This window comes from Clupea harengus, chromosome 8 (assembly GCF_900700415.2).
Source record: "Clupea harengus chromosome 8, Ch_v2.0.2, whole genome shotgun sequence".
Taxonomy (NCBI): Eukaryota; Metazoa; Chordata; class Actinopteri; order Clupeiformes; family Clupeidae; genus Clupea; species Clupea harengus.
Window position 1 is genome coordinate 9,022,347 of NC_045159.1, and position 107,277 is coordinate 9,129,623.

At 41.5% G+C, this 107,277-nt stretch overlaps 11 protein-coding genes across 23 annotated transcripts; 3 read left to right on the forward strand and 8 right to left on the reverse strand.

The window, feature by feature from the left end:
- Positions 1 to 6,152: 6,152 nt before the first annotated feature.
- On the forward strand, positions 6,153 to 7,162 carry LOC105909177 (ubiquinol-cytochrome-c reductase complex assembly factor 3). Its single transcript, XM_012837783.2, has 2 exons — positions 6,153 to 6,405; positions 6,682 to 7,162. Exons 1-2 carry the CDS (start codon positions 6,289 to 6,291, stop codon positions 6,811 to 6,813), a joined length of 249 nt encoding a protein of 82 aa, XP_012693237.1. The 5' UTR covers positions 6,153 to 6,288; the 3' UTR covers positions 6,814 to 7,162.
- Positions 7,163 to 8,552: 1,390 nt separating this feature from the next.
- Positions 8,553 to 12,116, forward strand: mrpl49 (mitochondrial ribosomal protein L49). The gene is made up of 4 exons (XM_012837781.3): positions 8,553 to 9,359; positions 10,124 to 10,274; positions 11,062 to 11,186; positions 11,410 to 12,116. The coding sequence occupies exons 1-4, from the start codon at positions 9,261 to 9,263 to the stop codon at positions 11,554 to 11,556; spliced, it is 522 nt and encodes a 173-aa protein (XP_012693235.1). The 5' UTR covers positions 8,553 to 9,260; the 3' UTR covers positions 11,557 to 12,116.
- znhit2 (zinc finger, HIT-type containing 2) lies at positions 11,991 to 15,649 on the forward strand. Of its 2 annotated transcripts, none has more exons than XM_012837778.3 (2): positions 11,991 to 12,116; positions 12,997 to 15,649. In XM_012837778.3, exon 2 carries the CDS (start codon positions 13,003 to 13,005, stop codon positions 14,785 to 14,787), a length of 1,785 nt encoding a protein of 594 aa, XP_012693232.1. In that variant the 5' UTR covers positions 11,991 to 12,116; positions 12,997 to 13,002; the 3' UTR covers positions 14,788 to 15,649. The 2 variants fall into 2 exon arrangements, with proteins under 2 accessions (XP_012693232.1, XP_031427600.1); XM_031571740.2 differs by having other exon boundaries at positions 12,015 to 12,116; positions 12,949 to 15,649.
- On the reverse strand, positions 14,860 to 21,234 carry tm7sf2 (transmembrane 7 superfamily member 2). 5 transcript variants are annotated; one of them, XM_042708452.1, is made up of 12 exons: positions 19,876 to 20,723; positions 19,733 to 19,781; positions 19,338 to 19,430; positions 18,883 to 19,079; positions 18,612 to 18,666; positions 18,018 to 18,212; positions 17,739 to 17,842; positions 16,750 to 16,869; positions 16,419 to 16,587; positions 16,047 to 16,127; positions 15,777 to 15,899; positions 14,860 to 15,618 (listed from the first exon to the last, which is right to left on the reverse strand). In XM_042708452.1, exons 3-12 carry the CDS (start codon positions 19,393 to 19,395, stop codon positions 15,458 to 15,460), a joined length of 1,263 nt encoding a protein of 420 aa, XP_042564386.1. In that variant the 5' UTR covers positions 19,396 to 19,430; positions 19,733 to 19,781; positions 19,876 to 20,723; the 3' UTR covers positions 14,860 to 15,457. The 5 variants fall into 5 exon arrangements, with proteins under 5 accessions (XP_042564386.1, XP_031427604.1, XP_031427603.1 ...); XM_031571744.2 differs by lacking the exons at positions 19,733 to 19,781; positions 19,876 to 20,723 and adding an exon at positions 20,763 to 21,234; XM_031571743.2 differs by lacking the exons at positions 19,733 to 19,781; positions 19,876 to 20,723 and adding an exon at positions 20,763 to 21,234 and having other exon boundaries at positions 19,338 to 19,448.
- A 1,711-nt stretch (positions 21,235 to 22,945) lies between these two features.
- vps51 (VPS51 subunit of GARP complex) lies at positions 22,946 to 28,575 on the reverse strand. Its single transcript, XM_012837777.2, has 11 exons — positions 28,252 to 28,575; positions 27,656 to 27,785; positions 27,324 to 27,470; positions 26,872 to 27,091; positions 25,738 to 26,650; positions 25,438 to 25,653; positions 24,951 to 25,034; positions 24,529 to 24,663; positions 24,093 to 24,214; positions 23,753 to 23,840; positions 22,946 to 23,438 (listed from the first exon to the last, which is right to left on the reverse strand). Exons 1-11 carry the CDS (start codon positions 28,432 to 28,434, stop codon positions 23,178 to 23,180), a joined length of 2,499 nt encoding a protein of 832 aa, XP_012693231.1. The 5' UTR covers positions 28,435 to 28,575; the 3' UTR covers positions 22,946 to 23,177.
- Positions 28,576 to 28,953: 378 nt separating this feature from the next.
- frmd8 (FERM domain containing 8) lies at positions 28,954 to 36,856 on the reverse strand. Of its 2 annotated transcripts, XM_012837807.3 has the most exons (11): positions 36,483 to 36,856; positions 35,722 to 35,824; positions 35,244 to 35,411; positions 34,642 to 34,743; positions 34,485 to 34,543; positions 34,108 to 34,274; positions 33,133 to 33,339; positions 32,133 to 32,256; positions 31,730 to 31,879; positions 31,205 to 31,433; positions 28,954 to 30,754 (listed from the first exon to the last, which is right to left on the reverse strand). In XM_012837807.3, the coding sequence occupies exons 2-11, from the start codon at positions 35,807 to 35,809 to the stop codon at positions 30,642 to 30,644; spliced, it is 1,407 nt and encodes a 468-aa protein (XP_012693261.2). In that variant the 5' UTR covers positions 35,810 to 35,824; positions 36,483 to 36,856; the 3' UTR covers positions 28,954 to 30,641. The 2 variants fall into 2 exon arrangements, with proteins under 2 accessions (XP_012693261.2, XP_031427601.1); XM_031571741.2 differs by lacking the exon at positions 35,722 to 35,824 and having other exon boundaries at positions 36,483 to 36,854.
- Positions 36,857 to 36,937: 81 nt separating this feature from the next.
- Positions 36,938 to 41,757, reverse strand: rab1bb (RAB1B, member RAS oncogene family b). Of its 2 annotated transcripts, none has more exons than XM_012837805.3 (6): positions 41,375 to 41,756; positions 40,831 to 40,903; positions 39,990 to 40,085; positions 39,777 to 39,872; positions 39,427 to 39,558; positions 36,938 to 38,738 (listed from the first exon to the last, which is right to left on the reverse strand). In XM_012837805.3, exons 1-6 carry the CDS (start codon positions 41,386 to 41,388, stop codon positions 38,544 to 38,546), a joined length of 606 nt encoding a protein of 201 aa, XP_012693259.1. In that variant the 5' UTR covers positions 41,389 to 41,756; the 3' UTR covers positions 36,938 to 38,543. The 2 variants fall into 2 exon arrangements, with proteins under 2 accessions (XP_012693259.1, XP_031427605.1); XM_031571745.1 differs by lacking the exon at positions 36,938 to 38,738 and adding an exon at positions 38,836 to 38,901 and having other exon boundaries at positions 41,375 to 41,757.
- Positions 41,758 to 42,803: 1,046 nt separating this feature from the next.
- On the reverse strand, positions 42,804 to 69,064 carry ehbp1l1b (EH domain binding protein 1-like 1b). Of its 5 annotated transcripts, none has more exons than XM_012837786.3 (30): positions 68,435 to 69,064; positions 63,194 to 63,251; positions 62,783 to 62,878; positions 62,569 to 62,622; positions 61,989 to 62,167; positions 60,527 to 60,660; positions 60,146 to 60,217; positions 59,335 to 59,595; positions 58,836 to 59,027; positions 58,392 to 58,559; positions 57,460 to 57,903; positions 56,317 to 56,376; positions 55,812 to 56,013; positions 54,280 to 55,134; positions 53,451 to 53,930; positions 52,684 to 53,100; positions 51,923 to 52,381; positions 50,854 to 51,528; positions 48,791 to 50,215; positions 48,150 to 48,339; positions 47,722 to 47,894; positions 47,430 to 47,478; positions 46,518 to 47,096; positions 46,237 to 46,291; positions 46,044 to 46,093; positions 45,642 to 45,762; positions 45,281 to 45,380; positions 44,890 to 44,963; positions 44,524 to 44,638; positions 42,804 to 44,315 (listed from the first exon to the last, which is right to left on the reverse strand). In XM_012837786.3, the coding sequence occupies exons 1-30, from the start codon at positions 68,536 to 68,538 to the stop codon at positions 44,228 to 44,230; spliced, it is 7,929 nt and encodes a 2,642-aa protein (XP_012693240.2). In that variant the 5' UTR covers positions 68,539 to 69,064; the 3' UTR covers positions 42,804 to 44,227. The 5 variants fall into 5 exon arrangements, with proteins under 5 accessions (XP_012693240.2, XP_031427597.1, XP_012693239.2 ...); XM_031571737.2 differs by having other exon boundaries at positions 45,642 to 45,753; positions 58,392 to 58,562; XM_012837785.3 differs by having other exon boundaries at positions 58,392 to 58,562.
- Positions 69,065 to 72,466: 3,402 nt separating this feature from the next.
- On the reverse strand, positions 72,467 to 74,475 carry fam89b (family with sequence similarity 89 member B). The gene is made up of 3 exons (XM_012837755.3): positions 74,194 to 74,475; positions 73,558 to 73,820; positions 72,467 to 73,313 (listed from the first exon to the last, which is right to left on the reverse strand). Exons 2-3 carry the CDS (start codon positions 73,810 to 73,812, stop codon positions 73,032 to 73,034), a joined length of 537 nt encoding a protein of 178 aa, XP_012693209.1. The 5' UTR covers positions 73,813 to 73,820; positions 74,194 to 74,475; the 3' UTR covers positions 72,467 to 73,031.
- A 189-nt stretch (positions 74,476 to 74,664) lies between these two features.
- On the reverse strand, positions 74,665 to 83,129 carry LOC105909137 (solute carrier family 35 member F4). The gene is made up of 8 exons (XM_031571747.2): positions 82,765 to 83,129; positions 82,145 to 82,248; positions 81,353 to 81,695; positions 77,357 to 77,576; positions 76,729 to 76,854; positions 76,198 to 76,390; positions 75,839 to 75,928; positions 74,665 to 75,186 (listed from the first exon to the last, which is right to left on the reverse strand). Exons 1-8 carry the CDS (start codon positions 82,815 to 82,817, stop codon positions 74,924 to 74,926), a joined length of 1,392 nt encoding a protein of 463 aa, XP_031427607.1. The 5' UTR covers positions 82,818 to 83,129; the 3' UTR covers positions 74,665 to 74,923.
- An 881-nt stretch (positions 83,130 to 84,010) lies between these two features.
- arr3a (arrestin 3a, retinal (X-arrestin)) lies at positions 84,011 to 90,228 on the reverse strand. Of its 2 annotated transcripts, none has more exons than XR_004164127.2 (18): positions 90,148 to 90,228; positions 88,653 to 88,682; positions 87,738 to 87,768; positions 87,572 to 87,632; positions 87,398 to 87,442; positions 86,966 to 87,159; positions 86,811 to 86,870; positions 86,599 to 86,675; positions 86,168 to 86,285; positions 85,974 to 86,058; positions 85,791 to 85,863; positions 85,511 to 85,648; positions 85,206 to 85,289; positions 85,069 to 85,092; positions 84,865 to 84,914; positions 84,733 to 84,743; positions 84,587 to 84,644; positions 84,011 to 84,443 (listed from the first exon to the last, which is right to left on the reverse strand). XR_004164127.2 is itself a non-coding variant. In XM_031571752.2 (18 exons), exons 2-16 carry the CDS (start codon positions 88,658 to 88,660, stop codon positions 84,739 to 84,741), a joined length of 1,053 nt encoding a protein of 350 aa, XP_031427612.1. In that variant the 5' UTR covers positions 88,661 to 88,682; positions 90,148 to 90,228; the 3' UTR covers positions 84,011 to 84,443; positions 84,587 to 84,623; positions 84,733 to 84,738. The 2 variants fall into 2 exon arrangements, 1 of the variants encoding a protein (XP_031427612.1); XM_031571752.2 differs by having other exon boundaries at positions 84,587 to 84,623.
- Between the last annotated feature and the right edge of the window lie 17,049 nt (positions 90,229 to 107,277).

The window sequence follows — 107,277 nt, forward strand, 5'->3', positions numbered from 1 at the left end:
TTTCACAGACTGAGTTGAGACAAAAGTGAGAACTGCAAAAATATCCTGTTACATAAAACCTAATATTGATGTTGCGTTTCGGTACACTTCTGTTCAACTCCATGCTATGTTAAAAGAAGAAAACATTTGTGAAATGCACTTATTTAGTTGAGACACTGTAATGCTCATATACTATTTCAATAGTTGTGGTAGATTCTTTGAACCCTGATGATATTGGTAGGTAGCTGTTCTTAATACTGATGATATCGTTTAACTGTAGAGTTTAAATCAGAGGTGGTACTACCTGTGCTCTTTTAGACAAAAGAACTGCACAAACAATATCTTACTACTTCAGAATACAAGAGAGATGTGTTTACATTTATTCCATAGCTATTAAGCAATGAGGGTGAAGAAAGGCGGGGAAAGCGGTGGATGATAGGCGGTGTGATGTAATTGTGGTGTCACAGAAGAAAAGGATATGACTGAGTGCATTTGTGTAGTGTGTTGAGCTTTATCACGGAGTCAGTGGAATTAGGCAGGCTGTCACTTTAACACTGTGTGGAACCCGACGATACCTGTGAGAAGATGTGAACTGAGATTGAGGCCAAGCTCTCGCTCCACCATGAGGAGAGAGGGCCAATTTGGCCTTGCACCTCTCAGAGCTCAAGAGTTCGGTACTGTGTGGCAGACAGAGATGCACGTTCAAGGAGAAGGAATTAATTTCGTCCCGAGTGAGGCTGGCAGTGAGGGGAACATTTTTAGAGAGAGGCTGGTCTGCCTGTTACAAAAGGTCTTAAAGCAGTGGCACGAGAGCTGAGTTAGAGGAAACAACACAGTCACAAAGGTGACAGAAGGCGCTTATATGAAACGGAAGCTTCTAGAAGCGTGAAGAGTAACCAGTGAGTGAGCCCAGGCTCCACACGGCCAGAGCTGCCCATTACTCCTGGGTGATTCTGCCAACCGGATGTCGGGCGTCACATGTTCCAACCGAGGCTTTGCCTTGGTTCTAGCTCCAGTGCAGCCATCCCAGTCCTTGTGTCCATTTGTCTGCTCGTCTAGGTAGATCACCACTGCTGGCACACTGTGCTTTAAAAAGGATTTAAAACTGAATTTTATTTAATTATTTTAGCTGCAGGATGTTCTTGTAGTGATTCCTACATGCCCGACCAATGAGCTTGTTTAGTTTATTTTTCACTATCTATTCATTCTTTTTCTTACTTATTGTTTGTGCTGTGTTGCCTCGAATGAGAATGAAGCATGCCTCCTAATTTGGGAGACTGACACCCTTGAACTATTTCAATGAGCACTTCATGGACACTCGCTAAAAGCACAAGAAAGGGGTAGAACGAGGAGGACAATAGAATAAAGGCAGTATTTTGGGCATCATTCCTGAATGTCATATTTATATGAAGAAAATGCAGTATCTATATTTAAAAAAAGCCAACTTGTATTTGTCTTTTATACATACATTCATCACTGTATGCTACAGTATCTTTGTTGATGCGCTCGTTTGTATTCAACAGAATACAGTATACTATATACAGAAAAGCAATTCCACATTACTACAATAAAACAGCGATGTGGCAACAGTGTTGAGTACTGTTTGTTGTCTGAGCCTTAAGCCATACATATGGATAAACGTGTTTATCTAGACAAAGTGAAAATGAGGATGTCCTTGTCGACATGAAAGGGGAGAGAAGGGAATTCTCCAAAGAGGAAAACAGAGAAGGGAGCCTGAAACGAGAGACTCTGCCTCAAAAATTGAAACAGACGAAAAATCCAGAAAATCTGTTCACAGCTCAGACAATAGACTTTGTGTGTGTTAATGAAAATGAAAGAAACAGAATGGGGTATGATTGGTGACACACACACACACACACACACACACACACACACACACACACAACCTCATGCAGACTGCATCTCATTCTCTGCTGTCTCCATGGCAACCAAACTGTGTTAGAGTCTTATTGACTCGATACTCTCTCCCTTTCGTGCCGTTTTTTTCTCTCTCCCTCGCTTGATCTCTGCCATGCCATTTCCTTCCCTTTCATTGCCATGCCTTCTGAAAAACTAACAAGCAAACACGAGTCCAAAAGAGGCTTTAGATGAATGACAGTGGAGCAAAGGCAGTTGCCAAAGCTTGCGAAAGCAATTTGCTATGAAAATGGAGCACTAAATTGGAACAGCACGGAAATAAATAAATAACAAGATTATGATGCAGCAAAAACAATATGAGCTTCATTTTTCTATTTTCCACATTGTCTTGCGTCGTTTTTGCATTTTTCTCCTAAATAATCCAAAGAAATAAAATGTCTGTATATATGTGAACAGATCTGTGAGCCATCCTCTTTCTCTCTTTCTCTCTCTCTCTCTTTCTCTCTCACCAAATTCAGTTGTCCCTCTCACTGCTCTCTAGCTCGAGAGAGATGTTGCCATGGAAACTGGTTACAATTGATAACTTTGAAACATGAGTGAGCTATTGACATATGCTGGCACTTACATGGATACGGAGACACACACAAGACATACACACACACACTTACACATGCCATCTTGAAGAAAAGTCTCAGTTTACCACTTCTAGAATAAAACAGTCCACCAATGTATGGCATGCTTGAGCAAAGTGAATATTGAACATTTTTCATACCAGTTCTAAACCCTGAATGTCTAAAATGACCATCTCACCAGAGAAAATATTACGTAATTTCATCCCTACAATCACAGAAGCTTGTGTTATTCCTGAAGTTCCAACTAGAATCAGACATCCTAAGTTGCTTTTGGACTGATTGTTGACTAAACAACTTGTAGGACTACCATGTGCTATGGTATGTAACCACTCCCAAACTCTGTTACTGAACTCTGTTTACTACAACTGAATGACATACTACCTGTGAGAGAAGGCACTGCTTCTATCCGCTCGGCCCCACATGAGGTGTAGGGGTAATTAATAAAACATACAAGACAGCTCTTATGACCCAGATAAGCATGGGCTGAACTAAAAGTGAAGAGCAATCGAGCACAACCCCTCCTTTCATGTTCTAGGATAAAGGTTACTACTGTACTAATGATAGAGGTGTTGGGGTCTCTTGCTCTTCCAGGCAGTAATGGCTGTGAAAAAACTGATGACAGTGTGCAGACGCATGCACATGCGCACACACACACTTTCAATACAACAATATGAGGTCTTGAACTCATTAACGTTAACCCCAATTTGATTGCCTTGGATACCATGAGCAATTTATAGCATGTGTTGCCTGTTGAGGCACACCAAAGTGTGCTAATGTGTATTTCACTCACTGGCATTACTGAACAGAAACTAACAGAAACTAACAGAAAACTAAATTTGAAAGACTGATATCCAAATGGGAGAAGACTAGTGTACAAGTGAAGCAGACAATGGAGGGAGGAATGAATTATAGATTACAGGGTACATCAGATAATTATACCTGACCAGCGACAAGATAAGACAAAGGCTGATAGAAAGAAGAAATGGGCAGAGGAGAGAGTTGACAGAAAGACGAGGCTGAGCATGATAAGAGCGGATGAAAAATGAGGGATGTTCAGAGATTGGTGAAAGGGGGAACTTCATGATCAGAGGAAACGCTACAGACCAATTTGCCTGAATGTAAGAGAAGCCATGAAACTCTTGAAACACCAAATGGCAAACCTTCTATCAGCCATGAATATGATTTGCACTACATGTGGATGGACCCATCGAGCTTGTGTATGTGTGTCTATTGTTTGGGGACAGTGGTGACTGAAATTCAATTTTTACCTAAAATGTGTTCATGTCAGCTTAGTCATATTTCCAGAGGGCAATTGATTTACAACAGACGCAGTCATTATAATCAATTGAACATTACATGCAAGATGGACCATTGAAAATAAAATGATTGCATTATAGAATACAACAAAAACACATGCTAACATCTTAACTAGGTTATCCGTTAGGCAATTCAACAGCTGAGGAAATGCTATTCACTTGTATGGCCTGTGAGCATCATTTGCAGCTGGTACAGATCTGAGCTGGTAAGATTTGCAATGGATGACGATTGTCTAAAATTACAGCTTAGGACTTATTCGTAACCCCTAACCTGCCAGAGAAACACATCTACAGACCAACTCACCATATATTAATATCAGCTTTAAAAATAATGTCGTGTCTGACATTTCAATTATACGTAGAACCAACAAATCATGAAATTGCATAAAACTGAACTTTTTGTCAAGGATTTTTCAAGTAAGGACTCCTATTAACAAAACAGTCATAGCGAATATATAATAAACAATATAATTTTGACAAACAGTAGACAACATGATGACTAAATGTTGAAAACAAAACTCTTGTATGGATGACAAGAGATACAGATGATTAATAATAAAGCCCAAGACATTTGCATCAGTCCCCTGCATAACTGACATTTGGGCTCAGTGCAATCCTGTGAAATCTAACACTAAAGCAGGTGGAGGGAATGGGAACACAGTGATAGAGAGAATATTATGAAGGACATTAGCACATTCTGACACACACACACACACACACACACACACACACACACACACACACACACACACACACACACACACACACACTCACACACACACACACACACACACACACACACACACACACACACACACACAGATGCACCACACACATACACATGCAGACACGACTTCTTGTCAGACTTTCACAGGAAAAACAGAATCCATAATACTGTCTGAATGTACATTTGAACTGAACAAAAAAATAAAAACAGCTAAACACACACAGATGCACACAAGGATGCACAGTGCACCTTCAGGGAAAAAATGGGTGCCATGGCAACAGGACCCAGCATCTGCAAGCGTTACTGTAGCAATCATCGAGCCAAAGGGATGGGGAGGGGAGAGGAGAGAGGTGTCATTATTGACTGAGTGGTCCATGGGGGAGGGGGGCAGGGGGTGTTGAGAGGCAGGAAATGATTAAAGATTGCTCCATAATGCATTCTGAACAAATTGCTGCACTTGTCTAGCCAGAAAACATATGATGTCTCTTTCTATGGCATTTGGAGTTGATGGGAACATTGATCAAGGGTTAGATTTGGGGATTGTTCTTTCCAACATATATCCACAAAAAATGTGGATGTACAATTCACCAACGCTACATGAGAATCACTCGTGGCCGTACTTGGTAATATTCACCAAGTATGCAAGTGGGCCTATATACTTTTTCTGCATTATGCAAATTAAATGTCACAGTTAATATAATCAATAGTCTAATCAAAAAAAGAACGTTGCTGGAGAGGTTTGGCAAATCGTTTTAGGCTGCCAGAGAATTTCACTACCCTCTTATGTTGTGCTCAAGCTGCAGCATAATATCAGACAGAACCCTTCGGAGAGCATTTCCCAAAGTCACTGTAGCTGGTACTAATGTGAACACTGAACACTCTGGCAATGTTCTGCCTCTTTTGCACCCCTGACACTGATGAATGCCCATTACCAGCTTTTATCTGCACTCTAAACACCCACACAAGCTGACTCACTCACAGATACACAGACACAGACAAGCACACACACTCACAGGGGAGCAGGAAGACACACCAACACACATGCACATACACTGAAACACACACACACACAAATCGAGAGCGAGAGCGAAATGGGGGGTGGCGGTGATAGATCCATGAACTGTGAAAGGAATTTTAGTGCCACCTGGTGATGTTTTTACTAACTGTTCTATAATTCTGGTAGGTCAGTTGAGTTGTGTCAAGTCAGAACCTTTCACACACCCCTTCAGGCACAAGGCAACTTAATACAGGCAACAAAACATAGTGAGGTCCTTTAATATATCAGAGCTTCATACAAGCATACATTAATGATTTGTCATCATTAACATCATAAGCAATCTCTCATGAATGGTAATTCAGTATTCAACATCACCATAAAAGTTATATGTTTATTTATTTTGATGTATTGTGAGATGGTAATATAAAACTTATATTTTTTTTTTACCTCGGTAACATAAAAAGGCAAGAAATGGTAATTCAGTATTCAACATCACCATAAAAGTTATATGTTTATTTATTTTGATGTATTGTGAGATGGTAATATAAAACTTATAATTTTTTTTACCTCGGTAACATAAAAAGGCAAGAAAAATGACAATTTTCATTAACATTGGACTTGTGTAAGAGTGGATCCCACAATGCATTGCGGTTTGTCATGCTGACCTAGGCTAGCTAGTAAACCAAAAGCAAGCTAGTAAGCCTGGAAATTCTCAAGTTGGTTCATCATTTTGAAGGAAATTAAACCAAGATCGGAGACATGAGTGGAATGCGACTAATGTTAACCACTTCAGCGTTTGTTGGTACCTGCGGTATTGGCTACGCAATGTGGTCCGTTATATCACCATCGGATGAAAGAAAAAGAGAAATATTGAAGGTAGCGAATACAGGTTTAGCAGGGTTGTTAGTATAGTACCTGAACCTATTGACCTATGTCATTATGTGTAGTTCCTTTATCATCAAACTTTTTATGAAACATTGTTGACTTTAGCAAGTGGTAGACTCCGTTAGCTTCTTTAACCAATGGCATTGATGAGGTAACAGTTCTGTTTCAGGAAGATATTTGTGCAGGGTGGCGGGTTTTTAATAGTGTAAAAGTTATAGTTTTGTACTGCGTTGTCATCTTTATTCTCTTGTTTATTTTGTCAATCAGAATCTTCCCGAATCGAATCCTGTGCGCATGGATGAGACTCGGAAGCGGAGCGCCTTAATGCTGCAGGTGTTAAAAGATGCTGCTGAGACCAATGATAATATTGCACGTGGATTTGGGCCTCCAAAGAGCTGAACTTGAAACCTAAAATAAGAGGAAAGGACTTGAACCAACGCCTATGATCAAGACAACCTGGGTCATTTATGTGGGACAACAGGCGGACCGATTCTTCGTCACCCAATTAAACTACTCTATAACGTGTTCAATCTCAACAGCCTTTGCTGTCTCACAGGTCTGGTATGGTAAAGGCATAACTGTTTAAAATTGTTCATTTCGCTTCTCATGCTGTGCAATATGCAATATCCTCATTGTCCTATGTGAAAGGACCTATGTGAAATACGTAGCTACTAATACGAGCCCGTTGCAGTAGGGGCAAAAATGTTCATAAGAGTTGGTAAATAAAGGTGTATGGTTTACTTATGAATTTGTATTGTAAGCAAACTGTTCCTGACAACCACGAGGGGCTGACAATGAGTGTCACACAATGGGCAAATCACAGGGCCACTTTCTGTTTGAATAAATATGGATCCTTTTTAGATGCCCTTAGCATGGGTTTGGGCAAGCTGCTGGGATTCTTTCTGGTGGGTATAGCAGCTATGGGAGGGTACCACAAAAAACGTTAAGTCTGATTTACAGGTATGCGGTTTTAGGCTAGTTATTCAAAGAATGAAATGCTTTCTGAATTATTATTATTATTATTAATAATTATAATTGTAGTGAGTTAAATCACAGAGGGCCAACATGTAGGCAACTTAATGAGAGACGTGGACACATTTACAGGCTATTATAACTAAAATTACAAAGTACGTACAAATTCAGTGAACATGGGCATGAAAGTACGCTTTGTGCACTGATGTATTTTTCTCAAGAGACAGCTATCTGTTCACTTTAAAGGTAGGTAATTTAGCCCACTCACGAGAAATGGTGACTTTTATTTTGAAGTTCGACCAAACGTCAGACCTTGACTCTTTCCCGTCAGTGATTTGTTTCCTCCCTTGTGCTATGTCTGCCCTGCTAACATCCGGAAATGTCTGCAACATTGAGACACATGAGAGTTAGGTACCTTTGTAAACTGTATAAGGATTACACATTACAGTAATTTGTCAGCGTTTTGGGGGGACAGTTTTCGAGTTTACTTGGACACCTGATCTGTTAAGTTTGTAAATTAACCTCGCCTGTCCACCTGCTCCTGCTTACCTCCAGGCTAACGTTAGGTTATTTGCATGGAAACCCCCGTTAACCACATTTAGCTTCGCTGCAAATACACAAACGTCCTCTGACCTGTGTAGTCCGAAATAAGCTCTGTTCAAATCCGCATATTACAATGTCAAGTTTGCCAACCGAACAAGTGCCTGCAGGCCCAGGCTCAAATCCACCTCTGCAATCTAGTAAACTGTTTGGTGGTTGCTGGAGTTGTCGAGTTCTGTGTGGTAGTGGACTTCTGGCATCTGCGGGGTATGTGTATATGGCTGCTCGAAAAACGATGCGATATGGAGGTCCCACCTCCATAGGAACTGTTGCCCAAATTGCTTTTGCTGCAGGTAACGTACCAGGCATTTTTGATGCTGTCTTTAGATAGCTAGTGTAACTGCATAACAACTCATCGAGCCAATTCCTTGGTGTTCGTATGTTTTGTGTTACTGTTAATGTGGCATGTTGACTTCATCATGAGGAGGTAGTTAGGCCAGCCCTTTAAAGTACCTTGTTCTTGCCTTAATTTGTGTCACATCTCTATGTTGTAGCTGTGGCGTCCTGGGGACTGGTTGTGATGTTGGACCCAGTTGGAAAATCTCAGAAAAAGACGGTCCCCTAACACGCACCCTGGACTGTTTCCTGCCATTGTAAACATTGTATGTTTTGTGTCACAGATTGAAACAAGCCATTGTTGTAAAATATGAATAATGCATGTAGTTTTTTTTTATTGGAGCATCAGTAAAATATCTAAGAAAAGTTATGTTTGTTGGCTCAATGAAAACTGCCCATTGATGTTGCTGTGAAGCCTCTGAAATGTCCTTAAAAGTGTCGTTAATTCAAGCTGAAGATAACCAAAAACACTCAACTGGACTTAACCAGCTATTTGTAGTATTTTTACTACAGCGGTCATGGATGCAAGTTGTTGTATTACAGAGCAGAGGTCAATGTGCAATCGCTGTTTAATAAAATGGACGACCTTTTCTGGAGGGTCGCCACAATAACACATCAGAAGTTCACTCGGTCCGGTGTTTTATAAAAACAAGACTTAAGTTCAAAGTAAAATTGTATAAACTGATCCATATGGTGGAGTTGAATGTTATTGACAAATAAACCAAGAGTATTGGGATCGCAAAAGGCTTGTGAGGTAATGCAAACTGTTGGCTATTGCGGGGGATTGCAAATGTATTGCTCCGGAAGGTAAAGGTAGCTCAAAAAACTAAAATTGTCACCATCAAAACCAAAAATCCCACCATTTGACCAGAGGGAGGCAAGGGCAGAGGCTGTCAAAGTTATAAACCACGTGACGTTGAAGGACGACACTTTCAAACATGGCGGCCTCCGTTAGAAATGTGAATGTGACAGTATGCAGACTTTTCAGGATTTTCAGCCAAAACAGGCATATTTCCAACATTGGACCAACGTTACAGGTTAGTAAACCAACAAATGTTAAGTTTAGAAAGTGCACATGGTTATTTTTTAAGTGACGAGGCTTTTGTCACTTAGCTTGCTAGCTCAATTGATAACGATAGCCATCTAATAGCTAACGTTAAATACAACTACATTAACGTTAAACCCTTTGCTGATTTAGCTAGCAGGTCATATTTGGAAAGACACATCTATCTGAAAGATATGAGGTGGATTATTCGTGGATGGAGGAGGACATGAGAATCAGGGATTTTTTCCTCACGGTGCTCTTGCTGTCCATTCGGAATTTAGGGTAAAAAAACGTGCTTTGTGTTTACTCAGTCCTGGCTCTGTAAATAGGAAACAGTGTCTCAGACCGAGACTCAATCTCAAATCAACACGAAAGGGAGAGCTGTTGAGCTCTAATATCAACAACCTTTCATGACACTGAATCGCGGACATTTGTAGATACCATAAGTGTAAACCAGGATTCTCAATGTTGCAACAAACAAAACTGAAACGTCCTATATACCTCCCTGCTGCAAGCACACCTGATTTACATAACCAGTACTATTGGTTAGACAAATCAAGTGTGTTCAGCTCGTCAAGAGTGCTGTTGGGTTCAGTCGAGGAAAGATGGGGAACTTTCGAAGCAGGGGCGGGTCTGAGATTCTCTGACTGAATTTCTCCCCCTCTTTTGGCTTATTGGTGTATTTCCCTCTGTGTCAAATGTACCCTATGTGTTGTGTCTTAAATATATTTACTGTAATCTTTTCTTAACAAACAGACTTCCGCAAGGTTGGACACGGCGAAGACAACTGGTGTAATAGAGTCTACAGAAGAGTATGCTTTTGTTGAGAGATTAATTCCGTCTTCTCGTATTCCTAAACCTCCTAAACATGATGGCCCTAGTCCATCTGGCTGGACTCCACCATCAGGTAAAATCAAAACAACTACTGAAATGAGAAATTGTTCATAGGTCTGTTCTAACATAGGTGCAGTGGTTTTTGTCACTGCATGTTAAAAATAACTACTGCAGTGATCTGAAATATTAATCAATCTGGAAGGGCAGGTTTAGCTTGGTTCTGCCCTCAGACATTCACTTCTTCCCTTTCGGTCTGGAACTAATTCCATTGGATTTTTATTGGGCAAGGGGTTTAAATACAGAGGGTTATCCAACTTTGGATAAGGTTGTAGTTTCAGTCATAAATGCTGAGCCCACAGTAGCTCAAAGTAAATAAGATCAGTTAGGCCATGTTCCCTTTGACTGCTCAAATCTGATGTCTTCTCTCATCCAGTAGATATCGTCATTTTTAAAAAGTTTGAGCACAAAAGAAAAAAAGCGTAACTTGACCTATCTGACGCAAACCACATTAATATGTGATTTAGACAGACAGCTAAGAGATGATTGTGTTTTTATATTATATGTAATTGTGTGTTGCAAGTAGGCTTTGTACTGCAATATTAGAGTTGTCAGAACTATGTTGTCTACTGTCACAGTGTCCCTTCTCCAACTTGATTAATCCTTTTGGTGAATTTTTTTTTTTTTGCATCGTACATACACCTACATCATTACTATAACACAATGGAGGTCAGTCTATATCATTTAGCTCAAGAAAGCTCCATGGATCTTTCTGCTCAGCATTCTATAATTTTACACACAAACTGATCCTGATGTGTTTTCTCCTCTAACAATCTCGGTCGCCATTACTGTTTCATTTGAAGAGGTCCCTCCTGATTTGCCATACATGATCCGACGTTCTCGCATGCATAATGTACCAGTCTACATGGATATCAAGCATGGGAGTCAAAAGTCTACAGTAGTGCGGAAGGTGGAAGGCGACATTTGGGTGAGTGTGACTATGTCCTTGTCCTTCCATGTTGTGTCTGTCCAGCTGTTCATTTGTTTAGATCTGTTTAGATTTGTTTAGAAGTGGTCATGAGAATAAGATGCAAAATAACCACTACATACCTCTCAATATTTTTACCTTTATAATATACACATATTTTTTTAGTATTTGTGATTTATTTTGTGGGTTTGTGTTGATGTTTGAATTTTCATTTTTTTTAAAGGCACTTGAGAAGGATATGAAAGACTACCTGATGGAAGTTACTGGAAGAGTTCTACCTACACAGGTCAATGAAGTGACTGGGACAATTAGAGTGAAGGGTCATTTTGATAAAGAATTGAAAGAATGGCTGTTGAGCAAAGGTTTTTAATTCCATGTTAAATTCCATGATGTCATAATAAAACAAGACTGTCATTTATCCACATTCAGTTCATTATTGTTAATTGCAGATAACAGTTCATTGTTTGATCTTCTACGATTTTTTTTTTATGTTTGTTAAGATTGTATATACAACCATATTTTTCAGTTTTTGATGCAATACTTGTCGACCTGTCGCAAAACAAATAAAAAAGCAGTTAATCAATTTACTGTTTCAGTTCCTGCACCTGAAATGTGAAACATACTTTAACTAAGTTTGGAAACCCATTGTAATTTTGTTGAATCCAATAGTATTTTTTAACAACACGAAATTAGTGTGTAAAGACAATAATGGTTGAAATGGTACAACTGAGGTATGAGGACTGTACAGCTTCATGCTTGGTTATGAATGGCACGATTTGGCCACTGTAGTCGCTTTAACATGACGTCATATAATAGCGACAACTTCAAGAAGTCTCCACGGGACCTTGATTACTGACATGTTTTCATCTGATAATTAAATACCTGAGTTTAATTAAAGCCAAAGCGAGTGTTTCACTGAACATATTCAAGGTGAGTTATATGTTACTCCTGAGACAAGGTTAATTGTCCGACATAATAATGCATGATTCCCACTAGCTCAACATTACTTGACGGACACATGTACGTTATGGTCACGATTGCGGCCTGATTTGTCACATTCTTGTTGTCACTTGAAGTCTCGAACGTAATTGTAGCAGCTTTGCTTTGTGTTGAATGGTAGTTGTGCCCATGGTTTTGCCATCTGTTGACGAAGGAGTCTAGGAAGTGGTGTCTGTTTAAAAACTATCGACTTGTTTCTTATTCCTGGGTAAAGTGTTGCCAGTGAAGACGCTCAGTGACAGGATGGGTATGAACTGCAACCTTTAGAAAAACACAGGCCAGTTGTGATAATAGTTTGTGTTGTGGTGTCTTGGAATTGTATACATCATCTCGTTTTCGAGATGGATTATTCCATAACTTCAGACACTAAACGTTAGTGGAAAAACTCCTGGAAATACAACAAACACAGTGTTATGGAACAGTACTATATCATAAAAACGTTGCATTTGTCCGAGGTGATGCCACGTGTGTGGGTTTTTTGTGATGACGTCAAGCTACGGTACTGAAAATGCCACAAATGAGTCGCACTTGTTCCCATTTCAATATATTATAAAACGGGCCTGTTAAGGACGATAGTAAATAGTACTAGAGTTTATTTTCTTTTTCTTTTGTTATTTGTAGTCCTCTTTCCAGTGACATTACATGTATTTTATGAAATTCGAATTTTCACCATCATACCTATTATTTGTGCATTCAGTTGTGCACACAACCATGTATCAAATGACAATACCTGATGGAGTAATTGTGATTCTACTCATTTAAGGGATGACCGTCTGTCTAAGTCACTTCTTCATTATGTACTGATTCCCAGAAAACCATGGAGTTGTTTGTAAGACGAAAACTACCATCGCGTGTTCGGTCATTGCTAACGGACATCGGACCGAGGGAGGAAGAGCATCTGGAGGACATAGTTGACACAGTGCCAGCGGCTGTTGACGAAGATGGGATTATACTTCCAAGAAGAGGCGCATTGGACACAAGGGACCTTTTGACCCCAGCTGTGGGGAATGACACTACAGATGCCCCTAATGGAGAAGCACAGATGCAAGTGTGTGGCCTGTGTTTGTCCAAACCATACTGTTACACCTGCCCACGGTGCAACATAATGTACTGCAGCTTGTCTTGTTATCGAAGCCCAGGTCACTCAGGATGTTCAGAGGAATTCTATAAAGAGTCTGTGTTCAAGGAGTTGAGAAATACAGGGTTGACAGAGAAAGAGAGCAGGGAGAAGATGCAGGAGATTCTGCTCAGATTAAGAACGAATGAGGGAGCGATGGACCATATTTCAGAACAACTAGGAGAGGAGGCAGAACCTGGAGGCACTGAGGCCCTGGAGCTTCTCTCTAGGCTGGCAGAGATGCAAGCCAACGGGGAGGAGAACAAAGAGGAGATTCAGAAGACACTCTTAAAACTCAGAGACATTGATGAAGATGAGGACAGGTCAAGAGAGGATGGCCTCATAGAGGAAGGAGACCAAGAAGACTTGGCAGATAAGTTAGCTGGCCTTGATATTGACACTCTGTCAGAAGAAGAACTGTGGACTTTGTTGAGTCACCAGGATAGAGAGAAGTTTGAGGGACTAGTGAAAGGGGGTGCCATTGGAGGACTGATACCTATCTGGAAGCCTTGGTGGGAGGTCCATGACAAATCTAAAGAGGTAGTCCTGGAGGTAATGAGTGAGGACTCAACTCATGAGCTGGATGGGAAGAGAGTCGTACCAGAAGTGAATGGGGTGAGCAAGGTCATAGATGAAGAAGGAAGAGAAGCACAGGTGGAAAGGACTGAATGTGTGACAGGTCGAGAGAAGACTGGAAAGACTGAAGATGCTGTAAAAATGAAAAATGTGAGTAAAAGTAAAAAAACAAGCAAACTAAATAAGGGATGTCAAGAAGTTGTCAAGAAAGGAGACAGAAATAAACCCACTAATAATGTACCGCCTGTGAATGTCAGTAAGATTCCTCCTCTTCACTCCCTTACCACAAACCCCTCTCCTTTATTGTGCAACACCCTTGTCAATGTGTTGTATGGCTACACATTCTCTTTGTGCCTTTTCAATGGCGATATCTCTGAAGAGGACATGATGCAGGAGTTCTGCCAGGCAGTGTTGGCCATCTCTGAGGGCCTATCCACAGGCGGGATGTTCAGCTCCCTCCAGGAGTCTCTGGAGGCCGGAGTGACAGCAGTGTCAGCTGAAGGCTACTTTGACCGTGAGGACCCGCAGGCCCCAGCCAGAGCTGTGGAAGCTGTGGCCAATGTCCTGACCCGACAAAGCAGTCGGGACTCTGTTGGATACTCTTTGGCTGCTCTGTCACAGCTCCGTGGAGCCCTGACCAAAGCGCGAGGGCTCTTACCTAAAGAAGGAGACGGTGCAGAACCTAGAAGGAAGTATTTTCAAGCGATTAAGAAGTGCGAGTTCCTGCAGTCTTGGGCAAAGGAGAACACTCAGGAAGTGAAGACACTGGCTGCTGGTGTTTGGAGGGAGCATTCGAGGAGAGAGAATGAGAGAAGGGTTTTGGAAGAGGAAAAGAAAGGTGTGGTAAAGAGCTGGAATAAAGGAAGAGGGAGAGGAGCACTGATAGAGGAGATTAATGAGAAACTTTAGACTTTATAACTATGGACTTCCACTTGTATGAACTGAAATACTACTTCTTTATAGTCAAATGCATTCTTTCGATTTTGGCTCAAATAAAGCTGTTCTTTAATTTCCAGTAAAGTTGTGAACATTTCATATGAAATACAAAAATGAAACATAAAATGACCCATTTTTTGCATGATAAGCTTTGCATTAAATTGTAGTCATAAACCTGGTACACCGTGAAACCACACAGTGTATTAAGTTTGATTGTTGGTGAATAACACCACATCCAACACTAGCTACTACCTGTTGTGGCACACTATCAACAAAAGAAAGTATGTAGTTTTAAGTGCTGCACATTTCATAAAACAAGATGTGAGTGGTCCTTGTTCTGAGAAACATCTCCTGTGTAAAACATCCTTGGAAGTATGATTCTCCATATGTTGTTCATCATAGGCACTCCTTGTAAGGCTAGCCATGTGTGTTCCCCACTGAATTACTGTAGCAGACACAGCAAGGATGGTGGATGTGTAGCCTTTTCTTTCACATTCAAGGATTCTTGACTGTCACTTACAAAATGGTCAACGGTCAAGTACACTGACATAGACAGGCACACTTTAAGGTGACCTATTCTTGCTGTCCCAGTCAATGTTGTGAATAGATATTCCTGTGCCAGTCCAACTGAGAAGTCTCTGAGTTAGTACACATAGGGGATGATCCTGTAAGGCACTCTTTTGCAGTAAGTGTCCCAGGCCAGCCCGTACTTGGCCCTGCATTGCCTCTCATCTCGATCCTCACGGTGGACGAGCAGGATGGTGAAGTAAATTATGTAAAAATATGGGAGTATATGTGAGAACCCTATAAGACAAATAAACAGATATGATCATTAGCTTTCAGTTCTTGTTTGATTTATTATTGAATGGTTGTTCAGTATAGCTGTTTCAAGGCAGTAACAAACGGGAACATTTCTATTACAAGCATAAGTGGCTGTCATCATTCAATAAAGTAAAACTTACCACAAGGCAGTGACCATGCCAAGGCCATGAGAATGTCACCTAGATAGTTTGGATGCCGGACAAACCCCCACCAACCTGAAACCAACAGACGCTTTCCTGTTGCGGTGGCAATGGTCTCCAAGTCTGCAAGAAGTAACAAAGAGAGTAAAATTAGTCTATTCTGGTAACTGTTTGACTGACCAGACACATCACCAACAATCTGTTTATGTAAAAGTCAAATTTAAGGCATATTATAGGGCAAAAGATGATTTTTAAGACATGCTGACTCACTTGCCACATGTCGATGGGAGGGGTCACGTCTGAATTGATTCTTCTGGGAGTTTGACTTTCTGAAGATGTAATAGCCAATTCCTTGAAGGTAAAAACACATCAGTCTACCCAGGTTACGATCCTAGATATACCCTTTTATAACACTCCATGTCTGATTTCTGAAAAAGAAGGGGGGTTGCCCCCTGGGTGGTAGCTCAGACTTTGACCTAGTCTGTTCAGTTTTCTGCAATGTTCTATAACTGATTGCATCTTCTCACATATAATCTACAAAACTAAGAAAGACCATTGCCAACATGTGTCAATTTAATCCCTATTTGAAAACAATATTACATGGGTTTCACAAGCCAAACCCAACAGTCTCTTTTATATTACCATTTAGAAGGACTATTCCTGCTGCTCCCAGTGGACTGAGTGACTGTGGATGTGCAACCAGGAACATGGCCTGCAGTCCATAAGTAAAAGGAACCCAGGCCACGTCCCCGAAAGCCAGCATGAAACCAAACCCATCATGAACTATGTCCATGGTCGTCAGAACAGCTTCCTGCAAGTGAGACGTGCAGACAAAGGACATTCAATACTAGGACACAAACATGGATTTACAAGATGTTATGGTCCGTTCAAATGGAAAACATTCCAGTGGATTCATTAGCAGTTGTACAGTGCCCTGCTATCATCACTGAGGGCATTTCCCTCATCTTCTCACCTCATTCCACAGTGAATCAGTGACATACAGCAGCTGAAAGCCATTGACCAGCAGCATGGCAAGAGATGGAGATCCTCTTAGTTCCACCTCTTTCATTAACATTCCCAGATTCAGCACCATCTTTCGTAAAAGGGAACACATAGATTTATCTAAACATGGGATACTTCACATCAAAGAAGGATCACTATTTTTTCACTGTAACTCTAGAGGGAGACATTCCATACAGTTGGGAAAGAGTTTACTTTTGTCAAGGTTACCATTGTCATCGAGAGTCAGTAACCTTGAACTTTTGTGAACATATCTTCCTAACCCTCTGAAAGGGCCTCACCTTTATCTCTGTTACAAAATGACATAACTGATCAAACTGCATATTTGCCTAGCTTGTTTGTTGTCTAATCCAGCAGAATAAATCTAATAAGTATGTATTCAAAAAAACTATTTATTAGACCTACCCAATTGGGGAGACTCTTAAACAACACAGTTGTTACTACTATGAACTAAACTACTACTTATCTACTATGAAATGTATTTACAACAGCTATAGAGCAAACATAACAAAACTGGAAATAAGATGTTTACTAGCATTTCTCAATGGGGCTTCACATGTTTTTTTATAATCAATGCAAACATTATTAAGATAAGAAGCAGACTTTCATTCAAATGTATAACTGTGGCAGTTAATAAGTAAACAAACTTGACTGTCAGGACTGACCTTGACCTTCGCTTATACAAGAAATCACATTTTTAAAACAAATGTAAAAAACTGCTGCTTGAGCCAGTTAATAATAAGTGCTATATAAGTTATATAACTCTGATTTTCAAACTGACTTACATAATACTAAATGTACCCCCATAAAAATGATGTAATAAAGTCTGGCTAGTTAGGTTAATTCATGACTTTATGGCACAGTGTTATGTAGACAGACAAAGATCCTGATAGAGGTGAAGGTCCTGTGCTGTTCCCTCCCTGTTTAAATAACTTGACTCACCCAGCCAATCAAACCAGGTCTGAGCTCACAAAAGTATTTCAGGTCAAATCCAGCAATGCGAGGATTCAGTTCACGTCCCATGAAGAAATCATACAGTGGATTCCCTGGGTAAACATGTAGAAAAACCATATCAGAGCCTGGAAGCAAAGGATCAACCATCCCACCAGTCTAAAGTACCACTTGACCTTAATTATCTGTACCGTACAACATTCTAATTAGCTATCTTGCAGCAGTCAGTTGTAAGGACTTACTAAACTGTATTATTTCACAAAGTTTCACCTGTGTTGCCACCCAAAGCCAAAGCATGAGCAGGCGCCCAGAAGGACCTGATGTACAGGTAAAGGGAGAGCAGGTATGACAGGGCAATCGCAGACACGGCCAGAGGGATCATCAGCTCAAAGAGATACGCCAGCGGCATACTCAGCCACAGGCCCAGACCGATTAGGACAGCACTGCAGCACAGGGCATAGAAACCTGCAAGGGCACCAAAATCATGTTAAACATGGAGTTCGTGATTCTGGTGAAAGGTTGTTGATATTTGAGTGGTAGGACTGTGTATGACTACCACAGTTTTTTTTGAGCACACACATTGAACAGACAGCTAGAGTACCAATTTGCTGAATTTGATCGAAGTGCATTGGATTAGAATGCACCTTTAAAGGTCCACCTTTAAAGGACCTTTAGAAGGACAAGAACTAAGTGTGAGGGAAACTGGGGAAGACAAAGAGAAATTCCTTTCCAGTCTTTGAAAAATGGTATGATGACTGTCATTATTGGTATAAGTTATCATTGCACAACGTTCAACATGATGAGTGTTAAAAAGGTTTTACAACATACAAAAATCAAGCAGTACAAACAAGTGCTATATCACACCATTAATGGGATACTTCAGTCTGGAACCATCTCTAAGCACTAATCCCTCAGATACCTGCCAGAAAAAAAAGAAAAAAAAAAGGACAAATAAGACCATAGTGACATAATAACATAGTTAAATGTACACTTAAATGTAGAAGTTCCAACTCAAAGCCTTCATACTTCTTTAACCTAAGTATGTGAGTCGTTTACTTATTTACTCGATAACGGACTGAGGTGCAACAGCACATACAGTGGGACTCGCAGCCTTCAGTTTAAACCCTTGATTTACCTTTCCAATGGGTAGAAGATAAAAGAAGCTTTGAAGGGCCACCCAACCAAGTATAATCACTGGAGCGACAGGGTCCCACAGGAAGGTTGCGTGAGGCAAGGGAGGGGGCCACTGCAGCACACTGGCTGTAGGTGACCGGCACACACTCAGAAGGTAGAGCACAGTGAGAGGCAGGAAGACAGGGATGCAGGTGGCTCCTACAGAGAGGAAGACAGAAAGAAGGGATGGAGACGCAAAAGGGGACATTTGGATCAAAGACTGAGCAGGGGGCACAGAGAGTATGACGTGGACAGCAGCTGAAGCCTTACTTTATCAAAGTATGCTGTGTGTGTAGCATCCCTTTGTAGTACATTTGCTACTGGCTACACAAATATCTGTCACCCTCACATAAAACGGAGATTCTCATCTAAGACACACATGAAATAGACTATCTGTTTTACAGTTTCTCTGCTTACCAAGAGCTCCACCAAATTCCTTCTGAGTGGTCAGCTGTTTCTGCTTGCCAGACTTCATACTGGCCGGCTGCGACTCCAATGCAGATGGGAATCCTGTGCAGAGAGGGACAGCTGTATAGTACAAGTGGTGAAGAAAGGGACAGTGGAGAACTTTGACTCCCGGAGTTTACATAACTTGTTGTTATAACTGTTATACAACTAGTGTGCTTATTAAGTAATCAAACATAATGCCATGTGCGGCCGTCGCCCCGTTCCTGATTCATTGAAGGGCGGGGTGATTATGTGTGACGGAGATAGTTATAATTGGTATCTTAAACGAACTCTTAACTTTGTGTTAAACTATAGTATAATTAAATTATTTCAATTTTCTAAATAGACGATGTAAAGCAACCTGCCTAGTGGTGATGCAGATTAGCCTGTCTGTAGAGATGACATGTATAGCATCTGCTAAGAAAATTGCAAAAGTCATTAAACGGGATGCATTATCTTTTTAAGTTTAAGTTTCACAGAATGTATGATGTGCAGGTGTAGGTCTTACCGTTCTCCTAATTATTCCAGCTTTCAAGTTTAAAAACAATAAAGATGGAAAAGAATATGAACGAGTACTGAGAACCACCCCAAGCACACTCCTCTTCTGACAACCATGCCAAAACCAATGAGATTGTCGTAAGGTTATCTGAAGACCGTGGAGTGCTGTCTCACGGACCAATTGGTACCAGACAATTGTGAAAAGACCAGCCTTTATTTCGTGTGTAGACCAATGATAGGTGAGTTGTTGTTCCGTTTGCGTCAATACAAGCGTTTACTGTATTGGTTGTTAGGAGGGCCGATATTTGTTTTATTTACATAATTTTCTGACTTAATGTTAGCCTACCGATTATCATGGGACTGCTTTACCAATATTTCATGAATTCTGATTCTCCTGTCTGGTATAGCTTACGGCTTCAAGTTGAATAGTTTCACCCACCCAGGTTAACAACTTAATATTTGTTAATTTAACTGAATCGTTGTTGTTAATTTATTAAGTTAAATTAAGTCGATCTCATCGGCTACATTGCCAACACTGAAAAGACATCGCTTTTAGAATGAAAGGATTTATTTGTATGTATGTTCATTTGGGCAGTGTAGCTAGTTAAACGCTCTCCTTCATGCAGGCTACCTAGTAGTCCATTTATCCCTTGACACTTAAGCACATCTAGCCTTAAATTGTAAACAGAGATAAAGCAAAGTATGTAAGGCAAACTAGGCTATTAAAGTTGCCAGTCTGCCGAAATGTACCATTTAAAATCGGGAGCCGTAGCCATTACTGATGGCCTATGTAGCCTATGTTATATGCACACAACAAGCAGAAAGGTAATCCAGACATTTCAAAGGTAGACCTAGTTCTCTAATTTGGAAAAAGTGGAAATAAATGTATTTCTCCACCTTAGTGGGACCACTGCCACTGGGAGGAGGCAGATGGATCGTAGTCAGGGCAGTAGATTCTACCGGATGCGGCTGCGTCGCGTCCCGTCGGCGACAAGGCCGCCGGAGCTGATAGCGGCCACTTCGGTCAATGTTTGTGATTCCACCAGATGCGCCGCAGTGCGAAGTGTCCGCCGATCTCCGCTAAAAAGACACGTCTAGTCTATTTTTGCCGGAAGCTGCTTCCGTGTTAGAAGCCCCCGAGTTTTTGAAGTAAGAGAACAGTTATTCTGCTAACAGGCACTGTATGTACAACTAAAAAAAGAGGACCCTCTGTTGGGGGCCGCAACATGGAAGTGGATCGTAGCCCGTCTTTACCAGTGACATGGAGCGCCACGGCCTCAGCACCCTGGTACACTGTAGCCTTGGGTATATCCACCGTGGCCTCCCACTTAGCCCACTGATGCAGGGGTGTTGTATGTTGGCCAACCAGAGCTGGTGATAAGCAGCGTGGCTGGCAACGGTTCACCTGGTGTCCACCAGGGCTCTACATGGGGTGCCATCAAGGTTGTAGTCCAGGTTAGGGATGGGTATCGTTTGGTTTTGATCCGATACCGGTACATAACCGATACTTTTAAAACGATACCGGTGCCTAAACGGTGGCGGAACCGATACTTTTATAAAAAAAAATTACGATTGACGCCATTTAAGAAAGGCGTTTTTTATTGGCAAATATATGAACTGTTTAAAGTAGATTATATATATATATAAATAAATACAAAACACTTTTTTAACTTAAAACTTAAATAATATATGAACTATATTTAAATAAATACAAATACAAAACACACACACTACAGCTTCAATACTTCAGCAATTCTTTTGTAGAAATATCAGCATATTTGCCTTCTCCGGCAAAATGCGACACCTTTCCTGACTAATCGCATTACCTGCACAGGAGAAACCCCTCTCCGATGGTGTCGATGAGGCCTGTACACACAGATATGTATCTGAGAGTACAGACAATTAGGGATGGGTATCGTTTGGGTTTTTTCCGATACTGGTGCTAAACCGATACTTTTAAAACGATACCGGTGCCTGAACCGATACTTTTTTTTTTTTAAAGCACAAAGCGACGATTGACAACATTAAAGAAAGGCTTTTTTTATTGCCAAGGCAATTTTTTTTCTTCAAATTGAACAATATACTGTTTAAAGTATATTATAAATATTAATACATACAAAACACTTGGCTTCCAACTACAGCTTCAAACTTTTTAACTTCAAACTATGAACATTATATTAACTGTAAACAGTTTATAGTATACTTAAATAAATATAAATAAATACAAAAAACAGCTTTAAACTTCTTTTGCAAAAATATGAGCATATTTGCCTTTGGAGTTAAAAATTATTATTTTGATTGCATTTATTTCATGAAATTTCACCATTTTATGATTTGTTTATACCTATCTTTTCTATCTTGTTTAAACTATAAACACACTGAGTACGAGAAAATGTGTACTGCCCCTGAGACTACCGTTGGTAGTTTAGCTGTCATCTCCGTTCAGTCTTCGGTTGCTGATCTGCCGTTGACTCTTGCCTTCTCTCCCCTCTTTTCACGCAATTATTTTGTTGCATTTGCTGCACGTCGCGATGTTTGAATCTTTTTGTGCGAAATACAGCCACACTTTTGACCGTTTACCTTTGGGTATTTTCTCTGTTAAAAGGTTGATGGCTAGCTCTGTTTGTGCTTGCTCTGAAATGCTGCCTGCTCTTCACTGTCATAACACTGTTGCTACGAAAACACCAATGAGCGTGAGCGACACAGGACAAAGTTTACATTGGGAGCTGGGGCAGTTTTACATGTGCCCCACGATATCTGCCTAGCGACCGTGTTCAATTGGCTCAGGCACCGAAATGAAGCACCGAAATCTGCGTTGCATTTCGGTCCGGGTAGGTACCGGTTGTATTGGAACCGGTTCCATATTGGTACCGGTTCTCGGTACCAAACCCTAGTCCAGGTACAGTCCATGTGTTCGGCCCAGACAGCTGAGTTGCAGCTGTGACTCCGGCAGCTGGGATGATACTGGCGTCTGATACTTTGATGTGTTAAGATATTAGATGCAAAATGTTCACATCCTTTCACAGGCCTTGGCTGTTTGGTCCATGACACATGGAGTGAAATGACAACTGAGTGACTAATTAAGTTGACCGTTTTTTATTTTGTGCAATACTAACATACATACATACATACATTCCATATAACAAATTCATCCTGTGTTACAGATTAATATGAATCAATATATTACCATGTGTATTTCAACCTCAGTGACAACTGAAGTTCTCATTCATAAAGTTCATTCAAAGGTTCATTCAGGAGACCAGCTAAGGTGGATTTAGAGTTTCAGGAGCAGCGGGTGAACTAGTGTCTTTTCTAGCCTCTCTCACAGATGACCTCAATGACACTCTGCTCCATAGGCGAGGGGTCAAGACAGCGATGGGCAGCACTGCCAACAATTTCATCCAACAGGAAGTGCACCAGGTTCTCATCTGACACGAAGCGCCACAGGTACATCTGCAGATAGTGGCAGTCCACCTGGATCTGCTGCAGGCCATAGCGACCAAAAGTACGCAGGCGAACACATTCCAAGAATGTCTTCAGACTAATCTTAATAATCCCAGTCAGGACTGAGACCTGAAGGAGTGGCGAACAGACAAGAAGAGGAAGCATTATAATAATATTATCTCTGGTTTTCAAAAATAGAGCTTTGCCTTCAAAATGCTGTATTCATGTTAGGAATCAATGAGGGACAGCTATGCATACCACTACAAAACACACAGTAAACTCATTTTTTTTACACATCAATAAAGAAACTTCAAACTTAAGTGATGAGAGTAATTACAAGGAATGTATATGCCTGCATTTTACCTGGTTAAAATGTTAGTTCACATAAACAGGGCAGTGTGTTTATATCACAAGATCCTGGGCCAGCAAAATTACTTTTTTACCTTATTGAACTCCACTGGACTGAAGATGTCGATCCTCTCAGAGAAAAGCTTGTGGATGTTACTCAGGAGGTTCGTGTCCATAGGAGCACTACAACACACACATTATGTCAGCAGACAGACAAACTGACAACTCAAAAGAGCAACTATGATCACCACTATTAACTGTCACTTTCATGTATTTTATTTGATACCTTCAGGAGGTACCATTACAATTCATAAAACTTCCTTTCTAGTGTGGTTCTGGGGATAATAAAGCTGACTGAAGTTTGACTAATACCTGCTGATATTCCTCTGAAAAGGCTAATGCTAAAATAAAGTGTAGATTTTACTGTTGATTTACCTTGGTGTGTAGCTGGGTGCATAGCGGACTTGCTGTCGTGAACTGCTGTAGACAGAGAATGTCCTCTTACTGGAATCACTACTGTGGGCTTTTCTCACCCCTTCCTCATACAAAAGGCCCACCTACAGAGAAACAAAATATGTTTCATTCATACAGTCAAACAGGTAAATAAAACACGTATAGGCCATCATAGGGAGTTAGCTATCTAGTCAACTCAATGCTAGTCAACTTTCTCCAGCTGACCACCTGTAGCCACACCGGGAGAAATTCTCATCTCTCTCAGGGTCCTTCAGCTGCCAGATCATTTAAGTCAGATTTGTCTTGGGTCACACACACACAAATCCTGCCTTACTTTCTGTCATTTGTGTATTTCATCAACCACGAAAGAGAGTAGCCAGTACATATCAATCATCAGACTCAATGATGGGGCAAGTACCTGGACATCTATGGACGTGGTGTCTTCCACAACTCTCTTCATCACTGCTCGTACATTCCGTGGCTCAATAGTGTTCACCCAGTCTCTGGTTTCCACACTTTTCCTCAGCATCTGTGAGATGATTAATCCCTGGACCTGATGAAGAGCAGAACATCTCATTAATGCACACACCTATTCCTTCTGAGTGAAAATCAACTTATACGTTTTTTCGTATTCTGATTTTCAGACATTTCAGACATCATGCAGCCTAAATACATTTTACTGACTGGATTGTGTATGCATTTTGCACATCAAATGACCAGAAACGTCCACTGCAGACCCTAATTTATGTCTTGTGTTGAAGATCACAAACATAAATGATTTTACTGTAGTGTTTGTGTAGCTGCTGTGTGTATTGTGAAATGCAGGGATGTGCACCATACCTTCACATAATGATTGAGAAGCTTCTGTGCTGCCTCGTTGGCTTCAGCACACAGAGCAGTGACCGCAGTTACTGGAGAGTGGTGCTGTGGGGGAGCATCAATTACTTCATAGATAAAAAAAACTGACCGCAGATCTAAACACACACACAACTAGAATGCATAGTATTTGATCATCAGATAGACAGAATTGTAATTTCAAGATGCTGCTGCGCTAGTGGCAGCCTGTTGCAGCAGCTCCAGTTAAGGTCTTGTGTTTTTTGACATGACTGTTTTTGTGTAAAATGAGTTAATACTGTGTTTAAGTTATGTGTGTTTTGTGATATATGCACGTGGTTATATGCATTTTCTGGTTTATGTGAATTGCTGCTGCAACACTTCAATTTCCCTTTGAGGGTCAGTCAGTCAATCAATTACTCAATCAATCAATAAATCAATCTATCTACTTTAAAGGAAATCATCTTCCAAGAACATCATACCGTAATCTTACCTGCACCAGAAACTGTTCATCTGTGAGGGTGAGTATGTAAGAGATGGTGGAGGTCTCATAGTCCAGACACAGGCGAGAGAGCAGCAGGAGGAGAGCGGGAGGAGTGGATCCACCCCGGTCCCCGGTGCTCTCACAGAACTGACGAGACGACTGGCACACAAACTTAATGAAGCTCACCACTAGGCTCTCACGCACTCCCTGGCTACAGAATTCCCCCTGATAAACAATGACAGATTTTTTTTTAGATTTTTTTTTTTATTGTATTTAAAACATATGAGACTGCTATTAGCATGTACTCACCTTGAAGTAAGGCTTGTTGGAGAAAGTGATGTCCTTCGCTGTAAAGAGATGCACAGAGGCCAGCACTGATTTAATCTGATTCAGGATGGAGGCTGAAAATGAGGCCAGGAGTTCGGGGAGGTTAGGAGGGGCGTCTTTCCCACTGGTCCCTCCACCTAGGAGGACCCCGCTCCCTGTGCCCCCACCCACTGAGAGGCGGGGTGCAGCCAGGGCCTGCCTCACGTCAGTCAGGCTGTCAAGGTAGAAGCTCTGCAAGGCCGACAGGTACTGCTTGATCCTTTCTCTGGCCGCTTGCACCACTATCTGGGTCCCTTGGCTTGGCACGGACGACCCTGGAAGCAATTTGGTCACGGCCTGCAGGCGCCGATGGAAGCGGTCAAGTGCACGCACCAACAGGGAGTTATCCCCAACCCCTTTCTCTTCCTGGATCCTCCGTTCCACCAGGGAGAAGTATCGGACAGCCAGAGCATCCACGAAGGTGTGCAGCTTACCACTGGCCATCTCTGGGATGTTTTTCGAGGCCAGCTCACCCTCCTGTGGACGGTTGATGAAGAGTTCCTGATACGAAGCAATTACCAGGCAGAGGTTGCTGACAAACTCATTACATCCCCTGTCAATGAACTCCAGGATGTCTGTTTTGGAGCCTGCAGAGAGAAATGGGTTGGTTGTTGGCGTGGCGGCATTCGTGGGAGAGCGAGCAGCAGTTGAAGCAGCCTTCTTTACAGCAGTATCTGTCGTTGGTTCACTGGGTGAGACGGGTTCTCGTAACTCTGCTTCTAGGCCTTGCAGGTCTGCCTCCAGTCTGGACTGGGCATGGCTGAGGAACTTGTCACAGAGTTCCTCTGCTGGCTCATCGAGCTGGAGCAGCAGCTCAACACACTCTGACAAGTCCTTCGCATTGGAGCCACCATCCCTGTGCATGCATAGGACCACATGCATTTTAGTGAGGGCGATTTGTATATCACAGTTGAGATGTCTATTCTTGTGTGTTACTTGTAATGCCAAATAGTGTACAACTCTTTAGATGATCTGCTTGTAATTTAATGTGCCAATTTAGGTTTACATCTAAATTATATATGCCGGCTTACCTGATATGTACAAGATTTATTTCAATTCCCTGCATGACAAACTGACCTGAACTTCTGGCGTAGTTGTTGTGCCAACTGCTCCATGATGGCACTGCAGTCATCCTGGATCCCACGGAAAGAGGGCATGTGGCTGTACTGCTGGAGCACACAACGGGCACGACGGTGGGAGCTCACGGCCTGGGCATACGCCTGCAGCTCCAGGCACTTATTCAACCGCGCAGGGAGCTCGAACAGGAACTGCAGCTTACGCAGGAGTGTGTGGACACCTTAAAAGAGCAAGAGATGCAGATAATCAGAAATACCAGAGGAATAAAGTGAACAGTGACTGAGAAAAACAAAACGGCACACTGGCTCCTCAAATGAATAATTTCACATACAAGTTCCTTAGTACTCCAATGAGTATGAATGAACATGACAACAAGCAATGGACATCCTATTGGCTTACAAAAAGGGTTAAAGCACTGTAGCAGTTGCATGTAGCCACTTGGGACTCTTTACCAGAGAGCTTGGTGATCTGTGCATGTTGATCCTGTAGTGTTCCACTGATATTTGCACTGAACTCTGTGATTGCAGCCATATTGGCAGAGAGGCAATCCATCTCATCTTCCATCTTTTTGAAATCGTTCTTCATCTTCCTGATTGTGTCTATGAGGAGACCAATTGCATAACAAATAACAATAAGATGACAAGGTATGAGTCGATACAGTTTAAAAGAAACCCCTAACATGTGATACCGCTACAACAAATAACAGGTACTGTAGCAGGGCCTGGTTTTGGTATTTATCCTTCTATAAGCCTCATCTTGCCCTTTTTGCCAAGTGCCAACTGACCTGTAGCTGATATGAACTTGTTGTAGTTCTCATACACCAGCGTCTGCATATCACTGTCCAAGGAGCGGATCTGCTTTACCATACAGCTTTCCTGGTCCATGAGATCGCCAAGAGAGCACTCTTTTCTTAGCTGAGAATGGAGACAACAGGTCCAAAGTCACAAGGTGACCCAATTCACTGCCTACTCTGGATAGTGCGAGCTGTGTTCTAATTTATCTCTCACTTGTACTGCAAAAATTCTACCTTCCATCCATTCATCTGAACAGGCTCAATGGCGACAAACTCGATTAGGTCAAATAATGTGTGATGTAATTAAATCCTGGCACTGCTATGTGTGACATGCGACATCTAACCAACAGGCAAACCTTCATAACTACATAAAAGCGTGATGGCAGCAATCATATGGACAACGTGAATAGTAAATAGCTTAACAAGCAAGCAAGCTAGCTAGGATGGCAAACCATGTTGATCAAAACAGACCGTGGCGAAACCTCTGAGAGAACCAGGAAGCTGTCCAACACTGTAATCCAATGCATTCATGTTACAATACCCACAGTTAATCGCAACAGTCAAAGTACAGCCAACATAGAAGTTACCTTATTGAGATAGACCTCTGGATCGAAATGAGGCCCGTTTATATCACAGGGATCCAACGATTCGGCTAGCTCCACGGCTTTTCCTTCATCATTGAGCCCGTAGTAGAGCTTTAGCATTCCGTGCACTTTGCGCTTACGGTCGGATTCCGGTGTTGTGGCACCAGTTCCCTGGTCTGAATCCATATCTACCTGTATTATTTTTTATATATCAAGTTAGTAAAATCAAGTGAAACATTGAGCATGCCAGCTCATAACATCAGATGACTGTCTTTTGGAGTTGCTAGCCTCGTCACATATGAAGGCCAGCTGTCATTGGCTGAAAAGAGCCAGCCGGTCTCTTGTGGAGTCCGGAAGTTCTCTGATCAGAGATCGTCAATACCATAGACGTATATGTGTCTATGGGTTGAAGCTCCCAGCCCAACAAATAAAACCAAACTCATTTTCAAACGTGACTTTGAGGTTAAAAATGATTTCATCCTATTTAGGAGGAATTCAAATGTTTTGGCCCTAGAATTTAGAACAAAAGTGGCTTTGAAAATTGTAACAAAGACTAATGAGTGACTGTTATTCAGTAAATATTCTAAACTATTCTTTACCATCACATGTTCATTTTTAATTCTTCAAAGTCATGACTGTCTTGTTGCTTTATAAGTGTGTGTGTATGTGTTTTATTGGTGGACGTATAGGGAATTAAAAAATATGTGCCATAAATGATTTTATTCAGATTTAATGTTCAGTAGCTACATCAGAACCACATAATGGACAACACTTTTTAAATAAAACATTTATAATAAAAAATCTATAGAACACATTATTATCAGTTAATACTTGAAGTGTGAGATTGTTAGTACAAAGCAGGAATAAAAAATGAATATGCTGCATATCAAGGTTTTTTTTTTTTTACAAACCTTAGTTACTGAACTTCGGTAGTGCACATTACATTAATCATTGAATTCTATTGAGTCACAAGTGTTTGTAATATAAAACTAAAATACGGATTAATGGAAACCGTAAAGGGATAATGTATTAAAATGCAACACAAAACAGGTTTACGGTTCATCTAAAGTTCATGGTATCAGCTACAATTAGTTAAAAACACAAAAGGCACTTTAAACTCTTAAGTTTATCCAAAAAGCGTATTTGGAAAGCAATGTGGTTCCACAAATCTCATTCAAATGTTGGCACATGCAAGAATGGCCAAGACCCATCATGATTGTTGTTTTGCAGATATTTGACAGTGTTCAGAGGTACCACAGAGAAGTGCAATGTACATCACTCCTTTTGCGTTCTTCTCAAGCCTGAAGTCTGAAAAGTGACGGGTGAAGATGTATATGCATGCTAATTCATTAACTGCCTACAGTTCTTTTTGCTTCTGCCGAATGTCATGCATAGATAAAGGCAGAGGATAAGAGTGGATCCATACATTTCAGAATGTAGAGGAAAGACAAACAGTGTATGAGATTCGTATCCTTCAGTCTGCAATAACATTGACGGTGTACTGTGCACTGTGATGTAACCAAAACAGGAAAGAATACAGTACATTTGACTGAGGTTTTTTCTACAATGGCCATGACACATTTCCAAAATATATCACAGCCAGTGGAGACATTAGAGCACCTGAACCTTGATTTAGTTTAGGGTGGCCACAGTTTCAATGTGGACTACTCCGGTATTTTTTTGTCTTCATTAAGGATGTAAAAAGATCTTTTTCCTGATTATTTTACAGGTCACCTGATTTGAGTGTGAGGGTTCGGAAGCAGCCGAGAACATGAGGCACAGTTAACTTTGGTGCAGAGGGGAGTTCAGAGAGGTCAGTGACATGGATTGCACACTTTGCTCCCCTTCCTGTTGATGTTTGCATAATTCGGACAATAACAAAATGGAACACTACATTCACAGCGAACAGCCATCAAGGTCGTTGTTGATTCACGTTTGAGAGTGGTTTAAAATATTTAAGGAATAATGAAATGTCTATCGAAGCACAATTCATTCAGACCTCAAGGTTTTGAATATCTTATTCATGGCGAAGAAAAGTCCAAATTCAATGACATCACAACCATGTCTGCCTAATTAGGTTTGATCTCTAACGCCTATGATTTTATTTTCATTTCCCTCCCTTGACAAACGGCTGTTCCTGCTTCACTGACCTACATAAGGCATAGTTACTTTATACAAGGTTCCCTTTCAGGCAGTGGTGTTTGACCTACGACAAAAAGTTAACATTTCAACCTATGATATTCCACTTTTTCACCATAATAATAATAATTAAAAAAAAAAAGAAAAAACTTGGTCCAGTTTAAATAGTCATTCCAACTCTCGATTCCTCTCCCTAGGGTGTCGACGTGAAGCAGTTGTTTTGGTCAGTATTAGCTAGAGTGGACTCTTCAGGTTCAGCCTTGCTCCAGACTCTCAGCCACCTGCACCGCCGTGTAGTCCTGAGGCTGGGCCTGCCGCGAGAAGAAGGACGCAGCCCTTTTTGGTTTGAGAGCCTTGATTTCTTTACCTGAGGTTGGAGGGGGGGAACACAATTAGGCAAGCCAGCTATACCACCTGTCAGCTAACAACGTGCTAGTAAATGTGCCAATACACTGGAACTCAAGTGAGCGGAAACAGAGAGAAAATGACCAATGCTAGATTCTGGTGTTGGACAAAAGCCCAAATGCGAATCCAAATGCCTCCTGAAAGCGGCGCTCGAAGGATGATGAGGCGAAAAGCACACCGTCATGTGAACATATCGGTGGATAAAGGCCAAGTAAAAGCATGTAGGCTTATACATGTATGACAAACATATACAGGGCTATGTCAACAGGCCATAATATCAGTGAGCTGACTTCAGCCGGAAAACTGTAGTCACAAAGCGCCAAAGTCTTCACCGTGAGACAACAGAAGCGCTAACTCTGACTGTGGTCTGACATATGCGTGTCGGCATGTTATTCCCTCTGTAGTGTCTCACCGTCATCCACGTAGCTGATGGTGCTGAGCGAGTGCACCCGGCTGCACACCACGCTGCTCTGCCTCCGCAGCTTCCCTCGCCGGTTGCCCCTCGGCCGCTCTGTACTTCCCACCTGGCCCGCAGGTGCTGCCTGCGCGGGCACGACCTCGCCGTCCGTGCCCGTTGCAGCCCCGTCACCAGCTGAACGCAGCTCCACGCAGAACTCGATCAGTCCGCTCATCAGCTCCGCCTAGTGCACCAGAGAGGAGGGCCAACAATGGGTTTATGAGGAAGAAGGTTCTCTGGGAAGGGACGTTCTTATTTGGCTTTCAATTAGGTCTTAATATAGAGACACCAGGGACATGTACTACATTAATTAATGACTGTAAACACATCCTGGTTGGATAACAGTGATTTAGATTCATAAACATATGCACTAGGGCTGAGAACAAATCATTAGCATGTAAGCTTTAATGAACGAGAACCACCGTGAGTTTATTGAGGGTTGACAACTACCATAGTGTGGATGAGGAACTGTGGGTTTACCTGCTTGGAGTAGATCTTCAATAGTTTGTTGACAGGAGTCCCTGCCTCCTCCCCGTCAAACTCCAACCAGAGGATATGCGAGTCTCCCTCCCCCTCAGGGTAGCTGTGGTCCCAGGACAGCTCATTAAAGCGCAGGCCCAAGAGGACATGCTGGTAGGGGGAGAGAGAGAGAGCGCAGAGGGCAGAATTAATCATCTGCTTGAGGCTTTAATCTTGTCTCATGAATATACATAAAGCAGGAGCACAGAGAGTTTTCAGCGCACTGTGAAGTGAACGGAATTGAGCAAGAGCAGAAAGGGGAAGCCGAAGCTCCAGACGGGGCAAATGGAACTGAAAGAGCTCACATCCTCTTTAGAGCTGCACGGTGTGAGCGTGGTAAGAGTGTGGATGGGGATGGAAGTACCTTCTCTTTGACATCCATGACATAAACACCCTCCAGGCTGATGCCCACTGTGACGGCCTTGTGCCCCCCCCTGTGAAGGATTCCCTGGGCTGGCTTATCGATCTCTGCTGAGAAGAAAGCACATCTACAAAACAAATAGAAAACAAAACACATTAACACCTGAAAACTCCAAAAGAGTTCCATGTAAAAGCACAGCAGTAGACCTCAAAGGGAAACTTCAGGATTTTTCAACCTAGGCCCTATTATCTTTTTGAGTCCAAACTTTTACTAAGGAAAATTAACAATCTAAATTGGCCTACTATTGCGTTAGAACACCCGCAACCACAAAACAGATATACAGTGGAATCCTATGAGGCAAGCCAGCACGTCAAAGTAAACGGTTTGTTTTTGCCAATGACTGGCTCGTAAATGTTATTATAAAGGTCTGACAACATGGAAGGATCCCACAGAGATACACCTGCATCTGTTTACCTCAAGGACTGTAAAGAAACATTACAAAATGACTGTTTTCAGTGTTACCGATCACGATCTTCGGGTCTCTGACGTAGCACCACACTCATTGCCTGTAGCCGAAGGGAAGGCACTCTCCCTTGCCCACCCCAGCACAACATGGCAGGCCAATCGATTACAGGCATTGAATGGGGTGCTACGGCAAGGACCAGAACAAGAGAAAGCTAAAACACTGACTGTACAAAGAGTTATTTTCAACAGTTACAGTTATCTTTACAGTTATTGAGGTAAACAGTAACAGACATATAATCACTTAAAATCAATATTACTCCATTACAGGCAGATTCAAATGTGTACCTTGCCCACCCTTTAATGAAGTCAGCAAAGCACAAATGCATACTGAGATAAAGTATATTTTCAAGACATATCACTCATGATATTACCTGAGTACTTGTCCACCTTTTTAATGTAGTAACCAAAGCACAAATACACACCTTCACATCAATCAAATGCCTGGAATTGTATATTTCTGTGGATGGAGGGTGCGTACCCATAGTAAGGCAGTGTGTGGCAGGTGCTGAGGTACTGTCTCAGGAGATAGGTGGGGTCTTGGCTGGGATTCTGGCTGAGTGAGTGGTACTCCTTCAGAAGCTTCTGCTCGAGCTCCGCCTGCCGACCCCCCTTTCCCCGCAGGGTCGACAGAAAACCCCCTCCCACCACCAGATGGCCGGGCAGGAAGGACGACAGCTTCTTCTCCCTGGGGCAGAAGAGATGGATGAAAGGCATGTCGGGAATGTGTGATTCTTCCAACAGTGAACCAACATGGAGGAAATTAAATGTAAAACTAAACAAATGGGTAAGGGGAAACTGGGCCATGAATTAGTAAACAAGAACAATATAAAGATTTGAACTTAAAACTGGAAATGGCAAAAAACAACAATAAACAAAACAAAACAACTTTAAAAAAAACTCTAAAGGGGCGACGAGAACTTTGGGGCTATTCAAATATTGGAGATATTTGTCACAGTCTAAGGATCCATTTGTGAAGAACACTGCTCCAATAGTAAAAACAGGGGAGACGTGGTAATCCACAAGAAGCGGTTCAACATGCACAAAGTGCATTACAGCACAGGGATATCATTGGTCAGGTACAGAGTGGAAAAGCAGGGTTTTGGCTAGGTGACCGTTGGAAAGCATAGGTTAAGGCACTGTGTGAAGTCCCCAATCAATAGCACAAGGAGTTTAACATCTTTTCCTGTGTATAACTAAACAAACTACTTTTTATAAAATTCAACAAAATATGACAAAAGAAACAAAACAAACCCAAAAGCAGTCATGTAATAACAATAATCATCCTGTCAATCATGTGTCCAAGCTAAAGACATGTTCTAGTGCCTTAATGTGTAGCCGCATGTCCTCTGTGGAGATCACTGTTGAGTTTCAAAACAGTTAGCTTCTGCAAATCTTGCTGACCACCCTCAAACTCACAAATGACTGAGTATCAATAAGCACAGTAGATGGGTACCTGATGTCTGCAGCGACCTTCCTCTCATCTAGGCCAATGCCAAGCTCTATGGCACAGGTCAAAGCCCCCAATGCTAACCACTGCTCTGGATCACATGGGTACCGTCCATCAAGGATGTTCAAGCGTGCCTCATCATAGAGAAGCTTTAACACCCCCTCATCCTTGATCTAGTTGTAGAGAGAGATCATTTCATGACGTTCGCAACAGCACAGCAGAGAAACAACAGCAGGAATGTTTCAAAGAGAAATGTTTATAAACACAATGATGATTGTGTAACTTCTGACTCTAAACATTATAAATGTGTCCTGACAACGCTCACGTACCTATGTCAACTGCAATCATGAGATAGCAAGAAGCAATATTGTCCACACAATTACCTGAAGTTCTTTAGTCTTGGGGTAAAAAACATTTCTCCTGTATTGTAGGCATGGTTCATCTATTAGAGTGAGGAAGAATGCCACATTTAACTTTTAAACACAGCAAGCTTAATTAAACAAAGAGCACCACACTCCTTCACAAACAACACCCACAAACCTTGAGCGATGTCCTCCTCTGAAGCCTCTGTGAAGCGATACAGCAAGTCCTGCCACTGCCGACACAGTTTATAAGGCTGATGCTTTGGTTTCAACTGTAACTCTGAATGGAAAGGAAAGTTAAAAGAGAGTCACAAGGTTGTTTTAGGGTTTCAAATTCTACAGAACCCAGTTCTGGGTTTTCTGAAGTTTGTTGAGGGGTAATTTATAATCATTCTGCTTAGTATCAGAATCAGAATCAGGTATTATACATGTATGGGAAATACAGCTATACATCACTGCAAGGTTTGAAAAGGTCTTGTAGTTCACAATGTGCTACACAATAGTGAATGCCTTTGTATGCCCTGAGAGCTTCTTGTGGTCCCTTGTCATCAGATAAAAACAAGACTCACAAACAGAGAAGTCATTTATTATGTCCCTAATCCTCAAAACATCCCAAAGGCCAAACACAGTAAGCTTTTATGGTGGAACTTGTCAGAGAAACTATATCAGCGGTGTATGTTCAGGAAGAGATCATTGTCGTCGGTGTAGAGCACAATGTAACACAACCATTTCAACTGCAAGTATAAATAGGTGGAGACAATTTCATAGGGCAAGCTTTACCCAGCAAAGGCGAGCAGAGCCAGAAGGCGAAGGCGTCTTGGGCTGAGTCGGGGATGTTGAGGGCTTCTCGAACACTGCGCCCCATTTCGTGCACACTCACACAGCCAACACCCTCCAAACATAAGTGCACAGCACTGTCGGTCACCAAATAGACAAGAACATCTTGAGCTAGAGAGAAACAAAGAAATACATTAAATTACACTAAAACATCTAAAATGGAAAATGACATGAACATGACAAATATTAAATGTACAGTGGGTGTATTCTAGCTCTAGCTCTTCAGGGAATATGAAGAATCATGACTAGATTCTAGGACAATCAAATCAAGTTGTCTACCAAATTTACCAATAGACTGAGGAGAAATCAAGGGGGGTTCTATCCAAATAAAGGGGCAGTTGATGCACTATGGCAGTGAATATAGCATGTTTTAATGAGTTTTCAAGACTTTTAAGAATAAGGAAAACACTCATGCATTGACCTCGGGTAACAGAGGAAGCAACGCTCCCCCTCTGGGAATATGAATGCTCCGATGACTCTGGAGGAAACTCAGAATCATCTCCCTCCATCTGGGGACGTTACCGCTGCAACATTTCAATCAGGAAGAACAGTGAGTTTACAACGTTAGCATTAACCTGTGCTAGTCTAGTCTAGCAAAAAGAACACAATAGTAAGTTGATGTTAACGTTGGGTAACATATGGTCACCAGGGACCGCTTGCTAAACAGACAGCAACATCAATTCATCACTCTTTTGCAGATTAACAACAGCCGAACACAGTCATTGCGATGTCAACAGAGCCTTTTTTTTTTTTTTTTACATACCGTTGCATTAATAATAGCAAAGAAAGGACGCCAACGTCAGTCTAAATGGCATAGGCAGCTAGCTAACATTTGGTATCACAGCTTTGCTATCAAAGCTAACTAAGGGACAAGCAATCCCTACTTTGACAACTAAAATCAATGTTTGCTACTTTTACTAAAATGGTGTTGTCACCAGTCAAAAACCAGTAATGCTGTTACTTGTGCCACAGGGATGCTAAAACAGAAGCTAAACATATTTACCCCTAATGCTGGTGTCAGAGAGCTAACGTAGACGTAGTTTAGCTAACGATAGCTAGCTATGTTTCACACCAAAGTTAGCGCCCTAGCCCAGAAGTGTCATAAATTGTGATTTCAATACACACGACCATCAACATTTCTCAGTTCACTTAATAAGCAGGAGGGAAAGCGTAAGTTATTACCTTTCCAAATAAAAAATGAGAAGGCCGTTTATGTCCAAAAAACCCACTCACTAATAAACAGAAATCAGAACTACCCGGGAATACAACAGCAGCTGTGTTTGCCTCCTACTGAAAAACAGTTGTGGATACTGCACATAAACGGCACACCCCGCCCCGGAAGCAGACGCAATTATCACTCTTGATCCGAAATGAATGAACAGTGCCATCTGCTGGTAAGTCACTGTTCACCAGACTTTATAAGCCTCTCGGAAGTCTTGTCTACTAATTTAATCAGATACGTAGGATTCACTGGTGCAGCATTAAATATATTTTATTATTCTGGAACTATAACTATTTTGATTGACCTATGCTTAAGCGCACACTGTTTAACTGTTCAAACAAAACAGACTATCGAGTGATATCTTCCTGAGCTCGAGCAAAATCAGCACAGCCACAAAAAAAGTTCATACGCATAATTTATCGCATGCAAAATTATTTATTTCATTTAGGTCAAAAACATTACGTGACAGTATGTGCCCATACATTATTACAAAAACATCTTCAGTATGTATCAATAGCTCACAGCTGTTAACTTGCTGTCATGTTATCAGCACACATTTACACTGAGCTTTCCAGTGGGTTTCATCATGTCTACAACTGAGTCCCTCAAATCTGTCAAGACCTGGGGATAAAGTGGTAATCCCCCTAAAAGAAGAGCCCTATGGTTTTTGTTTTGTTAAAAGAATGAAGCCATAAGACTCTTCTATTAGGAGGGTTATTACTTACACTGTGTTAATTTACAGAGGTTTGTCACTAAACAACGTACTTGGAATACACTCCTGGTGAAATTGATCAACAGGTTTTTAATACTAAGCCCTTCCTTTACAATGAAACATTTTCATGTGACATGGGAAAAAAGGTAGTGTTTTGCCTTGGAAAACATGGTGACCTCTGCAGTGTGTATAAAGTACTCTTATTTGCATGTTTGCGAGTAAGCATACTTTTCCCATTGAAAAACAAACAAACAAACAAACAAAACCCTTGCAACACAGAAACACGCCAACAGCCAAACAAATGTCACTTAAGTTATAACCATGGAGTGCTTGTAAAGAGACTGGATGACACAATAACATAAATATGTGAATGTGGCTTTTGCAGCTTCTTTGTTGATTCTTGTCTAAAAAACAATCGTTTTCAAAGTAAGACAACAGGCTTAAACAGAGATAAATTACACAATCATTGATACAATTAAAATAGCTGATGGAGACCCAAGCAAACCCTATTAATATAAAAGACCTGAACAAATAAAACAGCAACAAAAGAATACAATAATGGTTTTACCAAACCTATGACAACTGAGATGATGGTACCCTATATTGCTGCTATGATCTTTCCACAAAGTCCTAGACTGAGGGCTTGTTTGAGGACTTTTATACTTGCCACAACTGATATCATAATCTATTGAGAGATCTTGAGAACTCACACCATAAACTATAGACGTTTTATAGTAAAAAATGGTGGACACCGTATCAAATTCATCACAATCACCATTGCCAACATCATCATTAAATAACAAAATGGTTTTCATTCCCTTACAAGGAAATCCACAGAATGTATTAAGCGCCTTGAGAACAAAAGTATGAAGAGCACCTATCTGTAAAATAAAAGGCCTTAGGATACAAGTATAAGACACTGTGTCATTATAACATCACTATAACCTCCACATTTCCCCTGTCAAGCAGGTGTTAATGCATGTGTGTGTGTCATCACAAATTTAAGTGCAAATAAATAGGGATGATCCTGTATGTAGAGAAGAGAAATTTAAATTTGGCTTTCATTTTCAACTGTCTGCCGTGTGTTACTTTGAGTTTCTATTTAAATGTAAGAGCAAAGGTCTCACTCTGTTGCTCTCTACCTCATTCTGTTTCATTACAGACTTATAAAGGACATTTAGGGGAGAAAAAAAAGAAAAAGTCTTTCTGTCCTCACCACCTCCACATTTGTGCCCCTCTTGCGTCTGCGCAAGAGTCCATGATCAGCCCCTTCCCCGTCATATTACTAGAAGGCAAAACTGGGTCGGTCCTAGCAGCACCCCCCACCTGACTGTCTCACAGGGGTGCTGTCGATCTTTAAATTGGGCTTGTCTCCTCCGGCTGTGGCCCCAGGGCCCATTCGTTTCTTAATCTCAGCTGCCATGGTCATGAAGGCCTGCTCAACGTTGGTGGCGCTCTTAGCGCTGGTCTCCAGGAAGGGGACTGCAAGGGAGTCTGCAAACTCCTACAGAGGGAGCAACAGAAGGCAGAGTTAGTGCTGACAAGACAGGTGCAGACAGCCAACCACATTATTCTATGCTGGATATGTGGCTTCATCTCTTATTAATACTATCAGGTCATGTTTTCTCATATGTAAGAAAGGGGATTGCAAGGGAGTCTGCAAACTCCTACAGAGGGAGCAACAGAAGGCAGAGAGTTGGTGCTGACTTGCGAGCGCAGACAAGACAGGTGCAGACAGCAAACCACGTTATTGTATGCTGGATATGTGGCTTCATCTCTTATGAATACTATCAGGTCATGTTTTCTCATATGATCAAAACAGGTCCAGCTTCTCCTACATGTATGGCCAAGCCTTACCCTTAAATTCACTATAACTTGTGTAGGACCAATGTCATTGCAAGGACTGGATTTACATACATTTTACTTTCTAAGGTAGATGTAGTTCTTTGAATCTGCTTCTAGTCTTGTTTTTCTTGCTGTAAGGATTTTAGATACTCATGATTCTGGCACTGCTGATGTTTTGAGATTCACATCTGATTCAGCGCTGGATCTTTTCTGTCTTTCTGTTACTGTTTTGAGACAGATCGTAGTCTTCCTGTTATGGTTTTTAAAAGAGATTCTAATCCATGTGTGTTTCAGTGACAATTTTAAGTCAGACTCCTATCCTTCTGAGCATTTGTCCTCAGACTCACCTTGGCTGTGGTGTAGTCGACCAGCTTCTTAGTGGTGAGGTCACACTTGTTGCCCACCAGCAGCTTGTTGACATTCTCGTTGGCATAGCGATCGATCTCCTGGAGCCACTGCTTTATGTTGTTGTACGACTCCTAAGTATTAAAAAAGAGTAAACCTTCACAATCTTCTATGACATATTTTTAATTGAAAGAGTAAACCTTCACAATCCTCTATGACATATTTTAATTGCTGTATTTTGTAAATTGTTCTTAGTGTCCCTAATGTCAATGTTGTGCATAAGATGGTAAAACGTTGAGACATTTCTCATGTTATTTTGTTATCTGAACCCAATCTTTGAGCTATAACAGACCTGATCTGTGACGTCATACACAACGATAATACCATGTGCCCCTCTGTAGTAACTGGAGGTGATGGTGCGAAAGCGTTCCTGACCAGCTGTATCCCACTGAAGATTCAAAGACAGCATTTCAGATACATACCCAGACCACTACAAGCTTTCAAAATGTATACAGTACAGTACAGTATCAGTAAATACTGATGAGTTGCAGACTGGAAAACTCACTATCTGCAGTTTGATGGTCTTTCCATCTAGCTCAATGGTTCGGATCTTGAAATCCACACCGATTGTGCTTATATAGCTCTCTGTGTAGGTATCATCCTGGAACATACACAAATACACACGATCAACCATAGAAAACATATTTCCCAGCTGAAGCCAAAGTCACTATGATGCTTAAGTTCTCTCTCTCTCTCCCTCTGTGTGTGTGTGTGTCTGTGTGTAAAAGAGCAAGCATGAGCACTTTTTCCATCTCATTACGTGCCATGCTAGTTGTTAGTTTGACAATTATGCATGTGAAAGGCTTCTCTATCTTCCCAATACAAGTCTGCACATTTATAGTGAAAGAAAAGGAGGGAGTATTTAGGGTAATGCTGGAAGGATTCCCCCTGATTAACGTAGCAATACAGGCCAGCCAAAACAGTAAACTACTAAATGAGTAGTTTTCAATGTAGGCTAAATAATATGTAACTTTACTAAATGAAATTGTGTGTATAATACATTAGTAGGCTATAGTTTCTCCTCACATTGCGATCAAACATTGTGATTATGCTTTCAGAAAGATTTGAAATGCTATAACGGATTTGTGAAGATGAAAATCACAAATACAAATATAATTTCATTACAGACTACTTCTGATACTTCTGATCCCCCCCCCCCCCGGTTAGATTGCTCTTAAGGGTTTAACCTACAGTAGCCTAACGTTACTGTATGGAGAATAATTGTGTGAAATCACAAGTCAAGACATTTTAGGATGGGTCGATGTAGAAGTATAGTTATTTTTACACGGTGTCCGAAAGGTTCACTAACACTTCAATATATTGGCTGGTAGCCTAATGTGACTTACAGCAAATCGTAAAAGGAGACAGGACTTTCCAACACCAGAGTCACCAATGAGGAGAAGCTTGAACAAATAATCACTTGGAAAGAAGAGAAGAAAAAAACATTAACAGTTAGATAGACAGCTAAAGTATGTTTAACTAAGTCACCTATGCTAATTTATTATGGCATTGTTGTAGTCGGGTGGGTCAATTAACTCCTTTGTTATGACAACCTAGCTACCACCTGCCATATTGATACCGATAGCTAGCAAGGAGCATTCCCATAAACAATATGGCACTACACATCAAGAGTAACCTGTCTTGCTAGCTAAGACACATAAACCGAAGAGACCATTTCTATCAAACGAAGTAACGTCAGTATTATAGTACTGATATCAAGCACTGGTAACCTTAGCTATGAAACGTTAGCTAGCTAACGTTAGCTAAACATTGACAACAAAGTGGGCTAGCTAGCGACACAGAATACGCAGACTAATTTGTGATAACGTTAACGTTACCTGATAAGCTGTCGCTACATTAGCAATGTTACAGCTACATGTGGATACTCACTATTCAGGATTCATGGTGTAACCGATTTTGCAGTGTTGTGTAACCTTAACTGTCCCTTTCTGTGCAGTAATTTCTGTCACTGGACCCTTTAGCTTTTGGATAAGGACAAACCACAACTAGCTAATGCTAGCTGGGTAGCTAGCTACAAAACTCAACAGCAAACTGCTAACTTCTTCGACAAGCAAAATAATCTCTCTTAGTACTTTGAGATGGTGGGAATAGGGCAGTACGCTAAAGTTATAAATGATTTTCTTATTTGTAAATAATGTCCAATTATCCTTTTTCAATTATCTTTCTGGTCCCCTTCAGACTAGAAACTTAAGTTAAAGAGCTTTTTGCTGATGGTTGATACCCAGGTGATGATGCGCAACAACCGCAGTAACGGGAAATGACGCAAAGCATTGCTTTGGTTAGTGGCAGGCCCGCATTCAGAGCCACTGCATTGAATAGATTTGCGGACAGTTGGATTCCTCCCTTGACTTCTGTTGTTTAAAATGTCACAATTTCATTAGTTGTTTATGGGTGCCACACTTCTTTTTCTCTTGTATAAGTCTGTAAAGTCTACAGGTTATTAATCGATTTTAGATGGCCTGGATCTCTCCCAGGTTTAATCATCATTAAGTCCTGTTGTACTAAAATGTCTTACAGAAGAATGTATGTAATTTAAGGTAATGGGATAAAATCCATGTGCGCCTGATGTTGTCACTAACGTTCGTCTTACTTGTCATGTGACATAGGCAACAGTTGGCTATTCCCTGAGAGCAAAAGGCCGGTGGACCACTGTCTGTGTCTGTGGCTGTCCGCTGGCTTTTGCTTATCGTTTTTTACAGATAAACTTCCCACCGTTTTGCCTCACGCTTTCAAATTTCTTTTCTATTCTCATTTATAATTCTTAATTTTCCCAAACACTTAACATTTGTATAGATGATACCAGTGCTAAGAACATGTCTCATGAAGATATTTTAAATTGAGTATAAGGATATATAACAAGGATATAATTTAGAAATTCCAGTAATTGCTAAAAAAAAATTGAGACCTGAAGTGGCACACCTCCAGTGGGTTGCAGACAAAAATCCACCTGTGGACCGATGGATGCTTGCTATCTGAGTTGCAGCCTGTGATATTGTTCATGTCACACCAAAGTCCAAATACAGAACACAAGCAATTACATTCACATTCATGAACATGTTCTCATTATACAGATGGGCCTAGGTTACGCTTGAGAAGCCTAGCTCTTGACATGTCGTTGTAAATCTAAAATTTGCCTCTTCCTTGAGCAACAATTATCTTTCCACATCAAGAAAATAACGTTAAACAAATGCAACGCTTCAGATATCAGACAGAGTGGAATTTCCTGACATGATTTCCCCACCTTTACAGTCTATATACGTATATATTCAGTTTTAGTTACTGCTTCACTGCTGTAATCTAGTTTTAAAAACAATCAAACTTTATTAAATTCAAACATTCTTAGTCACATTTCTCCTAAAAATGACAACAGTACCACAGAACCAGATACAAGGCACAGAGGAGAATACAAATACTCCACAAATCATCCTATTCTGTGTTGTTTTTGAAAAATCTAACAACAAAGGCACATAAACTCCAGTAATTCGGTAAAAAAAAAAAAACTAGATTATAGGTAGATTATTTTTCCTGAACTTGTGACATGTTTGAATACCATTTTTAGATTCTTATTCTGCAATTTCGAGACATCGTTCTGAATAAATTGACAACATAACAGAATATGGATAATGTCAAATAAATGGCTTGTCGTTTGTAAGCAAAACACCAGAAACAGAATAATTACATATAAACAATTATGATAATTATCTTTAGATGCAACAAATACTGCAATGCCACAGGCAGTTGTCACAGAGGTCTCTTTGGCTCAACAAAGGATGTATTCTTAAAATTAAAATATAGACGCTTACCAATTAAAGAAACAGGTACAAATGTGTGTGTATGGCTTAAATGATTCTTCCAATGTAGTAGTTAGTCTTTTGTAGAGAGGGACATTCACATCCAGAAATGTATTCTATCAATGAAAACAACTTACAGTCCCTGTCAGATATACATTAATATGCTGTCCAGCTGGCCACGCAGAACACTTGTTGAAGCCAACATCAAGGTCCAGTGAAAAACATACATAAAAACAAAACACAAAAGATCCAAATTTACACTGCCTTCACAGAGCACACGATGGGAAGTGAGGGCAATACAAACAGCTTTGGTTACAATGGACGCTTAATGGAGAGAGAGAGAGAGAGAGAGAGAGAGAGAGAGAGAAAGAGAGAGAGAGAGAGAGAGAAAGAGAAAGAGAGAGATAGAGCAGCTTTTAAAGAAACTTCCACCAGAGGAGCCTGTACAGACGACATCCACCACACAGCTGTGATGAATGAAATACTTCTAAGGTCACTTTCATTTTCCTAACATTCCAGACACTTGCTTGCAAGGTCCATGAATTGGACATTCTATTCACCTCGTTGTGACCTATGCAGACTCATGTGACCTATGTGACTCTCATCACATGTCATCATAATGTACACTCACAAGGAGTTGTACATGAACTGTTTGTGATTTTCTCCCAGAAAAACATACAATGAAAATTGCTTCTAATGCTGTGCTGTAACAATAAAAACCGTGAACTGCTATATTTTGTCATTTACAAATTACAGCACTTCAGAAAACAACCCACATAAACTCCAGAATTTGAATGAAGAATTTCCTCAATCCTGATCTTGAGGAGTTGTAGGGGAAAAAAGGGTTTTCGAAGGAGTGTGAGATAGGAGTGCTGGTATCAAGGGGCAAGATTAAAGCACAGCTTCATACTCTTGTTCCCACAGAGTTCCTTCACTGCAGCACACACTTTTCCTTATTGCTGTACTTCCGTCGTCTCAGCTCAAGGCCTCGCTCCAAGCGCTCATCTTCCTCCACGGCCCTGCACAGACAAAAAACACGCAGCATTTAATGACCTCAAGTCACCTTTCAAGTCTAAATGTAGTCCCCCCACAGAGCCACTGACTCTGGATACGCTCCGGCACTGATCTGGCATCAGTTGCTACCAGGGTATGAGCTATGACTTCCTCTGGATCCAGTCTTTTGGCAATTCTCTTGTGCCTGTTGGTCTGTACACCATAGGCCCTTACCCTCTCTCTTTAGCATCCATGTCTCGCACAAGCTCGTCACGCTGGTTCACCAGTGAAACCAGCTCTTGCAGCAGTAGCTGTTCCCTATGCTGCTGTGCCTGGGTCTTCTGCCAATCTGTATATTTGAATAACAACAGTATATTAATACATTATACAGTATGTTACAAGGTGTGGCTATTAAATAACCCGTTTCTAGTCTGTTCCAGAAGTGAAGTGAAGTGAAGTGAAGTGAAGTGTTTGAATTGCATCATTATTACAGCATTAATTTAATAGCTACATCTTGTATGTTAGTAATAATAACAACAGAGTCGTGATGATAACAAAAACAGTTTGGAGGAGATGGTATAACAATGGTACTAGCCTCACCTTCAATAGCCATCATGGCTCTGAGCTCTCGGGTCAATAGTTCAAATCGTGTCTCCAAATCCTGTTCCTCCTGCCTGTGGAATCAACAAGCAACCCACCAAACAAAAGCAAACTGTGTTAGCACTTCCTCAAAAGCTGCTGCAGCAAATGAGCATACCTAGCATGCAAGGAAAGATCTGAAGAGAGCAGAACAGGTATCTTTTTTGTCATTCATATTTGCAAGTAAAAATCACATGAATTGTATATATTTGGAGGGAACAAGGAAATTAGCAAAAGAAGGAAGAAATAAACAAAACAGTTACATAGATCAAAATAAAAGCACAATCTTTTCTCTTCACACTTTATCACACTATTTAAAAAATACAACTTCTTATTTTTGTGTATGTCTTACAAGAGTTCAAGGTTGTCTTGTCTCCGGATCAGGGCATTTTTCTTGTTTACAAGAATGAACCATTCCTGAATCAGTCTCTCCTCTTCATCACGATCACTACCTGAAGACCAAAAAACTGATCATAAACATAGGAGCCAATCATTCAGTCATATAAGAAACTGACACACACACACACACACACACACACACACACACACACACACACACACACACACACACACACACACACACACACACACACACACACACACACACACACACACACACACACACACACACACACACACACACACACACACACACACACACACACACACACACACACACACACACACACACACACACACTTCCTCCCTCTCACCTGTCTCCATCAGCCATCTTAGTCTCCTCTCCACTATGCCAGCTCTGTTGTCAATGTGCTTCTGTTCACTCTCCAGAGCTTTCAGTTCACTCACCACATACTGACTTGTGTCCTGTAGGTGCTGAACACAAGGCATCACAGAGAAACGTACAGTCCAGTCCACATTGACAAAGCAATGTTGACAACAATTGAATAGAAAGACATAAAAGATGTAGAAAAGATCAGAGAATGCAAACAAAAAATGGATTGGCAGGGTAATAGTCATCAGTGGAGAGAGGCATACACAGACAATACAAGGGGGGGGGGGGGGTACAGGAAAACAGAAAAAGAAAAATTAAGATCAGAGAAAGTAATATGGAAAGTTTTGAAAACAAGAATTACAATGGGTAAGGAAAAACTGACCAGAGTATCTTCGTCTGCTTCTCTGTTCTCCTTACTAGGCTCTGTGGAGTCTGACAGAAAATACCATGGAGAGATGTTGGTCTGATCCTCAGTGCATTTGTATTCATGTACTGATTTACGTACAAGGGACGAAATATATTCAAATGTATAAGTGAATGCAAAGCGTAAGTACGTGGGCTGTGCCATGACTCACCTTTCCCAGGTGTAAAGCCATTTTTCCCCTCTCCTGTGATCTCACCTTTAGAAACCTACGTGGGGGCACAGTTGAAAGTGTGCTACTGTCAATCTACCAATGTCACTCTCTCTTTAAGACAGCTCTTTTTCAGAATTCAGTGGACACTAGCTATTAAGGGAGGGCCTTAGTATGGTTTGTATAGGTTATGCAGGTCAAGTAAATGCAGTAATTGAAATGTGAATTTTCTAAATGGAAAGAAATGGATGTGTGCTTGCTGCGGTCACAGTGAGTATCTATACCTCTTCCCCGTTGGGTGATCCACCCTCTGTGTTGTCCACTTCATCCATGGATTCACTCTTCATCCGCAGACGACGCTTCTTCACCAGGTCAGCATCTCGCACGTGGCCGAAGCCCGTCTTGGCAGCGGAAGCGTTTGGTCTGGGAGGAGGCACCGGTGTCTGCGCCTCTCCTTCAGTCTCACCGCCTTCCCTGCTAACCTTCTCTCCTTTCGCACTTAATCGTTTAGTCCGCGGCGGCGCCGTCAGACTGGTGGAGGGCTTGACCGTTCCCTCCGTGCCATCCCTGGCCTCGCCGGTCTTTCCGTTGGCATCCGCCAGCATCGTGCCAGCCTGCAGCCGCTGGGCGCAGAAGCGAGCCGTGGCATCCATGTCAGGGTCCTTGCTGGGCTCTGCCACCGTGTAGCTGGTCTGGCTGCTGTTCTGCTCGATCTGCAGCACGCTCAGCTCCTGGCCCGTGAAGTGGGCGCGGATCTGGCAGAGATATGTCATCACGATCAGCCGGTCCGGAACGGAGAGGAGAACCATGTCGGAGGGTTCCAGAAGCCGGGCAATGCCAAGAGCAGCAAAGCCATCAAAGGCCTGAAGGAAAAACAGAGGCACAATGTTAAAGCTGGTTGGATGTTGAATGTTAACACGAAATGTGTACACGTGTATAAATCTAGCAGTATCATTACCATACCATTACCATTTCCATACTGATCAGCTTGAATATAGATATAAAAATGTACAAAGTAAATCTACTATCTGCGATACGTGAAAACTATTTTTACTTCATAATACGTCATATAACTATTGCTATGATATTATTTATCATTATTAATTACACAGTCATGCAACATATACATCACTTGAGACACCTGCAGAGACTGAAGGAGAGAAGAGAAGAATAGACAGGTTAAATTCGATCTTTACCTTTTTGTTGTTTGATTTGATGTCGTAAGGATCTAGCATTTCAAAGTTTCTGAAATATAATACAGTCTTTCAGTGTAGTTTCAGACACCATCTGATGAGTACTGCTCAACAGATCACATTGCTATTAGTAGTTAGACGCTCTTTTCATTTCAAATGGGCTCTTTTCTATTGAAACTCATAACATAACTCAAATATACATTACAAAACAGTTTCGGAAACTAACATTCTGTTGTTATACTGCCATTGGCCATGGAAAAGAGAATGAAAAGGGAAACTCAACACTGGAACTTACATTTTGTCCGGGTAAAAGTGGTGGAGGATTGCACAGAAGGCCAGCCCATTACGCCAAGATGTGCTGAAATTAGTGACCTTCACTCCCTTGTAGTCTTGAGTCATCTCTTGACACCACTCCAATAGAGACTTACTAGAGTTGACCAAACCAGGGCTGGGCATAGGATTGGGAATCTGACACCAGAGATGAAGGAATTTAATAAGGTTGCCATAGATATGAAGAAAAAGGGAGATATACAGAGAGTAGAAAAACATAAACATAAAATAGTTGTCAAAAAGCATTATACAAATGTGGAGCGTGTAAGCAAAAAAGTGAAGTATAACAGCATTGGCGTAATTCAGAACTGCATAACTATACTTCTTAAGAAAGCAAACCAGCCAAACAACATATTGAGATGGCCAAGAATGTAATGTCAGAAACGAACTCACCTGCTGGCCATCTTTCTCCCCCACTTCCCGACGCAGTGCAAGAGGAGGGACAGTCTTCTTACTGCGCCTGGGAGGTTCCAGGGCTAGTGATGCATCTGTGATGGGGGTCTGAGGCTCCACTGTGTCATCACTTGTCTGTGCAGGCTGGGCATCTGCACCAGAAGGTTCCTCCTTGATCACCTGCAGAGATCTGAGAAAGAGTTTTATGACATTAGTTTCACGTGGTTTCATTTATATCACAAGTGTATCCTTAACTACCATGTTGGTAGACGGGCATGAACATCAAAGACCAGGTGACGATAGATTATTCGCAACTCAAAGCACATACAGAGGGTTGGTCAGTCATCATGTAATTTATAGATCGTTAAACGATTACTAGTTGAAAACAAATGTGTCTTCTCAAATAACATGTGGAGTGTAATATCTTCAGTCACAAGAAATTAGGAAAGCTTTTCTCCGAATGGTGTTATGTTATCGTTATAGGTAACAATATCAATACAATTAAAATCCAATGTACAACAGCATCATTTTGACACCACTTGTAGGTGTTATTTCACACTGTATTATTTCAGTTATTTGCAAAAGCCTTAAACAAATTATATCTGAGCAAGACACCCTAACAGCTTTCATCTGACACTTACAATTCTTCCATGGCATTCTCTCTGATGCACTGTGCACTATGCACTCTATGATGAGTTTCTTCCTCCTTATCTACCCGATCTTCCTCTTCCTCCACAACTCCCAGGTCAGTCCCTGTCTCCTGATCCTTGTCTCTGTTCAAGCTTTCACTGCAAGGGGAAACCTGGGCTTCTGGTTCAGAACTGTCTTTGTTCTCAGAGCCACTGATAATCTCTGTGCCGGAAACTGTTGCAATGGTGTCCTTGGGCTCATCTAAACTGAGGCCTGCTTCCACTGTGATCTGAGAGGATGGGACTATGTTTCTGGTGGTCTTCTCCTGTCTCAAAGATGAGACTGTATTCAACAATAAATCTGGGGTTGAGAGAGCAGTTTTGATTTCCTGTGGTCCCTCCTCATCCAAAACAGGCCCGACGCTCTCATGCCCGCCATTTTTGCTGGTTTCCTGACGGATTGTCGTATTTGGGACAGGGCTCTCTTTTCCCTCCGTGGGTTCAGGGGCAGCAGGAGATTTCTCAGTCTCGTCCAGACCTGGTGGCACGTTTGGCTCTGGTGGCAGTGGGGGGCTGGGACTGGGAGCAACATCCGGAGCAATGTAAGCAAGCAGCTTCCTCGTGCGGCGAGCAGGGACAGGCATCTCCGGGGACTCCTGCCCCATTTGGAAGATCTTTGCCAGTAGAACACTCTCCTCCGCGGACATCCTGGAAATGGTTTTGGGGGGAACCTCCTCTCCCTCGCCTGTAGGCTCAGACTGAGAGGGGGGGAGTGGCCAGGGGACCACAGAGCTTTTTGGAGAGACGTCTTGCCCCGAAACAGCCTCCTCTTCCTTGTTCTCCTCTTGGAATGTCTTTTCATCGTGGGCCTCTCGGGCTGTTACAAGCACACTGGCCAAGGGTGTGGTTGCCATGGCGAGGATGGGGGATCTCCTGGCTTCTTTCTCCATTTGATTTACTGTAGCCTCTGACACGCCGTTGCCCTTTTCACCACTCTGTTTCTCAGTTGCTTTAATTGTGGCTTCAGGCAGCACACCAGATTCTGGCAAGGTTTCTCTGTCTTGGGTTAAAGAGCCGGGTTTGTTATTTTCTTTGCTACGCTGGGGTGAAACTAGCCCTTTGGGCTCTTTGGTAGCCCTCACATTTGGCCCCACCTCCTGGAGTGGTACTGGCATGGAGATATTTTTCAGTTTTTTCAGAGGGGAAGGAACATTGACAGTACCCTCTGGCAGAGGCTTGTCCTTTTCTGGTAGAGACTTGCTCAGGTCAGGTAGACTATGGCGGTCCACAGAGCTGGCTCCTTCATTTGATCTGACTGGTTGTGGTTCCACACGCGGCTCAGGTGATGGTGACTTACACTCCGAGGAGGAACCAGTGGGAGTGGGCTGAGTGAGAGAACCTGCCTGTGGTGCCGCAGGCACAGGGCTGTCCTCTGGGCTGAGGAACAGAAACACTTGAATTAACTGTGCTGAATTAACTGTGCTGAATTCTCCCCAAATCAATGCACGTGCATCTAATATTCAACTAATCAACTCTCACACTGTCATGAAAAGTTCTTGGGTAACACGTGAATGCGCTTTTGCAGCAGACATGACTGTCACGCTGAAAAGGCCTAAGCACGCAGCAGTGCTCAAACATAAGTCTAACACATCTAAAGCAAACTACCTACAATCGGTCAGCAAGCTCAAGCTGACAACCAACAAAGTTCCACAACATTATCAAAAGGCTATAAAAGAGTCTGTAATTGCTTTTACAGCCGCTTACACATGATCCACAATTTTTTTTTAAATGCACACGCAAACTCTCCTGCTAGACTATAACCCCATGCAAGACATTAATGCAAAGCATTACCAGTGTTACCAAGGTGCATGAAGGTTAATATTCAGGCATTTCTAGGCATTGTTGCATTGAAATTTTGTAAATATACAGAACCATTCATGTTTTCAAAATGCAATCAAAAACAATGCAGCTGAAATCCAAGCAGGGTTATAAACCACGGCATGGCATGAGCGAGCGCAGCCACAAACTCAAGACATCATTCTCTGGAGGACGTTGAGTCTGCCTTGTGCTCTTACCCCCTGTCCATGTACAAATCCGGCTCCCAAAATGTGCCCATGTCTTCTTGGCCTTGCACAAACTCCACTTCCTCTGTCAAGTTATCCAAGCTGTTGGTAGAGGGGATCCGCATAATTCTCTCCCGGTTTTCTTTGCTCCATCTTCCATCAAGACGTTCTTCCTCTGTGCTTCTCTCTGTGAGTTCTTCATAACCTATTTCACCCAGGTCTCTTCTTGCCATCAGTGGAGATTGAGCTTCTGCCTTGTCATTGCTTGTCTCAGGTACTTCTCTGTTTTCCTTCACTTTAGACAAAGCGAAGGTTAGATTTTCATCCTCTTTATCACTGTGCTCGGTTCTGTTCTTGTAATCGCTGGGTTCCTGTCCTTGTGATTCATTTTTGACTCTCTCTTCCTCCGATGCAGCTTTTCGCAGACGTTCTACCAGGCTCAGGGAAGTAGACCCACTGGTCGAAATCAACTTGGTTTTATGGATGCTTCGCTCTTTGACCACTGATGGTAGCACATCTGGGGGTTCTTGCCATTCATCTTCAGACAGGGGATCCTCCAGAGCGTCGCAGAACTCCTCAGGCGGGAGGATGTCGATCTCTGTGCTCTCATGAATGCTTGATCCATCAACACTGACACGGTCAGGTTCAGAGGGGACATACTGGAGTATGGAGGTCACTGTCTCGTAACTAAGGTTGGGGGAGGGGACATTTAAAGCACAGAATCAAGGATCTAATAATGATTGTGGAGAAGTCAATATCAATTTGATGTTATGCATGTAGTATCTCTCATAAAATTGCATGTTAAGTTTCATCTTGGTATGTTAATTCAGAGAACTATATGCGTGTTCATGACAACTAAATATGAACCTACTTTGAAAGATAAACCTGTGTTTATGAGGCTTAGAAGCACTAATCATTCTCCTTCCAAACAGAACAGTCCCAACATGCAGAATCCTTATGGCTGCAGACTACTTGTTCACTACTGCTTCCAGAGCCATTATGTCAGTTTTATTTAAAAGGGTCGATTGTAGCCATGCTTTAGCACAGACAAACATACAGAAGCATCAGTCAGAGCTCTTACCCTTTATACAGGACACCCACTATGGTGCTCATGAAACCCATGGAGGGTACATCACCTTCCCTGGCTAGGAAATCAGATTCCTCTGATTTCTCTTTGGTTGTTTCCCGTGACTTCTCTGTGTCCAACGCTCCCTCACACTCTCCTACAGCAGCCAGTTTAGAGTCTTTATGTCTCTGAGTGCTAATCTCATCACTGGGTTCGACCTGCTGCTCTAAAGATGCAGACTTAAGATCTGGTTCGGATGAGGTTTTGTTGGGACTGCCTTCGCTATCTGGATAGAATTCCTCAGTCGACAGCTCAAAGTAAGAAGTAGTTTGAGAAGTGATTGGTGGGACACTGTCAGTTTGATTTTTGTAGGCCGGTGGAGGTGTATTTTTGTCTAATGTATCCAAAGGTGTTGGGAAACAAGAAGTCGTCTTTCGTGTCTTCATGTGAAGAACGTCCTCTTGTTCAGACATTCTGCCATGGACATGGATAAGAAAAATAAACTGAAAGGTATTGGCAGACCAAAGCTTTCCCTACGCCCAAATCCTCAGTAAAACAAGCCATTGCACACCTAAAATGATGCACCTAAACAGGTATGTAGTACATGTCATGGTAATGATATTGATGTACTAAGATAGCTAGCTGCATGCAGTTAGCCACCCAGCTATGCAATGGAGAGGCTAAAAAAAACAATAGCCTGATGTCCAGATGATGAACTTGATCAGTATGTCACTCCATGCCATGCTATGAGGGGTTATAACCCCTCTTCTACTCACCCCCCTCCCAGGGATAAACTCATATCCTCCAGTGAGCCAGGGCCCTCGGCCTCTTGGCCTCTCTCTTTGGCTTTCTCCTCTACAGCTGCCCATAGAGGCCTCTCTTCTTTAGTGGGAGTCTCCACTATGTGAAGAGGCTTCACATCCTCTGACTCTGGCTCACTATGGTCAGCCTCGACAGGAGAGGGCATACTCGTGTTCGCTGGGAGAAGCTTCTCTAGTGGTAGCTTTGCTCTCTTGGCGCTAGTTTTTGCAGTGGGAGGTTGGGATCCGGCAGAGGGTAGGGTATCTAGTCGTCTGGATTTGGGGGATGGCATCTTCAGGTGAGCAGAGAACTTGAAATCTTTGAGGTTATCCTCAATTTTGCTGACTTCTACCGCTTGGACATGTGATAGGACAGGTTTGGATTTGATTGGTCTGAGAGGCAATAAATACATGAATGACACGCTGAATGAAACACGAATGAAATGCTGTCAGAACTGCTCCATTTACTATGTTGCATAGTCACTTGGAACATATGTTTGAGCTCTCTGAATGATTTTTGTTTCAATGCCAAATGCAAATATGTAATTCCTTGCTCATTTAATAAGTAACTGAAACCACCGTGTATAAATCAAAACACAATATTAGTGTTAAGAGAATTACTCTTAGAATCTGACCAAGATTAATCACGCGTAGCATTTTCCATGACAGCAAAACACCATACAGATGCCAAAGTGACAGGTACAAGCATGTGCTGGCAAAGATCACCTGTCCAACATTCTTACCTTGTTTCTATGGATTCCACTTCTGATGCAGCTGAGACCACATCTAACCTCTCCTGTTTGCCATCAGGCAGCTTCTCTGGAACAGTATCGCTAATTACCGGTGCTGGAACAGATTCCTTACTCTTCACTTCAAGGGCAGCCCAAAGGGGACGTTCAGCACGGACTGCTTCCTGTTTAGAGGCTAGCATATCCAAATGTATGGCTCCCGTTTTGTTTCTCACAGACTTTTTCATGGTTATCTCACTTCTAGCAGTGTGCTGTGATATCTCAGAAGTGGATTCTATGGCAGAGGGTAGAAGGTCCAGGGGCTTTGGTAAATTGCGTGCATGGGTGTCTCTGTTTTTGGGTTGACTGGGTTCTTCTGTTTGGGTCGCCTGATTTGGCAACTCAGGACTCTTTTGGGAGTCTTCTACTTTTTTGCTAGTGCCCTGTTTGCTTGCTAGTAGAGGGGACTCAACAGTTGAAGCCATTTCTCTTATGCTGTGTGTGTGTGTGTGTGACAAGGACACAGACAATTTGGAAGGACAGAAAGAAAGGTATTAGAGCATGTACAGTATTCACCCAGAAATAAATATAACAGGGAAATGCTTGTAAGGAACACATGGGGGGAGGAATGTAACATGTGACAGGAAAAACTGTATGTGTAGTTCTGTAGAGGACAAAACCCTTATTCAGTCTAAATGTTGTGAGATTTTCAGACCAGATTTTATCACTCAATAACAACCTTTGCTTGTTTGACCGTGAGGTGAAAAGAGAGAGTACGGGCATCGTAAGATAAAATGATTGATTTGAAGCACTCAACCTGCTTTCACTTCATTCATTAACTTACCCTTCATCAAGAACACTATCAGTTGCCTTCTTCTGTTCAACATCTTGTTTCTCCGGTCCTGACCTTAGCTTGTTCTCATTGGCGTTTATGTGTTGCTCCACGGAGTCAGTTTGAGTCAGTGGGATTCTAGCAGGGCTTTGTTTGTGATCACTGTCCCTTGGGCCCTTTCCTTCGTTGGAGGGATATATTTGCTGAACCCATGGTGGTCGTTTTTCTTTTGAGATGTTTGTCTCAGGAGCAACATCGCGCTGATTGTTAGAAGCTTCCATAGGCCTGGGAGTGCTAGACTCCTTTGTGACAGAAAGGGCTGAGAAGTTTTTCATCTTTTCCTTGTCTTCGTCTGATCTGTTGAGGTCAGCACAAGGGGGTACTCTCTCAGGGATCAATTTATCTAGTTTCTTTCCCGCAGCAATTTCACACTCTTTCTTGAGTTCAGGCTTTGCTTTAGTATCATCCCGAGTGTTCTGCCCCACTGATGAGCCCCCTGCCAGCACAGGGCTCACTAGTACTCCAAAATCAGTGCTCTCTAGATCTGGCTCGGGCTCAGCCAATGGTGGCTTTTCGGCAACAAAAGGTGTTTTGTCTGGTGATGACACTTTCGCATCAGTTTTAACTGGTCGACTGGGCTTTTCTGTCTCCGTGGCCGGCTCCTTGAAATCAGGTTCTTCTTCTGCCAATGGGGTCTTCTCTGCCACAAAGACCTCAGGGGTTGGGATTTGGATCTTTTTGGCGACGGTGGTAGCTGAAGCCACGGATGACAGCCCATGGGCAGAGAAAGGCCAGGGAGGGGGAACATCAGGCGTGATTGCCTTGGGTCCCTGGTCCTCAGCTGCCGGGCATGCTCCTCGCCCAAGGCTGAGGGACAAACATACTTGGGGTCAGAGTTCAAATGTTGTGGGAACACATGCGAGTGGTTGTGGTCAGGCAGGCAGGCAGGTGTGTGGGGTATCGGCAAGCTTGTGAGTGGAAGCACACGGCAGTGACTTCATGCCAAAACTTGTCACGCCAGAGTTAGTGATGTGAAAATAGAAGTCAGAGCAGAGCAGCTGCAGCAAGCGTTGTGAGTTGAGGGATTAGATAGGGTGGTCACGACATCTAAAAGCATGTCTACCATCAGCACTGGTCAGTGCCTTATTTAGTGCTTTGTAATCCTCTTAAGCTTTAGTGGCCTGACTGTTACTTTCATGCACTCTTCTCCTCTTTCTTATTAAATTGTGAGACAAACTATATCAGACTGCAAACTAATGAAGGTCGTTCTGGGGCATGCGATAAAAACATGACCATTATATTGGTGCATTATGTCTCCCATACATTTTATTAATTTGGCAGAAGCTTCCCATTGAAGGAAATCGCTTTGACTTCATTGAAATGTACAAAATCAGCTTTTTGTGTAACTCCAGTATCTTTACTGCTGTACCACACACTACTATACTTCCAGGAACATAACATTCAGTCTTTTATCTCATCTCAGCTCATTTCAGATGACAAACCATTAAGCCTGAATGAAGAAGTGTGAGCACAGTAAGACTTACCCATTGGTTGTGTCTATAGTGACCTCTCTCCTCTCCTGGTCTGTGCCGGTCCGAGATGGTAAGGTGTGCTGGTTCACGATGCTGATGCTGCCGATGCTGCGGGGCGAGCGGTGTGGCTCGTCTGCGCAGCTCAGAGATAAAGGCTTGGCCTCAGAGCCTTGCGCTCCAGCCTTCGTCCACGGATCGGAACCCTTGGAGGAGTCTGTGATGGCAAAACTTTGGAGATCAGCACAAACTCTACAATGCAATGATTGAGCAGTATTTTATCCATATTTGGAATTGACCTAATTCAAAATAATTTATGTCTCAATCAATCATTTTTTGAGACATGGCAGCCTCTTTTCATTTTTAGACAAAGTCATGCATGGGTTCAACTTAGGCACACAGACTTGTCTATGCATAGTTAGCTTGTGATAATAATACACATTAAAAGGCATTATTTTCATGATAAAAACACATGTACACAACATTACTGTAAATTGTGTGATCACAACTGAAAACTCACCAAGGGTAGGTGAACCTGGCTGTTCCTCTTCTGTTAGTGTACCGAGTTCCCTGTGTATCTCTGAAAATATCAATTACACAAACTCAAATCACAATCTGAGATTTGGTTTACAGGACATCTGGATCAAAAGACCAATCTGTTTTTCTGGATTCAGATGGTTTTATTAGCATGTCATAGGAAATGGCTCAGCACTTATAAATAACTCACTGAACACTGATTAACTGATATGATTGCGGTTCTGCAAAAATAGGCTTAATCTCTGAAATCACCTTGTGTTTTATGTAGTGTGTAATATGTAGGATATCATTCACACCCTGCCTGTATATTGAAATTCAGAGGAAGAAGAAACATGCATAAGAAATTAATGGAGCTTAATTTCATGGAGTTGCTTGGGCTGTGGCTTGTTCATATTCACATTTCAGAATGGCTGTTCTTTTGCTCTGTTGCAATGCTTTTCCATGTGCCTTACACATTAGGGTAGATGTTTAGCTATGTCTAGGAGGAGGTCCGTCACAATGAAATGAGAGTTGAGGTAGTGCAGGCTAAGGGTTTTATTATGTATGTGTGAGTTGTGTGTGTGTGTGTGTGGGTGCGTGTGTGTGCGTGTGTGTGTGTGTGTGTGTGTGTGTGTGTGTGTGTGTGTGTGTGTGTGTGTGTGTGTGTGTGTGTGTGTGTGTATGTATTTATTGTTTCATATGGTTTCACCATTTCAGTCAAAGTGTATAATGGGCGATTAGGTGACATGGCATAGTTTGTAGGCTCCCACAGCCATGCAAAACCAGGTTTTGTTTTAAGTTGTTGTTGTTGTTAGTGATTATATTATTAACAGCATATTGTATAACAATGTTTTATCCAAAGAACTCTACTCTTCATGAGTGTGCCTTGCCTATTTATGAATGGAGAAACACTTTATGCTTGCATGCTGATTATTACAGGATTGCATCTCTGAAGCTGGACACCTAAACTATGCCTGCAATCTAGACACATTTGAAAAACACCACAGAAAAACTGCTGCTACTTCCTACAACTAAAGACTACTGCTACTGCAGACTCATACCTACTACTAATCAGCTTTCTTCCCTTTGCAGAAACATAGAAAAGAAAGCATGACTACAAACTATGAAGCGCCTGCTGAAGAATTACCTGACTGGGCAACACTGGACTGAGAGGAAGAGATGGCAGCAGTTGCTGAAGCAGAGCCAGCAGCAGGAGCAGACAAAGGAGGAGCAGGTAGCTCAGCAGGAGGTGAGAGAGCCAGCTCCGGAGACGGAGCAAAGGCGTGGAAAGGAAAAGAGGGGGAGGTGGAAGTAAGACTAGACACGGGAGACGCCGAGGGGAGGCCTGCGAAAGGCAGGGAGTGAGGGGAGAGCGAGAGCAGAGAAGAGCTGGGAGAAGCAGAGGGGGAGGAGGAGAAAGGGTCGCACAGAGCCTCCAGGGTGGGGCTGGTTAGTAAGGGGACAGACGCCACAGGGTCAGAGGGAGGGGGGCAGAAGAAGGAGAGGGAGAGACTAGGGGTGGGACCGTGCCCTGTGAGAGGGGCGCAGGTCTGGGCACTGCTCCTCCTCCACTCACTCGTTCTGCCGGGCACTGCAGGGGTGGCAGGGACGAAAAGGGGGGAATGGAAGAAAGACAGACAGAAAAGATGAAAGAGGCAGGGAGGGTGATTTTAGATTTCCTGTGTTATAATATGGATGTGATCACAACATTACACATATTAGGAGACACAGTGCTCAGTGAACTGTTTCAACAATGCTGAGGTAGGGTGAGTTCAGGGCCAATTAATGAGCATTCGCTGTATTAGACTATAGTAAATCTTTATTTCTGTGGTAGCCCAATTAAAATGATCAGGCTCAGTTAGCTTGAGGTATAAGTTACTGAAATGAGTTACTGCCTGAAAACGCATGGCAATTAGTTGGAATGGGCATTAACAATTCCCTCTTTTTGATGGCCTTCCAAATGCCACCTCTAATCTTTGGTCTCTCCTAACCTTGTAGAACAGCCAGCTTGGTTATTATAAATGAATCCCCAGTGTATATATCAATGGCTCCTGTAGTAGCCAGGCTCTGTATCCATACCTGGCTCTGGGCCAGCGGAGAGGATCTTCAGGAGGGTGGGGGCTTTTTCAGAGAGAGTGGCCAGGGAGACGGTACGCTCCGAGAGGGCGTCAGACGGGGGAGGGCAGAGAGGGGGAGAGGGGGGACGCTGAGTAAGGACTATTTTGGGCTGGAAGATGTTTGAGCGAGCTGCTGCAGGTGGTATGAGAACAAGTGAGACAGAATAGAGTGAACGAGAGAAAGATAGAGAAATAGAGAGAAAAAAAGGAAAGTAAACTCTGAGAACAGGAAGTAGGAAAGATAACATTCATCATATGCTGTCACGCTTTCTATTTTGTTATGAATTGATACCATGAGCAACAAGTCAAAGTAATACGTTCATTAAAGACTCTTAAGATCATTATATTATGTATTTATCAGATAATAAATGTGATAAATACATTGTTTGTGTTTTCCCTTTTGTACCTTGAGTGGAAGCAGCAGTAGGAGGTGAGGGAGGCTGAGAGAGAGGAAGGGCGGAGGATTTAGAGAGAGACGAGCCACATGGTCTGATCTGAGGATAGTCGGGGGCCACGGTGGCGACCCCAGCAGGGGCCTCGGGGCTCAGTGCGGGGACTGTCTGGGCCTTTGTAGGCTTCCGTGGGAAAGAGACAGGGACTGAGAGAAAGAAGGAAAGCAGAAAAGCCTGAGTGGAAGAGCAAGAAGCAGGAAGAGTGATGTACTATTTATAGTATTTTGTTGACATGCTAAGGAAACGGACGAAAGGGTACAATTAGGAGTGCTAACAGCAAGAAATCTAGAAACAAATGGTCCCTGTTGTTCCTTAAACTGATTTGCATAATAACCAGTTTCAGTGACGTTTACTAATTCACCAATCAAATTAAACTAATTTCCTTGAGATCTGTCTGACTTAAGCCAGACTGGCTGTCTGGCCCTTCACCTATCATCATCTAGCTGTGGGTACCTGTGCCAGAGGAGGGCTGGAAGATTTTGGGCAGTGCTGGGGGCTGGGCCCCGAAAGCAGCCGTGGTGGAGTGGGGTTCAGGGGAGGGGCGTGCTGGCTGCACGGGAGGGTTCAGTGGGCGCGGAGGTTTGGCACGGGTCGCAAAGATGGCACGGGGAGAGGGCGGAGTGGGCAATGGAGGACGTGTTTGGATGTCAGGGTTAGTTAATGTGCCAGGAAGACGAAAGGGGGCACCGTGGCCAAACCTCTCTTTCACACTGGCTAAAATGTGGAGAAGAAGAGAGGCAGGGGACAGAGAGACACAGGAACAAAGAAAGGTGTGTGAGAGAGAGAAGGAGAGAGAGAAGGAGAGAGTGGAGGGAAGAAAGGGAATGGGAAAGGAGAAGAAACGTGGAGAACAGCAGAAAAATTGAAGTTGAGATATAAACAGTAACGTTGATGAATAGGGAAAGAGTTATTTATGTAAGAAATGACATAAATGAATCAGATAGAAAGAGATGATGGGTAAGGAACAACAGTTACAGTGGAAATTAATTCTGTGATATTTGTGCAACCTGAAGCAACTACAAGTATATATCTGATTCAGAATTCAGATGAAAGTAATGAAGACCCACATTGAAAAGTATGCCTAGGATTCCACACAGTATTTATTTATTTCACAGAGTAAAAATAAATAAATACAAACAACATGGCTGACGAAGAATGTATTTTCCTGATGTGGGTTCATATTACTTCATTACATGTCACAGAAATGTTGACAAAATGGGTTTATGTGTGACAGGATAAAATAGAGTTAGAAGAGTTGGAGTACCTATTGAGAGAGGCTTTACAAAAGCAGCTTTCTTTTGTTGCTTGTGCACGGGGCAAACAGGTGGAGGAGGTGCTGGAGCAAGAGACAAAGGTGAACAGAAACAGAGAGAGAGAGAGTGAAGCAGACAGGGGATAGAAAGGAGGGCAAGACAAGAAAGAGAGGCGACAAGAAAAATGGCATGGGAGGAAAAGGCAAAAAGTGTGTGTGTGTGTGTGTGTGTGTGTGTGTCTGTGTGTGTGTGTCTGTGTGTGTATGTGTGTGTGTGTGTGCGTGTGTGTGTGTGTGTGTGTGTGTGTGTGTGTGTGTGTGTGAAAGACAACGAGGATGAATAGATAGAGGTATCCTTGTATGACACTGTGCAGCTTTTCTGTAAAAAAATACCTGCAGCACTAATAGAGGCTCCAGTACTGGATCTCTTGTCCTCATCTTCATCGCTCTCATTAAAGTCATCCAGGTTCCCAATGTCAGAGGGCTTGACACTCATCAGACTGGCCAGACTCTGCATGTCGTCGTCACTGAAGAGGAATCAGACCATAACTCAATTATGGATAATTTACTCCTTGATTCATTCATTGCATTTAAATGCAGCATGTTTGTTGGCTGTTTTCTAAATCTGAAGTGCTTAAGCACAGATAGTTCAATGTACTTTCAGTGTAAGGACATGCCATTACAAGTTGGATAGGGTTCTAGCAAGTAACAATATGTACCATTAGAAGTGTACTGCTTTAAATTATAAAGATGCGTAACTGTAGGTAATTGTAAGTAAGGTCATGTGTGTCAATGCAAAGCCATATGAACTCTAATACTTAAAGCTTCAGTGAATAATATCTATCACTATACATCTAAAATTGTAGGTTTGTTGTAGCCTGACGATGTCATACTCATAATTCTAGTCAGAATATGAGTCTGATACTGCTCCATTGGGCTGTGATTATGGGGCGTGTTTCAACTGAACCAGGAAAAAAATGCCTCTTCGCTCAATTGGATATACCTAGAACCAATCAGAGCTCCGTAGTATGACCATAACGTAGACCATCGGGACCAGCTAATACATTAAACTTTTACCAGGAAAAAAATGCCTCTTCGCTCAATTGGATATACCTAGAACCAATCAGAGCTCCGTAGTATGACCATAACGTAGACCATCGGGACCAGCTGATACATTAAACTTTTACCAGATCCCGTAGGAAGGACGGCAAAAACATCTTTTCGATCGACAAATGCCTTGATCGCGTTTCTCTGTTCCTCTTTCAAAATGAATGTGCTGTCAATGTCTTCTAAAACAGACTCTAATCTCCACATTTCAGCTCTCCAGCGGCAGCCATGTTTGTTGAAAACAAATTAAACCAAAACGCTTTGGTGACATGGTTGATTACGTTACGGTTGATCATCTGTCCATCATCGTATAAAGCCCGCCCTGACAATTTGATTGGTCTGGTCAAGTTTTTGATCGGGCATAATTTCTTCCCAAAGGAACAATGGCAGACCGAACTTCCCGACCTAAAATTTTGTGGGCGGGGCTAAGTTCGTCTGGCATCCAGGCTAGGTTTGTTGGCAAAGTAGACGACTTGTCTCATAATGCAAATGAAGAGATCCTTCATTTCTGCCCTACACAAGCTGTGTTACTATCATGCAATTTTGCCAGACTGGCCTTTAAGGTAGTGATCTGAACAGTCCTTATAAACCTGGTCAAACGCTGCGCTTTGCTCTGTTGTGCACCACCACAACCACAATAGAGCAAAGCGCAGCGTTTGACCAGGTTTGACCAACTTTGCCAACAAACCTACAATTTTAGACCACAACAGAGCAAAGCGCAGTGTTTGATCGCGATCGGCGGACTCACGTGGCTTTGCCCTCTCTGAGGAACACGCAGGAGAGCGAGAGCTTCAGCGTGGCCTCCACCACCTTCACCGACAGCGGTTTCAGCTTCAGGGTCAGGTCCGTCTGTGTTGGCGTAGGGCTGGCGAACTTCTTCATGTTGATGTCGGCCGAGGCCAACACCTTTCGATGGCCCTTCGACTCCTGTCAGGGAGAGGGAAACATTCAGGGAAACATTTACTGAGAGAGACATCAGGTAGCTAAAGGTAGAAATCGAGCAAAAATACAAACAAATGGATATTTCCCCTTGGACTGGTACTACTGCATAGACTAAGGCATACTTTCATTTTGCAATATGATACAGATCATGAATATCTTCATGGCATTATTCTGTACCTAACCATCAGAGACTGCATACTGCCTGTCATAGCCAAACACAGTGATTTGCCTGTGATCAGAGATAACTTCATGGCTTTCAATCAAGGCATCATTAAACATAGATCTGTGTGATACTAGCAGTTAAGATGTTATTCAACAGTCAAATTTCTCTCACAATCCAACATTACAGTAATGGAAATGTTTCTCTGGGAGAGAGCTTCACTCACATTCTCAAGGACAAATGTCCAGTCTTTATCTTCAAATTCATCTGAATGGAGGTCCTGGAAAATAACATTGAATACATTTTTCAAATTATAACTGAACATCACTGCAAAATTCAACCACATCAAGACACAGACGGTGCTTCTCCTCGCCATACTCCAGCAGACTAAATTTATACAGGGACGATGAAAGGAGGAGGCCACAACAGACACTGCACACCTTGAAAAGGGTTGCGGTGATGTCCACATTTTCAGGCACAGGCCAGACCACCATTCCTCTGTAGGGGTTCTTGATGCCAGGCTGCCATCCATGAAGCTATTAGCACAATGACAAGTGTCAGACAGTGTCAGATAAATGTCAGGAGGTCACAATTTAATACATTTATGAAGTGGTAGTATTAGGTTATTAGTGTGCTTTCATTGTATATTTCCAATGAGAGTACTATTGCCAAGTGCTAATCTTTCTGATTTACTGAAGAGTTTGTGACAATTGTGTAAACAGTGCAGACTGAAAATATTAGGTTTAATGAACAATATGGTCATATTTTGAAAAATACTTCAATCAATTCATCAGTTCATTAAAATAATCCCATTTTGTCTTGCTATATTCTCTCTATAAGGCACTGAATACCTTGGAGCAGATCCGTCTGTTCCTTCTGGTCCACACTATTCTCAGTTTGTCTGGCTGCCTGTAGGTGAGAACCGTATACAGTACATATGTGTCAATAAACATAGCAGATAAACAAATACTGTCTTGTTTCATTTACTGCTCAATGTACGTAAATTGCTGTAGAATGAACACCCGGATTTATGTTGCAGTAGAACTTGTTCTTCTGTTTCCTGTTACATGGTTTGAACCAAGATCTTCACACTGTCAAAGCTCAGTGGCCATGGTGTCATTGCATCACTGTAATATTAAAATGTCCTCCTGTATACTGTCTATGGCAGTCATTTGGCTGAGTGTTTTAAAGATATTCAAATTAGGTTGGTTCTGGAACATTTCTGCTTTAACTGCAGTTACCGAAGGATGACGGTTGCTCAGGCCATGCAAATCAATGATGAAATCACTATTTATGACGTTTTTAAATTTACCTTTGAAAACATCCCATCCAAACTCACACCAGAAAACCCCCAGACAAAAAAAAAATGGTCTAACACTCTCCTTTGGCCCAGGAGCAGCTGCGTAGTACAACTTCTCAACAAGCAACAGTTAGGAGAGAGTGACTTATAAAATGACCAAATAAAATGGTTAGACCTGAAAGGCAGCAATGAACAAAACACTGCTATTCAAGCACTTGCGCAATAATGGAACGGACTCTTGCAATAAAGACATTTCAGATCATCCCTGCTGTCATTTGAGTAAAAAGCCATTGTCAGTACAGCATAGTAGTCACCAAAGTGGGATATTCCAGTACAGTAGTCATTCAAAGCATTAGTTTTAAAGCGTTAAATACAAAGTGTTAAATTGTATATACTCTTATGTTACGTATAACATCAAATCATCAAATGAAACTGGGTGGTTCGTATAAACTAATGTCCTGCACCACACTCAACTAGTGTTCCTAATGCACAGACACTTTGACCAGATACTTCTTTTAAAGGAAACCACATAACAACCAACAACAGCTCAAGGAACAGTTCAACACAAAACAAAAGAGAGAGAGAGAGAGAGAGAGAGAGAGAGAGAGAGAGAGAGAGAGAGTGTGTGTGTGTGTGTGTGTGTGACAGCTTGGTCACGTGATTAAAAATGTTCAGGACACTCCTAACATCATGAGAGGGAAGCTGTGGCAGACTGCTTGAATGATAATGTTTCAGTGATGCAAACAAGTCTGTTTCCAAGAGATATCATTCAGGATCTATTCAGGACATGCACTAAGAGGCGGTTTGGCTCACTGTTGCATATGACTAAACACCAGTGGGCATTAGCTTAAACAGTGTGCACACAAGATATTATAACAGAAAAAGATTGCAACTGAAATAATATAGTATGTCTGGTTCCTAGGTTAGTGAAGATAAACAGTTAATAACAATATAAGCGATCATACTATATAATAGTGTTAAATGGTGAATGCTTAAATGTACTTTGACAATTCTGTTGACCATGAATCTGATACCTCTGTACGGGTGAAAAACTTCACAGCAGATTTTTTTTTACAATTTTGTAACTCCACAAACAGACCTTGACATCTGAATACAACCACAGAAGTTAAACATAATACTATTGTTTCTAGCTGAATTCTAAGGCAGAAGCAATGTTACAACATTGAGAAATGACACTATTCTTAGTCAACCTTATTTTCCACCTTTCTTTCTTAAGGACACAATGGGGTTTTTCCATAGATAGAATAGTGCTGAAATCAAAGGGAGCTGTGTACCTAGTATGCCAGGGTCAGCCCCTGACCTCCATGCCTGCTTAAGAATGGCAGGAAACACAGACACAGCGCGTGATGGTGCTGTTTTTCTCTGTTTGAGGGTGTGGGTCTCTTGAGAAGTAGCCTACACACACACACACACACACACACACACACACACACACACACACACACACACATGCGCGCACTAAAACTGCTGCTACCACTGCAGTATCCATACAGAAACACTTAGCCTGTCTCCGTTGTCTTTCACAATGTAATAACAAACATACACAGAGACAAACACGTACAACCAACACCACTACAGTGTCCATAAGGAAACACTTAGCTAGTCTCTATTGTTTTCCACATTGAAAACACACACACACACACACAGTTATACTTCCAATGGCTGAGTAACCCCTCCCATGACTACACCAGCATTTCTGTTGTGCCACGATGACCCACATGAAACACGACATGCTCCAACTATACATAAAAACGATGGCCATCTGCTTAGCTTAATACCACTTGTTCTTAACATAAATGTCAACCTGCCCCCACATGTTGAACTGAACAAGCTTTCAAGGCCTTGAAATCATCAGAAAGGGAACAAGTTCATTACTGTCACTTGAAGTTGCAGTGAAGTATGTAACTACTTGTCCTTGCCAATAACTAGTTCCTGTAATGAAGGGAGTCACAAGAGTTGGACAGGTTTACATGCGGTTAATTAACTGCTTTATATGCTCTTCTGAGGGATAAAAGCCTGTTTTCTCTTGTCAGTTACAGTTTTGCTTTCCAACTGCTTACACACATTTCCTGAAACTTGGTCCAGCAAAATGAAACACTACATGCAAAATTCAATAATCCCCTTTCAAGTTCTAACTTTGCATCAAATGTTAATTCTAAAACACTCCTATCTTTGATCAGCTTATGCCTTGTGAAGTAACAGTGTTATAGAGCAATCTGAAAAAAACAACAACAATAGACTGAATATAAAAACACACGTTCAGTACTTCAACAAATCTCAGTAATTTTCTTCCGATACACTGTGGCCCGAAGCGTTGCACACATCAGTATGGTAACACATCACACACAATATGTTGTAGTGTGTCGTTTTTGTAGTATTTGATTCATAAAAAGAGACTGTATGACCACACCCAGCCTCCTGTTTGGGTCTTGTCTCAGCAACACCACAAAAAAGTTGGAACTGATATATGTCTTGCATTTTGAAGGGCAGTGCCTTAAAAGTGTTCAATGTCTGATGTTTTTCAAAAAGTGTTTAATCAAATTGTAAACTGAGTTAAAGGCTGAGAATTAGCCTTTAGTTTGGAAGATTTGGTGTGGGGTTTGGGGGTTGGCTCTTTGAGGGACAGGTTTCAGAAATCATGTGACATGTAAACATGTTGTGTTTAGCATGTTTTAAAAAGTGTAAGACCCAGTTTCTCCAGAATCATTTTAAGCAACTGTTCCAGGTGCATTCAAATGTCAACCAGCAATTAAGTTTAAGTAAAAGCTTGGTCCCACTGTTTAGAAAATATTAGAAAGTTCCGGAATATTCAATTCCTCTTCCCAACAAGTTTCTCGGGCTAATCATAGTCTTAAAGGGGGAAGCCTATAGTTGTCCTATAAAAGCATGTGACACACCCCCAAAAGCATTATAACTCAGTTTTCTTGGCTGGTTACAGGGTGACGAGAAGTTATTTGTGTTAATAGGATATATGACATGACGAGGCTGCAGGAAATAACTCAAGGAACAGTCATGGGGAGGTGGCTGGTAGAGACAGGCTCCATGGACCCCAGCCAATGCCAGCCCTGTCTCAGGTTGCAGGCTAGTAATAGCATCAGTATGGACAGAGGGGAAAGGGCATGTGGGGTGGATGTTAGGTGCAGCTTTATAAAGAGGAGGGTTCCAAAATTGATGGGTGAACTGACAAAAGCAAAAGTATTTGGATCTGACCGTTGGGAAGCCCCCTCTGCACACATGCAGGCACAAACACACACACACACACACACACAGAGAGAGAAAGAGAGAGAGAGAGAGAGAACTGCCACCAAGAAATACAGATCATGAAGGCCTGAGCCAGATCATAAATGGTCTGCTGCGTCATACTTCAGCTGTTGTAAGTCATGAGCACACGCCTTTAATTTTGTAGAATCTGATGAAGACTTTGACCATTACAAAAAAGCCTTTCCCTGTGTGTAATGACTCATATGACAATATTTACCAGACTGCAAATCTCAATTACTAACAAAACCCATTGCATGATTACAAAAAGAATGTACACTGCAATTTGCAGTGACTAAAAAAGATCACCTTCAATGACACAGCTCAGAGTATAGATCAATATATCACAGTTTTGAACTCTAGTGTGTTGTAATGTTACAAGATAAGACATGGAACAAGAACCTTACAAAACTGCAGTGACAACTATGATAAGTGTGACATAACACATTGCTGTAAGAACAGGCAGTTCTTTGAAGCCATTTCTCTCCATTACTAGATCCATTTCTCAACAGCAGTTCCCCAAACTTACAAAACTGTTTTGCAAGTTTAGACAGAATTTCACTGAATATCAAAGCAACACACTTCTGCATAAAATAAAGGCATTTCTTTGTTTGACCCAAGGAGACATAATCACATCCCTCCAACTAATTCAATAATTAATCCTTGCTCCCACTTGCATGTACTTTGCAAGTAGCAACTCATGTATCTGGTTGTGAACAGTCTAGTGCCAGCCCTCACAACCAAATATGAGAATGGTTCACTGTAACATGGGTGGGTGAGGCAATATATTTACCATAATTACATTAAACTCCAGAGTTAATTATTCTCATGCCCCTAAGAGATTTACCTCGAAAATAGCCTAATGAAAAGAGTGCCTTTGCAACTCTTATCAGACTACTGATTGCCTGGCTTCAAACAACTTGACAGCCTATGCAAGTCTCCACACTTTTTGGTCAATGAAGATAGGCTTAAATTATATTTGTGAACCTTGACCTTTGGAGTAAAACAAGAAAAAGATAACAGGGAGACTGTTGATGGCCTTAGCTCATCACCTTAACTACAAACTATAATCAATAAATCAGTTGGATTTCTGTAAATGCTAGGTCCACTGTGAAATTGATTGAGTGATGTATTGGCCATTCTGTTGACATCACATTTCCAAAAACTACCGTTCTACTTAACGGGTTAAGACTACTGAATAAGTTTGCTAAAAGATGACACGGAAGTGCAATGTTCATGTAGGCTAAGCAGGGTAACGGTCCACCGCGTTTAACTGCCTCCTGTCAAATGTTGGGTGGGTCAGAAAAAACGGTTCTCATTCATGGTGGTACAGTGGTAGGAGTTGTTCCACTATTCCTCACACCATCTTCGTTCAGCCTGTCTCCAAGACCGAAGCCCCGACAGTTTACACGTTCAAAAACTCAGAGGGAATCGTGAGACATTTTTTTCTGAGGGAAATCACATGCTAACGTTGTAAGAAACTTCGACAGTAAGGACCATGCATTCTACTTACCATTTTTTTGTACATTCCAAAACAAGTTCTTGATAAGACGCGACAAACTGAAATTTGGTGGCTTTTTTGCCGTGACGTTGTAATCTTTTCCACACAGAAGTCATCGTTTATTTACAAGGAGAAACTAGTGTCTGGAGCATGTAACACTTTCCTGTTGCGCTTCACTCCGATGCAAAATGAACACACAAACAGCGACTGGCAGAAAAAGAGTGCGCCAATGATGTGTTCGGGAATACTCCTTGTGAACTGTCCTACAATGTATGTCCTTGATCAAAAATTCCAGTAAGTAGGCAGCCTGCAGTTAAGATCCACAAAAAGGTCGCCATCGCCATCAAGTATATGAAGGGCCATGTACGGAAACTACGGTATCGATTTGAAGAAGAGGAACCGAATCTGCTTTGGCATTCAACATGTGAACCTCTATAATAATTCCAGTAGTTACTGAAAATCATCAAACTTTAACCACCTTGTGTCTTACTGACTAGGTTTAAACGTGATATAATACAGAGTTAGTCCAACGAGGAAACGCGGCGCAAGTAGAGGTTGAACTCAAAACTATTATGAATATCTATCTGAACGAACGAGCACTCCCTGTGTACAAACACCGTGCAGGTCATCATTTCCTACGTCTGTGCGTACTTCTAGATGAGAAGTGCGTTAGCAGGGGGAGAGGCATTCTAAACGTCAGTGATGAGTGACTTCGCTGTAGTCTTGTCGCGCTATCTTCATGTAATCGGAAGAGTGCTTACAAACTAGACTTTGTAATGAGTTCGTAGTACACTGCATACATCCTAGTTACCCCACTCGCTATGTGGATAGCACACAGTAAGCTGTATAGTCCACAACAATCCAACACAGAAAAACTATTCTAAACTGAACTAAGTCATATTATCTCGCTGCTTTCACAGAATGCAAGTTCATATTCCCCGGATAAAGTCAAATGAGAAAATATATATATACAACAATTATATAATTATTATCATTTTTATTATTAATATGATTACTGCTATTATTATTGTTGTTAATTAAGAGTATATCATTTATAATAATTGTTATAATAACAACCATCTGTCATTGTATGATGACTATCTAATACTGATATTGCAGCAGCTTCTGTACTACTACCAAGGCCTACTAGGCTACTACTGCTGCATCTGCTGTTTTAGTAGTGGTGGTTATTAAAGTTATAACAATGATGCAATTCATGATATTCATGTTATTTCTTGTCTACACCACACCCTATGTGATGTGTCAGCAGTTCTTCCGTGTTACCAGGATGCCCTCAGGTGTCAGGCCCAGACAGGAGAGCATAGCATCACTCACATCAGCGCTCAGACCTTACTCATTCCGCATATGTCCACATGAGAGTTAACTGTTTCACTAGAAGGAAACAAATAATATGTTTTTTACTCTGGCTATTGCATACTCGGCTGTTCATGACAATGAACTGCAGAGAGAAAGGGTGTGGGGGAATATTTCGGGCCACATTGAGACTATATTTAGGATGGGAAGAGGAAACGATAGACAGAAGCAGCTGGGCCATGGGGGTATATTTGGGGTTGGAGTGATGACTGGTATGGAGGGGGAGGAGAGCGACAAACTCACGATCTGGGCTCAGACCTAGAATCAGGACCAGTATTGCTTTTTCTGCATTTCTGTGTTGATTCTATTTTAAAGCTGTTCATAATCGTATTACTTTCCTTTAAGTTCCATTTCCATGGACATTATCTTCACTAGCCTTTTCACAAGTTTTTTTTTACATTTTAAGAAAATGTATGTCATGAAGTCTGACAACTGACATGGTTATTCCAGTCTATTACGAGAACACTAGGGAGCCTGTGGTTTCTACAGCATTTGAGGCAGAGTTTCCAAACCCAGCCCTAGTCGTTGTGTGGTGTGTGTGTGAGTGTGTGTGTGTGTGTGTGTGTGTGTGTGTGTGTGTGTGTGTGTGTGTGTGTGTGTGTGTGTGTGTGTGTGTGTGTGTGTGTGTGTGTGTGTGTGTACAACAGAAGTGTAAATCATGACAGAACCTGTGCCTCTCCCTGACTCATTGAAGGTGGGAACTTTAACTCTTATGCCCTTGCTCTGAAACACTACCTAAGAGTACCTGGAAAAAAGCCTAGAATGCCAAGTGCATACATGCAAAATGGTAAATCTTTAAAAAATTAAACCTCCAAAAAAGCACTGGCCTCACAATAGTATACTTTACCCTAACACCAATGTAACATAATGAGAGAATAAAATTGCTTTTGATTATGTATCATATGTCAGAAATATACCACATTGTTCACTATGAAACGAAAATTTGCTATTTACTATACTATATTTTATATTCAGCATTTCATAGCATATTCATCTGTCAATTTTTTAGATTTAACTGGCTACAAAATACATATAGACTGTGCAATGCAGACAAGCAGCTGTCATGACAACGTTAGAAACAGAAGACAACCTAAAGAGTAACCTATATAACTGCCTAACAATATCCATTGCATCTATTTATAGGACTACGTGAGACAGTCATGAATGACTGTCAGACATTTCTTCCCTATAGTCTCAGTCTCTTAAATCCTACCAATATGGACTGGATACAAATCTATAAATACATGTGTCACAAATCCATGGCAAAAAGAATAACAGTGTAGGGGGGAAACAACAATGGAAGACTACTGCACGGTCCACAAGTCAAGAGGATATACTGCTCAGAATTATGAAAATCTTTGTACCTAAGACCTACGTTGCCAGCCCGCTCTCTGTACCCCCCACATACGTGGACGTGTAAGGTTCCTGTGTATACCCAGACTTCCTGTCAGCTTAGAGGTCTCAGGCCCCCCACTTCCTGTTTTGCTCTCTTTGCTTGGACATCCTCACCTGGCAATAATAACTGTGGAGAGCAAACAGGACAACTGGAATGTGCGTAGTCTTTTTTTTCATTTATTCAACTGCTATAATTCTATCCAAAATGAACTACATGAAAGGTGAAAAGTTACGCATGCATGGATTAAGAGACTTTTTACTATCACTAAAGGTACATATTTTGTAACAATTTCAGGAACTTTTTCCTTGACTTCCTCTGTCTTCATGTCTTACATGGAAGATGAAAACCATTGAAAAAAATCTAAAACCATCTCTGCAGGAATCTAGAAAGCCATGTAGTTATATTCCAGTACACTAACATGTGGACCTCAGGATGTTGGGGACGTTTTGCTGCATCTCTCTGTAATCCCCCTGCATGGTACTCTGCAGGATATTCACACTGAGAGCACCAGGATCTATTTTTACCCTCAGCCAGGGAATACACAAACCAGAGACACTGTGAACAGGTGCCCTGCTGAAACATAATCACAAAGTAGGCTTTGTCATTAGAATAACCCTGACTTTTTACATGAATTCTGCCTGTAGTGAGAACACAATGAGAAAGCTGTGGTGTATGGTGGCTGCCATCCCTACCCCCCCATACTCCTTCATCTCTTCCCCTGGGGTAGAGAACACAACATTGCCTAATAAGCTAATGTGAGGCTGGAATGAGTTGTTTATACTGGCAAAAACAAGGAGAGGGGGGTGAGGCATCACAGAATGGGCGCATGTCCAAACTCTCAGTTGAGTGCGAGTTTAAAAAGAGGCCAGTGCAGCAAAGCTTTTGCTACTGAAAAATTCCTTTTCGGAGACAGTATATCTAAACATGCTTTGAAAGTGTGGTGAGATCATGTTAAATTACGTGTAAGGTGGGGGATTTTTGATTGTATTCAATACAGCTTGCCATTTTTGGATTTCTCACTTAACTGGGAACTACATGGAAAAATAAAGCTTGTCCAGAGCTTAGACTGATTTGTCCACCCATCAGTTCCTCCTATTTAAAGTGCAATATAGCTCTGAACTGGGGGATTGTTCTCACATAAGAAAGTTTCACCAAAGCAACACTATAACACTGGCAATGCAACTACTATAATGTAAAAGTATCGCCACCTATTGGCTCCAAGAGGGAGAATAGTCAGAAAGCCCTCTGCAAGCAAGTTCTCCAAGTGCAGTTTCTAAGTTTCATAAGGTTTTAATAAAACGCATTGTATTCACAAATTCACAATTTCAGTCATATGCAATCTATGCAACATTTTCTACAAAAGATAAAACAATGTAAAATGCTTGTACAAATGTAGATACAGATTACATGGTGTTGGAAATACAATCTTCATATAGGGGTAATTACACGTGGCCACAAAGCAAGATTAACATTTATATTATGGGTATCTTGTACTATACATTTGGAGGTTGGAGCAACATGAGTCCACACTAATGCAGAGATGCATGAGGCAAAATGAAACACCTTTCCTCTTTTTGTCATCGTTTCCCTCTTCCTGCTTTTCTTCCTCATCCGGCATTTCACAATTCACAGAGGGAGGGGAATAGGCTACATTTCCTTCATTTCAGGGTACTTAAAAAAAAAAAACATGAACAGCCTGTGAAATGAATGACCCTTCATTTGTAAGAGCAAACACATCACTTATGACACTGATATCTTTAAGGCCAATATGAATCCAAAATAAAGCAGCTTCTGTTTGGACAGGGGAACTAGGATAGATACAATGGGAAATTGCTACATTTATATGGGGATATGGAAGGAGTCTTTTATCCACTGGTCACGGGAGTTCTGGGCTAGTTGAGGCAGAGTGGACCTAGGGGCATCCTGAGGCTCTCTTCCTCCTTCAGTCTCCTCTTCCTCCTCTTCCTCCTCCTCATCAGAATATCCGTTTTCAGTGGTGAAAGAACTCTCTGACAGCAAAGAGGATGAGATATCTTGGAAGGCACCTTTGTATTCCTGAATGGACTCATAGAGTGACCATAGCTGGCAGAGTAAAGACATATCTAACTGCCTTAAGCCCACCTAAGAGAGGAAAGAGTGTGATTGCACATCATGATATGATCCACATGATGTGGAGATCAGTTTATTAAACAATTGGTGATACTTCCATCATTTTTAACAATGTGTAAGGGAAATATTAGTGACCACAATAAAATCATTAGAAGTGTAGATATAATTACTAGTCTACTACGTATATTATTATTAATCGAATAGATTATTATTATAAGAATCAAACTCTACTATTTGTTGTGGTAGTTACACTTACCATTTCTTTCCGCAGCATAGCCAATGCTGCATCCAGGCTTGCTGGTTTGCTTCGACCAAGGGAGTCACTCACCCGGGACTTGCTGATGTCGGCCTGAATACGTGTCCTCTTACTGTACACCTTCTCTATGTCCCGCCAGGAGCCGCCGCTAGAGTTTAAGATTCCGCTCAGGCCTTTCGGCAGGGGAGGCAAGCCCTCAATCGAGCAGACGCTCCCCGCTGGACACTCCGGTGGACTGGACTGGAAACCGTTCATTTTCTAGGCTAAATACGAGACTGTATGAATAACAGCGCAGACACTCAATCGGTATGCTTTAGCGTGAATAGGATTGAATAGGGATAATTGTGTGTTAATAATTGGATATTATAATACCATAGCTTATGCAAATGCTATAAAACAATGTTGCTGTCTGGTTAGTCTTGTAGGGTTAACTACAGCAGTAAACTGCGGCACCTACTGTAACCGTCGGCTATTGTGTCAAGGAAGTGACACTGTCCTGGAGAGCATTGTATAGATCTCTGACAAAGATAGGATACTCAACTGAAGAATGTTACCTTTTAAGTGTCTTGCAGAATAAACATCTACAAGCCGACACAATATAGCCCGTGTTAACATTGTCATAATAATGAAGCTTACCTTAGTGTTCCAATTGATTTGTTAATATTCCTGTCTTCATCTCGCTGAGATAAGCTACGACCAGCCTACATTACTTCCATAGCCGAACACCCATGGACGTTTGTTCACCAATCTAGCTGACAGTTTAAAATTCAGTTCCGAACTATTTTGTGGTGTGTTGTGTTAAATCTCGGGTTATGGCTTTGTTAGCCAACGTATTCTTTTGTCTCTGTCCCAACCTTCAAACCTCGCCCACTGTGCAGACAGCAGCTACTCCTGTCTTGCAGTTATTTACCCTAAAAGCCTCTGGGTGTCGCTGTTACCACTAATTTCACTAATTCATAATTTAATCAAAAGAGCAGTGCAACATGGCAGTGTTCAGTCAGGCGGCTGGATAATGCAATACCTGTGCAGGACTGCGATACTTTGGGGAACATTGGACGTAGATTATTGGCATGGTATATTACATGACAACATGAGATTAGAGGAAAATGCAAGTATAACTATTTATTTAATGTGTAGTTCTATTGGTCACAAAAACTCTACAGAAAATAGACAGAACATGCAGTACACCTCAAAAACTTAAGTGATTAGCAATATTTAGGAATCAAGTATCAGGAGAACCGCTGAAGTGTGCATTAATGGGCATTGATTGGCTGAAGCATGTTGTTCTTCAACAAGGTTTAATAGTTATATATACATCCTTTTATACACACTTTCGGATACCACAAGGAGATTCATTTGTTTAAGTTTAAGTTTCATGCAACAGTGCAGCAACTCCAGCAGGTTTGGGTTTAGTCCGGGTGGGTCCGACACTGTCCACTGTGAGTTCTTCAACAATCACACTGTCTTCTCTCCAGCCTCCCTGCCAGAGCTTTCCAAGGCAGCGCAGGGTATTTTCGTCCCAGTTTTCGGGGAGCAACAACATTACGTAACCGGCGGCAATGATACCTGCTGCAGCTATTCTCACTTGGCTTAACTGGGTCACTGAGGAGGTCACCAAAATATCTACTGCTGTAGAGAGAAAAGTTCTGTTAAGATACAATAACTTACATACAGGTTTTACTGTGTAACTATACAGGCTGTATATACTGTACTTCTTACCTTTCTAACCATTTAATATTTATCCCTGCACTTCTTGCACTCTCCACTCTTTACACTACTTGTTGTGTTTACAGTTCACAGCTCCTGTATATAGCCATTCCTCCTTGTATATATTTCTTATATTTCTCAGACCGTTGTGCTGTTGTGTTGTATTGTTTTGTGCTGTGTTCTATGTTTTGTGTAAGTACAATGAGAGCCACTTAACCCGGAGTCAAATTCCTTGTTTGTGCAAACTTACTTGGCCAATAAACGTGATTCTGATTCTGATTACTGTGAGATTATCAAAATTACTCTTCACTCGTCAATATGACCAGATTATTTCAGAAAGCTATGAATGAGTATGTATGCACTGTAGGTATATATGTATGGATGTGTGTATATATATGTATGTATGTATGTATGTATGTATGTATGTATTGTATGTATGTATGTATGTATGTATGTATGTATGTATGTATGTATGTATATAATCTATCCAAAAACAAGTGTGTAGGACTATAAATCGCTGTAAATGGGCCATGCTTAGAAATAATGATGGTTAATGCTAGTGATGGCTCACTACCTGTGCTTGCTGGGATACTCAGAAGGACCCCGAGGGAGATGAGGCAGGGGTATGTAAGTGCAACCCCTAGGTTCACCAACATGTTGAAAGCTAATTAAGACCAAGAGAAGAAGTGAAAGAATGGCCAGATGAAGACTAGACCAAAACCAGCCTTCCATGCGTCCTACCACATCATAAACATAAGTAAATATAAACCACTCTAAGACTTGTCCTTGTTGAGCAGCACATTATGTGGTAAGTATAACCATTAAGCACAACCATAAAATGATTCCTTCATTCAATAATCAAACACATGTTAAACATGCCACATGCCATTGCCAAGCTGGACTGTACAGAAACCAGAAACAAAAAGATATTACCCAATAATAGTGAGGCCATGATGCAGAGCGATTTCCAGGGCATGGCCTGAGATGTGGGCCAGTACTCCACATGTGTGAGGTAGAGCAGCACACACACCCAGGAGTGCAGGACACAGCTGAACAGCCCCACACACGACAGGAGCACACTGGCTGGACCTGGCCGAAATTCTCCCACACGTTTTCTAAAGAGCACCTGGGAGAGGGAGGTCAAGAAGGTCAAAAAAAAGAAGTGTGCCTGCACTAACAGATCTATAGTGAATACAAATATACTGAACTCAGATATACTGTAAAATCTCAGCTTGATAAAAGCTGAGGAACCACACCATGAAGCATTGCTGTGAGTGTGTGTGTGTGTGTGTGTGTGTGTGTGTGTGTGTGTGCGTGCGTGTGCGTGTGTGGTGTGTGTGTGTGTGTGTGTGTGTGTGTGAGTGTGTGTGTGTGTGTGTTGTGTGTGTTGTGTGTGTGTGTGTGTGTGTGTGTGTGTGTGTGTGTGTGTATGTGAAAAAAGGAGAAAGAGTTCTACAGGCTGACCTTGTACAAGGCAGATGTGGAGGCAGAGCCCACTCCAAGTGCCACACCGGTTATTGAGTCACTATGGAAACCGTCAGCATAGGCCATCATGACAATCCCAGTAATGGACAAAATGGCTGCCACTATCTATAGAGCATGATACACACATCAGGGAGCTGCAGTGAAAATTGATCTTATTTGACTAAGGTTCTATAACCTTTAGGAATGAATTCGTCTTTTGGTTTAACATACAGAAATCCTGATATGCTTTGGTGTACCAAGTATTCTGAAAATAAAATATCTGTAGTTCATAAAAGTACTGAAAGTACTAGACAAATAATAATACAAGCCTATTACAGTAATTTCACATGGAATCATCCCAAATGATACAATTATAAAATAATAATGTAGGACAGCATCTTCAAAGCTCATTTAACAAACTGTAAATTTGCTGATCTGAACTGGGATATCACCAGGGAACTCGAAGTTCACACTAAAACTAATTGGTTAAGTTTGAGGTACATGATGCCTCAAACATTAAGCAGAAAATAATAGAGGTAGTCCCTGGGGTAATCTAAATGGTTTGTGACACAGTGAGGAATCTCTGATCCTAATCTTCAGAGAGGGAATCTAGTGAGGATGCTCTCACCCTTACTCCCATGAAATGGTCCTTCAGCCCAATCCAGGAGAGGAGGAAGATGAAGGCCTGACTGCAGCAGAGGACGGCACTGGCATCGCTCGTGGAGATTCGGTGGAGAGCCAGGAGGTACAGGTACCCGGAGAGGCTCCACAACACTGAGAACGGTGCTGCACCCTTCAGCAGGAGCCTAACCGTCACTCTGCCGTCCCCTAGGAAACTGCTACACTCTCTGTAAGTACAAAAAAACACTGCATACCTGGAGCACTGCTCATGTATACAAAGCTATGGTCAAACCAGAAGCCCTCATCTGGTAAGTTGGATGGTACATGTTACACTTTTGTGCAACACTTTTGTCACAAAGCAACTTACAAAACATTTTTGAAAACATATTTGAAATACAAAACAACAAACATTACTAATTATGAATTGTGAATTAAGGGTATTGATGGTGATTCTTGAACACTACTGGGATTACTGAAAACTGCTTTCCAACAGTGAACCTGGGCTTTGAATTTAATAATAGGCCAAGAATAACATGAAGTGATGTGACAAGCAGGTATAGCAGGTGTCTGTGCAGATTAATGAAAAAGTCTGTGTGTGCACTAGAGCATTAGAAAAACAGTGGGAACCCAATATGTGTTAAGTAGGGTTACGTAGGATGCTGATATGTTTGTGTGTTTAAGTGTTGGTGGGTCAGGTAAAGACATTTGTTTGGCTCCACGCAGTGCTAAGAAGATATAGATTCAAAGCAGCTTGGCTTAGGTGGCTCAAAGTCTTTTATTTATTTTATGTCAACCTATCATTTAAAAGAAACTTCTGCTAACCTGTGCTATGCGCTATTATATAGGCCCTAGGGAAATATATATGCCCTTACATCTGAGGTGGATTGTAATAACTGAGGATTTCCTAAATAGCAGTGAATATACTGTAGTGGGCAAAGCAGTCCGTGCACTCCCAAAGTTCTGTTCTGTTAAAATGAATGTTCAATTCTATGCCTAATGTTATTGTAGTCAGCGTGTTATGTGGAATGCCCTGATGTCATTTCCTTGTGTGGTAGTGTCTGTGTCACCCTTGCCTTGTAACCTGTGTCTGCGTGTAAGATCCCTGAGCCTTTCCCCTGTTCTGTATCAGACTGAAGCTTTACTAGCCAATAAACAGCATGGAGCTAGACAAAAGTCAGACTTTTACTACATTGGTGTCAGAAGTGGGATAGAGCGCCACATAGAGGAATAGCGATCCTGACGATTGAAGACCTCATCGAGGAACTGCACGAGAGTGGAGCACGGCCAAAGCACAATATTCCAGCAGCCTTAACGGGGCTCGAGTGTCGAACATCCCCACCCCGGAGCCAGTGGAAAGGAGCAGCGTATGGAGCCAGCGTTTCCCAGCCAGGATGATGACCAAGGGATGGGCCACCACCCCAGCACCCTTCCCTGTGGTGCTCATAACTACACAGAGCTGTCTGGCATGAAATAAAAGATTAGGACGAGGTACACCTCCAGGCGACCACGGCAGACCCCCAGCGTTAGAGACGAGGTCCCCGGAGAGCAGCAAGCCGGTCAAAGGGGTGTTACCAATGCGGGGAACCCGGGCCCGTAGCACGCCACTGTCCAGCAGCTGCACCTCACAGATCATCCCCTCAGCATCAAACGGAAGCAGGGCGACACTTGAACACTGTCCCAGCCCCCCTGCCCAAACACCTGCAGCATGGTCGGTTGGGCTAAGCTCATGGACTGTATGTCGATTGTGACCTGGAAGGTCCCCTGCCGAGCCTTAGTGGACATACGGTCCATCATTTTCCTAGTTCGGCCCAGAACGCTGCCAGGATGTGTGCAGAGATCAGCTACGTCTGGGCACTGACACCTTGGCTATAAATGCTGCTGGTAAAGGTAAACCATTGACCAGAGGTGCCACCACATCCAAGTCATCAGTCCAGAGGACCATCACGCCGCCACCATCAGCTGCGACCACGCCCACATCAGAGAAATCATCACGCCGCTGAAGTCTTCACCCACCTCGTCGCAAAGCTGGGGAGTGTGGCTGCCATTTCACTAGAGGCCGGTCCAGAACCTAGCACACTGAAGCCACCGCTGACTGCTGAGACCAGACAGGCTGTCAACGACCTGTGCCAGTGGAGATGTGAAGGGCTTGAGGTGAACCAGAGAAGCCAGCAATGAGAGCTCCTGGTTCAGTTCTCCGACATCTTTGCAACCAGAGACAAAGACTGCCTGTGCACCATCCTGGTCCAGCGAAACATTGACACCGGAGATGCCTCCTCCATCCACCTAAGCCCCTGAAGCGGGTAGCAGCCAAACTGAAGATTCAAGAGGCAGGCTTAATCGAGCCAGGCAGCAGCCCATGCCAGCACCTTCTGTCCGGGTTAAGAAGAAAGATGGCTCCTATCATTTCTGTGTTGACGACCACCGCCTCAACGATGCCACTCATAAAGACTCTGACCCGCTACCATGTATCAACGATGCCCTCGATTATATCGCTGGGTCAGGCTGGACCCTAAGGGACTGTTCATCCTGTATGCTGACGCCAGTAACAGGGTCTCGTGCAGTGCTGTCTCGGGAGGGAGAGCACGGTGAGCAGGGGAACACTTACTTCAGTCACGCTCAGCCGACCTGAGAGAAAATATAGTGTCACTTGGCGAGAGCTGCTTGCTGTGATCCTGGGAATTGACGACTTCAGAGCCTACCTCCACGGAAAAGAGTTCCTACTGTGTACTGATCATGCCTCTCTCACCTAGCTGCTGAACTTCAGAGAGCCGGAGGGGCAGCTGGCTCAGGCTCAAGATTCTGCAGGACTACCAGCAGTCGAGGAGCAGTGCTGGCATTGTCAGCGCAGTGAAGAGAGAGACACAGTTACTTCAGTGGTGGGTGACCTCAAGTGGTGGGTGGACTACCCAGTTGCAACCCTTAGAGTAATGGATTAGTGGAACGTTTTAACCGCACTCTGGCAACCCAACTCGCTACTTTAACCAGTTGCGGGCAGCGTGATTGGAACCTGCATGTCCCCCTGGTCTTATGGGCGTACCGAACAGCAGTCCAGGGGGTCTCTCCTACACTACGTTAAATGACAGGACTACTTGCGGAAGGATATGAAAGATGTAAATTAGAAGCGCAAAACCCGTTGCCAATGGCAGAGGTAAACGTTGGGGTGGCCCATTCAAATCAATGGAACTTTTGCAAAATTCTGAGGAGCCGGCAGGGCCGGATGAAATCGCTTGGCTTCGGATCTGGCCGGGAGACCCCTGTTCTACACAGACCCACCCCACCCCAGGTAGTGGCAGTGACAACTTCCCCAGCACTTAAAGGACTTTGTGTTGAATGCCTGAGTCACTGGGGACAATTAACCGGCTTGGTGGGGGCTATGTAGCATGCAATTACATAGGCCCTAGGAAATTATATATGCCCTTATATCTGAGGTGGATTGTAATAACTCAGGATTTCGTAAATAGCAGTGAATATACTGTAGTGTACAAAGAAGGTTGTGCACTCCCAGAGTTCCGTTCTGTTTATGTAAATTGTTCAATTCTCTGTTTAATGTTCCATTTACAGTGTTCTAATATCAGCGTGTATTTCTGTTACTGATTTGTAGTCAGTGTGTTATATGCAATGCCCTGGTGTGGCTTCCTTGTGTGTTAGCATCTGTGTCACCCTTTCCTTGTAATCTGTGTCTGTGTGTAAGATCCCTGAGCCTTTCCTATGTTCTGTATCAGACTGAAGCTTCAGTTCCTGTGTGGAAATAAATACCATAGAGCCAAAGAAAAACCTGACTCTTGCATCTTATAAATTAATATTGAATAGATATAATACATGATTAATAACAATAGATATGAGAAATGTTTAATAATAAAATATTATTAGTTTATTAGAAATGTGTTACTTACATATGGGGTATGGTTGTACGGTGTAAACTGTAAGGTTTCTTATGTGAACTAGGATTCTGTTTTCCTCTACTCTGAGGTGAAGCTGCATTGACTGTGTGGGACGCTGTTACCTGAAGCAGGTGGTGGGCCACTGTTTCTGCTCTGCTCCCAGCAAATGTCCCAGGTAGTATATGGGAAAAAGGAGCAGGTTCCAGACACTGCAGAACCAGGTGATGAAGTACGGGGCATGGAGCCCGGCGAGGGTTTGTTTGGCACTGTGAGTCGCCCCAGCCCAGGAGAGAGCCACGCAGCCCCCCAGCACCAACCCCCACATCACCTTCCTCATGGCCTTTAGCGGACATCTGGTGCAGCAGTCTCTCGTTCCAGCCTCGCTTTCCTCGTCCTCATCCTTAACACTACTCTCTCCATCCAGAGTGTCTGACTGCTGGTCAGTCTTCGACCGGCCATTGTCACCTAGATAAAATAAGAAACGGATTGAGCCACCTGTTGCATGACGCCACATTACAGTTCCAAAAGAGCTTGAAGTATAAGACCAGGGTTCAGTTTTGGATCACTTGGTGCCCACATTTTTACGCCACCGCTAAAATTGCATTTAGGACGATGAATTACCCTATGTTGACAATCCATTCCAGTTAGACAAACTGACTGTTGTCGCCCTATCGCCATTGTCTCTCTATTATACCAGGGACTGCCCCTGCAGCACACAATTATCAGATTGCATTTAGCATATCGTATGTAAAAACCTTTTCAACAATCTGTCTGTCCAACTCCCCTATTTCATGTGTGCATATAGCTACATATGATTTGTCAAAATTCTACAGAGAACTTCACATTGTCAAGAACGTCCAGTACGCTTACACAAGATGGTACAATGCCGAAACAAGAAATGAAGCTGGACTCACCTCGGGCTGTGGGTAGCTGTAGAGTAATAGGACCAGGTTCAGGGGAGGGAGATACTTTGGCAGACAGTCTGTGCATGGCAGTCCTGCAGCTCGGGGGACACTCCCTTTGTTTTTGGATTGAGAGAGTAAACCTGTGATTTGTGCAAGCATCAACTCCTGAAGAATAAGCTGATTTAAAGTAAGGAGATCTGCCCAATCAAAGCAAATGGAGATTGCAATAGCAGTCAAAGTAAATGGAGATTATGTCAGCTAAAGTGAAGGATGATAACGATAGCTGCAGGGGTGAGCTAACAAGTAGTTTGAGGGGTGCTTTCACACCGAAGACGTTTAGTTCGATGCAGTCACACTCTACATTCTTCGCCCTCTTGGCACGGATTGTTTGGGTGCGTGTGCATGGCCTGGTCTATCAGCTTGGCCCGCTTGAAGCAGGGGGTTTCTGTCCGCTTTCACAGTAACTATAAAGCAGTACGTTTGTAATGAGAATGCAATCTTACAGGAAAAACCACAAACGATCCAAATCGTTATGCAACAGTCTTGTCTGACAAAATTATATGGAGAGGTCCTTGAGTGAATTCACGAATAGCCTAATCTGATTTGAACAGTTAGTAAAATCAACCTACCTCACTGTTAGAACATCAAGACTTGAAGTTCTGGCTACAGCCATGACAAACATGTCCAAACCAGCAAAACGTCTTGCATGTATGTCTATTTTCAGAAGACCGGTTAGGTTGTTAAAACATTCGAGTATTTTGCAATGCTTTCAGCAAGCGCAGTGTGCTGTTATAGCAGGCAAGCGTAGTCGGGATTCCCACTTTACCTCAACAAGCGCAACGCTCTTGTCGTTACCAGGGTGATAGCCTTTCATTTGCATTTTTTTTTTGTTGAGGAACGTCTCTGTCTCGACTAAAATGCATTATTCCCCTGCTCTATTGCAGCATACATATAAGTGTATATTGGGGCTTGTCAGGGACCGTTTTTAAATCAGAGATGCATTATCAAAATGTTATTTGTAAAACGTTGAGAATGACCACAACCTCTTAGACAATGTCGTATATCATAAACAGCTAAATAGCTAATTGTAGCTTCAGTTAATTACAAATAGGAGAATTAATAAAAGGTAGTCCTGACTAAACAAAGATACCAACACGTGAGGACCCCTCTTGGAATGCTTTGTTCATGTAGAAAAAGCACCTTGCAGGAAAGTCCAAACATCCGTTGTAACATCAGTTGTAATAATAAATTGTACATAGACTGTAGTCTCTTATGTTATTTGTAATTACAGAAATGCTTGAGAAGCATGGCAATACAAAATGAGACCAGTGTGTTTGTATGAAAGGGGTACAGGTGCAAGTGCAACCCCACACACAGTCCATGCTCCTAAGATTCTCCTTCAGCATAAAAAAACCCTTGACAGTGATGTCACATAATAGACACCACATCTTTACCAAATTAGACTTAGGCCCTGAGATGATTTAGAAGCTTCTAGAACCACAGTGCTTCAATGACCATACCACTTCCTGTACGGTGAGTGTCTTCATAAATGAGGGGATTTTATAACACAAGACTTTGGACATGGTCAGCAACACAAATACAAAACTCTGGGTCCATTAAAAAGTTTTGTCTTTATTCAGTGTTTTTATCTGGTTACCTCAGTAATCCTGTTTTTTAAATAACCACTTGATACGTGCATGATTGTACATTGCTTTAGCCATATAACTAGGCATGTTATAGTTACAGTATATTACTATACTTTAGTCATATTACAACTCATCAGTATCCCTCATGCGTCAAATACAAATTATGAAGTCATGAAAACTAGGTCATAGATCTTGGAATATCATAAACCACACAGAAACGGGTACAAGAGTCTTTTATATGGTTTTATTTGGCTCAGTGACATGTCAATCAAAAACATCAAACAAGACAAACATTGACATATAGTGAAGTTTTGTTTCATTTGAAACATGAATATCTCTTACAATAAAGGAGGATTTTGGTGAGCTAGAAAACTAAACACAAATATTCTAAGGACTGCATTCAAATCACATCCTCTTTCAATTAGCTTTAGAGAGAACCCTTTAAGTTTAGAGATCATACAGAATAAGTGAGAGGAACATGGAAACATCATATTCTTGAACAGTTTCAGATAAAATGTCTGCCGACAACTGTGTAGACACCTTGCTTCCATGTCAACCTTAATTTCAGTGTTGGCTAGGCAACACCCCCTGTCCTTCTGCATCCTTCTGTGTCCAGTGTGGTCCATTTTATGCTGGGGGAAATTACATGGGGAATATGTGTTCTGCAAAAGAGACAACATGGAACAACATGAAGGAAAGATCACAATTACATTCAAATAAATCTTATCTTCGGGGAGTAAGGAGATAGAGATTCAGTGTGCTAAGTATACTGAAAAATACAAAAGGAGTTAATCCGACAACTCACCTTTGTGAATGATGATGGGAACTCTACACCATGTGAGCTTGGGGACCAAGAGAAGAATCTTTAATTAATTTAGCAGCAGGTTTCATTACATTTAGGGAAAGCAGTGTAGTTCACACACGTTGCACTGAATGTAATTTGGTACTTACATGAGCTCACGCTGCATAGGGCACAGAAGCGGAGGCGATGATGGGGGAGAAGGAAGAGAAGGACATTAGTAAGAGTAAGCAAAAGGGCAACCTGTGGTCAATCAGCATTTCAGGATGTTGACAGAAACTCACCTGTGGGCTTGGGGTTCATCAGGGTGAGGGGAAGCTCTACTGTCACATCACTAGAGGGGAAAACAAAAGAAACTCAGTGAATATAATTACATGCTGTATCACATACATCATACATCGCAAAGGTTTACCAGGTCTAACATAATAACAGCAACTGTCATGTTTAGCTATATCTTTAGCAAGAGATGTTAGTGACTAGTGACTTACGTAGCTGTCAGACCTCCCAGCAGACTGAAAAGAAATGAAACCCATATTATTTCATACAGATAACATCTTTAAGTCTTTAATATGGTGATATCTAAAGACTGTGAATTAGTAGGGGGGCTAATTTTAGAATGACTTACCCTCCACCGCCGGCCACAAAGGTGACTTTTATTTTGTAAGTAACCAAGATTCCCAAAACCTCCTTCTCCATTCCTGGCCTCAGACTGTAGAGATAATCAGATAAAGAAAAATTAATATAAACCAATATAAAAATATGTATGGCTATTAAATAATGAGACTAATGCTGTAATTCAATTGTAATGAAGACAACTTGTTACACTATAACAAAGACATGTATATATAGAGAGGACCAAATTATAGTCTATAAATAAAAATATGGAAGGAGTGTGATAAACTTTTGTGGATTGGTCAACTCTGTACTCACATTGTAGAGGAGGCCAGGTTAGTGTCCTCATCCTTGAGTCTGCCGTCCAGAGCCAAGCCCTTTTTTTCCTTGTTTGCGGCAAGTGATGGAGTGACAGAGACAGTCTTTTCCAGTGATCCGCCGACATCCAGTGTATCACTGTAATGTGTAATTTTGAGTGAGCCTCTTGCAGTGTTGAACACCCTGAATCCACAGATGCTATCTATGCTAACTAGTCATTGAGCAGATGAATAAAATGTGAGTATGCACACAAATAAGAAAAAAGAGAAAAGAAACTTACGAAAACTCTTCGCTTACAACAGACTTGGTGTATTTGTCAGCAGAATACAGCACGACATCTGTGGTCTGGTCAACTTAAATACAGAGGAACCAAGGCACATCACAAACTCTCAAATAAACCGTTAATTACTTTTAAGTATTATCGGAGTGACAATATTTATCATTCAATCTATCAGCCACTCACTGGTCACTTTGATTTTCTTCACTGGTTTGCTCCCATCATTCTTTGCTTTGATTTTAATGGGGATTGCCTCGCCATGGTAATAGATCTGAAACCCAAGACGGCAAATGAAAAACAGTAGTAACAGTTCAGCTACACAAGGATGTGGTGCTGTTACTATAATATGAAGGAATAATGTAGCCTCAGTTAAAGCATACCTCCTTATCTATGGAGGCTGTGACACTAATTGAATTCTTGCTGGTTTCTTCTGAGACCCCAGAGCCAGCCTTATCAGGGGCAAACTGAATCTTGCGGATGATCAGACGGCAGGTATCCCTGTAGAATGAAGACAGGTAGAGAGAGAGAGAGAGAGAGAGATAGATAGCAGTTGAAGGGATATGCTGTATATCTTCCTCCAGAAAGAGGATTCATGACTGAAATAATCCATCCAGAATAATCCATCCAGCCAAGCCTTGTACTCTTAATGCAATTCTGATATCCTTGTCAATTGTTGTAACTCATGGCTTCTGAGTGCTACATTAATGCAACATAAATCCTTAGTCAGCTACTGACAACAGTTTAGGATATCGCAATACTGACACTGAGAAAAAAATAAATTAAATGAAAAATGGAAAACATGGACTCGTACTTCTTCTCTATAACCTCATCGGCGTCATCTCCTTCTTTGGCGACATATCCTTTGACTTCAAAGTCCACACCGCAAGCCTGAGAAACAGGAGGGGTTGTGACATGACATCAACATCCTCTTCTGCTGCTCTAACTTTGCCTAATGAGCACATATGCTTTACTACTATACTTTATGATGAGAGCCTAAAGCTTGCAGAACCTGACTGCTCTCACCTTTCCCTTGTCCTCCTCTCCAGGCTGCAGTGTGACAGAGCAGGGCAGGTTTGTTGGGATCTAAAAGAGGAAGGATTAGAGGCAGAGATTACGAGGGGGAAGCGTGAGCGTTTAAATGGCGATCGACGCGGCAGGAACAGTGAAATAATACACACGTTGAAAGTGAAGGGGATGCCTTGGTCGCCGGCTTTGGTCATCAGAGTGTCATGCATTGCAGTCTTGGTGGGTTTGTGGTCTGCTACGGGGTACACCTGTATGTACTGAAACCAGATGTCTTTTCTGAAGGACAGGCCAATCACGTCAAGGTCATCACGACCATAGCGGAAAGCACAGGCCATCTGGATCCAAGCTGGAGACCGGGACAAAACAAGATTTACTGAGCAGTGCAAATTAGGGGACTAGGTCATGTTATTGTACTAGGTTACTGTTATTATAATGTTCCTATGATTGTTACAATGTATTATTACAGTTGCATTACATTTAGTCATTTAGCAGACGCTTTTTTATCCAAAGCGACGTACAAGGTAGAGAACATTATATGTTTCTAGTGTGGTAAAGTTCAAAGATATATAAATCAGTTGATTTACCTTTCTTGCCATCAAGTCCAGCAGGATCAACTTTCAAGACACCCTCTGAAGCAGAGAAAAGAAATGCATGCATATATTACACAAATGGTTGGTTGGTTGGTTTTTTGATTGCCTAATTGAATATGATTACCTAAATCATGTTCTAGAATTGAGGCCCCATAAACAGAAACTCACCAACAGCATCAACAGTATCCACGTGGTCAACATAGTCTCTCTTTCCCAACAACAGGGTCAGCTGTAAACAGACATATTCATTGTTCAAAATGTCTGCCTTCACATGTCACGTATAAGAGCATTTTAAAAAGGTAGATTGAAATGGAAATCAGATGAGATGACTTACCTGGCCATTTCCACTGGTTTTCTTGAAAACCCTAAAATAGAATAGTCACACACAGGCTTGTAAATTTCGAATTGAATTTTAAAAATGAATTAAATGTAAAATATATTTACACTACAGCTGTTTGGTCAGTAAATATGTTAATGGATGTATGTATGTTTGGAATGTATGTATGATTGAATTTATTTAAATAGTAAATAGTCGCTATGAATCCTAAGTTCCTCAACAGGATTGACCTTCAGCACACTAATGACCTTGTGTCAGTGTGACAGAGCAGTCATTAGAGTTGTTGCTCTCTCTCTTGTTGGTATATAAAGACCAGTCCTGACATGGCCTTTAATCCAGCCTGTCTGAATTGAGGGTTCTTAAGCTTACCCTATTAGGGAAGACTCTTAATGCATTCTGACAGGTGACTTAAGGCATCACTCCATGCATGTAATGCTGGACCGCAGCTTGTGTTGTGGAGCATATGCTCAGCATCCAATCACAGATTACTCAAGATTGTGATGTAATCTGTTTATGGTGGACACCTGTGCAACATAACCACCCTCCATTTTGGAAGCTACAGCCTGCTCAAGATGATCATCCCTATGACAAAAGGTCAAATGACTCTGAGTGGATGACATATTGATTTTATCTTTTCTGACACCTTACATTTTGTTTCCTACCAAAGGCATGTTAGAGAAATCCTCCTATTATGAATGTCAACTATTAAAAACAATGGAGATCTTGAGTGAGTGAGTTTCTACTTAATATGATGTAATGGTTAACATATCTGGGGGGCATCTGACATAGAGTGTAGATGAATTAATCAATTAATAAATCCATGTTCCTTCTTCTCTCCTTCTCTTTGTCATAAAAGTCTCTGCACACTTTAAGTGCTACATTGAGAACAGACAATGATGGAAAAGTACTTACTTGGCCATGATTTAAGATTAGATAGTATACCTGGGGGTACAGAAAAAAGAACATTTATTAGTCATTTCTAAATAATAAGGACAGAACAGGTAAAAGTCATTTTTTATATAATGTAAACAATGTGTAATATGTGTTATTAGCAATTCTATATCTCTCTCTCTTTCTCTCTCTCTGTGTTTGTGTGTGTGTGCGTGTGTGTGTGTGTGTGTGTGTGTTTGTGCGTGTGTGTGTGTGTGTGTTTGTGCGTGTGCGTGTTTGTGCGTGTGTGTGTGTGTTCCTATCTGCAAGTCTATCCCTGGGTGTATTTCCATTTCTGTCTGTTTATATAAATGTAGTGCACCTGGGTGTGAGTGTGTGTGTGTTGGGAAGACATGCACAAATCTTATTTAATGAGATTACAGTATCATTATAAACAAAGGGGATTCACATGGATTAGAATACGGCAAGGGTCATTCAGTGAATAGCACCTTAAAGCCTGCTTAAGACACCTGGGGAGGTATTTTCATTCGGGTAACTATTTTTACATCACATTTCTTAGAAGGGATATCAGATGCTTCATTTACAAAGTCTGATCAAACTGACTGTGGTATTTTGAACCAGGGGATATACTAACAAAGGTGAGCTGTTTTCCCTTGAAGTGGCACATTCTGTCTTCCTGTTTTTATTGAGAACCTAAAATGAGCCTAAATATAGGATATGGTTGCCTGTCCTCAACGAATACGTGTAAAAATGTTTAGTACATCATGTTAGTGATAAATGCTCGTAAAATCTGTGATAACAATAAAACAATTATGATAATGCATTATTTAGCATTCAATAACTGGATTATTTTCACCCCTAGTGACAACTAATAATGTCAAAACCAAATTCCTTCCTTGTAAAATGTGGACGTTCCCGAGGTCATACTGGAGTTAATACTGTAAGAAATACTATAAGCCTGCTCTTTTGTTCGCGTCATCAGTAAAAACCTCACAGTGCGATCAAAGTAATACAATACTAATGACTCCATCGCTCTAATGACTCTTTAGGGGTCGACGTCAAACAATTCAATCCTTCCTAGGAAGTACCAGGCGTGGGCGCAAGTAGACGCAAAAGTCTATCGCGTGTAATCCAAAGAGGCTGATTGGTAGCACGGCAAGTAATTCATTCCACCCATAGCCATAAACGAAACAATCATATACAGCTACTTAGTCCAGGCTATACAGACACAAAGAGCAGAAGGCTACACAAAAATGCAAAGCATGTTGGTTCCAACAGAATTAATGACACTATCTACCATGGACGGGTCACGGGTACCATCACAGGTACTACATTTTAGAGATACTTTGTTGCAACACAGTATCCCGACTGGTTCTGCATTCGGCCAAGGACACTCTTAACGACAGTGATGTTGATCTTTTCTACCTGATCTCGCTGTAGCCTAACTAGTGCATCCTCCATCTAACTACAAGAATTTCGAAGTCAGTGTTGAGTTCAGACGATGCAATTCACCTACCTGTTGGCTTCTTTACAACAAATGTCGGCCTACACGTGGCAATATTCCGCAAGTTAGGTTCGATGTACAGAATGAACCTCCAGTGGCGTTGCCCAGGTTTTATATGCAGGCCGTCGCTCCTCCTGACGGTTTAGGCTACCCATAGACGCCGTAATCTTTCCCTTAATCCAATTAGTTAGTTAGGAGTTTACTAATTCCGACTACATAGTGTGTAAAAATAAACAAAATAGCTTCAAATACACATAACAGTTATATCACCTCGTGACCGAATATAGACAGAGCTTTTTACAACTGTTCTGTAGGGGAAAAGGCCGTTTTGGGATCACTTAGCCAGGTTTTGAACTGTAGCCATCAGTTGTCAAGCGAATCGATTGAAGCATTCCCATCCCTACTGATCTGTCCACAGCTAGGCTTTTTTTTTGTCAACAGGTGCTTGTATTGTGCTTGTAGGAATTTCTGGTTACTCTTCTGGTTCTGGTTGTCCTGATCACATAATTTGCAGCTGGGGCCTTCTGTGCAATATATTGAGAGTTACTACGTCATAGAGTAGCCCACGTGTTTGGTTAAAGCTGGTTGGAAAACTGATGAAAAGTCATTCAAAGTTCATTATGTATTATAAACGGCACACAACACTAAATCAATTGCAATCCCATCAGCTTGGATTTATGATGTGAAGGCCCAAAAATGTGTTAACAAAACTGTGCCTCACCTCAAGTGCATATGTTTCAAAAATGATGGTGATTTGATGCTGTGTGGTGATCTAAGCATGCTGTGTGTATGTCTTTATAAAACTTCCACGCAGCTACATCGATTCATATTGAAAGTGATCCTTTGGCTTGAGGATTTAGCTTTTTTCCTTCTCCAGACAATACAACAAATATGTATCATGGTGGAGGAAAACATTACAAGAATGTATGTTGAAAGTGCAATTTTTTTTCTTTTGATTAATTTAAACCCCCCTCTCATCATTGTAGCTGCATACCGAATAGGTTAAAGAGGCAAACAAGTTGTGTTGTTTTAATAAGAGCGGATTTGATGTGGAGGCTCATCCCTGAACCCCAGTGGATGAACACCATAGAAGAGACCTCATCTAGCTCCCATGACAACAGATGGGGCTGAGGGGTTTAACACTCCGTGGTAACCACAGTGTCCATAGTGCACCTAACCCGTGACCTAATCCACAACCACTCAGGTTTTTTCTTTATTCTTTTCAGTGATTACGGGCTCTTCATTTATTGAGGGTGAAACCTCAAAACCATATTTTATGAAACTGTACTTTCTGGGAAAGCATTTTCAAGAAAGTCTGCATGTCCTGTAGTGCGGCGTGGCCCATGTCACACTATGTTTATGTAATGGCTCTCAGCCAATGGAGCAGCGCTCGTCAGCCAAGCCATGGGGATACACATATAGGGCTGAAGTCTCTCATCAGAAAAAAAAGACGCATACACACCATCACACCTAGTTCCTGTTGCACTGCAATCACATTGCAATGGCTGGTTGCAACGGTAGGCTGGTAGGCTTAGGCCTGTACCCATGCCTCCTTAGTAGCCACAGACAACAAGCCAAATCATTTGGAGAACAGACCTTTGGCATAAATTCTGTTTGGGCTACTTCCCTCCCAGTCTGGCCGTGGGAGGGGCACTTGCAATCATGAAGACGATTGTGTGCTAACAATAATCCCTTTTCCCTAAGTGCATTTAGTAGCCAATCTGATGGAAGCTAAAATGGTCCACAAGGCCCATCTAGTGTGGGGAGAACCATCTAGTGTGGGGTTCTAGTCAAATTTAGCTCCACTCTGTATTGTCAGTGGCTCTAAGACTATTATGTTCATTATGTGATCTCCTTGGCACCGCACTGTTCTGCCAAACCCCTTCCAACAGGTGTCCCACAACGTCTTAGCAAGGCACTGTTGAACACATGTTCAGGAGGCCCCAACAGCCGATGTAAGCTTGGCTAGGAGGTGGAGTCACTTCCTCCTTACTTGCGTGACAGAATGATTGACAGGTAAATCTTGCTCAGCCTGACTGTAGACTTCTAGCCCTTAATTGGCTCGGGATTCAGATGTTAAAGTAACACTATGGAGTTTCTGGAGCCGCCAGGTAGGGGGCTACTTTCTGCTGGACTATTCAGTAACTTATTTGCTGTCTTGCTTTGTCTTGTGTTGCACTTGCTTGATGTTTGACTGTGTTAGGAAAGTTGTTGGCAAGCTAGCCAACATAGCAATCACATTACAAAGTAGCCGACGAGAGCACTTATACTACTTGCTAACATTGCTAACGAGATGTCTTGCTAGCGGCTAAACTTAGCGAAACCTGTTGAAATTTGCTTACTTTGTTTATGACAAACTAGCGAGTCAACAACTTTCCTAACACAGTCAAACATCAAGCAAGTGCAACACAAGACAAAGCAAGACAGCAAATAAGTTATTGAATAGTCCAGCAGAAAGTAACCCCCTACCTGGCGGCTCCAGAAACTCCATAGTGTTACTTTAAATAGTAAGGAAGATTTTGGTGTCGATATGAAGTGATTAACATTTGATATAGCTTCCAGAAATGTCAAGACATAATTGTGCATCTGTGCAATTCATAATGTGTATGGTGGTTTACTATAGATAAATATGATTTAAAATTGATTACATACCTGACTTTCCATAGTCCTGAGGAACATTCATTGCCATTACTAATCACTATTGACAAACGTCATGAGGATCTACCTGTGAAGCCTGTGATTCATACTTATGCAGATCAAGACCATTTTGTGCTGTTCTGGGCTTAAGTATTTTTCATTAAATGAAACACATGACGTCACATCATATTGTTTGTGTTGGTCTCCCTTTGGTTCCTTATGGCAAGGTTTTATATTTCATTTTTAGAGGACAATATAATGACAATAAATATACATATTCTCAACTCCAAAACTGAAGGGATAGCAAGATTCATAAAGCTACTAAACATTGGCTTGTCAGAGCACTAACACTGCCCATCAGCTGTCTAAAACATGCCACCCAAAATAACGGTACTAAGTTAATATCAAAGAATACACTTCCAGGATATATTATAATTATTATTATTACATCATTATAGTGACTACACAACTAAATATTTGAACTGTGTTGGTTACAAAACATGACAAAAAGACTTGCATTTAGGCGACACTGTCATAGACGTGATTATTTACTTAGGCATAAACTAGACTAAAACTAAAGTACAGATAAGCTGTTACAATAAGGGTAGAACTTTAGATAAATGTAGACTTAAAGTGATCACATGCATCTGTAGTATACCATGTGCTTCCCGTCAAGTTATATGGTGATGAATCACCACCTTGATGTATCATGCTTTATCAAAAGCATTGGCATTTCTGGATAATCCCACTGTATTTAGATTTAGATTTTCCCTGAAGAGGGAATCTAATTAATCCTGAGGGGCAAGGGAACTGTCTGGGACCTGTTTCAAAAGGGTTCAGACCAGAGGGCATCACCTCAGAACCTTAGAGAACAGCAGTACAGGTTTATAAATCCCCAATTAAGAAACATCAACAAATGCTTAAGAGTTTAAGGTAAACTAGTAAGAGTTTTACAGTGTCCCCTTGATTCAGCCCTTAGTCTTATAATTCCTATGCCCTTTCATTCTGCCAAAAGACTATTTTCTACACCACAATTTAACACATTTCATGCAAAACATATCATCCCGATTGCTGGGTGGCATCTTTTCACTGCATGTAGCTGAGCTTTGTGGCTTGTATAGCAGTTTTATGAACGTATAGATTCATGAATCATCTGGCCTGATGTCTATCATGATACACAATTCATAGGATTGTACTACACATATATGTTTTGCATGAAATGTGTTAAATTGTGGTGTAGAAAATAGTCTTTTGGCAGAATGAAAGGGCATAGGAATTATAAGACTAAGGGCTGAATCAAGGGGACACTGTAAAACTCTTACTAGTTTACCTTAAACTCTTAAGCATTTGTTGATGTTTCTTAATTGGGGATTTATAAACCTGTACTGCTGTTCTCTAAGGTTCTGAGGTGATGCCCTCTGGTCTGAACCCTTTTGAAACAGGTCCCAGACAGTTCCCTTGCCCCTCAGGATTAATTAGATTCCCTCTTCAGGGAAAATCTAAATCTAAATACAGTGGGATTATCCAGAAATGCCAATGCTTTTGATAAAGCATGATACATCAAGGTGGTGATTCATCAAGGTGATATTGAATATATGTAAATATAGAGTGAAGACATTATCAAAGTTGGGTGATACTGCACCACTCACATTTAAATTATAATTAATTCATAAACACAGCCTTGTGATTGTGTAAGCATACATAAAACACAATATTCTGTTCAATACAGCCATTCTTTAGGTTGCAAATTACTGGCATTTCAAAAGTTTAACTCTCAGTGCAAAAATGGCCAAAACAAAACGGCTTTTTCAAGGAGTAAAGATAACTTAATGTCATTAACCTGATTGCCAAGAAAGATTCAATACAAAGGTGTCCACTACTGTGTTGAGAGATTAGGGTAAACTTTTTCTTTTTCAGAGGTTTAGAAAATAGCAGGCACTTCCAGGGGTGCAGCTCTTAAATCTAACGAACACCTGGAAGTTTCCACTACACGCAGGGGCGGAGATCCCATTTCATTGTTGGGGGGACAATAAACAGTACAATTTCAGAGAGTAATTGCTGGGGGGGGGGCATGAAAAAATTGCTGTCTGGCCCTATCTCCCTCTCTCTCTCTCTCTCTCCATTACGCTCCTTTGCAACTTGCCTCACATCATGTCAAAGCGCAAAGCGAACACCGGTCTGTTATGCAGTGTAGTGCATTTTAAAATACTACTCTCACACGGTCAGCGTGGGTTTTGCTTGAACTTTACTGGAGCGACTTTCAACATGTAACCTAACTTCACCGGTGCAGAGGTGGAGGTACTGTTGCAGAATGTAGATATGTCCATTCTATTCCACCATGGCTATATCCACGGGATTGAGTTTAGTGCTTATTTATTTATTCAATGCCATTTGTAGTGTTCGTGTAGTGCTTTTATTTATGTTAGGACATCACGATGCCTCGTAGAATCATGACTAAAAATGTGAAACGTAATTGTTTATGATACAAATATTATTATTATTATTGTTATTATAATTATTTAAATCCGAGGATGTCGGGGATGTAGAAATGATGTGAACGCAATCACCAACGATTTCTCACAAATTCAGCCCTTAAGAACATGGGCGCACTCCAATCTGGCCGATTTACGACTGCTATTTAGCGTTCTTAAATTCTGTTCAAAGTTAAGAACGAATCCCAGATGAGAAAACTTTCATGAATGCCAAAATTGTCCCGGGAACGTCGTAAGTGGAGTTAAGAAAAAAATTCTTCTTAACATGTTCCTAACTGCGTTTGAGAATGAGGTCCAATGTCTGTCAACCTCTTGACATATCGTGTAGCATAGCGGCAGTGACAGAGGAGAGAGGAGGAAACAGAGGAGGAAAAAGAAGAGTGTGTGTGTGCTTTGTCCAAAATCAGCCTCTTTTTAATCAGCACACTGGTTAACCTACTAGCTAATGATTGTTCACAAGCTCAAGTTTAAGCTTTTGGACAAAGCAGGAGAAATGTCACTTTTCGTGTTACAAGCTTGTGCTTGTTGAACAAGTGAGGGGATAAATGACTTACTGGCTTTTACTTGTAGAGGTTTTACTGGTGTGGTTGGTTTCCTCACAATCTGACCGTGTAGCCCCGCCCGTTGGAAACAGCATTTGAACCAAACCACTTTGAGGAATAGGGGGATCGTGATTTTTCAACACTTAAAAAACACATTGTTTTACGTTTATAATTAGCACCGCTTGTGTTGTTGCTTTTATTTAATATTACTATATTATTCAAAATTATTTATTTGTGTTTACAATGATGGATCCCCCCCCCCCCCCGGGATCTCCGCCTATGACTACACGTCACCTATAGCCCTTAATAGCCTATCTCTGCTAGTGACAAGATGAGAAGATAGACCACCCTGAATCAACATAAAACATTAGACAGATTGGATTGTTACTACATTTCAAAGGGGACTGCTGAATTTTCTGGCAATGGTTAGCTTAGGGTTGTGCGCCGCGGTGATGTGCTCTCACGGTGACGGTGCTAATAAGGTGGCAGATTGATAGAGCGCACCGTAAGAGTACCACTCTATTTTACAATGTGTCCCCCCCCCCCCTTTGGGAAGCACTTGACTGGTTCAAATTTCAAATAGCAGGACACTGATCTGAAGCACCAGTATAAGCTTTGAAAAACCCATTTGGTGAAGAAACAGCAAACCAGGAAAATGCCTTATACACCTGTCAAATCTCTGGGAAGTGTTGCAGCAGGTTGAAATCTCCTCTGGAAATCATATTCATGGGACAAATTCTCATTATTCCCGATCAGTTTCTAGTTATATATAGAGTGATGTATGCTGAACCATCACATTCGTTAAAAAAAAAAAAAAACGACGCACAGAAAAGAGATGTCCAATCCCTGAGGGGATTCCCTGAGGGGATTCAGTAAAAGGGGATTTAGAGATTACGTGCTGAGCAGACGTAACTTCTTCTGTACACAAACTCAGTGCCCTGAGTGTGGGACTCATGCTGTGAACTTTGTGTTTGGTGTACGTGCCTGGGTGTGCACTCAAGAGGATTGTTCATTTCATTTCAGAGAGTAGGGTGCCCCCCACTGGTACTGAGACCGAGTGAAAGAGACAGACGGGGCTCAGAGAGAAAGAGGAGATAGTTTTATACCTCACTCAACACTGCACTAAACTATAAGAAGTCAAAAACAGTGATACGTTTTAAGTGTGCAGTAAAAAAAAAAAAAAAAAAATAGATGCAGGAAAAATCCTAAATCGTAACTAAATGACAAGGTCAAGGACAAGGTCATCAATGACATGATTAAAGACAATACACAAAGACATGTATTTACATGAGCCCAACATACAATTTTTGTTGACAGGATACCTGGAAATATTAGACTGTATCCCTAATGCCTGCTTTTGACACGTCTATTGATTTACTTAACTGTAATGTTAACCCAGTCACCCAGTATTACAGTTTTTCTCGATTGCTTACACACATTTTTTGAAAGCATGCCTCGTTTTCTCAAAACTCTAAACACAAATCCCTAAACCACTCACACAAAATGCAAACCTCTTTATATCTCCTGCAAAATGCTACTTTGCTTTCAAAACAGTGTTATGTCACCTCAAAAGGGTATTTTGTTTTCAAATGACAAACACAGCCCATTATATGAGTAGACATTCTAAGCATCGATTGAACACTGGTGTGCTCAATGGAAAACACTACTATGAAATGGGAAAACACCAGTATGAGCATTATGTTACTGTACGCTTACTGTACGCTAATATACAGTAACAACTAAAATATTTCTTTATTTTTTCCAAAAGTGCTGTAGCCTATACATCATAGCAAACACAACTGAATGTGTAAATTATTTGCACAGAACAAACAATAGGATATAGGTCAGTACAGTCAACAAAAAAAAGAAAGAAAAATGTAAAATAAAAAAGGACAAAAAACTACTGCATCCTGTTCTAGCTCAAGACAATATTGACAATGTTGCATCAGAAATAGACCTACACAGTGTTGTGAATGTTGTTGCAGTTTGTGTGAGTGGTTAAGGGATTTGTGTTTAGAGTTTTGAGAAAACGAGGCATGCTTTCAAAAAATGTGTGTAAGCAATCGAAAAAATCTGTAACATTGGATTGGATTACAATTCATTACAGTAATGTGTCAGTGCTGATAGGACGCAATCAGTTGTGGAAATGTATATGACTTACTTGCACATAGTCATAGCATAACTGTTTGACTGTCGGAGTTTCTGACAAAAGGCACCCTGTACACCTGCTTTATTCTCAAGGTGTTCCGCCTTACAGTTTTTCTCGATTGCTAACACACATTTTTTGAAAGCATGCCTCGTTTCCTCAAAACTCTAAACACAAATCCCAAAACCACTCACACAAAATGCAAAACCCTTTATATATCCTGCAAAAGGCAACTTTGCTTTCAAAACAGTGTTATGTCACCTCAAAAGGGTACTTTGTTTTCTAATGACAAACACAGCCCATTATATGAGTAGACATTCTAAGCATCGATTGAACACTGATGTGCTGAATGGAAAACACTACTATGAAATGGGAAAACACCAGTATGAAGGCCTTATCAGGAACATTATGTTACTATACGCTTACTCCTGTAGTAAAATATAACTGTATAATGTTTTTACGCAAATATAAAACAACACACAAATATACAGTAACAACTAAAATATTTCTTTATTTTTTCCAAAAGTGCTGTAGCCTATACATCACAGCAAACACAAATGAATGTGTAAATGATTTGCACAGAACAAACAATAGGATATAGGCCAGTACAGTCAACAAAAAAAAGAAAGAAAAATGTAAAATAAAAAAGGACAAAAAACTGCTGCATCCTGTTCTAGCTCAAGACAATATTGACAATGTGCTATCAGAAATAGACCTACACAGTGTTGTGAATGTTGTTGCATTTTGTGTGAGTGGTTTAGGGATTTGTGTTTAGAGTTTTGAGAAAACGAGGCATGCTTCATGTGTGTAAGCAATAGAGAAAAACTGTAACATTGGATTGGATTACAATACAGTACAGTAATGTGTCAGTGCTGATAGGACGCAATCAGTTGTGAAAGATGGTGTTTAGATGGTGTTTAGTGTTTTGAAGAAAGTGTGGTTACAGTTTTTCTCAATTGCTAACACACATTTTTTGAAAGCATGCCTCGTTTCCTCAAAACTCTAAACACAAATCCCAAAACCACTCACACAAAATGCAAAACCCTTTATACATCCTGCAAAAGGCAACTTTGCTTTCAAAACAGTGCTATGTCACCTCAAAAGGGTACTTTGTTTTCTAATGACAAACACAGCCCATTATATGAGTAGACATTCTAAGCATCGATTGAACACTGATGTGCTCAATGGAAAACACTACTATGAAATGGGAAAACACCAGTATGAAGGCCTTATCAGGAACATTATGTTACTATACGCTTACTCCTGTAGTAAAATATAACTGTATAATGTTTTTACGCAAATATAAAACAACACACAAATATCAGTAACAACTAAAATATTTCTTTATTTTTTCCAAAAGTGCTGTAGCCTATACATCACAGCAAACACAAATGAATGTGTAAATGATTTGCACAGAAAAAACAATAGGATATAGGCCAGTACAGTCAACAAAAAAAAGAAAGAAAAATGTCAAATAAAAAAGGACAAAAAACTACTGCATCCTGTTCTAGCTCAAGACAATATTGACAATGTGCTATCAGAAATAGACCTACACAGTGTTGTGAATGTTGTTGCATTTTGTGTGAGTGGTTTAGGGATTTGTGTTTAGAGTTTTGAGAAAACGAGGCATGCTTCATGTGTGTAAGCAATCGAGAAAAACTGTAACATTGGATTGGATTGCAATACAGTACAGTAAATGTGTCAGTGCTGATAGGACGCAATCAGTTGTGGAAATGTATATGACTTGCACATAGTCATAGCATAACTGTTTGACTGTCGGAGTTTCTGACAAAAGGCACCCTGTACACCTGCTTTATTCTCAAGGTGTTCCGCCTTAGAACACAGTCCACTGTGGCTAGGCTCACTGTATTGATGTTTAGGAATTAGTCTTGGTCATCAATGGTTGCACTTTGTATTTGTTTACGTAATTTTACAGATACAGTACAATGGAAAATACAAGAATACTATGCTCCTGATAAGGCATTCAAACTAGTGTTTTCCTGTCATAGTAGTGTTTCTTACCTATTCCCTCTTCTGAATGTCCAGAGAATGGATGCAACTGAGAAGCGGCTTATATTTGGTTGAACCCTCTGGCCAGCCTCCTGCATGGTCAAACCATGGTTGACCACAGGGTTGACCACAGTGGCCCGAATCTCATCAGAGATAAAGGCTCTCCTTCTTGCTCTTTCTCTTCATCCTCTTCCTCCTCCTCCTCCTCTTACTCTCACTCCTCTGCCTTTCTGATCACCTCTCACTTCAATGTTGCCATCAATTGTTCTCCAAACCAGGAGCTAACCTGTGGCCATCATATTGCTAAAGCTTTGATTTCAAATTGCACAACAGCCTTGGAAATGGAAGTTTTGCCAATTGAATAGCAGTGTGTTCTGTCTGAACACAAGGAGGTTTTGGCATTGATGAAGTGTGCAAAGTAGAGAGGATGGTGTTTAGTGTTTTGAAGAAAGTGTGGTTAACAATTGAAATTTGTGTCTAAAGCAGATAATTGTGTGTTGTGAGTTGAAGAAAGTGCGGTTAACAATTGAAATCTGTGTCTAAAGCACATAATTGTGCTTATAGTTTAGCAGAATTGATTTAGGGAGTTGGCACATGAGTTACAGGTTGTGGTCATTGTGCCATAAGTTCCAGTTTTTGAATGTAATCAATCGAGAAAAACTGTAACAATTGAAATCTGTGTTTACAGTTTTTCTCGATTGATTACATTCAAAAACTGGAACTTATGGCACAATGACCACAACCTGTAACTCTGTAAGCCGCTTCTCAGTTGCATCCATTCTCTGGACATTCAGAAGAGGGAATAGGTAAGAAACACTACTATGACAGGAAAACACTAGTTTGAATGCCTTATCAGGAGCATAGTATTCTTGTATTTTCCATTGTACTGTATCTGTAAAATTACGTAAACAAATACAAAGTGCAACCATTGATGACCAAGACTAATTCCTAAACATCAATACAGTGAGCCTAGCCACAGTGGACTGTGTTCTAAGGCGGAACACCTTGAGAATAAAGCAGGTGTACAGGGTGCCTTTTGTCAGAAACTCCGACAGTCAAACAGTTATGCTATGACTATGTGCAAGTCATATACATTTCCACAACTGATTGCGTCCTATCAGCACTGACACATTACTGTACTGTATTGCAATCCAATCCAATGTTACAGTTTTTCTCGATTGCTTACACACATGAAGCATGCCTCGTTTTCTCAAAACTCTAAACACAAATCCCTAAACCACTCACACAAAATGCAACAACATTCACAACACTGTGTAGGTCTATTTCTGATAGCACATTGTCAATATTGTCTTGAGCTAGAACAGGATGCAGTAGTTTTTTGTCCTTTTTTATTTTACATTTTTCTTTCTTTTTTTTTGACTGTACTGGCCTATATCCTTTTGTTTGTTCTGTGCAAATCATTTACACATTCATTTGTGTTTGCTGTGATGTATAGGCTACAGCACTTTTGGAAAAAATAAAGAAATATTTTAGTTGTTACTGATATTTGTGTGTTGTTTTATATTTGCGTAAAAACATTATACAGTTATATTTTACTACAGGAGTAAGCGTATAGTAACATAATGTTCCTGATAAGGCCTTCATACTGGTGTTTTCCCATTTCATAGTAGTGTTTTCCATTCAGCACATCAGTGTTCAATCGATGCTTAGAATGTCTACTCATATAATGGGCTGTGTTTGTCATTAGAAAACAAAGTACCCTTTTGAGGTGACATAACACTGTTTTGAAAGCAAAGTTGCCTTTTGCAGGATGTATAAAGGGTTTTGCATTTTGTGTGAGTGGTTTTGGGATTTGTGTTTAGAGTTTTGAGGAAACGAGGCATGCTTTCAAAAAATGTGTGTTAGCAATTGAGAAAAACTGTAAAGCAGGAAAATTGTGTGTTGTGTTTTGAAGAAAGTGTGGCTAACAATTTAAATCTGTGTCTAAAGCAGATAATTGTGCTTATAGTTTAGCATAATTGGTTTAGGGCAGGGGTTTTCAACCAGGGGTCTGTGGCCCCCTGGTGGTCCGGGACGGCATTGCAGGGGGTCCGCGACATAATCCTATGTTGATCAGTTCACCATTGACTTTTTTTATTTTTATAAAATCCCTGGGCCCGTCGACATATTTATGTCTGAATAGCCAAGTCGCATTGCCCAAAATACTGATGTAGACCCATATTCAGCGAAGAAATTACACTGACAAGTATTATAGGCAGAATCCGTGTGCGGGGGGAGGGGGCGTGGCGGCGGTTACAAACATGAAAAAGAAGGGCACGGGACTGTAAAATGTTTTTTTTATGAATCACTGGCACATCAGTGGGCCGCGGATTACTTTCTGGTCAGAATGGTGGTCCCTGGGACAAAACCAGTTGAAAACCCCTGGTTTAGGGAGTTGGCACATGAGTTACAGGTTGTGGTCATTATGTTATAAGTTCCAGTTCCAGTTTTTGTGTGTAATCAATCGAGAAAAACTGTAAGCATTGCCATCCAAATACAGTACATTGTGATTCAGAAACATGAGGCACAATTGTGCTTTGAATGTAACTGATAACTGTAAATTCAGTGTGTGCACATACATCTGAGATTGAAATGCAGGGCGTTTCCAAGAAGTTTAACACATTTTCTCCCATGCACAACACTTGTGTATACATTTTCCACATTACCTCTGAAGTGAATAAAATTACCTATGTTAAATCCCTGCTGTTTATGGTATGTCGGAGCAGGACTCCAATCACTAGTAATACCAGGTGCGGTTTGTCCATAAAGGCCGAAATATACTTCTACAACCCCGTTACTCCGTGGTCCCCGTACTCAGTTGCCTCGACGGACTCGTTTTCATTTATGGTTCTCCGACGGTTGTGGGTGATGTAAAGCATTGATACTGATGTATTGACGGATTGACGGAGTCGGATAGTTAAAGAAATTGGGAGGTGCACGTCAGGCCACGGAGAGGTGCTCGGAGAGGGTTTGCAATGTCTGAGAGGGCTCTCCGTGTCTCTGTGTGTCCGTAAACGGACGACCATACATTGCCCTTAAGGGCGATTTGGGCAACGCACTGCCAAACGGGAAAAGGAGATATTTTTTTTCTGTCCGATTCTACCACTTGGCCATCTGATCTGCCTTTGAATGTCATTGTCCTATCAGGCTAAAGTCGTGCTTCAAATGGTCCCGCCCCTATTTGGGGCGATTTTGGGCGAAATGAAAATCGCCCCATACCTCTCTCATAGACTCTCATGTTAAATCCATTTTTTTTCCCAAAACAGGGGTCTCAATGCAGTCTCTATGACTTCCTGGAGGGCTCGCCCCACCGTGCTTTCGTCATACGCAACTGCGTATAAGGACGTCATATGGCTTTGATCAAGTCAAATTCTGTCAAGATGGCTAACGTTCAGTGCAACAACTCGATTCGCTCTTTGAAAGAAACTCCTTTTAGTCGGCGTACTGATGAAGAGAAATTGACAACAAAACAATTAGGACCTATTAGGGAAATCCTACACCAAGAATTGGTACGAAAGAAAATCGTGGCTAGCAGGCTGTGAACGCGGTTCGTATTCTATACCACTGTCTGTCACTTTTCATAGGTTTCACAGTGTGAATGTTCGCTACTTGTACTAACACTGAGTTATTTTCTATGTGATGACTTATTTTGCTTTTGTAAGCCAACACTTTCAAGATCAATCAATAAATATGGTTGGTTATGACTTATATGTTGCCCCCTTCTTTATGTTGTTACTGGACATATCATGTGTCCTGTTAAGCTATTTTACATCATACAACATGTAATGAGTAATGTGAATAATGAATAAGTGGGATACTTTATTGTGGAGCCACATCATTTTTGCTTATGAAAGATCCTGGATGCAACTTTCTTCCATAGCTTTCCACCTGTAACTATAGCTACTCTATGTAGCTAGAGGGGGCATCTTTCTGTTGTGTGCTGCCATCTAGTGGACAAAAAGGTATTGCTGTATGAGTTACTGTAAGTAAGAGTGCTCAGTACAAAACCCAAATTGTAGTATGTTGTCAGTGGTAAAATAGTCAATACTGTGAGGTTGTTGCACAAAAGTTGAAGTGATGGTTTCAGAGGTTGATATTGATAGCTGTAGTTTGAATTTTTTTATCCATTGTTAAATTAATGAGAAAACATACATTTTCAATTGAGCACAAATTGTAGGTTTTGATGGAAATGTTTGGTTTTGATGGGTGTGTGATAAGTTTTGAGAAGGTGGTGTCATTCTGCAAACATCATATAGTGTTTTGGTCATTTCATCTTCTGTTATGTAAGGGCTGTGTGTGAGCTGTTTTGAAAAAGTAAACAGTGAATGGAAAAATGTGCCAAAGCAATCGAGAAAAACAGTAATCAGCTAACACCAAATTGATACAATTGTTTTGCTTACAGTTTTTCTCAAATGCTTACACACATTTTTTGAAAGCATTCCTCATTTTCTAAAAACTCTAAACACAAATCCAAAAACCACACACACAAAATACAAAACCCTACATATCTCTTACAAAACAATGTCATGTCTCCTCAAAATGTTATTTTGTGTTCAAATGACACACACAGACCATCATATGAGTTACAGTTACATTTCTAAGAACCGATTGAACACTGTGCTGAATGGAAAACACTACTATGAATGGGAAACCACGTGAAATGGTCGACCACAGTGGCCCGGATCTCATCAGAGATAATGGCTCTCCTTCTTGCTCTTCATCGTCCTCCTCTTACTCTCACTCCTCTGCCTCTCTGATCACCTCTCACTTCAATGTTGCCATCTATTGTTCTCCAAAACAGGAGCTCACCTGTGGCCCTTATATTGCTAAAGTTTTGATTCCAAATTGCACAACAGTCTTGGAAATGGAAGTTTTGCTATTTGAATGGCAGTGTGTTCTGTCTGAACACAAGGAGATTTAGCATTGATGAAGTGTGCAAAATAGAGAGGATTGTGTGTAGTGTTTTGAAGAAAGTGTGGTTTAGAATTGAAATCTGTGTTTAAAGCAGATAATTGTGTGTAGTGTTTTGAAGAAAGTGTGGTTTAGAATTGAAATCTGGGTTTAAAGCAGGAAATGTGTAGCCTGACGATGTCATACTCATAATTCTAGTCAGAATATGAGTCTGATATCGCTCCATTGGGCTGTGATTATGGGGCGTGTTTCAACCGAACCAGGAGAAAAAATGCCTCTTCGCTCAATTGGTTACCTACAACCAATCAGAACAACGTAGTATGTGACCAGGGGCAGCTGATACATTACACTTTTACCGGATCCCGTAGGAAGGAAGGCAAAAACATCTTTTAGATTGACAAATGCCTTAATCGCGTTTCTCTGTTCCTCTTTCAAAATGAATGCACTGTCAATGTCTAAATGGACTCGAATCTATACATTTCAGCTCTCCAGCGGCAGCCATGTTTGTTGAAAACGAATTCAACTCGTGTGTTGGTAACGTGGTTGGTTACGTTACTGTTGATCATCTGTCCATCATCGTATAAAGCCCGCCTTAACAATTTGATTGGTACGGCCGATTTCGAGCCGCAGATAATTTCTCCTCAATGGAGTAATGCCAGACCGAACTTCCCAACCAAAAATTTTGTGGGCGGGGCTAAATTCGGTCTGGTATCCAGGCTAGGAAATGTGTGTATAGTTCAGCAGAATTGGTTTAGGGAGTTGGCACATGAGTTACAGGTTGTGGTCATTGTGTCATAAGCTCCAGTTTTTGTGTGTAAACATTTGGGAAAAACTGTAATGTACATACTGAATGGGTCGCCTTAATCCATAACAAAAAAATTGCCCCCCCTGAACATTTTTTCAGGAGCCGCCACTGAGTAATACACAGAGTAGTGACGTACCATACTGATGTAACACTGACAAATTACTCGTATTATTGCTGGTAAAATGTATAATATATGCCAATGTGATTTCAATTTAGGAAAGGCTGGAGTAGAAACAAGGAGTCTGCATACATTTCTGTGGACTACCCTTTTCAGTCACGTCATGGTGAACAATATTCAGTGTGAATATTCTGTACATGTTTTCCAACAGTATAGTGATTGAAGTGTTGACCTTTTTGTTTTGGTCTGACCTCCCTACCTTACCTCCCTCTCACTGATGAAGATCACAGGAGATCAAATGCTTAACACAAATTAAGCAAGCATCTGTTATTTGTCTTCTACAACCTTCTTTCCAACACTTCTGGCTCCTGTTTCCCAGAAGTGTTTTAAGCCTAAGAATCCCTCTTACGAATCATTAGCACTATTGCTACGGATTTAGAGTCCGTACTGTAGCGTGCAAGGGGATTGTGCGCATCCGTATGTGTGTGTCATAGTTCACCCCATAATGCTGTGTGCGTGCCTGTTAGAATGGTCAGTATTTTATTCTGTGTTTACTGTTCTATTTTAGAATGTATTTCTGTTTCCCAGCTTGTGTTAATGTTAGTGTGTATTTATGTTAACCTTTTGAGTTAGTGTGATATGTGTAATTGACTGTGTGTATTTGGCATATTTGGCCACCCTTACCTCGTGTGTCATGTAAAGATTATAGGCCCCCCTGTGGCTTCACCAGACAGCCTGCTCTGGCCGTACTTCTGCCATGGTTCACTTTGTTGTCGCAATTTTTTGAAGTCTGACTTTGTGTGTTTTGTTGCATGTGGTTAAAACTTTGAATGTTTAAGATCTTTTGCACAGCTGGTGTCGCTGGTATTCGTTTTCAGGGGAGAAAGAGGTTCGAGTTTCAGGATATGCACCTGAGCAATAGAAAACAAATTACAGTTCAGGATTTACCACAGAGTTATGTATTTATTGCAACCATGGTATAAAAACTAGTTATTTTTAGTACTTTAGGAAAGTAGTAATTATTGGATTATTGGATACAAAATTAAATTGAGTGGAAAAAGGGATGGCAGAGGCCCATTCTCAGCACTGTGATGCACTCTCCTCTCTGCATGGCAGTAAAGGAGCTCCCATGAAGTCAGTGATTGGCCAAAACATTGACAGGTGTGATTTCTGAATGAGGTACAAACAACATCTCAATACTACATTAATTTGTCAGGGATGAAACGTGATGAGTGTTGATGTTCTGTGCGTGTCTGTCAAAATGATAACAAGTCATCAATAAGTCATCCCTCATTTTTCTTCCACTTATTTAATTTCTGAAAGATATAATCAAATGTGCCTTTATTGATCCCCCCCCCCCCAAGCTTGTTAGCTGCCATGTAAACTCTTTGTAAGCCATTTGAGATATTTATGGACCTCCAAGATATTAATTTCTAATTATTTTTGTTGATGGATTTGAGTTGCCACACCACTGTGCCTAA

What these genes read in the sequence shown, in the direction of transcription:
- LOC105909177 (XM_012837783.2), top strand. Translation starts at nt 6,289, where the DNA reads ATGAGTGGAATGCGACTAATGTTAACCACTTCAGCGTTTGTTGGTACC. An exon ending in GAAAAAGAGAAATATTGAAG is followed by an intron (nt 6,406 to 6,681) that starts GTAGCGAATACA and finishes TTTGTCAATCAG; the next exon opens with AATCTTCCCGAATCGAATCC.
- mrpl49 (XM_012837781.3), top strand. Translation starts at nt 9,261, where the DNA reads ATGGCGGCCTCCGTTAGAAATGTGAATGTGACAGTATGCAGACTTTTC. An exon ending in ACATTGGACCAACGTTACAG is followed by an intron (nt 9,360 to 10,123) that starts GTTAGTAAACCA and finishes CTTAACAAACAG; the next exon opens with ACTTCCGCAAGGTTGGACAC. An exon ending in TGGCTGGACTCCACCATCAG is followed by an intron (nt 10,275 to 11,061) that starts GTAAAATCAAAA and finishes TTTCATTTGAAG; the next exon opens with AGGTCCCTCCTGATTTGCCA.
- znhit2 (XM_012837778.3), top strand. Translation starts at nt 13,003, where the DNA reads ATGGAGTTGTTTGTAAGACGAAAACTACCATCGCGTGTTCGGTCATTG.
- tm7sf2 (XM_031571744.2), bottom strand. Translation starts at nt 19,395, where the DNA reads ATGAAGTCTGGCAAGCAGAAACAGCTGACCACTCAGAAGGAATTTGGT. An exon ending in GGAATTTGGTGGAGCTCTTG is followed by an intron (nt 19,080 to 19,337) that starts GTAAGCAGAGAA and finishes TCCTCTCTGTAG; the next exon opens with GAGCCACCTGCATCCCTGTC. An exon ending in ATCTTCTACCCATTGGAAAG is followed by an intron (nt 18,667 to 18,882) that starts GTAAATCAAGGG and finishes TTTTTCTGGCAG; the next exon opens with GTATCTGAGGGATTAGTGCT.
- vps51 (XM_012837777.2), bottom strand. Translation starts at nt 28,434, where the DNA reads ATGGATTCAGACCAGGGAACTGGTGCCACAACACCGGAATCCGACCGT. An exon ending in CAAGTTCATATCAGCTACAG is followed by an intron (nt 27,471 to 27,655) that starts GTCAGTTGGCAC and finishes GTCTCCTCATAG; the next exon opens with ACACAATCAGGAAGATGAAG. An exon ending in CCACGTCCATAGATGTCCAG is followed by an intron (nt 24,215 to 24,528) that starts GTACTTGCCCCA and finishes GTTTCTCTGTAG; the next exon opens with GTGGGCCTTTTGTATGAGGA.
- frmd8 (XM_012837807.3), bottom strand. Translation starts at nt 35,809, where the DNA reads ATGGAGGGAGATGATTCTGAGTTTCCTCCAGAGTCATCGGAGCATTCA. An exon ending in GCTCTGCTCGCCTTTGCTGG is followed by an intron (nt 34,744 to 35,243) that starts GTAAAGCTTGCC and finishes CTTTCCATTCAG; the next exon opens with AGTTACAGTTGAAACCAAAG. An exon ending in AGAGGAGGACATCGCTCAAG is followed by an intron (nt 34,544 to 34,641) that starts GTTTGTGGGTGT and finishes TCACTCTAATAG; the next exon opens with ATGAACCATGCCTACAATAC.
- rab1bb (XM_012837805.3), bottom strand. An exon ending in GTCTCCTTTTACGATTTGCT is followed by an intron (nt 40,086 to 40,830) that starts GTAAGTCACATT and finishes TGTATGTTCCAG; the next exon opens with GATGATACCTACACAGAGAG. An exon ending in TCGACTACACCACAGCCAAG is followed by an intron (nt 38,739 to 39,426) that starts GTGAGTCTGAGG and finishes CTCCCTCTGTAG; the next exon opens with GAGTTTGCAGACTCCCTTGC.
- ehbp1l1b (XM_012837785.3), bottom strand. Translation starts at nt 68,538, where the DNA reads ATGACTTCTGTGTGGAAAAGATTACAACGTCACGGCAAAAAAGCCACC. An exon ending in GGACATTTGTCCTTGAGAAT is followed by an intron (nt 62,168 to 62,568) that starts GTGAGTGAAGCT and finishes TCTCCCTGACAG; the next exon opens with GAGTCGAAGGGCCATCGAAA. An exon ending in GAGAATGCCATGGAAGAATT is followed by an intron (nt 48,340 to 48,790) that starts GTAAGTGTCAGA and finishes ACTCTTTCTCAG; the next exon opens with ATCTCTGCAGGTGATCAAGG.
- fam89b (XM_012837755.3), bottom strand. Translation starts at nt 73,812, where the DNA reads ATGAACGGTTTCCAGTCCAGTCCACCGGAGTGTCCAGCGGGGAGCGTC. An exon ending in CTATGCTGCGGAAAGAAATG is followed by an intron (nt 73,314 to 73,557) that starts GTAAGTGTAACT and finishes TTCCTCTCTTAG; the next exon opens with GTGGGCTTAAGGCAGTTAGA.
- LOC105909137 (XM_031571747.2), bottom strand. Translation starts at nt 82,817, where the DNA reads ATGTTTGTCATGGCTGTAGCCAGAACTTCAAGTCTTGATGTTCTAACA. An exon ending in ACCATTTCATGGGAGTAAGG is followed by an intron (nt 76,855 to 77,356) that starts GTGAGAGCATCC and finishes CATGCTCTATAG; the next exon opens with ATAGTGGCAGCCATTTTGTC. An exon ending in CCACATCTGCCTTGTACAAG is followed by an intron (nt 76,391 to 76,728) that starts GTCAGCCTGTAG and finishes TCCCTCTCCCAG; the next exon opens with GTGCTCTTTAGAAAACGTGT.
- arr3a (XM_031571752.2), bottom strand. An exon ending in GGATACTGTTGATGCTGTTG is followed by an intron (nt 87,443 to 87,571) that starts GTGAGTTTCTGT and finishes TCTCTGCTTCAG; the next exon opens with AGGGTGTCTTGAAAGTTGAT. An exon ending in TGGACTTGATGGCAAGAAAG is followed by an intron (nt 87,160 to 87,397) that starts GTAAATCAACTG and finishes CCCGGTCTCCAG; the next exon opens with CTTGGATCCAGATGGCCTGT.